Genomic DNA, 144,179 nt, shown 5'->3' with positions numbered 1-144,179 from the left:
ACCATCCCATTATTGAAAAACCCAAAATTGTGGCAGTGACGCCAGCTGTGGAGCCTTGTATTAATAACTGGGCCTACTTTTTTCTTCTAATGTCACTGCCTGCAGCTGGAAGGAGAGAAGAAAAAATAACCTGTGCTCCAGGTTCCCTTACCAGCTGTCCCAAGGCCCTGAAGTCTCTTGTGATCACCCTTGGACTATGTGTTGCGGCTTTACTGCCACCCACATGGAAGAGCAGTAATGGGTAATAGTGTGAGGGCCATACCAGGCTAGGGAGTTTTCCAGTGATGTCCTTAACACAGGCCCCAGGGATGCAGCAGCCTTTCCTAAGAGGATGGTCTGTCTGGCATATTGGACCCTCTGTTCCCCTCAGAGGAGAGAGGAATTATAGAATTTTAGAATTACAGAAAGAGATAATTATAGAAGGAGAGTCAAAGTAGCAAATGAGATTCCTTTTCATATTTTCAGGGGGGTTTTGCCAAGGGTTGCTCTTTAGAGGACTTACCCATTGTTTCTTAACTAGAGGTTTATAGGAAAAATGAGGGAGAAAGTTGTGGAATTTTTCTACTAACTTGTTGATAAAAAGCCAGTAATGAATGTGTGGTATATGCAACAGTACAAGTTAGCATGCCTGAAGGGCATACCCTATTGAGTATTAAAGGATTTAGTTAATGAACTTACTGAGCCACTGGTAATTATTTTGTAATACATAGATAACTGAGACTAGCAGCAACTTGTTAGATGAAATTATTTGGAATATTAGTTTTCAGAGGTAGTAAGTTTTGTTTAGTAGGTCTGACTGTAGTCCTTAACAGCATAAATAAAATAAGCATGTGGTGCAAGGTCTTGAAGCCTTTTTGCATCTGATACTGTTCTGCTTCTTGACTGGTAAAACAAAATCAACAAAAACTGCCTTTAACTGTAAGAAACTTTAGGTAAGAATCTGGTTCTAGGTTTGAGTAATATTTGATCATGTGGCTGGTTTTCAGTAGAGACACTCAGAGGTTAAAGTTTAATGAGCTTAACTTTCTTACTGAATTGAGACCACAGTGAAAACTTAGAATTTCACTTTTATAAATACCAAGTGTGTGTGTAACGATATGAAGTCTTAGAGATGACAAAAATAAAAAAAGATTGTTCAGACAATATCAAGTTTGTCATCTGTTTTATTACTGTTTCTTCTTGCATTTCCTGTGAAGCTATAAGGGTGATGTAGTGGTAATTGCGTGTTTGATAAGGAATGGAATACTTATAAATTGTATGATCTATTTATTTGTTGTAGTAGAGTAAGTATCAGGCTGTAATTATTTTTTGGTGGGCTCTATGCTGTCACTGAAAAGCCTTTGACATTCATGCTTCTCCAATTTGTAATTGAAAAGTTATTCTCCTCAAATGCAAGAGCTTTGTGGTTCTTGTTAACAGCTGACTAAAAAAAAAAAAAAGAGATAAATCCAGTCGGAGGGTGTTGTCAGATAAAGTGCTAGAGGCATTGGTGTCACCTGGTTTTACTTGCCACCTTGACTAATGACTTAAGAAAAAGGGAAAACATAATTAATTTGATTAATTTAGGTGAAACTCAGTTGAGAACTACTGAAAAAAACCTGGGACAATTAATAGAGGAAATGGTACAAGGTGAGGAAGGACTGCATAATATTATAAAAGTTTTTTCTGCCTTCACTTTAAGGAGAAAAAAAAAAAGCAACCATGTCAGGGAAAGAGGAATGAAGTAGAGAAACAAGAAATGAAGGGGGAAAAAAATAGCATGAGTTCATATTCCTCATAAAGATGAGTTTTTACACTAAGGCAGCAAAAGATAAACCAATTAAAGGAATGTGTGGAAGATAGGGTTGTTTACTCACTTCATGGATCAGGGAAGTAATACTCCCTTGCTGATTAGGTGAAATTCTAGGTCTTTAACTCAATACCTGAAAGTTAACAGATCCAAGAGGATTGAAGGGAATAGTATAACTAAACATCTTGGAGTGAGTCATCAAAAATACAAGTTTTAAATTGGTATGGCTTATCCAAATGTTCAGTAAAGAGGGTAAGAGTATCCTCTGTAAGTATCTTAAAATGGAGAACATCAAGGAGTGAAAGCCAGGGTGGTTACTTAGGAGGGACCAGGTCCCATGCTGCTCTCTGGTAAAACTAGGAACAGAGCAGGAGCAGACTTCTTTTGGCTTCTGCTTCTGCAGGACAGTAGATTGAACTGCCTTATGTTGAAACAAGGTGTACTGTTTCTACAGAAACATTTCCTAGCATCTCTGGGAATGCAGTATTCTCTAATTTTTTTTCTTTTGTTATGAGACTACCAATCATTTTTTCCTTAAAGGAATAGGATTTTGGTCTGATGTTGCATGCCTTGTGCATCTCATATTTAGTGGAATTAGATTAATAAATGGCCAAGATACTGTTCTGTGTGTTAAATGGTTGTTTTGTCTGTGTAGGGCAGTTGTGGATAAGGCAATTATGGGAAGATTTTTGAATCAGAATTCCTATTTGAAAATATGGTTCTAATTGCTCCCAGCATTTTAATCTGATTTGGACCTTTCCAGCAGAATTCTATTAAACTGTGTGAAATACATTTTCGTTAAGCTGTTCGCACTAGATTTCTTAAAATGAGAGAATAACTTCTGTGCTTTGATAATACACTAGTTCACAACTAATATCTGTCATTGTTTCTTTTTATTCTAGTACGTGAGAAAGTATAAAGCAGCAGTAGCAAGTGTTCAGAAATGTTGACGAGTGATCTATTCCACGTGAGAGTTGGTGTCTGCTCTGTACCTTGAAAAGAAGTTTGAATGTGGAAGGGTAAGCTGGTTTAATTGTTGCCTTGAACTGCTTTACAGAAAAGTTTTATGGAAATATCTGAACTTTCCTTGGTTGAGTAGAGATTTTTTTTTTTTCTTAAAGACTGGAATGAATTATTCAAGTTAGAATTTTTGTTGCTTGTAACAAAGCCAAAAGGCTAAGTTTATAGACTTTGGGGGTTAAAGAGGCAGTCCTGTCCATTTCCCCTATTAAACAGTGCCCTTGACATGAAGTCAGCTGCTGAGTGTATGGCAGGACCAAGTTGTTGACCTAAAGCCCTCGCAGTCTAAGTAACTGCGTTTCAGTAACCCTGTTGTTGAGTGAGAGAATAATGCTTGTTGGCATCACTACTACAGATTGGCTTTTCTTCTCTTATTTTTTTCTCTCTCTCTTTTTTTTTTTTTTCCTTTTTAAGCCCCTCCCTTCTCCACAACTGACAACTCAGTGCTTGGATTGAAAACACTGCTACAGTCCACTGAAGCTGCAGTCTCCTTGCTTCTCTTTAGTCTAGAGAGAAAGGCTTGTCTGGATAAAGGAAAGGCAGCAGCTGTGAGTTTCCCTTGATTTATTGGAAAAAGGGCAAAATTTGGAGACTTCTGATGTTATGGATAAGAGTTTATTTATGGAAGTGGTTGTTATACTTGTCAAAAACATTAAATAATTTATATGTTTTCTAAGTATGGGTGGGGAACTAGGAGCCTTTGGAAAACTGAATGTTTTATTTAGCTCAGTGAAAGGAGGGTAAGCTAAAACTATGTAGCAAATTTTTATTGTTTTGGGGTGAGGATAAGCAAAAGCATTTGTTTAGCCATCTAATGGTTAAGAAAAACTTCCTCTTGGCTTGTGTGTTTCAGTTGCAGCAATACGCTTTAGAGCAAGTGCATATCGCTTCATTTGATTATAAATCACAAAATCCATTGAAGTACCTCTGAGAAAGTGTAGAGCTAAAGTCAGATTAGGCTGAGTCCCTCTGGTGCTACTGACTTTCCCAAAGGTTGTCTTCAATCTGACACCAAGATGGTTATCGCGATGATATTATAGCCTCTTCAGAGTACTCCAATGACTTCATTAGTTCTCACAAATAATCACTAGTGTGCCGTTCCCTTCTGACATCCTTTGTGTATCTTGAGGTCTCCAACATAGGTGGTGTGCAAATCCTATGTTTCGAGTAGAAGTTCCTTGGATTTTGATTTATTGCTATGGCATTATCTTGTAGGATGACCAAGGATGACTTCAGTTACTGCTGGGTTTCAGGAATTCAGTGAGTGTGTGTTTATGACTTCGTACTGTTACTTCCCAATTCCACCTCAGACAGGTCCTGGGGTTCTCATTTCCTGCATGATTGGGATGAAAGGCTGTCGTTCTTGACTGACTTTCTAAAATAAAAGAATGGTATACAAGTTCCTTAGACTCCTTCACTACTCAGGCAGGAATTCCTTGCTGAAAGATCTTTCTCATGGGGCAGGCGGGAGTTGTGATCAAAACCAAAAGGGGGGTGGGATGGAGAGAAATAATAATTTAAAAAAGCAAAAATCAAAGCTTGCCAGTTCCTAAAGGATCTCGTAGCTCTTGAACGAATGGGAAGAGACAGGTTCTTTCTGACAACAGGGACTCACCATGTAAGTACTAGATTCTGCTTTTATCTCTGCACTTGAAAAAGACTACTTAATGGGTTTCTCCTTCCACAGGGGGGGGTAAAGCCAGACCCATTGGCAAGAAATGTTGTTAATATAACACATGACCAGTGCAAAACACAGAATTGTTTTGTAGATATAGACTTACTTGAAAAAGATTTATTTAAGATGCTTAGATACAAATTCTTTTGCTGATTTGCAGCAGGCTTATATAGTATTTGGAATTCTGGAATTCAAAGACAAAGCTGATTTTATGGGCAAAGTTCTTTATTTTAAGAACATTGAATCCAAGAACATTGAATCCTTGGGGTTTTTAAAGGTGTATGTAGTTGTAGTGTCCATCACTGAGTGAGTGAAGAATGTAGTGTGTTGCAAAATTGCAGCAGAAATTATATGGAAAATGCATAGACTTGCACACAGAAATCTTTAGGGCCAGGATTAATCATTGACATTTTCAAAATTGGATGTTGAACAGTGATGTGATCTAAAAATTCCAAAATGATGAACCTATTCTAGTTTCACTGTAATGAAGTTGAAAGAAATGTTTCAACTTTCCTGTGTTTGTGTGGAGTGTTAGAATTTATTTTTACTGTGGCAGTAATGTACTACAGTACTAAATGGTAGGAGATTCTATCATGCATGACCTAGTTCAGCTGGATAGCACTAGTGATTTATTTTTTTTCAGTGCCTCTGCTTTAGTTAAAATTAACTTCATTTTCTGATTCTTGATTAGCTCAGTGGTAAGTTGTCATTACAGCATTCAACTCCCTAAGGACATGATCTATAAGGCAGATTTTTCCAGTGGAGGGTCATGATTCAGCTAATTTACACATAATTTACACAGCAGTTGGCCTAATACCCTGAAGTGGAATCTGAGGTACTTGAAGTCCAAGAGTGTAATACCATAGATTAGTGTTTATGTTAAGCACTCTTTAGAGACCTGCAGGAGGGGCCAGCGGGACAGGTAATGCATCTTGTGTTCTTTTTTTTCTGTAGGTATGTGAAGTTAAAATCTCAAGGAAGATTAAGAAAGCAGTTGCACCTAATGCGAAATTGCTATTTAGCATTTCATCAGGAAAGCTTTATTTCATCAAAGTTGCCATAGTATTTGTTTGCCCAGACTCTTTCTGGATTTATATTTCAATGGCCTTCAAATAAATGAGCATAATAAAAATGTCTTCATGTGGTTAAAGCCAGCTAATGGACTCTGACTTTTGCATTTACTGATGGTTTATGTTTCTTGTATCTCTAGTGCTGAGCTGCTCTCAGTTACTTAAAACGATTTTTATATGATACAGAGAATTTGTCTCTGTGTTGTCATCGGAATGATTTTGTCAAGCTGAGCTCAGGATGCTGTATGGAGGTGTCAGATTGAGGATAAATCAATTGGTGTCTTTTCTGACTATTCTGACGCAGCCTGTCTGTGTTCTGAAGTGTGACTGTCCCTTCACCCAAGAAAAGTTTGTTTTCTACTGAAAGATTTCCTGCGTACATTAATGTTTCCAGTTCTTCTTCCACTTTCTGGTGCTTATTGTCAGTCCTTACTTTTTGTTGGCACGTGGTAGGCAAAAACTTCAACACAGTTCTGGTTTTTCTTTCCCCCTGCCCGGTTCCCTGACAGAGCTGGCTGTGCAGGACTGCTCATGCCAATGCAGGAGAAGGGCAGCGTGAGTGGGAGTGTTTGGGGACAGAAGGCAGCGAGGACCACAACTGCTCCAAAAGTGTGTTAAGTGTGAAACTACTTATGTGACTAATGATAAAGTAACATCAGAGCTGAATGTGTTTGAATGTCTATGTTTCTGTGAAGGGGTTTTTGGCCAACTAGATGGTGAGCAGTTAAAGTGCATTAGCAAAGTTTCTAAAAGAATCAGAAGCTACTGTCTAGATTGTTGGGTGTTTTTTTAAGTGACTGTACTTTAATGCGACTAAGTCAAAATGTACAAAACATCTCCTAAGGTGATAACTAAATTGATGGGTCATGGTTTGGATCTGTATGTTTTATTAAATAATACTAACCGTGTGTAACTAATAAATACATATATTAAAAAGATTTTTTTCCTCTTAAAACAATTAAAACCGTTTTTGTATGGTGTTCTCAGTCTGAGTAAAATATACTAATGGTGTTCAAATACGAGGACTAAGGTATGTACACAATCTGGATTTTGAAAATTCTTCCTGTAGGTCTTTAAGCTTACAAGAAAAGCAGTGAAATCTAGTTTTAATTGCAAGGTGTTTGCCTGATGGGGTGTTGGTTGTTGGGTTTTTTTGGTTGTATGTGTGGATTTCTTGATTCAAAAGTGGGTCCGGTTTTTAGGGGACATAATAAGTTTTGGCATACCAGTAAAAATCGGTGTGCTCAGTGTTGTTGACTGTGATCTGCTTATTTAAAGCTCCATTTCTCCCAAGTAACTAATGACAAGACAGGAGGTAATGGCCTCCAGTTGCGCCAGTGGAGATTTAGATTGGATATTAGGAAAAATTTCTTTACTGGAAGAGTGGTTAGGCATTGGAACAGGCTGCCCAGGGAAGTGGTGGAGTCACCATCCCTGGAGGTGTTCAAAAGACATGTAGATGTGGTGCTTAGGAACATGGTTTAGTGGTGGGCTTGGCAGTGTTAGGTTAATGGTTGCACTTGATGATCTTAAAGGTCTTTTCCAACCAAAATGATTCTATGATTCCTTCGCTATTTCTGTCAAGCTGCCACCAAGCTACCACCATACCTTCTGTCTGTCTGCTTCTGGATCTCTGCTTCCCTTTCCAAACAGCTAGACTGGTCTTATCACTGCTTTTTCTTGCTTCTCTTTATTGCCTGTGGTGCTGGCAAGGAGCCAACCAAGGCTGCAGACAAATGATTAAAAATGTAAAATTTTTTCCAGGTCTGTTTCAACGTATTACCTTGAGCTTCTGAAAATCACCTGTATTACAGGCATCCTGCCATTTGGGAGAGAGTAACTCCTTTTTAGAGGGCCATTAAACTTCTGAAAGTTTGCAGGTGGTGAAGATTCTGCCATATTTCTAATTAAGTTCTTCTTTATAGGTAATTGTCCTTTTTTTAACCTGCTTCTACGTTGTATTATTTTTATTTTTAGTTCAGCATTAGGCTTTAGCATCTCTGAAAGTCAAGCATTTATATAATTTTAAAACATTTTTATCTCAAACATTTTGCAGTGTTATTAAAATAAATGAGTGCATTACAGTGCCTTTTAGCATAATGTTTAAGGTCAAACTCTAATTACCCCGTAGTTTAAGGTATGTCTGAGACATGTAATTCTAGCTGCTTTATTCCTGCTAATTTAAATAGCTATAAGAACTGAGGACCGGCCTGTAGAAGAAAGGGGTTCGTCAGTACCACAATCTGCTCTGTCATTCAGAAGCGGCAGCAGCTAGGGAACCTACTTGATGCAGTCAATTAAGTTCTTGGATGCTCTGCTGCATCAGTACTCCAGTCTGTACAATTTGCTGTAATCTAGCAGAATGGCCTGGCTGACTTTGTGTGTGACACAAGGAATGACATGGTGGCCCACCCAATCACTCTCCAGCATGACAGATGGAGACAGGTGGTGTGTCTTAAATTGTTTCCAGAAAGGCTGTCAACAGCTTGAATGCATGTAATCTGTATTTAAAAAGCAAACAAAAGCTTAATGGATTTTGTTCTTGCATTTATGATTCTTTCCCAGTCGTGCCCCCAAACCACAAATATTGCTTGAAATGCGTTGGAAGTAATCCCCAGGTCTGTAGTTGGCCTGTTTGCTATCTGAATGCTTGCTTAGGTTAATGATGTTCTGCTATTGAAATTCCTCCTGAAAGCTACTTGCTTCCTTTCTTTACTTGCCTACAAAAAATGTGACATCTGGCTTTAGTAGGAATACATAATGGCTATCACATTCATACAGAGGTATGTCTTTCACTAGGAGCAAAAAGTATCAGAGGTAGATTCAAGTGGTTTTCTGAGACAACTCTATATTATAACTTATTCTTTGTAGTAGTGATGTAGATAGAGAAGTTATACAGCCCTCCTCTATCTAGTCCTCAATCCTGTTTTTAAATGCAAGTTTGTCCTTTCCATACTTTTGAGCCATGGTAAAGCATTAAATTAAAAACCAGTCAATCCAGCAGCTAAGTGGCTTAGCTTATCAGATACTTATTTATTAGGTAATTTCATTTTTATTTTATCTGACAGCTGTTACATGATATGTGAAATTGAAAAAGACTTTGTTCTAAACTTCCGGATGCAATCTGATGCCTCTTCTTATTTTTATTTATAAATTATTTTAAAAATCTCTCTCCCTAAAGATAACATTCCTAACAAGTATGAAGGGGTTTGTATTTTTTTTTTATGTCCTCCTGGAGTGAAAAGATCAACTGCAATATTTTTTTGGCTGCTTTTGAGACAGAGAAAAAATTAACATTTCACATCTCAGTAGTTATGGATTTAGCATGAAAACTTGTAATATTCTTGTGTGAGAATCAAGGTACTGTATTGTAATTTGTTTTTTGTTTTATTTTCTTATTGTTTGTGTGTTTGGTTTTACATCGCTGCCTGTAATTCAGTTCCAGAACTGGAAAATGTACGGATTTGTTTATCATGTTAATCTAAGTTACAAGGCTGTTTGATTCTGGCCTTTTACAGACAGAAGTACCATAACTAAATTAAAAAAGGTTAATAGCATAAATATAAAAGCAGTAAATTGCCTTTCCCCCCCATTTGCATTACTTCCTTTTTGTAATAACTTGCCGCTTCCTTTTCATCCTCACCTTTAAGTGTTTTCTATCACAGAAGTGGGAAGACTGGAGCTATCCGAAGTGTATTGAAGGTCCTAGGTGTATTAGAAGTGATATTTCCACAGTGCTGTAACCTTATTTCCTGATTTTATTAACTTTTTTGGTTATTGGGACACTTTTCACTTGCTACTGGAAGTACAAAGACAGCTAGGCTTACAAATGGTTGAAAAAACAATGTAAGCAAAGATGTATTGTGTTGCCTAAATGTTGTCTGGGCTGCAAACAACAGCTTCATTTGTAACATTTTGAGGGGTTTTAAGTGAGTCTGTACTTTGACAACTCAAAAATTTGATACATGATTTAGCAATTAATAAAAACTTACCTGTAGGCTCACTAGACATGTATGCTAGTTAAAACACCTATTTTTTTTTTGTATTTTAAGTGACTATGGAATTCAAGATGGAGACAAAAAAATCCAACCCACGGAGATTTCTGAATAAATGTAATTGAATCTTGCTACATTTAAACCAAAAGCTACTTTAACAGACAGGAACACTTAATTTTTTTTTCTGTTTAAAAAAACCCACAACACAAAACAACCCCTCCAGAAAACCCCAACAAAAAACAAATGAAAGAAAATCAGACCTGGATAGCCAAATAGGTCATGTTTCAATAATGCAGAATAACAGAAAATGAAGGCCTGACATATTACTGGTTTTAACGCTTGGACATTTTTTAAGAACACTGTTAAAAGTCCTTCTCTGAAGTTTGTAGCACCTAAAATAAAATCATTTTTAGAGAAACTTCAAAAAAATCAGAAACATGAAGATTAACTTACTATATTTTAAATTAATTTTTAACTTCTGCTGACTTTTTAACTTGTGCTTCATTGTTGTGTGGGTGCTAAGTGGGGGTTCTCACAGGCCTTCCTTTACATGCTGCCTTCATCCCTTCCTAATCAAGAGTGTTTTATTTTCCAGGGTGAATTTAATCCTTTTTTGCAGACTTACTACCCCGAAAGTAACTCTCAGGCATGTCCATTATCATGTGTTTACTCTGCCATACAGGGACATTAATATGTAAGATGCTTAAAAAGCGTATAGGCTTGACTGCCCCTCTGTCTTTGGCAGTAGTCATGTCAGCAGCTCAGGGCTGAGGCGGGAGCCCTGAGGGGTTGGTGCGGTGTTACCATGAGCTATGAAGACTACTCTGGTACCTTTGAATAAATGACATGGCTCAGTGCTTTGCAATTTTTTATTACTAAGGCACTGTATATTTTCTGAATTGTCATTCACGCAATATTGCAACAGATTCCTGAACAACAGTGTTTATCTAAAACTGCCAGTCTTCAGCCTCTTAGTTTATTCCTTCTCTGTGCTGAGTTGTTCAAAATTAAAACTTGCATCTCAATATTTTTCTACACCTCTGATTGTTTTACTTTGTGCATGTTCTTTCAAAACACAGAGCATGTTTCCAAGTGTTTGGTTCCCAGCACCTGATTCTTTGCATTTTTAGTATATGTGTGTTTAAGTAGGTCTCTTCAGTGTGTGCTGTCCTTTACTGCTAAATCGTGGGAGAAACGTATTCTCCTGAACATCAGTCTCGGTGTCTCTGCTCTCCTATCAATAAAATACAACTCTGACCTATAAAGCTAGCAAGCTCTTACTATGTGATTAGAGAAGGTGTCAAATACTATGATAATGGCAGCCATGTGTATATTTAGGAACAGATAGCTAAGCCAGGTGGTTTTCTAGTAACTCAATTGCCATTGAGCTTAGAGAAATGATTTACTGCAGTTTAGTGAATTTCTGTTAATCAGATAAGCCATGTTAATTGCACAGGTACTCCTTCATGACAAGTACAAGATAAAACACAGTATTTTAACCTGGAGTGAGAGTGGTAATTTGTTACAAATTTAAAGGCAAGTTTATATTTATTTATTTATTTGGTTTGGGGAGTTGTGGATCTTCTTGCTCCTAAAAATACCTCTGATTGGTAACATGATAAAACTGACTTTGTACTTGGAAATATCACAAGATTGTATTGTTATACAGCTTGGACTGCACTAACATCTGGCATAGGGTCTAGTGGTGAATATCACAGAACATTTGAACCATATTCTTGGCCTTACAGTGATACTTTGTGCTCAGATTTGATGCTGCTGGGTGGGTATCTTTTCAACAGCAGAAATGCTGATTATTAAATCTTGCTGAAGAGGAAGATGCACAGATCTGTGATGTCTATCTCTGCTGTCTGTTGAATAAAGACAGTTCTCAAAATGAACTTTTAAACGGGGGAAATAGCAATGTCTGCTAGCAGCTTTCCGTTTATCACTGATGAAGTTCTATACAATCTGGTTGCTGACTCTTTGAGTCTGGAAAAAGTACTAATTTGAAACTGGTACAATACAGGTAAATAAAAAGAGATACCAAAGGGTGATTCTTTGGGTAAAAAAAAAAAAAAAAAAGAAAAGTGCATAATTTCAGATGCAGTGAACTATCAATTTATATAATTTTGATCAATATATTGTAGTGGACTATTCACAAAACAGGCAAATCAATAGATGTAAATGTCACAAGCGAGGTTGTTCATCACCCTGAGCAAAGAAATGGTTTGGTTTCGTGTGAATGAATCTATTCAGCGCTGGAGATCATGGACACAGTGCTAGAATGCAGATGTGTAAAAAGAAAACCAAAAAAAACAAACAAACAAAAAAACCACAAAACAAAAAACCCAACAAACCCAAAACAAACACCAAAACCAAACCACCACCAACAACAAACAACACCAAAAAACTGCTTAATGTGAGTTGTGGGATAGAGTTGAAGGTGATATGTGGATGAGAATTCAGGACAATATTGTATATCTCATGCAAATCAACCTAAGGAGGATGCACAGGAAAGTTTTACTGCGTTTTGTGTGTGCATTCACTCCCTTTTGCTTTAACTGAAGCCGAGAAAAAAACTCTGCTTCATAACCCAAAAAAAGGGGAAGGAAAACCCTGGAAAATAAATTATGTCCTTTTGACAGGAAGCTTTGTAACAGTGCAGACTTGGATTTGTACCACACGTTTAGACCAATCCTGCAAGATCCGAAGACTGCCAACATTTTAAATAATACAGTGGCAAAGTATTTGAAGATATGATAACATCTTAGTGTCATGAAATAGCAATAAAACCACAGTTATGTTTCATAATACTGAACGCAAATAGCAACAAATACCTGAAGAAAATGTTATGGTAAATGCATGATTATTTCCTAAATCAGGTAATTCAGCAGAATTCAAGGCAGTTGGAGGAGAAACTCCTTAGACAAAAATTTCTTAAATGAAAAGTGAACGTATAATTTGCTCAAGTGAACTCTGCTATGTTCATGGAGCAACAGCAAGGAATGTAAGATGCTATCGATATCAAAAGGATTCATTAAGCCTGGATGGCCAGCTAGAACCATTTGAAGGACAGAATACCTACTGCTGTGAAGGATCCCAGAAACAGTGAGGAGAGTGGGCTTGCTGTAGTGCTTCACTAGAATCCATGGTGAGTGCCTTGAAAATGCACAAATTCAGTGATTTTCAGTATTACCATGGGCACAGTAATCCTTACTTGGGGCAGAGAGGGAACAGTAAGGAGTGTCATCCATCCCCTTTTGTTGATCTTAGCTTTGTTCTTGGTCATAACATGTGGAAAGGGGCCATAACATTAGTGGAAGTTGGTGCACTGTCCTGTTTGTAGTTCCACTTTTCTTCTCCCTTCCTGCTTTGAAACCTCTGCTTAGCTATCAGTTAATGAAACAGTAGTGAAATCTTCTGCCTTGAAGAGTTCTGTTCTGGTGCTGTAGTAATGTTATGCTAACTGTATATTAAAGAGGAACGGTCTAAGCTTTCTGTAAAAAAAAACAAAACAAACAAACAAAAAACCCCCCAAAAAATCTGTAGAAAATATCTCCATTTTAATGGGCTGAATAATTGCTAGAAAATATTTTCAATTTAGAGTAATCCTTTAACAGGAATGTGAAATTTGGAAGTCCTGGGTTTTACTGCAGCTCTCAATTCTTTCAGTGACATTGGGAGGCCACTTATTCTGTCTTCATCTTAATTTATGTATCTACAAAATGGAATGATGGTAATCTCATAGGAGTATTTATAAACATTACCTAATGTCAATGGATGCTTCTGCATCCTTTGTTGAAAGATTTCATAAGTGCTAAGTGCATTATGGGAGAGGAAGAATCTTCCCCAGTATTAACAAGCAACTACCTTCCTTTGTTATACCAATCTTAACTCCAGCATTACTGTGGCATAAAACCCCACAAATTATCATTTGGCTTATTAGTTCTGTCGTCGTCTTTTTTTTTCCCGCTGGGGAAGGGGGCATGGGAGTGGCTTATGAAACTCTCCAGAGAATATGAAAGGAATTCAGGGATTGGTTCATTTGTTTAAGGTTGCTTTCAAATCACATTTTTTTTTTCTTTTGGCTGCTTATTAAGTGCTGCTGTTTGGCTGTGTTATATGTATTGTAAATTAAAAAACTGCAAGATACATTTTGTTTCCCACTGGCTTGATTCCAAGGACATTTGAAAAGTTAATATCTACTAACTGGTGCAGACTCTAGTTTGGGTGTTAAAACCATTCAGGTTTCACTGGCGGCATGTTGAGATTTTACTGCTTGAAAAGAATGCTGAATACTGGCAGTTTCAGCAATATTCTCCTTTTGAAGTAGCTACAAAGAGAAAAGGATTTTAATGTTGTTCCTATAGTAATTATGCTCTATCTTACTGCTTCTGATTTTAATGGAGTTTAAAAACATTGGTGGTATTAACAGTTCTTGTGGTTTCTTTAAGAATTCAGTCTGGTTGTAATAAAGGGTAATTTTTGGAAGGTTAAACACAAAATGCTAAACATTTTTTGAAAAGTATCACTGAGTTGTAACCAGCAAGGTATACTTTTGAAAATCCAGTTAGCAGACAGACACATTCTTGGATGAAATAGAAAGGTGAGGTTAGTTTTGTGCAATCATTTGTGCAGTAGAATTCCAAAAATATTTAAATATAGGTAGTTCAAGAAACAAATTAGAGCTTGAATGCTCACAGTCATAAACAAAGTGAAGAAAAAGGGGCTTAGAGGTTTGGTAGAGTGATCAGGAACTTTTGTCCACAAATACACTGTAGTACTTAATGTCTCCATTGCTCCGAGCTTACAACAGTTCTTCTTCTTCATTCCTTTCCAATTTACCAATGCAAGTAAGTAATTTCACGCATAATTTTCTCTCCTAGGTGAAATAATGCTTTATGCTTTCAGTTTTTAAGGTAACTGCTGATTAGTCATTTTTGATTTTTCATCTTTGTTCTAGACCCCCAACCATAACAGACCTATTTTCTTCTTCATATTTTTTATATATATATATATATATATAAAATTTTGTGTTGTGGTTTACATCAGTATTGTTGAGATACTGATTTCTTTCTTTGGGAAATACAGTTTTTCTCTAGTGAGCCACTTGCTGCTGTTCTGCAACAGCTACTTAAAATTTTTCATTTTTAAAGGCAAAGGTGTTCGTAAGAATTCAGTAACGCTGCGCACTCCATCAGTGAGGCAGTTGAGAGTGCACATCTATGCATGTGCATGGATATTCAAGCAATTTCCAAAGAATGATCTTTGCTTGAGTCTTCTTGCATAGGTTTTCCATTAAAACAGTATGGGTTTTGGGAAACCACAGAAAACTGTAGCTAAAGGTGTGTTTCTGAGGAGGATTTTTATAGCACTGGGCCATAATGACTATATCCTATTACAGAAATTCTCATGTGTTGCTGCGTTTCTCAGTTATTACCTTTGTGCTCAACTTTTTTTTACAAAAACTTGAAACTGCAGTAGAAGCAAGACTATTTAAGATTGTAAATTCACACAAGCTTGTTCTTTTTCTGTACTCCTAGCTACTTCTTTTGAAATGTATTTCTGTGAAATACATAAATACTGGTAGAGATGCTCATCTTTCTTGTATGGTTGATACTTTGATTGTTTAGCAACATTAAAGTTTTGGAAAAGCAGTATTCAGGAAGTGTTCATGAAGTTGTGTTTGTATGTGAATCCAAAATGTCGACTAATTTAATTTTCATTAGTAACTACAATTATTATTTTATGTGGTTGTCCTGGAAGTATCTTAAGCAATCTGAATAGTTATGCATGATTCATAAAATTGGCAATGTCAATGTATGTTGTTGGGGGAAGGAGGAGGAGGGAGTAGCTTGTAGTTTGGTGTATGTGTTGGATATAGGGTGCAGTTTTATGTTGATGGTTCTGGTTTTGTTTCACCAACTGACTCCTAGGTTTGGTTTTTGAAAGCAGTGTTTTCTCAAGTACGTCAATGCAGTAGAGAGTCATTTTGTGATCTGTGGTTTCTTCTCTCGAAATAGAGTGTCTGGTGATAACCATCTAGGAGAAGATTCTCTATGGCTACATGTTACAATCAGGCTACATCTCATGAAAGGGTATATGCATGCTGGTGGAGTTTTGCTCTTCATACCAGGAGGACAGCTGTTAGCCGCTGTGAGCTGTGCTTTTCCATGGAAGTCAGCACGGGATATTCAGATGCTTGGTGCTGACTGGAAGGGACTGATGTTAAAGATGTGTGAATATAGTTCAAGTGCAATTAACTTGCAGTCTTCACCTACACAAATACATTTGAAAATCTGATTTAAAGGGGGTCATATTTGATATGCCATGAATCCATACACTGAGTTCTTGAAACCTTGGCAGTGAAGCTTAAACTTCTGAAAGGACAAGACTGTGAACTGCCATGGTTTTACTTCGGTGTTACGAATCTAGTTGCTGTACCTGAAGCCGTAGACCAGAGTTGGTAGCTCAGATCTGTATAGAAAGAAAGGGAAAATAAAAGACTAGCATAGGCATTTCAGACGTTTGAAAGGAAATGTTCAGGAAAGGGTCCATTTCTATTTTTTAAACACAATTCTTCTGAAGTTTGGAGTTTTTTGTTTGTTGGTTTTTTTTTCTTAATTTTTTTCTTCCCCCCCCCCCCAAGTTTTCAAGAGAAGAGCCTAAAAATTGCTTTCTTTGAAAACATGGCAGGTGTTGGTACTTACTTTTCACATCCATCTCCTCCTACATCCAGTAGTTTATGGAGTCAGTCACTGAATTTTCTGTTAGCAGTTGTCTGAATTTTCTTTGTATACTTAGGAGGGTGACCTGTATTTATTAATCTTCTCTTGTTCTGGGGGTTCAGCACAGAATGGTGCCTACCTGGGGAGTGAGTTGCTTTATGTAGTGGTTTAAGGATAGTCATCAAAGTATCATGTGCTTGTAAAGGACAGGAAAAGACACTCTTTCATCCCCAAGTCTTGGACACGCCTCAGGGTTTCTTTATTGAAAGCTGAACAAACTGTGAACACTGTGTGAGACTTGCAGCATGTTTCGACTACATGTTAGTTAATTGGAGCAGGGACTGGAACCGTGTCTTCTCAGTCCCAAGTAGCCAGTACCATTCTGTGTGTGATGTGATGAATGAGTCTAAAGTTGTTGATCTATCATGCTTTTAAAAACTTAAGCATTCTTCTTAGTACCAACTATGTTAAAAGATACAGAGCACTCCTATACAGGAAAATTGAAGAAATTTATCTTGCTAGCTTGGAAATCCTATTATGTAGTAGTCTATATCTAAGTAATTTCCACTAAATTACTCTAGGATGGATCACTTATCAAAATCTCAAAGTAAGATTCATAATAACTAATTGCAACACCCAAGTGGTTCTCCTTAATGGACATAATGAGCTACTTGAACACATACCTGATCTACAAGACAGAGATGAGGAGATTAATTTGTCATAAATATTATTTTGTCAGTTTCATATCTGTGCTTTTAACTTCATATCATGTCCTTTTCAAAAAATGTTGGGATTGTTCAGAATGTATTCAGAAGGGCTAAAGAAGGTAAGGTAAATGAATGTAATATGGTAAAGCCTAAAAACCAGTTTAATCTAGTTTTCAACATAACTCTGAGATTGATTTAGTAGAAGTGATAAAATGGATATTGCCAACTTTTCTTGATTTTGAAAACTGTCACTGTCACTTAATAAAGCTAGTCTCATCTGTATAAGTACAACTTAATGCTGCCCTTGAGGCTAGCCAATTAAACAGAAGATTCTGAATGAATTAACATTAATGAGAAATCCATTGACTTTAATAGTGAAGGATTGTGTTCAGTATCATGGATTTTAAAAGTGTTTGTGAAGTGAATGACATTTTTAAAACTTGTTAAATGAATGACATTTTTGTATGTCATTGTTTCAGAATAATATAATACATTAATAAATTGGTTATCAGAAGATCAGTTGTTAGATATTTGTATGGCAGTGATTTTTTTCGACGTGACCTTTAGTGCTGGGAGGAAAGTGATCATAGGAGCTGTACTGTAGAAGATAAGAAAGCAAGTATGTATACACTGTGTGTGGCAGTCTGAACATCTAGAATATCTGCAGGGTTCTGGCTCTTCTTTGAGGGAGAGTTGTGGAACAAGGGTGCCCAAATTAATTAAGGTATGAAAGTATGGACTTGAAGTCCTGCTGATAAATAGGTTTAAATAATGATATAATCTTCCCTGCTACCCCTCTTTTGACATTATTATAACTCTGCAGTATGTACTTCTCATTTCCGTAAGAGGATGCTCTCTGTTAATTTTGTATTGATCTTGTACACTAAAAAAAAAAAAACCAACCAACCAAAAAAACCCCACAACCCACCCCAAAAAACCAAAAAGCTTTTACAGTTAAAAAAACCCCGCAAGCTGTGACTTCAAAGAGTGATGAAAAAGAGTTGTAGTGTTATAATTCAGAGCTATTGGGGAAAGGGTGATTATTTCTTTTATTTAACGTTTATAATAAATTTGAGCAAGCCTGTTGAGCTCCTGAGAGAGGAATGCAGCAGAGAAAACAGCTAATGTGTACTGTGAAGTCTGTACAGGAGCAAAGATAGTGCAGGGGTGGGTGTGTGGGGAGACACAGGCACATTTTTCCTCAGTCTTCTCTTGCTGTTTTTTCCCTGGTAACTACCCAGAAATTTTCTAGTTGCTTCTGTCTAAACAGACATTTGCGTTTTTCACTTCTCTTAATCACCGTTTGAACATCAATTCATAGCTTTTCAACTTCAGCTAATTTTAATGCACATTGAGGGCAGAATGTAGAGTGGTCTTATGGGACCTGTTGAGCCTGTCTGCACAGCAGTATGTCTAATGCATCTTTTAAGTTTGGCCAAATATACTTTGGTAGAGTAGTAAGATGGTACCTTTTGTTACACTGTTATACCTCTACACAGATCTGCTATATATGATGAGCTTTTCCTTGTAAGCGGAACTAAAGTAATTTGTTTCTAAAATCGCTGTGCGATTTTGGAGATTACCTTTAGAATACCTAATGAGTCTTTCTGTCTCTGTCTTTTCTATCAGTGGCACTTTCTACCATGTGAATGTGAAAATGCAATAGATAAAATAAATACAACCATAAAAATTTCAGAAGGTTAAGAAGAATTTGCTGTTGTTTGGAAACCCAAAGATTTCAAATACTTTTTTTTCTGCCTCTTCTCCCTGTTTCCATCTGCCCCCCCCCCCCCCCGAAAATGCAGTGGAGGGTTTGAAATAATCTGCCAGTAATTAAATAAATAGCTTCTCTAGATTGTGTACGGAGCAATCACCTGTTCCAGAGGAGAAAGGATGATGCCAACATAGAAGTAACCACATTCAATGTCAGGACATATCTTTCCTTTTAACTGTATATATCCACCCAAGCAAGGTCTGAGTGTAAAATTTTGGAGAATTATTCATGCTGTGAGTCAAAAAGATCAAGAGTCCAGTATCCCTTCTACCAGAACTGTTTTATTTTTAAGAGCTGTTCAGTGTTTACCTGTCCATGGTGGACTCCATCACTGAATCTCACTCTTGCTGTCAAAACCAATATATTCACAAAACACCCCAGGCTCTCCATCATCCATCTGAAAGTAGTGGGACAGGCAAAAATCTTGTTCAGATTCCATATAGGTGACTAAATGGCAAAGAGGATGTGAAATACAGACCCTCTTGTCTGCAAGTGGGCAAGATGTTTGCCGCCTGTCTGTCTTTTGAAAGCAGATGAAAGTGCCCGAGTTCTTTGAGAGGGAACGTGTGTAAAGCCTTTATACTGGCTCTGAGTATCTGACACTTATAAATTCTTGTACAGCAGAGTAAAAATTAGGCTGACATGACTGAAATCCTTCACTATGTTTCACTAGACACTGGTGCTTGTCGATTTGAGGAAAAAGGAAGCTCCTCTTATGTCCTGCTATGTCCTAATCTATCGTAGTGAACAAAACAAGAGTATCAATTTTTCTTGCAAAATATAACAAGTTTGGGGAGAAGGGAGTACTCCTGTTTTTAAAATTATTCTTTTTGTTTGTACAGTATAAACTTCAGTTTGTTCTATGAGTAGTGTAATCCACTAATACATGTCAGCGTAATAATTGATGCAAAACAATTGTTTACAAATATGCTGAAAAATGCGATGTGTTTTAATTAAATACTGGTTTTAATGCTCTAAAAGCAGAATCTAGAGAACTGTTTTTGTGAAACAAGTGAATTTTGCATTTTTTCTGTTTTTTTTTTCTTAAGATTGTGCTGTTAGCAACTTGTCTGAGGATTTATTGGTCCTTGCAGCAGTTTTAAACACATTTTCTTCAAAGTTCTATTTTGATAGTGAAATTTATTCTTGTTCTGTTTCTTGATGTTGGCATTTCTTCTTGATGTAAAAGAAAAGTTAGTGGTAACCTTGCCTAAGGAGTTGTTTTTGCTGTCAGGTGTCTCAGTGTTATCCCCTTGTCACCTGTCACTCATCTGTATTTTCTTTTTTCCTATCGAAAGCACCAGGTTATTTTTAGGAAACAGGAGAGTGAAAAAGCCACTTACCTGAACTTTTTAGAAACTGGTATGAAATGCATGAGTTTCATATAGATTTTCTGGTTCCTGGCCACTGTTTGATACTGATATTTATAGCAAAACACTACTGTATGCTTGTCCTCAGAGTTTCTGTTAATACTCTTCTGGCTTTGGCAGTTTTACTGTATGAGAAATGCTTTACCTGTGCTCTGAAAGACTTTTTGCTGTGGGGAGAAAAACACTTCTCACAATAGTACTAGGCTTATACTGGTTGAGAGAGGAAATAAAAGTAGTGCATGTGTGAGTCTTCTGCACCATCCAGCTGATTTCAGGAGCCTGGAGAAAACAGGGGCTGGGATCTCTGTCAGAGCGGAGGAACGTTTTTAGCCTTCAGATTAGGGTGTTCCTGCCTATCCCTTGCACAGAAGGGGAGTGAGCGTATTGGAAGGTGTGCTTTATTTTAGGGATATGGTTTCCAGCTGTTTTGGTATTTGCCAGACCACTTCTGTCTTCTCTCCACTTGCACTTGGGAAGCCCCAGTGACACCTCTGGTCCCTTTGCTCTTATGCCTCCCTTGCTGCAGGCTCTAGGGCCAGCGCTGCAGGCTGATGGGCCAGCAGAATTGTTGTTTGAGCTCTGCCCCATGGAGAACATCATCATCTAAATAGCAAGGGTATGTTTTGGTAGTGGGGAGAGTGTTAGAGACCAGTTCTTCATCACTTTTCCCTCCTCTGCATGTGTGAAAAATTACAAGAATTAACAATGGACTTTTGCAGATTTGACTCCTGCCCAAAAGCGTGCTTGCCACTTGATTCTGGCTCATGAATGTTTTTGAAAATGCAGAGATTAATAAAGCTTTAAAAGTAAGGCTTTCCAGTGACTGAATGTTCTCCTTTATACTCCATTTGTGCTTCTGTACAGTTATAAAGTCCAAGCACAGGCTAAGAACTTCAGCTGATGGAAAGTTGTTCAGTTTTGGAGAAGCCTGTAGATCTGTGCTGTTTTCAAGGATCTCGAAGCAGTGTTTTTCCTGCAAGTTTTAATAGCACTGAATTCTGTTTAAATGCTGTTGTGGTTTTCATTTGTATAGACTGTTCTGTTATCACTTTTATGAGCTTAAAGGGCACACATATTTTCATACCTGTGAATGGAACTTCTTGCTTCCCTAACATTAAGAAAGGATGTATGTGAGTGCAGGTTTGCGTCTGTCCTGAATTCTGTTCTTTGACATGTCAGCTTCTTTTTCTTACAGTTTTAATGTTTCAGAGGAGAAAGGATTGTGGCAAGTTAGTGTTTCAGTTACTTGTCATACAAAAGGAAGGGGAGTACATCATGATATGATAACGTTTATTTGTTTTTGTGTATCACTTAATGTATTTTTTTAATTATAATTTTTTTCCTTCATTATGTCACATGTCATATCAGGACAATGTTTTCATGGTGTTTCGGTCTAACTCAGAAAAAGATTTTTCAAGCTGTAACCGTATTCCAAAGTTTGTCATCTTACCTTCAGAAGTAAATTTATAAGACTAAGTTTCATTGCAAGACAATGAATCACACATTCCTGTGTGCTGCAGCCCTTATGAAAACAGGGCTTGAGACATGTTGTGCTTCATTCTTTAAGAAATGCTATCCAGCATGCTTGAACGGCTAGGGTCTGAGAGGGGAGTGAGTCTGAATCTCCTGTTATTCTGAAGCTAAATTTGGCTTTGTATGGAAACTGTGTGTGTGTGTTCGAGAGGGAAGGGACAGATTGGACTATTTTTTTTTTTTTTTTTTTTTTTTTGTTAGAGTGGATGGGTGCAAGTTGGGAGTTTTAGGGATGTTTTGTTGGAAGAGTTATGTGTAAAATGAAAAAGAGGTACACACAAAAAAAAAGGTTCAGCCCAGGTAACTCTTATAGCCCATGTCATTCGAACTGGCTGGGGGGGGACACCCCGAAGTAAATCCTGGGGAATACCCAATTTTTAAGTGGAAATAAGAGACAAATGAGACCAGTTACACTGGTGGTTTGCTTCATGACCTTCCTAAGTACCCCCTCTTCTTGGCTTGTCTGAAGCAGCTCTAAATTTAGAAAACATATCAGAACACAACCTTTCTGAAGGAGGCCGCAGGCTTTTAAAGATATCTCTGTGTAAGCTTCGGTAGTGTTTCAGCAGCCAGGAAGGAGTGTGGTTGCTTGTGCTGGAAGCTGGAAGACTGCCACTCTGATGCTTTTGTTTGATTTCCTTTGCTGCATAGAGCACAGAAGACGGCAACCAACATTATCGTTGGTGTTAAAATGTAATTACGAAAGTGACAATTTCAGCTTCAAATCTTACCACCCTTGCACTCAGCAGTCCAAATGCCTACAAGCACCAGTCACCAAATCCACTCATTTCATTGCACCGCCTGCCATTTTGCAGTTTTGTCCTCCCTGTGAGAAGAGTGAGTGAAGACAAAGGGAAAAGGAGATGGTGTTTGCTTTCACCTGTTACTGTTTAGAGTTTGGTATGCCAGCTTAAATACTCTGCTTCCCATGCCACATGCCCATGTCACTGTTTAGACTGAGAATGTTGTCTCCCCCTGCCCAGGATGTTTGGCTGTTATTTATATTATTATTGTTAATTTAATAAAATAATTTTCTAAGCCTATTGTCTCTCTTTTCTTTCTGCCTTTCTTTTCTCTCTGCCCCAAGAGAAATAACCTGGTACAACCCCAAAATTGCCTAGTTTATAGCTGTCAGAACTCTTAATATCTTGTCAAATGATTTTGTGAAATCATGTGCCATTTTGTATTTCCTAGTAGCGTAACTCTGAGGTAAACTCCTAGGAGCAAGGTGGAGAAACTTTCTTTACATAGGTGTGTCTTCCTAAGTGATGAGTAACGAAATGGTTTGGTGTACATTCCTGTTCCCTAATACCTCTGATGGTTACAACTGCTTTACCCTTTCTAAACAAGTAGTTTCATAGGAAGGACACCCCCCACCCCCCCCACCCCCCCCCCCCGCGCTTCTGCACAGGGTCCCCTGTACCATAATGAAATTTTCTGACTAACCTTCCTTTTAACTTCATTACAAGCTTTTAACAAACTGTTTTGCAGCTGAGTTTCTTCTAGCAGCTTTGTGTGTCAAGCATTGTCAGAAACAAAATCATATTCTGCCAGAAAGCCTGTCTAGCATCCATCTAGCATCATGTCTGATCAGAGAATAGCTTGCTTGCTCCTAATAATTTTGTTTGTTTATCTGTTGGAATATTGTGAGCAAAGATATCACAGATCTGTCTAAACAAAACTTTGCTCTTCTCCTGATCAAAAACTTACTAGTGCTGCTTATGACAGTCTGATATCACCCTGTTACCCCAAGCCCAGCTGAGGAATTTAAAATTAGCCTTGTGGTGTTTGGGTTGGTTTTTTTAAATAGCAGAATTTTATGGAGCATTTAACCATCTGCTTTTTCTGCATCTTGAGAGATTGATGAAGTTGTTAATATTAGAGTTTGAAGGAATTTTAAAAGCAGTTACATGTAGCTACTTTTATTTCTTTCCCTGATTAATAACATTTTCTGTGATAAGTAGAATTACACTGATTAAGCATTTTAATATTAGTTGTTGCCTAACCCATTTCCATGTTTTGCTTGGTTGATTTTTTTTTGACACTGAAGTTTAAGAACACAATTTTGGCAAATAATGTCCATTTTTAGGTAAGTAGGCAAAAAATGTTGGCTTTTATTAGTGTAGATTAATGGTAATATTTTCTTGTCCATGAGGGAAAAAACCTGTAGTTACACTGTGTTTTAACCAAAATACTTGGATGGTGATATCTAGAAATATGGCCAGTCACTAGCATCATGATGTGCGTGCATAGTCACTGTTTGGGAGATCCTCTGCTCAGTAAGCCATCTCAAATATGTTAGTTGTCTCTTGAATGAGAACAAGACGACACAATTATGGTGACAAGTGGCGTCCCTCAGGGGTCCATGCTGGGACCAGTGCGGTTCAGTATCTTCATCAGTGGGGTCGAGTGCACCCTCAGCAGGTTTGCAATGACACCAAGCTGAGTGGTGCTGTTGACACACCTGAGGGAAGGGGTGCCATCCAGAGGGACCTGGAGAAGCTTGAGAAGTGTGTGTGTGTGAACCTCGTGAGATGCAGCAAGTACAAGTGCAAGCTCCTACACAGGGGTTAGGGCAGTCCCTGGTATCAATACGGACTGGGGGATGAAGGGATTGAGAGCAGCCCTGCCAAGAAGGACTTGGGGGTGCTGGTGGACAAAATGCTGGATGTGAGCCAGCAATGTGCGCTCGCAGCCCAGAAGGCCAACCGTGTCCTGGGCTGCATCAAAAGCAGCGTGGCCAGCAGGTCAAGGGAGGTGATTCTCCCCCTCTACTCTGCACTGTTGAGACCACACCTGCAGTGCTGTGTTCAGCTCTGGGGCCCCCAGCACAAGAAAGACATGGACCTGCTAGAGCGGGTCCGGAGGAGGTCACGAAGATGTTCAGGGGGCTGGAGCACCTCCCCTATGAGGACAGGCTGAGAGAATTGGGGTTGTTCAGCCTGGAGAAGGGAAGGCTCCGGGGAGCAGCCTTCCAGTACTTAAAGAGGGCCTATAAGAAAGATGGGGGCAATCTTTTTAGCCATGCCTGTTGTGATAGGACAAGGAGTAATGGTTTATAAACTAAAGGAGGCTAGATTTTGACTAGATATAAGGAAGAAATTTTTTACAGTGAGGGTGGTGAAACACTGGCACAGGCTGCCCAGAGAGGTGGTAGGAGCCTCATCCCCGGAAACATTCAAGGTCAGGTTGGATGGGGTCTGAGCAATGTGATGCAGCTAAAGATGTTCCTGCTCACTGCAGGGAGGGGGGTTGGACTAGATAGGCTTTAAAGGTCCCTTCCAACTCAAACTATTGGGTGATTCTATGGTATGGGGAAAAAAAAAAAAAAGTGTCCTGAAAAAGGACATGTTGTGATCCCATTGTGGGGGAGATGTGATTGGTCTAGTGCTGTGCAAGACAGCTGCCAGAGGTATCTAAAAGCTTTTTACTCACAACTGCTTTCTTCAGTGACTGCAGTAGTTCACAAAGAAGGTGAACATCCTGAACAAAGTTCTGCCACTGCTGATATATCCTAACCATATATAATAGGCTGCTTGTATTCCCTGTGAAAGTAAACATCTAAGCTAAACATGTTTGTCAGTTGCTTGAAAAGCTGAAATTCTAATGTTCTTCATTGCTTGTTTCTTAATTTAAACTGAATTGATTGTCATCATTTACACTGTTGAAAGTCGTACTCTGTGCCTTCTCTGCAAAGAGAACTACTTGCATGTTGGCAGCTTTTGATAAAACTCCCTCATGGGTGAGCTATTACTTACTGGAATTACCCCAGTTATGCCATTGCCTGTTCCACTGATGCTGATGAAATCATCGCTAGGACTTCAGAGCCCTTCCAGGTGTATTCTGGTTTCACTGACCTCTGTGTATCCACAGCTTTCTGTGTAGCACTGATGACAGTTAAGGCGGTCAGTAGGAATGGCTGTGGATGTATGTAAGGCTTCTGCAGTTTTGCTGTGAAGAACTACTGTGTAGCGTGCCGAATGCATTATTTATTAACTTTATATCAAAATAACTGGATGGAATAAGCTGTCTTTATTTCATTACATCTTCCCTTCTTAAATACTTAGTAAAATCTGGAAAACAAAAATGATCTAGTACATGTCCTTGAAAGACCAAATGTCGGTTGGTTGCACATCTAGGGTACTACAGTGTAGCTGAGATAAACAGAGATTCTTTCTTCATTCTCACAGGATTGTGTAGAAAAGAAGTCCTACCACAGCAGTGATTACTTGAAAATAAAATGGAGGTGATTTTTAGCTGTAATTGCACCCATGTTCTAATCTGAATAATATCAACTATTTACGTGGAAATTGGGATATAACTGCTTTAATAAAAAAAAAAAAAAAGTGTTCATGAGCTGCGTAAAGTATGTTAAATGAAGTTGCCCGTCGTCTTGATGCTGACATTTGAAATACTGGCTTAACTTGTTTTTTATCCAAGTGCTCTGATTTTCTTTTTTTTACGGTTTTCTTCCTTTGCTTTGAGAGCAGAGAAAGGGCACTGGTGCAGCTTTTGGCTGGAAGATCTGAATGGAAAAGAGTGGTGGGAATATCTTTACATATAGTTGAAAAAGGAAAATCTATACTACTGTAAATGGGGTGATTTTGAACAGTGTTGGATTTTTTTTTTGGCTGCAAAGTGTAAAGAATAAAGTTCTAAATATTGTGAATCAAAAATTAAGATAAGAATTTAAGAGTGTGTCAGTGTTTAAATGAAGAAAATACAGAAATTACTGTACAGTCGAATGTAGTAGGAGCAAAGAGGTAGTTGCACTGATACAAGGCAAACTTTAGTATTGAATCACTAGATTGAGTAGTTTTTATATTGTTTTTAAAATTTTTTTTCCAATGTCAAGCACACATGAAGATGAAAGCATAGCTTGAAGTACTCTGACAGCCTAAATGACACAAAACAGGGCAGTACAAATGTTAACTGAATGTTTTTATGGAGTCTTGTAGACAGTATTTGTTTTAAAGCTTTTTTTGCAAACTATTTGTGTGTGGTATTTGTTTTCATGTATACATATAATACCATCTGCTCTGTGTGTGAAATCTCAGTGAGAAGAGCCTCACAGAAAGCTTTAAAATATCTTTTTGTGTTAAGTAAAACTCGGCATTCCAACATAAATCTTCTCAGTTCTGCAATTTCTTCCTCAGCAAAGCACATCTCACTTTCGTTTCTTTGAATTATTTCAGAATTCTTAAAATCATTTGCATTGTCTTTAATATGAAGATCATGAGCTAACTTCAAAAACAGTAATGGACTTTGTTTTCTTATGTGTATTGTTCTGCAGGTTAAAGTGGGGGGGAAAAATCCAAACCCAGAAACATCATTGACTGGATTGTTTTTTTTTCAACATGAATCGTGCTTTTAGCCGGAAGAAAGGTAAGTAATTTAGCTTACGTTCCGTGGGAGACATAAATATGTTGTATGAATTTTTTAGAATATCAAGAATTATACAAGGAAGTACTTATGAATAATCACACCTAATTAACTAGGTAGAAACAGGTAGCCTGCTATGAGATGTACAGAGCAAAGCATTCCCGACTGATACTTACAGAGCTTTCTGGGTTGTAAGGCTTATATTGAATTTCATATTTTCTTTGAGGGGTATGTGTGTATATATATCTCTATAAAATACACACATTTTTTCCTTTTTCTTTTTACCTGCACAGAACAAAGGATGTGCTGGAGGGTTTTAGAACTTCTAAAGAGTTAGTGACTTCTCTACTTATTATATATATTCATTTGGTTCTTATTCTTGGAGAAGCTATTTTAGAAAACCATGTATAATATACTTGAAATATCTCATGCAGCAGAATATCTCTGAGCTTTTAAGAAGCAATTCTGAATTTGTAGCAATCTGAATTGGTGTACTTTCCAACAGATTATCAAACCTCTTAAATATTCAGTTATGAATGTGGCTCTTCTGGCTTGCTTATTCTTTTTTCATGGTCTGTTTAGGATTAAACATAAGTTTTCAGATGGAGGATTAGAGATACAACTTTTTTAACTGACAGCTTTGTTGCTGTTTTCCCCATTTGTTTGTAATGTAGAAAATATTCAGTAACTTCTTCATTTTTCTTGTTTTCGTCTTAAGAATCTTAAGTGTGACACACACTGAGCTAGAGCCTTGCTTTAATAACTAGGTGTAAACTCAATTGGAATAAGTGTAAGTTTTTTGTGTATGTAACAAGAATTCCTGCTTTGATATCAGTATCAAAGCTGCAAATAAAAGGAATCAGCTATACCTTATACCAACACGAAATGATAGCGTCACTGTATCCTTGCATATGTAGTACATTTATTTGTTAAAGCAAGCTGATTTGAGATAATGTAACTAGTGCAGATTATCAGCAGATGTAGCTTGATTGCAAAAGGAAGGTACACTTATTCACAAAGGCTACACAATCAGATGAAAGATCGTTTGATACCCCAGTAGCATGGTGGAAGCTAAGGAAATAAGCTGAAACCCATAGCCCATGCTGCTTCTAAGCACTGATGTATTTTCTTGTGTAGAGATTTCTATCAAGAGATCTGTGCCATACTAGCTGCTTAGTAGTGTTGCCTAGCTTCTTCCAAATAATTTTACACCGTTTCAATGGACTTTAATTGTGAATTGATGTATCACAACTGGGAAAGAAGCTTGGGTTTTGTAGATTTTTGTTTTCTTTAGGTGACAACATAATTTTTTCCTTTTCTTTTTTCTAGTGAGTTCTGATAATGTTTGAAACAGCCTGCTATGTTTCAGAAACAGTTGTGTTTTATGGGATATTTCCTCAGTGTTTTGACTAGCACCCAGAGCACTAAAATGCCCTTTCACTAATTTCACAGTATCTGCATCTTGCCTTTATGGTCAAATTGTGAAGTCGTATCCTCAGGTATCTGGGGTCATTTGAGGGCTCTGGATTCATTCCTTTCAGTTTTCACTTAATAAGAAAATTCTTGCTGACCTCCCCTAAATTCTTGGAATTTCAGTGTTTTCAAGGACATTTGCATTGTTGTCCACTGATTGTGTGCTGTTCTCTTTACCGCAGGAACAAAAATTATCATAAAAGCAGCTGTCAGGCACAATGAAATGCAATTATTGTGGATTCTTAAAAATTATTCAGAACATGAGCAACCAGAAGAATTAAATGCTGTCATCTGTTTATTTTACTCATAATGATGCAGGCTACATTTCCATTCTTGTATCCTAGGAAAAATGAAAATTTCAGTTAAGCAACTGTAAAGAATAATTGAAAATGACTTATTTTTCATGCCATTTGAAGTTCACAAAAGCTTGACTGTGTCAACGTTCATGTCTAATAACTACATTTAAAAACAGCTTCAAATGAGTTCCATTGCTGAACTTCCTTTATTGTATTTTCTGATTTTACTCCCAGACCTCAGAGATACACAATAATTTCCATGCCTTTGTTTGATGGGGTTGTTTGTGGGTTTCTTCTGATCACAAGAGCATGGATATTTTGAGGAGTTAACTACGTGAGTGGCATGACTTCCCTAGCAGCTCTCTCTAAATCCAAATTAGTCTTCTGGTAGCTGTGCTGCTAGGGTTTGTGCTAATTACAAGTTTGAGTCAGTCTGTTATCTTGGAGCTACATAAACAACAGTCTCAAATATATAGAATTGTGAGAAGAATTTAAACAGAAGTGGTACTTTCATAATAGCCAAAGATATCAGAGTTGTGCAGATTTATAGAATGTGTTCCCTAATTGTCATTGTCACGATCAGTCTATACTAGCCTTCCAATACAGTGCATGTAGAGAAGATAGTAGCTAGTGCCATAGCTCCTTGTCTTCTTGAACCAGGTGAGCTGGTGACTGGAACAGCTTGGACTGTGCTGTACTTGAAGAGCTCTGTTCTCGTGCTGTCATGTGATTCAAGGAACAAAACTTTCCTTCTAAGTGGTCAGGAAATGATCTCATCATTGGCAGACGTTAGTAGACAAAGCAAGAAGAGAAGGACTAAAATCAAGGTTTCTTTTTTTTTTTTTTTTAAACTATTGGAGGCTGGATAGCAACCTGTGCTTTCACAAAAGAGTTGCAAAGAAAATGTGAGTCGTTAGCAGAAAAAGGAAGTGAGCTCTTTTTTAAATTAACCCTGATTCTTTAAAGGAAAAAGTTTCTGATAGATATGATATGTGACATAAGCGTTTGTGTATTGAGAGAGCCTGTGTTACAGGAACAGCAGATTTGTCTTAAATCAAAGCACTGCTCTTTAGAGCACAGACCCCCCCCTTTTCAGTATTACAGTACTTGATTTTGCAGCAGAATTTTATACTACAGGTATCGTGTCTGGAGCAAGTAATCAGTGTAAGTTTATTTTTGAGGGCCATGGCTTGAGCATGAAACAGCCACTTCAACTGACAAGGTGTGCTAAGTGCTCTGACCTTAAAACCAGCTGGTATTGTCATTGCCTGTCTGACACCCTGAGATTTAGCACAAACCACAGCTTCTAGCCTGGATAGTTTATGTTTGTATTTTAGTTGTAATTGTTTTTATTTGCATAATAGTCATTTTAGTTGAAGCCTTAATTGATATGCTTAATTCTCAAATTGAATAAAAGCTGTCTGTCTTTCATCCCAATGTCAATGAAAAATACAAGAAAATGTGAATTTTAAGCAAATTCAGCTTGTTTCAGGAAGTGCTTGCAGAAGTAATCGTAAATAAATGGAATCTTATAGCAGTCCGAGTTGTAATATTTATTCTCATCGGTTAGCCATGAGCTCGTGTAACAGGGAAACAAATGTTATGAACTAATATTGACAAAACCAGTTAATTTCTGGTTTCAAGCTAATATCAGCACCTGCTGAAGTTATATGTTTTAATATGAAGAAAACGCAGTACCTGTTCAAAGTAAAATAGCATTTCTCTTGGCTTCAGTACAGGTTGGTTGGAATCCTGATTACATGTGTTATGGAAAAAATTCTCGGTTGCAAAAATATTATATGACTGTACAAAAACATATATTCTGTTTTCTATTCATTGATCAATGAGTGCAGTATACTCTATTTGGGTCGTTTTTATAGATGACCTTTTTTTTAAGAATCTCTTTCCTTCTCCCACAAAAACAAATTGAAGAACAATGTTATGTATGTTATTGCTGCTTTGTTATTATTATGAAGCTTGTGAAAACATTTATGTATCTATCACAGTATCAAGAGCTTGCTTTTATATGTTATCCAGGTTTGGGTCATGATTTCTGAAGAGTCTTCTTAATCTTTCCTTTAGAGTTAGGTGTGGTAGCATGCTTGCTTTGAAATATTTTAGTGGAAAAATCCATAATGCAGATCAAAGTCTGTTGATCTTGAAATATGTTTGCATCTTGATAATATTGGTCTCTCTTGTAAGTATCTTAAGGATATTAATGTAATTATTCTGTAAGAGGTCTTTGAAATGCTGAATTTTCATGTAAATTTTTTTCATGAGCATATTGTTATCTAAACTGAATTACCTATTTGTCCTTAATTTATATATGATTGTGTGTACAGGTAATGTGTATACACAAAACAGAAAGCATTAATTATGGGGGGTTTGGTTTGGTTATTTTTTAGTGACTGGAGGTGTCTCTCCAGATGAGTTTGGCGCATTTCACTGATTCTGTGGCCTTTCATTCAAAGATGTTAATATGAGAACTAGTGCATATAAGTAAACAAAAGTAAACTAGTGTTGGCTTTTGCCTCATGAGAAATGTGAAAGAAAACTACTGTTCCTCCTAGACAGAGGCATTTCTAAATATGCAGGTACTGTAATCCAGACCTTCTGGGAGTAAGAGAGCGGAACTTGGTGTGCATCTCAAAATAGTGCTAAAAGTATAGGTATGCATGCCTACTTTGGGCTAAATTTAGTACTGAATTAACAGTATCTGAAATCCAGTGGACTTCAGTGAGGTTGTGGAGGGCGTAAATCACGGTTGAATTTAGCTTATTCTTTGTTACACTCCAGTGGTGGTCCTTCATTCCAGAATAAATGTCAGCCTTAGTTTGCATATGGCACAAAGTTCAATGCCAAAGCTGCTGTTGTATGTGTGAATCTGAATTCTCTGTAATTGTTTTTCCATGTGATAACAGTTCATAAGGTTGGTAATTGGTGCCACATTATCGGCTCGTGAGATGTCGATGGTATTCATAATGCTAAATGGAATATATTGAAGTAATAGCCTGTCATTAAATCATAAGTTTCAGCAATAACATTTCTGTGCAATGGCTTTTTGAGTCTCATTTATGAAAGTGTAGACAGATGCATTTAATGGGCAGGATCTGACATTAAAAAAAAAGTCAAAGGTTATAGAATGCTCTTTTATGTGAATGGACTAGCTATAATATGATCTGTATTTTTATTGTAAACTTATGCTGCATTCCAGAGATGTCATGTTTTAGTTTATATTTCTTATTCTGAATGAGTAAACAATAGTTGAAGCCCCAGAAGGGTGAAGGGGATAATTATAGTCCCAGAGCAAATACTTTCATTCTGTCAGAGAGTATTTTTCACATCAGTAATTTAAACAGGCGATCGTGTGCTGGACTTCTGTGTTAAGAATAATGATAAAAACCATAAAGAGTATACTTTAAAGGCTTATGAGTAGACACGATCATCCTCATTGTGGTCTTCAGATATTCTTGTGATTGCACTTTGTCCTTTCATAAAAGCACTCAAAACCCCCCAAACTAGGTGTAAATCTCTGCCTCTGCCCCCACCCCAAAAAAAAGCTGCTGCTTGATGTTTGTAGGATTTTTTTAAATAAGAATTTTTTTCAAGAGGAAAGTTTGAGAAGAGAAAAGGGTGCTTCTTTTGTATACCAAATATTTCTGTATTCAGTTAGTCTCACTTGACACGAAAATTAGTTCTCGTAATGCTTTTGTAATACCTCCACAAAGAGGTTTTGTGTATTCCAAATACTGCTCCTTGGGTTTTGAAATATGTGGAAAACCAGTATTCAGTGACCAGGTCCCTTTTTCACATTGGTAACTGAATATGGCTTTTGAAGTGTCATTTGTACTATTATATTATTCTCATTGGGGTGTGGAGGTACCCTTTCGAATATGCCAACAAGGAGAGTTGGAGGATTACTACCTTAATTTGGCAAGGACCAAATTATCTGCTTTTGGTGGGACAAGGAAGTGGCCAGTCCTGCAGACTATGTGTGTTTGCAACTATGTAGGTATTTATATTCTGAAAGCGGAAGAAACAGACCTAATTGTTTATAGAAGAAATTATTACAGTATGTCTTTAGAGGATGCATATCTACAAATGAGGAGTACGCTTTGGAAACTTTCTCCATAGGATTCATGTTGAGTCTGCACGGATAAACCTAATTTTTCTTTTCTTTCTGTTAACATGAGAATAGGAAGATAATTTCCTGTTGGCCATTTTATCTGCATTATCTTCAGAAAGGTATTGCAGAAATAATATTATCTGTTGCCTGCTTTAAAGAATATTCTAGGCAAGTTAACAACAATATTTACAACAATAAATATTTGTTGCTTCTGCAGAATCTAGGGAGCTCCTTTCAAGAACATAGGCCCACTGCTTAACCATAAAGCATTAAATACTGATTTTAGAATGGGAACAGTGTTGAAGGAATCAAGCTTTTTGCTTTCTACCCTATTAAAATTTATCTAGCCTAATTTACAGAATGTTAAATGGTTCACATGGTGGTTTGGCAAGTGTACCTTTTTGAGATCTACAAGCCAATAAATTCTTGATGTAAGTTATTACTAGTGTATGAGTTCTTGTCCAAGTTACTTATTGGAAGTAACTTCCCCAACTACAACCTAAATGCTTGAGTTACTTAGGTACATTGCTAGTTAACTGGATGAATGTCTAATTGAAGACAAGATGTATTATTCTGTGTGAAATAAATTTGGATGAGTACCAAACATACCTTGATAGGAATCACAATGACTACTTCATTTTATAGGACTTTATCTTATAAAGGTGTTGGAAAATTGCAAAGAACATCCAAAATATGTCACTGAGGAAAATACTATTTTGTGAAATGAAATCTTTTAGGTATGTAAAAGGAGGTACCTTAGGTACATAAGGAAGAGGAAGCTACAGATGTGCATATTGTTCTGAATCGTTGGTGCCACTACTTTCTTCTCTTTCCAGTTTATTGTCGTTTTTAAAAGACATTCCAATTAAACATTTTATTACATTATTTTAATTTCCTGAATTAGAAAATTAAAATTCTATTTTAACTGTATTGAGATTCACATTTCTGTTTCTTTTCCTTTGTTTTGCCCTACCAAAGTGACACATGTAATGTTCTTTAACAGTTTGAAATTCTTCAAAAACTTGCCTTTTTAACAATTTTTGACAAGCTTATTTGATACTTTCCCAAACTTGTTTATAGTTATACTGGAATAGTGGACTGAACTCTGTCTCCAGCAGTGAAAGTTGGAGTTGGAGGTTTGATTGGTACATACTTCTTACTGAAAACTTGCGAAAACGTGATCACTTAAAATAAATTATGCTATACCAGTAATCTCTGTTTCAACTTTAACTGGAAGCTTTTATCAAAGACACAGTGCAGCTCTTCTTGTGGTGAGAAGATGTAAGAGGTACAGGCTATATAGCTTAGAATTTTTTTCTTGTTTTTCTCTTTGATCAAGGAAGCTGAACTTGTTAAAAGTTCTTAACATTAACAAATCAGAAGTGCAAAAGCAAAGATTTGCTAGTCACTGGTTAGTTGCCCTAATATATTATTTTGATCCTATTTTTCTTTCTTGTTGAAACCTACGTACCATCACCTATATTTTAAAAATATTATGCTATAAAATGTGTAGGGTATGCAGTGAGTGTTACTGTTGGAGGAAATGCAAATACTAGACTTTTTAAAATTTTTTAACTATCCCAACGCAGCATTTTATGATGTGATTTTGCTCTTTTAATCAGCTGTTTAAAACCATTTATAAGGTCCTTTTAAATAATACGAGAGAATGACATAGAAAAGCGAAGCGTTCTGCAAAGCCTACTCTGTTCTAAGGAGATACAGCTCTGTTGTCTTGTCAAAGAATGAATATGCCTCTAAAGAACATTTTATGTTTGAGAAAAAAAAAAAAAGTAATTATTTTTGAATTATATATGTTGGGGGGGTATTTGCCTGTACATGCTTAGGGCAGAATCTGACTCATAATTTCAATTTCTTAATCATAGTAACCTGGTAATAACACTAATAAATTACTGCTATGAGACACACAGGTTTTATTCAGTCATTCCTTTTTTTCTTGACACTGTATTGCTTTCCTTTTTGGTAGATAAATGGTCAGCAGTGGTCATATCTAACCTAGTGTCATCCTCTGCTAAGTGCAGCACAGTTGGTCTGGATACTTCATAAAGTCCGTGAGTCTGTTGACTTCAGTGTGTGATTTTTCGGCATGGTCCCCTTCCCCAGGTCTCCCAGCGCTGCTGAGGCCTCTGAAGTGGCTCACACAGGTGCTCCCAGGTTGTGTGATGTGAAAGGCAGATTGTAAAGGAACCTTTCCTTTATAAAGGAGAGGGGCTGATGTGATTCAAGAGGGACTAGAAAGGATTGAAGACTCAATTCTGAGCACAGTTAATCCTCTGACCATGGAAGTGCCCAACCCCCTGCCTACAGCCTTGCACTTCTGTCTGTCAAAGCCCAGGTCTTCCAAGCGTTAATTTCATGCAGTTTTCCCACTGCCCTTAGCAGACTAGTTATATGCTGGCAGGGAGCAAAACCTGAGAAGCTCTCACCCAAGTCAGATACTATTAAAAACCAGATGGGATGCTGTGCTGCTGCTACAGGGGCTCTCTAAAAGCCTTTGTTGCACTGCTGGCATGCCATGCACATGAGGAGGTGTTGTGTAGAGCCTACAGGATTGTTACTGCTCTTAAGCAGAGCTGTGGCTTACCATGTGCCTGCATGTTTGAAAAAACCACCAGGTACTTAGGCTTTTACCTCTTAGAATTTCTCATGCCTCATTCTAGTTAAACTCTACTTAGGTTTTAATGGACTCTGGATGGCTCGAAAAAAATAACTGGGCACTTATTTAAACTTTAATGTAAATGCTAAGGCAACCTAGATGAAGAGCTTCAGAAAAGATCTAAAATAACTGTAGCTTTCACCTGGTGCAATAGCACAAGTCTCTCACTCTATTACTGTTACAATACATGCGTGCAGTTGTCAGTTTTGGTTTTATCTAGCCCTTTCTTTAGGACTTACTGTTTTATTTATCTATAAAGTGTCTAGAACTCCTGCTGCTGTATAACTAATAAAATAATAATATGAACTGTGATTTTCATTGTAGGGTTTCGTATTTTGTTTGTTGCTTGAGAATAAATAATTAAGTACTAAGCTGTGAAAACTTGTTTAATTTTAGAAGTGAGGGATCATGCAAACCACAAGCCACATCTGCATCAGGTATTTAAACAAATACCTGTTTTATATGCTTTCTTTTTTCATATTTTTCTGGTTTATTGCATGCAAAGTGTCTGAAATTTAGTATTTTACAACTGCTGTGAAATCAGACTAAGCAGTATTTCAAACAGCTGCTGAGAGTAGCCTAAGTCCAAAATCGGAGCTTACGATTCTGAAGGAAATACTGGTAACAAACTTCCCCGTAGTAGCTTTGCTTTCAGTGTGAATTTTGCCTTGTATTGATTTTGTTTAGTGTTAAGAGTTCTTTCAAAAGTGCCACCGCTCTGTAATTGCTACCTGCTTCTAGGAAATGGGCTTCCAATGTCAATGGAAAACTTTAATAACCGTGTAATCATGTCTATGGATCTACATCTGGATGTTGGAAATGCTGATTGCTGAGTCACTGTTTTAATCAATAGCACAAGACTCAGAATCCAGGCATCTTTTTGATATCCTCATTTAGCGATTTCCTTTTGAGCTGAGAGTACCTGTCTTAGTTTCCTAATCTTCCCCCTTACTAGAGGTACCAACAGTTATGGAAACACTTTCCTAGCAGTGTTATTCCTTGCTGGAATCCCTATAGCATTACAGTTTGAGATTGATAGGCAAGTGGAAGTTTTCACAAAAACATTTAAAGTAAAATTTTGTACTTAATAATAACGTTGGAAAGATTGCCAGCTGCTTAGTTAAGACCACCTTTTCAAACTTGGCTCCCAAATTAAATTGCTTCTTTTTCGATTTGAACTTTCTCTGCTTGGGGATGGGAAGAAGGGAGGAGGGAACGTTTGCAAGGAATAGTTAATTTTACTGGTACCTGTCTGCCTGTAAAATTGCTTTAGAAGCTAGAGCCCTATTGCTTGTTTGTATTGGTACTAGGCACTGAAATAAGTGGAAGATAGGTGGGTTTGGAGTTCTTTGTTGTTATTTTTTAAGAGATTCAGTGTTTTATTTTGGAGCATTTTTATTAGATTTTCCTTTATGTGTTTATGCCAGTATCTTGCTGAAAGCTAGTAAATAGGTGATGTCTAAGAAATGGGTAAAAAACCACGGACAGTAGCAATGTGAATGCGTATTTTGGAGTTGAACTTTGCATTGGACAGGTATTGACTCTGCTGCACTAAGCATGATGGGGCAGGGAGTAGGCCTGCCTTGTGTGCCAGCTGCCTCTGTGCCTGGGACTTGCAGTCGAGCCCCATCACCAGTCTGCTCGCCTGGCCTTTAGCAGTGCACTGACTTGAAACAGAATACTTATCAGTTATCTTTTGGCTTGTTAGGCTTTAACCTAATATCCCTACTGATCATTATTTTTTACTTGTGGATAACATCGGCTTTTGATTTGGTACTCAAAATGGAGATCAGGCTTCAGGTCTTCTAATATTCTGGGAAACAAGTGCAGTTCTCTGTTCTGGTATTCCAGTCAGAAGCCACAACTGAAAGGAAGAGCCACTTCAGTGCATAATGGTACTCCTGGGTGCTGCTGAATGGACAAATCATGCTTCCTTTAATTAAGAAGTGATAATATCACTCTTCAGTAATGGGTCTGAACGTTACTGTCATCTAGAATGAAATTTGCTTAAAGTAAAAAAATTGCTCCAGCTTTGCAGTTTTGATTCTGTTACTGCGGTGACTATAGTGAATGTTTTGTTCAACAGTTTTGTTGCTTCCGTATATTCAAAAATAATCAGTTACTGCTTTAGTGTCAACAAATGTCACAACTTTTGTTCTTGAACAGTTTGAAGTGAACATGATTTTTTTGTTCTTATGTGTAACTAACAAAAAAAGTTAGCAATTGCTGTAACTGCAGCTCCATTAAAGGCAAAGGGAATTGTCAGAATATCCAAGGGTACAATTTTGCTTTAAAGAATTATTGTGTTAACTTGATTCAATAAAGTTCCAGATTTGTGACTTTAAAGCTAATTAAAACAGGAATAGTCTCATGTTAGAAAATACTACTAAATATTGAATGTGTGAAGTATAAAATAGAACTCAGTGTTACAGAATCTCTCATGCAGTTAGTAATACAGTTTAGTGTTTTGGAACATCTTACATTTGTTTTCTTAAATGCTTTTAAATGAGAAAACTTTTAAAAAGAGGTTTCTGATCTTCTAATAAAAAGTTTTTTCTAATGTTTGGAATTCCACCTTTAATTGTGAAGAATGTTCTCAATTGCCATTAAAAAGGAGGATGGAAGATATATGTCACAAATAATGAACTTATGTCACCATATGAAACATACGGAGGGAAAAGAAAGACAATAGCACAGTCTTTCGATGTGAAAATCATTACAGGAAATATGCAAATTTATTTAGGATAAGTAATCATAGATTAAAGAAGATCTAAACCTCTTGAATCAGTTACCACAGTCTGACTTGCTCCTATTTTCTCATAGAAGGATTAGGGCTTTTTTTCTGTCAGTTATTGCTCTGGTAATTTTTCCAGAATAATTTCCTTTGTCCCTTTAATGTCTTGATAATTCATGAGGAAAAAGCTCATAATTAATCAAAAAGACATCATTAGAAGTGCAACACACAGTCAATGCTTTAAACTACAGTGGGATGCAGAAAATACTGATCTGAGGGAGAAACAGCAAACAACTTAGACCAATACATGTGCTTGGGAGGAGGAGCTGGAATTCTTATGGTAAATCAAGTCAATTAAAATGGAAAGTGTGCCCAAGAGAAGTAACTGGTTCTTTCATGTAAGTATGTGGGAAGGTGTGAGATATACTGCATTTCCCTTCAGCCCCAATAACTGCTTCAGACAGCTACTTGTATGAGTATAATGGTTGTTGATGTTTTCCAGATAGATACTATAATAGTTAAATTAACAGTTGAATAACCTATTCAGTGCTTCTTTTATTTTGCTTTTCTGTAGACAAAACATGGATGCACACTCCTGAAGCCTTATCAAAGCATTATATTCCCTATAATGCGAAGGTAAGAAAATATGAAGTTATTTGTCCTCTTACCTTTAGAACAACACATTCTATCTTGCTTTTCATTTGAAAACTGCAGAGACATGAATTAGCCAAATGAAATAGTGAAGAAAAACTTAGTAAATCTGTTTTGCAGGTGAAAATTTTCTATTTCTTAAGTAATGGCCAATTAATTCTTGTTCTGAATTATTTGATGCTTTTCTAGAAAGCAAACCAATGTTCCTCTTCTGCTTGATGCTCTGTTTCCTTTTAATAGATGCTAAATGGATGGAAATTTTAAGTGGAATTTAACATCAGGTTGCATTCTTACAGTACTATAAAAATTAAAATTAATAGCACAAATTTCTTTTGAACAATAGCAAAGGCAATGAGTAATTATCCTATCTGCTGGATATATTGAAATGTCAAATACTCTGGAAATACGATGGAATAATAATGAAATTTTTTCAGTGTAAAACGTCTTACTCATGCTTTCTTATCCCAGTTACTATGTAGTTCTACAATAGTATTTCAGTTAGTCTAATGAATCTCTTCACAGGAGATGCATCTTCCTGAAATAACAACTTAGAAAATGGTTTGCTAAAAGGAGGAGGTAATATTCAGTAATAAGCATAACTCAGAGTAAACTGAGTAATTGAATGTTACTTGCCTGAACTGGGAGAGTAATTCAGTAAGATTCTACCCTGGTCTGTTCTGGATAAAGTTCTCATATGATTGAAATATTTTAATATAAAAATAAAAAATATTTCACTGGCTGGGACTCAGTTTCCTACACTGGTATTCTCTGCTGTTGTGTTTGCAATTTTCTTTTGCTTAGTATTGCCACATAGTGAGCAAGTGTCTGTAGTGGAAATTTGAGTCTCGCTCTGCTAGTTGCCAGGTGAACGTGTTTTTCTTCTGCGTGCTCTCAAACTGAATTTTTGACCAAAGGATGTATTACCATTTAACTGTATAGCCTTGCCAGACACCTTGGCTTTTATATTACAGTTTTTGAGAGGAAGGAACATTTGCTGGGGTGACAGTGACATCTATTTTAAGAGCAAGCTGAAGCTATGAATCCTGTTAATGCACTGAACAATGTCCATTCATTTGTGGTCTTTTAAAGAGGAAAAAAAAAAAGTTCCTTGTCTTTCTTAAAAGCATATCTCATGAAGAGATGTCAGTACAGCTATACAGAAAAATTTTTTAGAATAAAGAAGATGGTGATAAGATGGTGATAACTGTAGAAACAACAGCATCAACAACTTCTGTGGGAGAAAAAAGGGATAGGGAATTTTGATCCAAGGAAGTCTGTCTCGGACTTATTAGAAAGACTCTTGGTCCAAAAAAGTCTTTCCTTTTATTTAAGCTAACATATGCCCAAGTGTCCTCTCCAGTTCTGCTCCTCTTTAATGTGGGTTCTCATCTCACAGGGCCTCCTCAACCTCAGTGCTGTTGCTTTAAGCTCTGTCAGAATACTTGCAGGAAGCTGCAATGTACTACAGCATATGTGTTTATAAAAAAAAGTTACCGATTTTTTCATTTGGATCACAGTAAAAAATTGTTATTTAGAACTGTCATTTATTTGATTTATTATTTCAAAGCTAGTATAAAATTGTTCTGCTGTGTAACTGGAGTGTAAAGGGTATGGGATTTCCACATCACTCTTTTTATTGAGACCTGGCATAAATTTGCACAACTTTTATAAAGTTAGCTGCCATATGCAGACATAACAACATTATTAAATGTAGATGATGTTTCCGCCTCAGTTCTTAAGTACCGTTTTCATTCTTTTGCAATGTTTTTCTTTTTAAGAGGAAAGCATGTATCATTAATACCTCATTTGGGTTTTGTAACATTTTGATTTTTAACTAAAATATTCCATTGATTTCATATCTTGTAACTACATTGTGAAATAATGATTAAAAGCTCAGAAGGCATTTATAAAGCAAGTATTGAAAAAGACTCATTGATTTGTTTTTCAAAATGTTCATACTGTCCCACTTCTGTTCATATAACTTTTTTATTTGTTGGGAGGAAAAACCAAGACTTTATCTGATTTATTTCAAAAGGTAATTATGTGAGTGAAGAATGCTATGTTCAGAAAACCAACTCAGTTTGATGGAAAGCAATACCAAAGATGGTCTTTTTCCATCAGCAACTGAGCTGTATTCTGCTACATCATTTTTTGAATGCAAATTACCACGGATGAAAAAGTGTTTTCTCTTCCTTATAAGACACAAGAATTGTTTCTCTGACACTAGTCTTCTGAGATGACCAGAAAAAGGAGAGCTTACTAAAAACAACGGGAAAAGATGGGATTTTGTTTGTTTATTTGATTCCTGAGAGATGTAAAAGAAAGCTTATTCATAAAATGCAGTTCATGAGTTGACTTTTATCCTATTTTAAAAAATCCTAGCAAAGTTAACTGGAAATTAAAAGAACCTTGCAATATAGACAACTGTCCTTTTTTCTACAAAATGGACAGGACTTTTTAATCGAGAATTAGTAATGTCTTGTCCTTTGGGATATATACGCTCAGGATGATTTATGGCAATAATCGTCGTTGCAAGAAAACACAGAGTTGTTTCTTCTGGAAGTAAAATCCAGGAGCCACAATCTCATAAGGATGCCCTTAAATATAAAAGCATCTTAATTCTCTTCTTTACAGTATACCCAGTCCTCATGGTACTTGCTATTTTGAAATTTGCTAGGTTTTGATGTGGTTTGCTGTATGGCATCAGTTCATGGGGGTCTGAGTTTTGGGGTTTTTGGGTTTGGGATTTTTTCATGGTTTTTATTTGTTTGTTTTTTGTTTTGTTCATACTGTTGTTGTTTTGTGTTTGTGGTTTGGCTTTTTTTTTTTTAATCTTCTGGTGTCTCCAGTCTTGGCCTTCCTGAAGGCACTGATAATAAGTCTCCACACACTTCATTGCACTCTGGAGGTGAAATCTGGACCTACTGAAGTCAGAATTTTGCTGTCAGTTTGTGATCCTATATTTTTCCTTGAATATATCACTCCAAATGAAAGCATATTGGTGACATAGACAGTGGGATTGAGTACACCCTCAGCAACTTCAACAGTTGACAGAAACACCAAGCTGAGTGGTGTGGTCGACACACTGGAGGGAATCATAGAATCATAAGGTTGGAATAGACCTCTGAGATCATCAAGTCCCAACTGTTGACCTAACACCACCATGCCAACTAAACCACGTCTACAAGTGCTACATCAACACGTTTTTTGAACACCTCCAGGGATGGTGACTCCACCACTTCCATGGGCAGCCTGTTCCAATGTTTGACTACTCTTCCAGTAAAGGAATTTCTCCTAGTGTCCAATCTAAACCTCCCCTGGTGCAACTTAAGACCATTCCCTCTTGTCCTATCCAGGGAGACCATGACAGGCTGGAGATGTGTGCTTGTGCAAAGCGCATGAATTTCAGCAAGGCCAAGTGCAGGGTCCTGGGATGAAGGGGATGGGGGGTGAAGGGATTGAGAACAGCCCTGCCGAGAAGGACTTGGAGATGTTGGTTGAGGAGAAGCTCAACATGACCAGGCAATGTGCAGCCAGAAAGCCAACAATATCCTGGGCTGCATCAAGAGAAGTATAGTCAGCCAGGGAGGTGATTCTCCCCCTCTGCTCTGCCCTGGTGAGACCCCACCTGCAGTGCTGTGCTCAGCTCTGGAGCCCCCAGCACAAGAAAGACATGGACCTGCTTGAGTGGGTCCAGAGGAGGGCCACAAAGATGATCAGGGGGCTGGAGCACCTCCTCTGTGAGGACAGGCTGAGAGAGTTGGGGTTGTTCAGCCTGGAGAAGAGAAGGCTCTGGGGAGACCTTAGAGCAGCCTTCCAGTACTTAAAGGGGGCCTGCAGGAAAGGTGGGCAGGGACTCTTTACCAGGGAGTGTAGTGGTAGGGTGAGGGGTGACAGTTTCAAACTGAAAGAGGGGAGATTTAGATGAGATATTAGGAAGTTGTTCTTCACTATGAGGGTGGTGAGACGCTGGCACAGATTGCACAGAGAAGCTGTGTGTGCCCCCTCCCTGGCAGTGTTCAAGGCCAGGCTGGATGGGGCTTGGAGCAACCTGGTCTGGTGGAAGTGTCCCTGCCCATGGCAGGGGAGTTGGAACAACGTGATCTTTAAGATCCCTTCCAACCCAAATCATTCCGTGATAGTGTTCACGTAACTTTTTTTCCAAAAAGATCATTTAGAATCTTGATAGTGTATTATCAAATGTGGGGGTACAGGACTCATTTAGATGTAGTAGCATGGCAATTTTCATGTTACTGGATATAAAATGCGAAGGCAAACCAAAATTTCTCTTTTATCTCATCTTCTTTTTTTTTTTTATATGATGTTCCATAACTAAGAACAGATGTTTGTGTTATTTTCCATATTGTAGGGAAAAAAAAAGTTCTCTTTTCTCCTTAAGTTAATTGTTGTGATTTTATGCCAGTTTCTTTTCTCCAAAAGAAAAGTGATCAAAGTGTGACTTTATAATGGAACCCGACTGCAACCTTAAAAATGGACTGATTGTTACCATCACATAACTGATACTACCCTGAGGGGTGTCTTTCTGCTAATAAAAAGTTTTCACTGCCCAAACCAGCAATGTTTACTGTGTCTCTCTGTAGTAAATTATATATATATTCCCCTTTATAGGCGCTTGGCTATTTTTTTGGCTTGTATCAAATTTTCACAGACACATTTTCCCATTTTGCAGATTAGAGGTTCTGCTTTGCAAGGCTGGTGTTTATGTTGACTGCTAGTGTGCTGTGGAGTCAGTAGCTTTGACCTCACACTAGGCTGAAGAGTTGCTATTTTATGTAATAACATGATGGCATGTTAAACCTTTGGGAGTTTATTTTACCAAGAGATGTGATGGCTTCCTAGTGCTGAGACAGCTACTGTCCTAATGTTTACTTCAGAATTATTTTAAAACTTTGTATATTGCCAAATACATAGTTATGATTCTTGATGAAGTTCAAATTTGAAACTTTGAAGATAAATGAGCAGAGCTTTCCTAAAAAAAACCCCTGTTAAACATCTCTTATGTTGTATTATTGTGGGGTTTTGATAACAATTAATTGTGAATTGTCATGCAATTTCATGGATGATCTTTCCTCTCAATTATTCAGTATATATTTTGGACCTCTATTGTAGGAAAGATGCAAAAAAAAAAAAAAAAGGGCATTAGTAATAAATACCCAGCAAAAAGACCTTGCTTGGCAGTACCTATTAGTCCTAATCTTCACTGCAGTACAATAAACAGAGTTTAGTTGATTTTTCAACTTTATGTAATTTCTTATTCCTTCAACTCTTTTTATCATTGAGGAATGGCAGATAATACTGTTCTGGAATAGGCATTTTGGACAAGAATTTTAGGTTGAAAATACCATGCTGCTTCTGCTTAATGTAATTACAATAGCAGGCTCTAGGTGCAATTATGCCTTTTGAATATCTGCATGTCGCTATCATTAGTGTATAGTAGTATTAAAGCCATGTTTTCATGGCATAAACTGCATTTCTACTACAAATTTTTGTTACTATAGCTATATTAACAATTTTTCTTTTTCTATCCAGTCAGCATACTACAGAATGATCATGGCTTTGTGTCAGTAAAAATAATTAATGAAGGAATATCGAAGGGAAAATTTTGTATAGGTTTTCCAAGTAAACAGAGATACAAGGCACATTATCAAAAAGTATATTTAAATTTATGTGGTGAAGTCAGATATAGCAAGATATTCCAAACAGAGCACAAAAATTTTGACAATTAGAAACTAATGAAATAGAAGAGGGCATTACAGGAAATAATTCATTTTCCTACATTTAATTTATTATAATTAGAATTAATAACTTAATTCTAATTAAATTTCATTAGAGTACCAAAATGCTTGGATGTATTCGTAATTAATTCAGTGTGTAACTACAAGAAAAATGAGCACTGTGAAAACATCCAAATAAAATATGAAAACATAAAATTATAATTTTACAGGGAAATGCACATCTGAACTTCTTAGTTGTTCAACTTGGGTCTCATTATACTAAAGAGGAATAATCATGTAAATAAAATCGAAATATTTAGAGTCTGCAAGGGGTACTGTCAAAAAACTTATCTGCTTCAGGGAAATGGACCTACGTATTCCATCTTACTTGCAAGATTACGTACTTAAAATGGGAGAAGGGTAGGAGAGGATAGCATTATATCCACAAATATCCTGCAAAATAAATGGCTGTGATGCAGAAGGCTTGTATCTAAACTTTCAACAGGAACAATCATAGAATCATTAGGTTGGAATAGATCTCTGAGATCATCAAGTCCAACCGTTGACCTAATACCACTACGCCCACTAAACCATGTCTCGGAGTGCCACGTATTCTTATATAAGTAGCTGAAGGAGGGGAGCTGCATTTTAACTGTTCAGCATGAAGTAGTTTCAGTTGTCCTTTGTGAAGACTTCAGCTTCCTTAAAATCTGAACAGCTGTTAGTTCCTCAGATAGTTCTGGGAGGTACTGAGTGCTTTTGAAAAGCTGTCAGTCTGTCTTGCCTGAGGTTCCATAGCCAGTTTGTAAAAGTGCAAGAATTAAGTCTGTGCCTCCTAAGTCTTGGTCCAGTCTTTTGAGCACAAACCCACCCCTCATTTTCTGTCAGTAGTGTATCACTGTACAATGATAAAAGTTGAACAGTATTTGCAGACAATTGTATATCTCATCTGCATACGAATGCACAAAAGTTCAAACACTATGTGAATTCATGTTGCGTATGCTTGAGTAGCCCACAATGCCCCCTACAAGTCAGCACTTCAAGATCATTTTGCAAGAATTAGTAAGCATGTGGCTTATGCATGTCTGTGTACATCTGCACCTAGAGTTTTGGTTTTCATACCCATTTACTATTGTTTATCTGCAAGTTTTGAAAAATCTGACTTTTTTGTAATTGGAGTACTGGTATCTTTTATGACTGAATACTGACTTAGAAGTTTAGAAAAGTTCGCGGAACAGTAATGGTGCGTTTTTGACAAGTGTATGATCTCTTTCCAGGTGTCTGTAGGCTTCTGTCCGTTATGTGTAAAATACGCTTTATTTATGCAGGCTCTACAGATCACTCTTATTCTCCAGAAAATTATTTGCTTCAAGAAAGGAATGAAGTTTATGAGCAATTCCAGTTTTTCTTTCTTAAGGCCCATTTGTGTGTAGCTTGCACAGAGAGCTTTAGGTTTGACTGAAGCTTCCCACGTCATGCATAAATGCAAAAAAAGTATATAATTGAGACATATGTGTGAGACAGAATGCTTAGATCCAGGTAATTAAAATTTGGCAAGGTGATAAACACTTGCAGAAGTGAGGGGTAGGGGTGGGAAGTGGTTTATACCTGCATGCTACAGGTACACATACTGCTAATTCTGCAGTGTAGTAGATGAGTATAAAGATGAATACGTACATGTACTGAAAGCAGAGACAGGATTCGTAAAGGTACTTCACCTAATGCCTAGCTTTTAGTTTACAAATATTACAGCTAATTGTAGGCAAACATGAACTACAGACAATGTAAGGGCTGATACCCTCTTTGGTTTTGTCTACCCAGCACAATTGCAGCATGCTATTGCAAAGTCCTCCCCAGGTGCATGGGGAGACTGTGCAATAGCATGGTTGCTACTACAGAAACCAGCTTCTTTGCTGCGTTTGCTCCACATCGATACCTGGCATGGCATCGTCATTTGACTGCTCAAGGCTGACAGAAACCAAAAAGGGTTTCAGAACTTCTGAAGTAATGCAAGACAGTTTAATATGATGTATAATGTTTCATTTCTTTTCCTCTCTCTCAGGAAAAGCAGTCAATAGAGCACATGTGTTTTAGTGAAATATTTTTGGTAGATTCTAGTAAAAAAAAAAAAAAAGTAAAAATCAGTGAATTTAATTGGGAAGTGAGAGAAAAAATAGTACTCGTGTTTTTCAATACATTATAAACTGCAACTGAAAGACAACACAGTAGCTTTTGATGTATTCTCCAGAGCTCTCATCTTCTCTCAGGTTCTGCTTATGATTCCTTGGTCTCTTCATAAGCTCTAAGTACACTTGAAATGTCTAAGTACTATATGACATGCTTTATTTACAAGTATGAAACAGATTTGCAATCACTGCCCTTCCTGGTATCTGTCTCAAAAGAGCTGAGAAATGAGACGTTGAGACAAAAGACTCAAAAATCACTAGAAGCTTTGTAACAACTTTTATAATGTCATTTTGTTATTCTTCAGAAAAAGAGTAAATTAGTATTTGAGTATGAATCTTCGCTTTATTGTGAAAGATACTCAGCACCGGGCAAGAGCAGACACCAATTCAGTAACAGGCAGTGAGTGATGTGAATGTCTGTTCAAAACAACTGAGCAAAACTCAGAGGTTTGTCCAAACAGAATTAACAAAGCAAGCAAAAAAAGAATGCTAAGAAAAAGGATGGACTTTCCAAAGCCCATAAGGTCGGCAAAGATTTACTCAACTCTCTGCGTCCCTTTCTGTTCCTTCTCTGTTGCTGATATTTATTCCCTTGCCTCTCCTTAAGTCTGCTTGAAACTGCCAATTAGCCTCATTAGCATGCCCTCCGGGGATTCTTTCTGCACAGTTATATTTCCGTGTGAGCTGTCAGCTGTGAGAGTGTGAGGTTTCTTTAAGCTGGCTTTTTAGCCCCTAGACTGTCAAATGAGTTGCGTGTCTGATACTGCAACTAATAGGCTATAGAGTTCAAACATCTGGATTATTGTACTTGTGGGCTAGGTGGCCCACAATGGTTTGTAGATTGTTCTTGCTTTAAATTAGATTCAGGCCTGCAGATGGATTAACTCCTTCTCATCTCCCAATTTTACTTTTGACAAAGCTGGGTATTTCTGTTTGCTCAGCCTTTGCTATGTTTATGGAGCTACTGCCTTCTTATTGCATCTACTATTCATCAAAAATAATTAGGAAGCTCTCCCAAAATAAACTAAGAAAACCAAATAGAACTGGATCATAGAAATAAGAGAATGGCACAACTTTTTGAGCAGAAACTTCTACAAGGACGTACAGTTTTACCAACAAAAACAAGACTACAGAAATCTGTCCAACAGCCAGGCTGTTCACCGTTCAGAAAAGAATTCCACGTATACTGATCTCCGTGAGGATTCATCCTCAAGAAGCTATTGGACAAGTCACCAGCTGCAGTCTCTGACTTTATTAAATTCAATAAAATAATAACATACACTAGTCAGTTGTGGATCATAAACTGTAATGAATATTTCTCTCAGAAATGCTTCCTTCAGATTACTCTGATTCAGAAAGTGTAAAGCCAGGCCTATTTTAAAAACCATTTTGAACTTTGTACCTGAGAATTTTAGGTGTAACTTACTACAGGAACTAATAATTTCTGATTTGGGACATAGTTAAGGAAAAATATTTGCATGAACTAATTTGTAAAGCTTTGTTAAAATGTTTTGCATTTTCACTAGAGATTATTATTGGACACTAAAAGGGAGAGAGTGATGGGTTACATTGGTCTAAACTTTAATTTTTTTTTTTTCCTACTGTATACTTTTGCACAAGTAGTATATTCTTCATTCTGAATCCTTAAAGGAAATCAAATCTAGTCAATTCCTATAGTTTCACAAGTTGTTTTTCAATTTGTTGCTGTATCATTCCTGAAAAGAGGGAAAATGTGGAAATGAGGATATATGTCAAATCTTAATGATATGTGTGGAATCAAGGGGTTGCATTTGAAGGAACAGATTAATTTGAAGCATAGACTAAAAATGTCCCTAAGCCATATCTCTTACTATTGCTGTAGAATTTGTGTGCTTCTGAAATGGGGGATACTACGGAGACAGAGATAAGTAACTCAGCATATTGCATTAACTGTAGCATTCAGCTAATAAGATTAGGTGCGAGGGAAGTTTTGTCTACTCATGAATATAGGATTGTTGCTGAAAATCTGTTGAAGTCAGGAATGTATAGGTCTTCCTAAATCAGGATTTAGAAGCCATATCCCAACTTGCAGTTTATGAGGCTTTGAGGAACTGCAACTAATGAAAGCAAACTCATTCTCAAAATGAAAAAGCATTCCTCAAAATTGCATGTGAATAATTAATATTCAAATCAATTTTAAAAGCTTTAAAACTAGGTACAGGTTTACGGTTTGAGTTTTGTGTTTTGTTTTCTTTTGTTTTTTCCTTAACAGAGGTCTAAATGACAGTATGAATGGTCTTGCTTGGTATGTGATCAAGTGAATCCTCCTTACTCTGTTAGTGATGTATTTCAGGGGGTTGCGATCTTCCTTCTCTTGGCCTTTGGGTGACCAGAAGAGAGGAAGGTGGGAAAGCTGAGCCACTTCATGTGGTTTTTATTTTCAAAATCAAACACCACTCTGTTAATTTTATACTAGTTGTAGCTTTTTACTTTTCTTATTATTTGCTGTTAGAATGATGTGTACAAGGAAGAATCCCGGGGTTTGATGTTTTATATTGATTTTTATCAGCATTTCCAAGAGATTAGCGTAATTTATCACAGTTCAATAGATCATAAATGCTTTGAAGTTAAGGGCTATCTTTTTGATATTTGTACAGCCTCTGGAAAAATGAGATGGAGGCTCTAGCTGCTACCCTGATGCAAATAGTCATAGATCAAAGTTCAGAATAAGTAAGCAACAGAAGACCTTGGACTTGACTCTCATGTATTTTCTTCTCAGTTGGAATAACTGAATGATAATGTAGACAAGAAATGGGTGAATTATTATTCTCAGTTTAAAGATAGGGAACTGAGGTAACACTGGAGGTTTTCAGCAAATCTGCCCCAAATCTCTGTTCTCAAATCAGATCCCAAATTTTGAATTCTACTTCAGTGCCTTGAGCTCAACAATAAATGTGTTCTCAATACCTGCTATCTTAGTAAAAAGGATTAAGTTGTGATTTAGAGAAGACTAAATCCTTATGTGAAGGATTTTAAAATACACTTTTCTTATTTTATGTGCACTAGCAATGCAAGTATCACTACAATGATCTAGATTAGAATAGTTTTACTACTTAAGAACCAGAATATAGGTCTTTTATTGAAAAGCATAATAATTTTTATAAAGTAAGAAGTGACAGCCACATTAGTGTTGTATTAATTGCCATTGTAAAATAATTTATAAATCACTTTCCAACTCAGTTATGTTCTCTTAGAACAGTTCCTCTGAGATGTCTGTCTCATCTGCCAATGGATCTTAAGGTCACAATAATAGCGATTTCATTTCATCTCTGTTGTCAGGTTGAAGCAGTCACTATTAAATATTTTCTCAGTTTGCTAAAATAATATTTCTAATAAAAAATCCAGTTCCCTAATTCATATAGTTTAGAGGGAAATAATTTGTTATGTTTAGGTAGTGATCTGCAAATTTGTTTAAAATATCTACAGAATGCTAGCTTAAAGAGGCAGTTCTCTCTGTTCCAATTATTATTTTAAAATAAATTACCTCATCATAGCTAGTTTTTGGAAAAACCCTGTAATTGATATTCTTGAAATGCCTGAAGGCCAAGTGTTGACTTAATGGTGATCACATATGTTTTATAGCTGGCTTTCATGTGAGATTCTGGAAACAGTTTCTTCTGAAAAACAGCTTAACAAGAGTGAGTATAAACAGGTTCAAAAAACAATAATCGTCCCAGAGAAGACACTTCCAGTTAATGTAGGAAAAGTGAAAGATCCAGTACAGCTAAACCAATGTAAGAAGTGCTTTTCTTGATAAGGCTCATTGCCTATGTAGTACTTGCTTCCAGAATCTGTGATGGAATTGAAGAAGAGGGATTCAGAGTAGGATTTGACTATTATGCAGGCAGGACATTCACAGATAATGAGGCAGGGATATGTTAAGTGTACGTTGCCAGTCTTAAAAAAGAAAAACATGTATTTCCAACATGTTTGTTATTCCATAAAGGTCTTAAATGCAATTCCTGAAGGTTCTTTAAGAGATTGTTTTGTGCTGTTGTCGCGAACCTGTAGTAGATGAAAATTCGAACTGCTATGTTTAAGTGACACCCAGTTAAGTTTTAAGCTTCTATGTGTTCCGGTATACTCCAGCATCTATTCTTCATTTGCTCTTTCAGCTTGCCTCCTGTGTATGCTTTCTTTATGCTATTACCCCTTTTCAGTTTGAATAATGAAAGCACCCAGAATCAATGCTAGTTTCTCCGTCCTTTTCCTTCAAGATATCCATTTTATTTAGAGATGTTTCTCAAGTTCAAACATGATGCAATTTTGGGGTCACAGATACTACTCTGCTTTGTCCTCTGTGTTTTTCTTCTCTGCTGCATGGAGCTTCTCTCATTAACTTCCACAGATAGACAGCTGACAAGTTTTTCACTTGGTTACTGCAGTCAAATATTCTCTGAAAGTTCTGGTAGCTCAGAAAGATGTATACAAGTGTCATTTGTGTAAAATTATCAATACATTTAAAGTAGTAGATTGAGCTTAGGAAGTAGTTTTTAGGAGCAAAGAAAAAAACTGACATTTTTAGTTAGAAGGCACATTTTTTGGCCACTTGTATCAAACTGCTGCTATTAATTTATGTGAATATGGCATTTTAGCACATTCTTGTGGGTTAACCATGTGATTATGGATTGCACTTACATGCTGACTCAGCATATTTCCTCGCTGAATTTGCTTTACTAAGAAAAGACTCATTTTTTTTTTACAAATGTAGTGGTTCTCAGTGTAGGAACTCTACAGTTTAGGAAACAAAACAAACTCACAAAGGTAGTTCACACTTCATGTTCCTGTCATTACCTCAGTACATATATCTGTCCTGTGGTATCTGTTATCTCCCCCATAGAATGTATATATAAATTATTTGCTACACACTATAAAGTAGTTGTAATACTAGAATTTAAAGAGCAGATGATATTCCGTGGTAAGGATAGCTTAAAAAAAAGTTCAGATCATGTTCAAAATCTGTGTTGCATGAAAAAAATTACCAAAAGTAGTATTAAATTTCCAGGCTACTAAAGCTAAAGCACTAGTTCCACACATTCATGATTCTTTCTCCAGAATAACGGGTTTCTGGTGCACTGCTCGTCCTCTGTTTGACAGCCAAGTGTTTCTATGAACCAAGAAGTAAAACAGGAGTCATTTATTCTTATCTATGGTACAGTAAGGCTCACAGTATTAAAAGTCCTGATTTAGAAGAGATACAATGTCCTTAAAATAGGTGATTTCGTATTTGACATTAAACTGGAAAAGGGCTTTAATAAGCTGAGAGTAATGGACAATGGTTATTTGTTCTATTGCTAAGGCTATTTGTGTTTGAATGAGAATTCTGTTCGTAACTGTGACTTCCTTTGTTTTTTGTCACACAGGGAATTCCTGTTTCTGTGTTTATAATGTCATTGCATATTGCCATGGCAAGAGAGCACGATACTACAAGTTCAGCATTATCATGTTAGTCAAGGACGAAGGAGGTAGAAATTAGTTTAGAGCTAAATAAACTTTATTCTCAAAATTGAAAATGTCTATGGAATTGTAGCTCTGCTTTCATAATATATTTTTAATATGTTCCAGTACAAAAGAGTAACTTCAATGCTTTTCCAGTTGTCTTTATTAATGTATATGCTATATATGTAAAAATCCCTCACAACTTCTTCCACCACTTGTAGAGTTTATTACATTGAACAGAGGAAGGCTCTGTGTCCAGCTTCTGTCTGAAGAGGTTATTGCAAGCTGAACACTCAGAATTGCACAATCCCACCTTGAAACAACGCATGGAAACTCCTGTCTGTTCTTGTATATGTCGTTATGAAAGAAAGAATCTGAAGTCCGTGCACAGATTCATGCCTAACAGTGAAGTCATTTGGGTAAATCTCTTTGAAGGAACAGCCTCTTTCTCAATGACATCATAGCCTGTTTACTCATGTTGCTCAGAGCTGCACCCTTAATTCAGCTGCCTCCCTCTATTAAAGAAGTTCTGAGTTAATCAACATGTACCCAATTTTAGAAAACGTCATCTTATTGGTAAAGCAGATTGGTTTTCCCAGTTTTATGAACTGTTTTCTTCTGTTATTGAATACCTGATGACATAACTTGTTTCTTCATGAGGGTTTTTTGTCATCTTGGTTCAGTTTTCGTTGTTTTGGGGGAGGTTTTGTTTGATAGGTGGAATATTTGCAACAGGGAAAAAAAGTCATCAGGGCAGATGGATCTTGGGAACACTGAGTTCAAGCTGTAACTTGCTATATATTGTGAAGAAAGCCAGATAGCCTGCAGAATGCTAATACAGAGCAGACCAGTACATGCTATAGTTAAAGAAACAGTGGCATTGTGAAAACCAGTGAGTCGACACAGCAGGGCAAAACAGCGAAAAACTAGGACAACAGCTTTGTGTGTCGTATGCAAGGTGTTACAGTAGTAACTCTTAAGAAAGTTGTGAGAATACCAGCACCTGGGATCTTGATCTTGCTGTTCCTTTAATTGTAGCATTGTACTAGGTTAGGGTAGTGTGGTTTGGTTTGATTTTCTCTGGGTGTGTGATGGTGGTGGTCTGTCCTTTAGCTTTGTGGGAATGCTAAAGAAAATTAACTGCAACCTGAATTTGGGTAGACTAGTGGGTTTATACAAGTAGTAACAATTAAAACAGTTTTTCCACACACAGTGCAGTGAAGTTTCCTTTAGACTTGCCAGTGTTGCTAGTTTGCATCTGTGGAGATTAAGTGGGAATTAAAGCAAAGGTCGACTCTGTGTTCTAACAGTACATTTGAAATCTTTGCAAAAGAGTCAGTCTGTAGATGTGGAGCTGTTGTATTACCTCAGTACATTTGAGTAGAGTATAGGAATTGTTGAAGTTGTGTCTTATGGATAATAGAAATTAAGTCACTGTATTGGCATCTGGTTTATGAAAAAAATGCAAAAAAGATACTGACTTTCTTACATTAAGATATTTGAAAATATTTAGGACTTGATGAAAGATCATATTTCAGTAAATTTGTAGGCTGTCTGGTTTTACTGTTTCCATAAAGAAATGATGCTTGAGTTGAAACAGTTCCTGTGGTGCAGAAGTAAGTCTGCTGTCTAATTATGAACTTCTAAAGCTGAAAAATCTGTCCGCTCTGTTGTTCAGAACTTCTAAAGCTGAAAATTTGATGATTGAAATAGTCAATATGAATTATCTTTAGGTGGACTCTCTTCAGTTAAGGTGAAGTAAGTATCTTTTACTGGGAACAATCTAGTCAGGAGTACAAACATTCTGAATTGAGGCATTCAAGCAGTATGATATATCTTCAGTGAGTGAGTGTTAGAGGTGCTTCATGTTTGGAATGCACCTTTCTAAAGGAAGTGCAAAGTTTGATAATTAGTTCTGCCCTGTCTGGATACAGAGTGGTTCTTGTGAATGTACAGGTACCCTTCCTTGTGCGCACACATTACCAGAAGTATAATCTATTTGAATAATCACCTTCACTGAATGTTACTTCAATAACGATAACTCTTACAAAAATAAAAAGGTGCTGTATTTTAAGATTCAACAGTGAATTTAGTTGCCAGTTCTTAGTTCTTGGAGGTCAGAGACTAAATAAAATCTAAACTAATAGAAGAGTTAACAACAGAGGATTGCAGGAACTCAGAAGGGTGTTGTTTAGCGTCTGTAGCTGGATGGCTCAGTCATTTTCTAGGCAAGTCAGAAACAACATAGAAAGACTGAATAAAGTCAAGATAGATCACTTTACAGAATCACAGAATTGCAGAATCATAGAAGTTGGAAGAACAGTCAACAATATGCTTACTTGATGAGTAATTTCTTGTTACAACAAACAACTTGTTGTCCTAAAACTTTCAGGCAGTAACAATGATACACTGCAGGAGGCTCTGCAGTTGATGAATAGCAGTGGAGAAACAAGATAGTAATTTGATGCCATTGTTTCATACTAGCTGTATCTCTGTGTTAAATGTTAATAGTTTATGTATTAAAGCAAAGGAGCTATAATAACTTGAAAATGGTACCTTTGGATTACCCACAGCCATATTCTCTTGCAGTGAAAGGAGCTGACAGATGCTTCTACCATTTAAAAAAAAGTAATCATAAAAAAAATTGTTTACATGTGTAAAAGCCAAAACTGGAAATACTGAGTATGAAACCCAGAGGATAAAGTTTGGAAGCATGTTGTTCTTTAATTTACATTTTCATTTTATTCAGTCTCTAAGCAGAGGATTCTTGCATGTGAAGGGTAATGAACATTGCAGCACATGTGAGGAAAGAATGTTCTCAATAGAATGCGTGTGTCCCAATCACAATCAGGGAATGTATAAGAAGAAATTATTTTTCTCAAGTGATAAATTTGCTTTCAGTACCATCTTCCCCTGCCCTTGTTTCTTTCATGCCAAATATTTATCTCTGATTTTTTTTTTTTTATCAGCTATGGGAAGTGCACCTGAGTTTAAAAGAAAAACAAGCCTTCAGTATGATGTACTACTAATATTAGCATCGCTTTCATTTGTGCACTGTTAACAGCTTCCGTTTTAAGCCTGTTCCCCATACATCACAAGATTTTAATGAATTTTCTAAAAATTACTTGAGCTTGCTGGTTTTTTTGCTCCAAGCTGGAGTATCCCTAAGGGAGTTACCTTCCTGCTGCTGCATCTGTGCCTTGGCTGGGTGGGAATGTAGAGCTCACTTAGACCAGCTAACAAGTCTGCAGAGCAGAGCCAAAGAACGACTTTTTCCTCATCCAGGTGTTTGTTGTGGAAGTAAGTCTGGATGTAACTGTGTTTATTCTCAGCCTGTGGCTGAAATCTGGGTATCTGTAAGGTGGCTGATAGTGGTGTATGCAATGGGAGCGCAGTGTACACCCCACACCTTCTCTCTCCCCCCCCCCCCGCTCCATTATAATCTTCAGAGTCAGCCTGACAGCTCTTCAGGGCCTGATACACTTTGAGATGTGCTTCTGAAGTGCTGTGTAGATTGATGGACTGAAGAAGTACTGAATGTTTTTCTTGTACAACTGGTGTTTTCTATAGTGACAGTCTTGACAAGAGAAGCTTTTTTACCTTTTCTGCTTTCTTTCTGTATTCCAGCCTGCTCTTGTCTTCCTTGTGGAGGTACTAGCTGTATCTCTTAACGTTATTTTACCTTTAGGATTAGACACTTTTATGCAGAGAACAGCTTTGATAACTGTGTTGCAATCTGATTTGGTTTTAAATATATCCTTGTTGATAGCCACCTTAGCATATGACCACACTGATCACTGTGGAAAAGGTCTAAGATTTGACTATTTACAAAGTGTGTCCTAAATTCTACCGAAGGTCTGCTTACAAACAAATGGGTTATGTTAATATAAATGTGTACTCATATTGTATTTTCTTTTTTCTGTGCCCTTTAGTTTTTCCCATCTGGTTGTGGATTAAACTGCAGTGGGACTTGAAGAAGAATATGACTTGGTGTATTCTCATTCTTTTGCCTTCAAAATTACACCAAGCTAGATTCAGCTTACTTGGACCACATTTCAGGTTTCTTCCCAGTGAGCAGCTATATAATTTTTCTTCTCGTCAAATCTAAACTTGGGTTAGAAGACAGGTGTAGGCAGGATTTTGACTACCATATGTCCTCAGTTTCTCAGGCAACTTTACCAGAATGTTTCTAGATATTCCTGCTTCCAGCTGTTTGGGTTCTTGGCAAGAACCATATCCAGAGCCTGGTGAGGTGTACTGCTCCAAGAAAATGTCTGTGTTCATCAACTGTTCAAAGATGTGATAAGCTTCAGTTATCAAATTATGTTATTATTTAGTCATAGCACCAAATGTAAAGACTGGTGTGACTTCTTACACATTTGATAGTGAAGAGTTCGTAGTTACTGCACCTGTAGAGAATAAAGTACAAATTAAACCAGCATGGCCTGTTGAGAGATTGCTTAAAATGAAGCACAGTATGTTTTTTACATCACTGCATCTGGAATATTCTGTTAATTGTTACCTAATTATTTTATGGTCCTTTCTCTAATGCTTTCTTTTCCACCCCCCAACATTTCAATAACATCAAATAGATGTTTGTTTCTTTATATCTTAATTACTGTAAATATTTTCACATCTGTGTTTTCTCACATGCATTTGACTCAATTCTACTGATGGATGAAATACCGGGTAACATTTGATTTCCGTTAGAAGACCCTTCTTTTTTTCTTTGTATGTTTAATCATGCATTCCTTCCTATTTTTGCAAATAGTACTGAAACACTCCCTCAGAAAAATGTGTTGATTTTTTTTTACTGGGTCAGAGTCACCATTTGTGCGGTCAGACACACGTCAGGGATATTCAGGGAATGTGCTGATGTCTGTGATACTTTTCTCTCTCTCATACTCTCATGGAATGAGTCTGATTTCTGATCTCATTTGAGCAGCAATCATGCCTGGGAGAGGCAGTTGTTTTTTAAGGTATAACTAGAGAAGTGCTCCCCAAAAGGGAAAAATCCGAACATTTATGTACTCTGGCAAAAACATACATTGGTAGAGAACCAAGGAAGCTTTTACAGGTGGGGGATTGGACTGTAGGGTGGGGAAAGAGAAGGAACCCAAAATAGAAGGAGGTATATATTTTATACTCCATATTGTACTACTCCTGTTTAGTTGACAGAGAAGACTCATGTATGCAAGGCGGAGCAAGAAATGTTCATGTCTTAGGAAGTGATTAACAGCTTAGACATTTGTTCATCTGTTTTCTGCATAACTTCAAAACTGGTCCCACTTCTCTTTTATTCTCATATTATATACCGTCATTTTGACATTATCAGAATGCAGATACATTTGTCTTCCTTTCATTACTAAATCAACATCACTTCAACTTCTGCTGTAGAAGGAGCTAATTTGTCAAATTTTGGTGGCAGGTATCCAGTAATTTGGCATTGCTTTTTTTCCTTTCTTTATTGTATGAGTTCAGTAAGTACTTTCGTTCATATAATTGCATTTAAATCTGCATAAGAGAACTTTTAATGTTCAGGGATTTCAGAGTAATAAAGAAATGTGGCTCTGTGAAAGACTCAGGTTTTTTAAAGATTGATATGTGATGGCAAAAGAAGACAGATGTTGTTTTATTATTAAAATGTCCTACACTGCTCTCTACTGGAAGAGTGGAAGTCTACATTAAATACTCAAAAGTGCAACTATTTCTTAGTCAAGTTTTAGGTTTAATGAGATTTTTGATCCTGGTAAAACCAACTTTTCCAAAGGATGGGTTGGGGGTTTTGTATTTCCCTAAGTTTTTAAGAAAAGCACCTGGATATATTTTGCATGTTAAAAAAAAAAAAAAAAAGTAGAATGTTGAGGATCAAAATGTAAGCTGACAGAGGGAAGAATTACTGGAGAGTCTTGTTAATGGCAAGGAAAAAAGTGAACTGTTAACTTTAACAATTCATCTGACCTTGCTAATAGCTATTAGGCATGTGATAACAGCAGTAGACTTGTCAGAACTGTAAAGGATTCTGAATGCCTGCAGTTGCCCTATGTTTGAATTGACTTTTAATTCAGCCAGCAAAATAAAAGTACAAAAGACTTTTAATTGTTCCTCCAGCCAAAATACAACTATAACTGGGACTGTTCTATGATTCTATAAAAGCATTTTTAATAGTTTTTCTGTGGAATTGGACTAAAGTGTGTCTTGCTCAAGTTAAATGCATAGGAAAATTTTCATTTCAACTACATTCTGAAGGAAGAGATACTCCCCACGAAGGGTCTCTTTACTAGTTTATTGTGTAAGACAGCCCTCCTGGCCATTACAGGGCTGAATTACTCTCCTAGTTGTTGTCAACAATAAAACTTTTGTTGATTCTAATATGATGAAATAGTGCCTGCTAATTCTCTGCAGCTGCACTGTCTTGCAAATCGTTGCATGTGGAGCGAGCCCATCTGGTTATCTGGTAATACTAGATTATAAACAGTTTGATCTGAGGTGTTTTTCTTGTATATGGCTGGTCAACAGCTCACTTTCTTAGTGGCAAGCATCAGTGAGGGAGGAACAAACCTTAATGTACTTTAAAGGAATAGTTAAACTGTTCTGACTGATAAGATCTGTTGACTGTATAGAAAAGTTATTTCTGATTATAGACAGATGCAAGTGAGATCAGAATAAGTAATGTATTAGAGAAATAACCTTTCATCAGTTTTGTAGGGAATGTGTTTGGAAGGATGGCAGACTGCAATGAAAAATGTACTACACTGTAGTAGTTTCTATCAGAAAAACATTGCCTTAGCTTGCTTTATATATGCAAGATATTAAATATCCTCCTCAATGGTTACTTCTTAAAGTATGCAACTGAAAATCAATATGATTATGATGAACTTCTCATTAGCGCTAAACAGTACATAAATATTTAAAAATATGAATCTAGTGGCATACCTAACTTACTGTTTTTGTTTGAATTGGCTTAGTATGCATGAAGTACACCAGCTTCAAGAATAGCCCTTTTACTAATTGCAAACAGTAAAGATGTGTAACAATCATATGTAAACAGTTCCATTTGTATTACGTATTTATGTTAATGAATATTTAAGAATGTAATGCATTTATTAATTTGCATGTAGGATTAATGCTGAATTATCTGAAGGGGAACTGGTACATTATTTTCTGTTTCTTTCTTCTGCCATTAAGTGTAGGAGTTGTATTATCTTGACTCTCAGGAACGATTATGTTTCATGTTGTCGTTCCTCATTAGCTGGGCCTGCAAAAGGGCCATAGCTGTGGGAGGGAACCTGAAGTGATCAAAGCAATTGCTGACTTTCAAAGTTCCCATCTAGAATTCTGCATCAGTATTGCTTTCTAAAGGAGCCTGATCTTGAAAAGGGAAGTTTCATATTTACCAATTTCACTTTGAAATTTTTGTTGCAGAAACTCTTCGACAATGAATATTTATACAATTCAAGCCACAGCTGTACTCAATTCCTGATATAGCAAGTATCGTTCTCTGTGTTTGTGTGAAATACAGTGAGAAAAATCTGCTGAAAAGACCATAATGAAATAGCCATCTTCCCATTTCTTTAGGATGGTGAATTAACTATTAGTTACTTTAGAAATCCCGGAGGTTGCAGCGCATCCATTGTGTCAGGGATTATACAAACACAGAGGCCTTCGTCGCATTGAACTTGTCATCTAAAGTCTCAGCTTTGCAAATACATGTTTACTTAGCTTAACTGTTGAGAGTAATGCCATAGTAATTGGTACCTAATATTAAACAAAATATGATGATAGGGCAGATCACACAGAAAAGGTATGCAGCAGATGAAAAAGCAAGCAATAAAAAGCCTCCAGTTAATGCATTAGCTGTATGTTGAACCTGTGTTGCATAGTTGTTTGTTACAATTAGAAAATAACTTGTCTTGATTTGAAATCCTGTTGATATTTTGCCCCAAAACAGATCAGTCTAATTAATACAAATGTTCAGAGTATTTGCTCTTAATTGTGATTTTTCTCTATTAGTCTCTTACCAAGAATAAAAAAATAAATAAAATGAGAAAGCTTATGAAGGGCAGGCATGAAATTTGTAAGCAGTTATAATTAAAATTTGAGTTTACCTGAACAAAAAAAATAGAACTTCAGTTAGCAGAGTTACAAATACATAGAATCATAGAACAGTTTCGGTTGGAAGAGACCTTCAGGATCATCGAGTCCAACCATTGTCCTAGCTCTGTCAACACCACTAAACCATGTCCCTAAGTACAACATCTACCCATCTCTTAAACACCTCCAGGGATGGTGACTCCACCGCCTCCCTGGGCAGGCTGTTCCAATGCCTGACAACCCTTTCAGTAAAGAAATTCTTCCTAATATCCAGCCTGAACCTCCCCTGGTGCAGCTTAAGGCCGTTTCCCCTTGTTCTATCACTCGTTACTAGGGAGAACAGACAGACCCCTGCCTTGCTACAGCTTCCTTTCAGGTAGTTGTAGAGAGCGATAAGGTCTCCTCTCAGTCTTTTCTTCTCCAGGCTAAACAGCCCCAGATCCCTCAGCTGCTCCTCATAAGAGAGGAGCTCCAAATCCTTTACTAGCTTGGTAGCCCACCTCTGTACCCTCTCCAGCACCTCAGTGTCCTTCTTGTAGAGAGGGGCCTAAAACTGGACACAGTACTTGAGGTGCAGCCTCACCAAAGCCGAGTACAGGGGAATGATCACTTCCCTAAGTTCCTGAGTTCCATTACATATCAGATATAAATATGTATCAGATATGAACAGTGCAACCAATGACATGGTCTTGTCATCTCTGATTGATATTAATACTAAAGCTACAAATCTTCTTTGTATTTCTGGATTAAACACATTTTACTATATTTTGCTACACTGAATAGTTTATAAAGCATAAGCTCTAATTCCACATCCAGCTCAAATCTGCTGAGAGCAACAAAAATTTCAGTAGTGATGCTTGATGTCAAACCAATATTCATCTGGAAGACAGCGCATTGCGAATGACTGGTGGCGAGACCCCACCTGGAGTACAGTGTCCAGCTCTGGAACTCTCAATACAAGAAGGACATGGACCTGTTGGAGCGGGTCCAGAGGAGGGCCACAAAAATGATCAGGGGGCTGGAGCACCTCCCCTGTGAGGACAGGCTGAGTTAGTTGGGGTTGTTCAGCCTGGAGAAGAGGAGACTCTGAGGAGACCTTATAGCAGCCTTCCAGTGCTTGAGGGGGGCCTATAGGAAAGCTGGAGAGGGACTGTTTACAAGGGCACGTAGTGACAGGATGAGGGGCAGTGGTTTTAAACTAGAGATGAGTGGATTTAGATTGGATGTTAAGAAGTTCTTCACCATAAGGGTGGTAAAGCACTGGAACAGCTTGCCCAGAGAGGTGGTGGAGGCCCCATCCCTGGAGACATTCAAGATCAGGCTTGATGGGGCTCTGAGCAACCTGATCTAGCTAAAGGTGTCCCTACTTACTGTAGGGGGTTTGGTCTAGATTACCTTTAAAGGTCCTTTCCAGCCCAATGCATTCTATGATTCTAATTCTGGTTGGTTAAGTTATGTTCGTAAGTATTGACGCAATGGTTATGATGTTTCCATATACTTTGGGTCTTGGTTGTTTATTTCTTTTGTAACTTGTTGAGCAAACCCAATTAGTATGTGTTTCTTCAGATTTTGTCAGTCATTTAAACCTGTGCTTTCAGCAGTTTATCTTTCAATTTAGGTGTCTAGTTCTCCCTCCTTTCCATGATCAGAAATGGTAATTTCTGATTTTGGGTCATTACAAGTCTTTCTTGGACTTTGAATCAGAGTGAGATAGCTGAGAGGGAAAGAGAGGAGAAATTACTATTGCTTTTGAGATACCTTTTGCCATCTCAGATCTCATTCATCTGGACAGAAGTGTGCAAATAAGAAACGTAGGGCAGCCCTGTGCCCTTCTGGAGAAGAGGCTGAGGCGAGGCAGCATACCCCAGGGGCATCTAGAAGTGTACTCAACACAATTCCACCCAAGGCCTGGCCCTAAATTGGTGTGAAGTACCAGGCTGCTTATATTGATAATAATATATATTGATAATGCTCTGGAGCTGTCAGTTTCAAAACCACAGAAATAATTAGGAAGCATGCATGGATGAAGAACGCTCAGCCATTTTCCACTTCACTGTGGGCAGCAGTGACCTGTGTTCTCTGTTCATTGGGCCTTGTCCATACTTGCAGCCGTTATTTCCTGTGTTTCAGTACGGAATTCCTGTACTGCATATAATGTATCCTGGCCTGCTCACAAACTTTACAGTAATTATACTTCTACCTCTTGTGTTGTGCCAAGTGTGTGGTGTATAAATATGCTTGTGTACAGATATCTGGTATTATCAGTGTTCCTCTTAGATTCTCTTTTCTTTCTTTCTTGTCCATTTAAGCTTGTGGTTACTTTTTTGGGTTTTTAGTCACACTTGCTCACATATATTCACTCACCTTTCCCTTTCTGTCTCTGTCATGTAGTATCCATAATGTCTAAGAATCATTATTTCTCTATATCTGTTTTCTGCAACTGTCACTTTTCGAGGGAAAAAGGCACCCTCTATTTAAATCAGAGGTGTTTCATGAAAGACATCAAATCAATAACAGAGGTTTCTGCTTTGTTATTAGAAAACTGTGGTCTACTAGCTGGAGAATTGTAATAGGAGAAAATACTGACAGCAGATGTGCATGGTGTTTTGATTTACTCACTGTTGTATTCAAGATGGCACATCATATTTCAGAGTCAGTAGCAAATTTCTATGAGACTTAATTATTTGTAGAGCTGCAAAGTTTCTTTGCAGGAGTACAGATTGAGCACATTGACTACAGTAAACATGTTTTGAAGTTTTAATAAAATCAAAAACTTCAGAGTTACCCTGTTGAAAGCATCCGTAGCTTGGCAAATTTAAGTTCCTTTTGAAACTGCCAAGACTTAAAATTTATACATACCTCTATGCGTCGTGTTACACAAAGTTGCATACTTTAGAGGAAAAAAGGGTGTTTGTTCTTTCTTGCTAACATTACTTTGTCATTTACAAGCGTGGCTTAAATCAACTGTACCTCAATGTGAAAACTGGGCAATTCAAAATTAATTAAATTATTACACAGGTGCAGTTCAGGCATGATTATCATACCTTTCATAACAGTACAGTAGAAGGTAAGCAAAACTACAGAAGAACATAAAGGCATTTCAGTGTACAAACAAAGAAACTGTAAGATCCCTTTAAAGTATGGTACTTTGATATTAACAGGTGTATGTTTGGTTTTCATTAAAACCTTACTTGGTAAAACTCATCTGTAGAAGAAATTCTCTGAATATAAGCCTTGTTTTTATGTAAGTTGGAGCCTAGTTCATTTAAATCTATGAAATTACTATACCAAGCAGCTCTGAGAGCAAAATCAGGCCTTTTTAGTTTATCTTACGTCACTGTATGAAAGTTTTACTACTTAGTCCAAACCATTGGCTCGTGTTGACTCATTGGAATTATCTTATATCAGGGTTTTTTTTCCCCAATTATTTTCCGGAAGAGGTGCTATGACCAAAATGACAATTTCCCAGTGGAAAAAGGTACTTATACAAGTCTGTAAATTTGGTTAGGATCGAGATAAAATGTTTTTTTTAAAGCTGCTTTTAATATCTCCTTTATTTGATCAATTAGAATTTGATCCTTGTTATTCTCTTGATTAGAAATAGCTGTAAGATTTGTTGTTTATCAACTATTGCAACTATTGTCTTTCTAAAATGTTATTTGGGAATAATTGGAAAACAAGATTACTTGAGTTAATTAAGCCTTTCAATGCATAATTTATTTCTCACAAATTACAATCTTTTCAGTTTCTTGGCAGTACAGAAGTGGAGCAGCCCAAAGGCACAGAAGTTGTAAGAGATGCTGTTAGAAAATTAAAGGTAAGAAAGAATTTTTAATGAAATCTAAATGGAATGTATTCTTAACCTGTTTTCACAGATGAGACACTTTGTAAGTGTTTCTAGGTAAATTCATTGGTTCTAGAAGCAGTAGCTTTTAATAATCTCTTCACTGGTGGGTAGGCGTTTCCCTATTATGTCGGTATTATCAGATGTTCTGCTGTACAAATGTTTAGTTATCTCCTAGATTATACAATTATTTATAGTATAATATTTATGTACATTGATGTGTAATGCTGTTCTTTGGAAACTTGAGGGCTTCATTATTACAAATTTAGGTAGCGACAATTTGTTTTAGCTGCCATTCTTGCTTTATGGCTATTGAGTGCCTCTAATCATGGCACTCCAAACCTATTGCCAGAAACTTTAAAAAAAGTAACTCTTCCTTGGCTGAAAAAACTGGTGACTTCATTAATGCCTGTCCTGCATTTCTCTGGGCTGTGCATTGCTTCCTAAGAGATCCAATTAGGCAAGTTGACTCTTAGTGCAAAACACAGAATACCCACCCACTTAAGGTAAGCTGTTGGTGCCATAGAACAGGAGTAAGAATGTCAAGCCACGCCATAAGCGGGCTGTGATAGCTCTGTGGGTATTGGCTGTCTCTGCTTTTCATCTAAAGCTAACGTGTCTGATCCATGTAAACTGTCTGTTAGACTGGAGGTGAAGGTTTGTGACACTGGCGTGAATGTCATTGACCCTCCACCTGTGGTAATTGGTGATATACCTGGAAATAGAGCTGTAGTGAGAGAATAGGATTTGCAAACCAAGCCTGTTTATGACAAGGGGCATTACTGCCTTGTCCTCCAGCTCTTCATGTTTTGTTGGAAAAAGTGTGTGTGCACAAACACTATCTATGTGCTGGTGCATATAGATGGCTGAGAAAATCAGACATCTACAATTTATTCTTTGTTATATGTCCTCAGGCACTGAGGGACTCAGCAGACAATTAGAAAATATCCTAGAGAAATCACTTGTTGAGGGTTGGTAACTGATAACGTGGCTTTGACTTGACTGAGTGACAATTAATATGCTTAAAGCCTTTCTAATGCTGTGGGTTGTGGTAGGGTCTGCTGATTTGTCTGCTAGCTCGCATTGCTGGGGAATTGCACTTTTTCATGCTTAGCTGCTTAGAGTTATTGGAGCATTAGTTTATTTAGATGTAAAGATTGTTCTACCTACTGTTGTAAGTAGTAAGTAAGTCTACCTACTTTCCATAACTTTTTGTAGGGTTTTCATTATTCGTTGAAACAGATGTTCCTCGGAAATGGACAGAAAATTTTGGGAATCAATACTGAAAAATTGGATTCTGTATTATTACTATAATAAAAAAGGAGAAACGAAGGCATGAAATGCTATTCCTGTAGCTTAGCTTTTAAGACTGAGGTTTCCCTTGAAAAAGCCATCTATACAAGATAGATTAGTAAATGTGTTAAGGTATTGAAACAGAAGTTCTTTGCCATTATTGTTGCTCTGTCAAAATAGTACAGCTGCCTTTAAAGATTTGCTTAGTTAATTCTTAGATTAATTTTATGTATATATAAAAAATAACATTTACTTTGCTGCAGTTCATCAGAGACATTTTTGGCTAGTTGTTTTCAAGTGTTTTAGGCTAATCTAAGTATGACAGTTTTCTAACCATTGCAGCATGCTACCGGTGGAAACAAAATGTATGGTTTTGTGTGCACCCTGTACAGTTTACGGCTAATACTGGAGTGAAGCCTGCTGTGTTAGATGTTTTATATTCATAAAATTCCATTACCCCGAGCAAAGTTAATTCTGTGCAGAAATCTTTCAAGATAATATCTTGCTATGGAGAAGTTTTGATTCTCTTTTAATGATCTGATTCTATCAGATTCCTGTGAAGTAAAGCACCTGCTAAGTGTCTCTGTCTAACTTGTGGAGGAATTCCAGGCTAACCTGGGCTCTCACTGCAGGTTTTTGGTGGGTTGGATTGTATGATTTGGTACCTTAAAATAGTTTGTTCTGAAAGCAGGTCCAAAAGGGGTTTCAAATAACTGTTCTCTGAAGTATAGGAAGAGCTAGAACTATTTTCCTTTCTTGGAAAAAAATATTTCTCAGCTAGCAATAAAATTTAAAAATAGAAATTTTTTGTATATACTTGTGGTGTCATTGAATTATGTAGATATCTGTTCTAACTTTTTACAAGTGCTCCCTAAATAAACCACCTTGGAGATATCTGTCTGAATCATTGCTGCTAGAATTACACTATTCTTTTCATGCTTGGAAGTTTGGAGCTCAGATGTCGAGTATTACATGGGATCTTATATAATCACAAGTTTATTAGAAGAGTCACAGAGTAATTAAAGACAACTTTTGGGAAGACTTGAAGAATCTTGGAATTGAGAGTGCGATAAAGAGGTTTTATGTTTGAAACAATCCTCAATTGAAGAAGTACTCATTTCAGCATTGCTTTATATTATTCATCTGCATGCTTTGAAGAGAAGCCTAGAGGTACTGGATTTTATTATTATCCACACATCTCTAGCTTGTTTTTAGAAAATGTTAGTGAAAAATTTTAAACCAATGAAAAAAGCTTGAAAACTAATGTCTTGTATTGAAAGAAAACATACAGTGTTTTTTTGGAGTAGGAGAGGTTTTAAAAGAAGCGTAGCTTGTGATGCTATTTTTATATTATTATATAGAATTGGTTTTAGTTGCAGTGTTGTTGATCATAATTTGGTTTTAATGAAAATTAATAGCTAGCAAAAAAAAAACCCCTAGGTGACTCTTCTGTTACTTGGAGCTATTTTTTCCACTGGTGTGCATTGCACTAATAACTTTTTGAAGTTATGTGCTTCCAGTGATCTATAGACCATGAAATACTGTCACTGTTAACTATAGAATAGACATCTGCTATACAACTCTTTACTTCTTGAAATCAAGAGTTCTTAACTTAGACAGCACAAAGACTCTTCACTTGCCAAACATAGGTTTGGGCAAAACCGAAGCACGCCATTCCATGAATTTACTTTTACCAGCAGGTGGAGCTGATGTTCTACAGTAAAATACAGTAAAGTGGAGGAAATTTTTCTTGATGCTTGTTTTATCCCAAATACTACTACTTCTTCTTCTAAAATGTAAAAACTTGACAATGTTGCTGGTCACTTGCAGTTTGAATATAAAGTGGTTTTCAAGCATCTATATTTAATTTTTCTAGAGGGTTGTCCAGTGGTTTTATCTAGTTGGGATTTCCCCTCGTGTTTTCAAATTTCTTGGAGCTGTAGTGCAGGAGAAAGAAGAAAGTTGGACACTAATGTTTTAAAATATGTATTTTTATTTCTAAGATAAGGTGAACTGTTCTCATAATGTATTACAAATAATTTTTTCCTTCCAGTTTTTTAGTCAAATTAATTTCTAGAACTAAATAAAAACTAAAGAAAATGGTACCAAGATGTTACCTACATTATTCAAATGTGTAAATGTTGTCAAATCACACTTTATTTTATGAAGTGAAATTATTACTTTCCTTGATTAATGAAGGATGTAACTTCTAAATCAGAGTGTAGGAATGAATTTGGTCTTTCTCAAAAAGTGCTTGAAGGGTTGGTGAGAACAGGTGGAAAGATCAGCATAACAGATGGAAAGGGTAGCAGAACCAGGCCGCTAGTAAGAAAATGGTGCGGAGGGATGCTAGGGAGAAACCAGGAGTGAACACCTGAGTTCTGGGATTTTTCTTTTAGTCTTCAAAGGCATGTTTTTGTGAGGACCAGACTTAAGGCTGTTCTCTTACCCAGCTTCCAACTGTCTTCTTTTCTCCTCCTCTTTTCTTCTGTAAGTGGAGATGACCAGAAATAATGTCACTTTGAAGCCACTTGAAATATTCTTTATCATTTCTTTGACCTGTAAGGATATACAAAGTCAAGAGTGTTCTTTCACACACCTCCACACATGCTGTGATGCTGTCCTGCTGCTGCCCTTGGTGGACCACCACTGGATATTGTTCTGAGCTCCATTTTATGTTAAAGCTGTGCTTCATTTGTTGTTGAAAGGACAGAGGAGGGTGGAGTATAGAAAATCTTGTAAAATTGGGATAAAGAGATTTCCAGTCAAGCCTTAGATCTATGAGTGTTCTCTCTGAAGGAGAAAGCAGAACGTGTGGTTTGGGACCAGCCAGGGACAGCCTGAAGACCAAAGCAGATCAGTGAAGAAGAGAATGCCTGTTTACCCTCTCTCTTAAAACAAACAAACAAACAAAAAAGGGCAAAAAAAAGGCAAACCAAAGAAAACAACAAATCCCCAAAACCCCACACCACCAAAGAAAAAACAACAACCAAGAAAACACCCAAAACAACAAAAAAACCCCAGCACCCTGCCCTCCAAATAAAACCAAACCAAAATAAACACTTCAGAGAGTGAGAGGTGGTAAAAAGATTGTACTGCATTGTCTTCTACGCTGGGGTTGATAGATCAATAGCCTTCCTCTCAGTCCAATGTGTGTTTGGCAAATGAAATTCAACATATTCTGTAGAAATGGATTTCTGAGACAGCTTTTTCCCTACCCAGCTGAATATCGAGAGATTCAGGTTCACAGATCTGTGGTCTTTTCATCTTTTTCCTCTTCTTCACAGCTATTTTTCATTATGCCCACAAAAAATGTGCATGAGAGTTTGGACCATAATAAGACCAAAAAGATGGCATGTAGTCACTGCAAAAGAAATAGGGCCCATTTTTGGGGGGTATTTTCCTTATAATGAATGTTTTTATGAAAAAAGAGGGAAAGCATCTTCTCAAAGCCAGGTATAAAGCTGTGTCTCAGCTTAGACAACTTTGTTGCCCTCAAACATACATCTTTTAAGATAAACACGTGAAGTGCAATGTCTGATGTCTCACTGGAAACCTGTGCAAAATGAAGGAGTTGAACCTCTGTTCCCTGGGCTGAAGATTAGCACCCAAGTTACAGAAACATCTACCGTGTTTCGAGTTAGTTTTGATTTGCATAGCTTAAATTGATTTTGATAGAATTTGTTTTAACCATTATTTGTTTAACTAAAGCTCCTGACTGTTTTTAAAACATGCTTTTTTTTTTCCTCAGGTTGTTTTTGCTGATTAATCCTCTGATTGTGGTTTGCTGAGACTTGATGCATAAACATTTCAAAGCTATTAAGAGTGTCAAACTATGCGATTTTGCCTGCTACTGTAGTAAAAGACGAACTATATGAAATTATTTTTAAAGCTAAACTAAACTATAGAAAATAGATTTATTTGTATGTGTGGCTTTCCTTAAAACATTCAAGAAAAATATGATGTTAATTTCAAAGCAGTTAAATAAAAGCTAACCCATCCCACTGAGCTGCTCATGTTATTATTATTGGGCCAAATCTGGGTGTCTTGCCTGACAACAATATATGTATAAACTAACAGCTTAAGAATTTGGCCCATCCTATCTCTTCCCAAGCCATGCTGTGATTCATTATAATTTTATATCATTGTCCATTTTGATGCCAATGGGAGGCTACAGATTTTTACCCTCTTAAACAATCTTGTTACTTTGTGAGCTACAAACATTACTTTGTTTCAAATGTGTGCTGAAAGGAGAAAATAATGTTTGTAAATCTCCCCCGTCCCGAGGTCCCTCAGGGTCCTCTTTAGGTAGAAGGGAGGAGTAGAAAAAATAGAAGAAGAAAGGCAAATTGGCTGATACCTGACTAAGTCTTAGGATCTGCTCTTCAAACCCTGCACAAGTTTAGGAGCTGGCTGAATTTAGCATTCTGGAGAAGGTCAGATACTAAAGAAATTACTGATCAGTATCTGTGTGTTAGCTGTTACTGCACAGAACAGGGAGTGGGCAGGAAAAGCATTAAGAAAGTAACTGCACCAGATTTTCTGAATTTATCTACGTGTACTTTTCAGTTACTGTATCCCCATAAGCCTTTGATTAAAAATCTTGTTTGTCTGTCTGGATGTCTGTGTTGAAGAGATTTTTTTTTGTTTTTCTTTCACCATTAGCTTGTTTTTGATTTGATGGAGTTTCTTATAAAGTGGGTTTCCAGTTGTCTGCTAACTTTTGCAAATATCCTGTGATTTTTTTCTCTTTTTTTATCAACATACTTCTGCATTTGAAAACCTCAGAACGTAAAATTTGAGTAGTTTCTCACAAGCAGCAGATGCCAAGCTGCCGTTGTTGTCATAAGGATCTTCTTGAAATATCCAAGGATTGCATTAATCTTCCCAGTTGTAGTTTCATGAGAGGGTCCGCAGTTAGTGGAAAGCCTACCATGACATCAAGACTTTCTTAATTCCATCTTCACAGAGTAGTTTCCCAAGAAAGAAAATTTGTTCCCAGATGTATGATTTGCAGAATTGGTATTGCCACAGAGATGGTTTGTTTGCATACAGGCAATTTGTGGTGGTGTGGCTGATGAGGTGTTCTCTGTGTTATTTGCCCCTCAATCAGCCTTTGTGATCGGCAAGCTTCCTCTGTAATGATTTTAGATTTCAGACCACTTTTCGCTCCATTTTTTCCTCTTATTTTTTCTGCCTGCAGATATTATCAGTAATTATTTTCCTCCTGGGCACTGTTCAGTAATGTCATGCTTAAGAAATAAACCCTGCTGGAACACATTAGAAACATATCTTCCCAATGACAATTTCCTGTTTATAACTGCATCTGGAGACTAATGTAACTAACTTAACTAATACTTTCTTCTTATTGCTTCATTTCCTAAATATAATGGCATGCAAGTCTCAGGCAAATGCATTGTCTGTTTTGACAAGCTGCATGTTTTGCAAGATCTATATTGGTCATCATTAATTTCATCTCACTTGAATTCTGTAGTTCTTGAGCTAGTTTTATGCCTTTTGAGATTGGAGACACGGTAGGGTCATTCTGTTCACCCTTTTTTTAGTATTGGCACAGAATTATCTTCTGGAACTTCCTCAGTGTTGTAAGACTTCTTGACTACTTGGAGCAAGCTTTGGCCAGCTGTTCTAAAATTCATGCAAGTTATTCACATCTACTTATTTTAAAAGGTTTTCATGTTGTAGCTGTTGTTTGGGACTCTGAGGTGATTGTAGTTGGAAGACCAAGCATTTAATCATCACCCTCAACATACACTGTGACTTTAACTCAGTAAAATCAAATACTTATTTATGCCTCCTCTTCATTACTGCACAGAAATGCTTCTGCGCATCTTGTTTGTAAAAGGACATTTCCAAAAAGCTAGGCTTCACGCAGCTTCAAGGCTGTTCCAAATTGAGATGTGCCCCAGGATTGTCTGTTGCATAGGTAGACTTCTGTACACTTTAAGTATATTGGAAATTGAGATGCCCAAACTGTCCAGGTGATCTGTGTTTTTTGTGGTCATTTAACGCACAGCCGAGTGAGCCAAGCACAGAGCCCTGTTGTACTATGAATAGGGACTGCATACGTCCACAAAGATTTATCCAATAGAAGGACGTAATCAAATTATGAATCAGAAAGGAAAGCTGGCAGAGTGGGTGTATTGAGTAAATGTGTGGAAATTACCTGAAAGACAATTATTTAAGTTTTATACTAATCTTGGGAAAAAAAAAATAGTGCTAATAAAACACTGATGTGCTTGTAATTTTCCTATTTTTTTAAAGCAGAGACCTAAGAATCAAACAGATTAAATGATAATATAAAATTTAAGTCAGGTTTGGGGGGGGGGGGGGGGGCATGGGGAAGTGTTAATTAGTGATTTTTATTAAAGAAGAATTATTTTTTTCCTGTATCAAATTTGAATTGTCCTAGAATGTCAAGAAATTTTGTTGGTCAAAATGCCTGTAAACCAGTGATTAGGTTTTTTAACTTTTTAAAAAATGTTTTGGTTTTTTAAATAAAAAGATGTGTATGAGATGACTCACCTTAATTAAAATAAAGGAATGGGGATAGTCATTAAACTGTATTAAAAGTATGCTCTAAATAAGTGAGAAATGAGCTTGAAGATAAATCGGAGGACAAGAAAAGGATATATGTATTACAAGAGCTGTGTACATGATACTGAGGAGCGGCAGAATTAGAAGTTATGTTAGATTTGCTTGACTGTTGACTAGTTGGTTTTCACTAGTAAGTAATCATGTACAAACCTTCATAAAATATTTGGCCAATGACTGTAGCAATTGTAGTTGTTGAAATGTAAAATGGGTATTTAGATTTAACAGCTGGTTTTGAGAATGGCATAAAGTGATTGGGGAGGGGGTGTGTGTTCATTTTTTTGATGTGCTTTGGTGTGGTTTTTTTTTTTAACTAACTTGTGACGCATGTGATACTTGTCAGCTAATGTAAAAAGTAATAAACTGGATAGGTTGTGTTACTGTATGAAGTTAATAGAATTAATTATAAATGAACTAAAATTTTCAATAAGTGTGCTTTCAAAATGAGGAATAAAATCGGGAGGAAGGGACAAACAGGTTAATTATATGCTTTTAGTGTAGTTCTTAAAACTAGGTAATAATTTGCCATGAATGGAGCTGCCTACAGGCAAAATGAAATAAAATAGATGGAGACAGTCATACTGTGTAAAGCGGTTGAGGTCATGGAAAGATTTCCCAAGTACTAGTTGGCACAGGAATAGGGACAGAGCAAAAACCCAAATCCTTGACTATCACTTAAATAATTAACTAAAATCAGCAGTTTGTTTGTGGGGGAGGTATCATTTGGCTACAGCTAAATACTTCACAATCACAGGGTAATTCAAGCTTCTGTCTTCCAGGTTTAACCTTTCTTAAGTTAAGTTAGCACCCTTGTTGACATCCTAGACTCTTTATGCCACTAAAATTCATTGTCCTTGCTGACATTTTATATAGTTTATTTGTACTGATGGTGAGTTATGTCCTCAGTTATACTTGAGTGGGAGCAAGTTTGAGACTGATGTGTTCAAACATATAGCTGCTAAGTAGAGACTCCAACTCCTCTGGCCTTCAGTGAGGAAAAGGGCTGGTAACAGAGAAAAATATAAAGCAATTCTGTATCTTTGCTAAGAAAGTCACCCAAATTCATGACGCTTTTTAACTGCCATGCAATAGCAAATCTTAGATACTCTGCTTATATGGAGTGTTCATGAGAGAAAGACAAGTCAGATCTAGCAGCTAGAAAAGGAGATAGAAGAGGATGGAAAATGTATTGAATAGGACACATTACCTGATCCAGTCATATGAAACGTTGTCTAGTCATCATCTAGTGAACTGTTAGCAAATAATTCCTGAGAATATGATAAAAGAGTTCAAGTATGTCTTAGGTGTTGACAGCTGTAGTGCTTTGACACTGAACCTGTTTAAAATAACTGATTTCGTTAGAGGAACGTACAGGAAGTACCTCTGTGCACATGTACAGAAGTGGACGTAGAAATAGTGGGAAGTGGAAAACATAGCAATGTTCACTGCTCAACAACCAAGCAGCTGACAAACTGTCTGAAAGTGTTCATGTTTCTACTGTTCTAGAAAGTGCATGCAAGAGCTTGAAGTGCATAAACAGCAAGTTTCAAGAGAAACAGCTAAGTAATTTAAAAATGTTTTTTGTTGAATTATAGGAATATTCTATAGTGTGCAGTCAGAAATGCTGTCCTGTGCCCATCTGTGGCTTTGGGAATGTTTGGCATTGTTTATAAGAGCTTTTTGAAGGAAGGAAGCAAGGAACTTCAGGTGGAAGGCATTGAGAGGAAATGAGAAGCAATAAGAAAATAAAGAAAACTTACTATTGATGTGATTGCTGTGGTATGTTTCGTCTTATAGTTTGCAAGACATATCAAGAAATCTGAAGGCCAGAAGACACCCAAAGTTGAATTACAAATCTCAATCTATGGTGTAAAAATTCTAGATCCAAAAACAAAGGTAAGACTTAAATGTTTATGGTGCTAAACTAGTAATTAAATATTGTTCTGACTGTTGTTAATGGTTTTATTGGTTTATATTTTTTAAAAGTGTTATAATGAAAGCCATTTTGTGATGGTAATTTCTTCAAAAATACCATTTCTTGTTACAACACATGGGTGACATCTTCCCTGGAAGGTACATGATACTTCAAAATACAGACTGAAGCTAACGTAGGATTTAATCTTTTTAATCCTTTCACACCAGAACTTTTAAACTCTGAGGAAGATAAAAACACTGTGGTAAATAAATGTTAACACCACATATGATAAACACCTTTCCAAATGGTCACCATTGTGTAGGTGCCCACATATAGGTGTTTGCAGGTGAATGTGGAGACAATTTGTTTGCAGTGACTTGTTCTTGGTGCTGCTGCTTTGGAATTGCACCTCTCTTTCCTGAACCTGTTCCAATTTTTTCCTCCTTTTCTTGTGTTTTAAATTTTGTTTTTTTATTGTATCCTGCCCCCCGCCCCCGAATGCTTATGTTTCTCGGCTGTGTTACCCATTTCTCTGTAAGCTTCACGTAGCAGGCCATAAGTACCCTTGTAGGCTTTTCTTCTGGCATAGCATGACAATTTCTGCCTTTTCAGCAGTTAAGTGTATCGAGTCATCCCATGGATGGGGTTTCTGTTCCTCTGTTTGCTCTGCTATTTTAGAAGGGGTTACACAGGAAGCAAAATGTCCTCCTCACAGACTTCAAAGAGGAATAATGAGATAAACATAATCAAGCTAAAAAGTATTTATTCAATAATCAGCAATTCTTAACATGTGAGTGTTCTTTCGTCTTTTATATATATGTTGGATTTGAATGAATTGTTACTGCTTCTTAATTGTGAAGTAATTGCTACCCTTCAGGCAGTGATACTGCCTTTTGAGAAAAGGTAACTTTAGTTCAAGGCTGTATCTGCTTGCAACCCATTTTCTCTTCAGACACTTGATACAAACCACAATTCAACAGTTTATAAGCAGAGGGGGCAAGAAATACCCATGTCAAGTTTAATTGCAGTTTTTGTATCTTCCTTACGTCGTAGGGCAAAAGGGATGCTAAACTCCATATGCTGGCAAAAACTTTCAAAATAACGGTTTTAAATGCCAAAATATGTTAGTCTTCCTAACTCTTCCTGCAGAGATTAACAGAAAGCTGTGGGATGGAAGTTCCTGGGGGGATAAGAACATTTTAATCTCTTAGCAATGTTGTTACAACTCAAATGGCAATCAGCTATGAGTAGTCTTTTTATCTCCCTCACTTCATTTCTTAAAGCTACGTGTAAATGTAAATTTGAATCAAGTTTTCCTCCTTTTTGTACAATTTATAGATGCTTTACAAAATTACTTAAATTCCATGCTCTCATCACTGATTACAATAACTTTTTCTGGTTTTGAAACAAATCACTTCAACCTTAAATGATACAAAAAACTTACATGGATCTATAAAGCTAAAAGAGCCAGAGCAAGCATGTGTTGTTATATGTAACTGTTAAATTGCTACAACAGAAAGATTAAATGTGAGAGGTGTGGGGACATGGGAGAAATGAGATGCACAGGAGAATGGCTGTAAAGACTCGAGAAAAGAAACCCAGTTGGGGCAAGGGGAAAAGGTTGCCCATATGGTACATTTTTTTGATGAGTGGTTGTGTGCAGAGAGGGCATGCCCTTATTTATGAGCTTCTAGCAATCTGGGAACCCTGGTGCTGCACAGAAATTCTGTTTTTTTTAATAGATAATAGTTCACATCTAAACTGCATATTTTCCTTTAAAGCAAATACTACTTTCCCATGTAATAAGCCAAATAAAATAAAATACCAAGAAGAGACTTGTTGAAGAAAAACAACAAAAAAAAAAATAGTCGAGATATTTTCTTTCGGTCTTGACAAGCTCTCTTAGCTGAAGAGCATTGCCACTGCAACTTTTTAAAATAGCTGGAACATGGTTTTTAATGGAAAGTGAAATATAGTGTTGAAAATATGCAAAGAATAATGTTTAAAAGCTGTTTATGTTGTGCTTTAAGTAAGCAATTATTAAGATGTCTCATTTATTTCTCTATGACCCTGTATTTGGGTAACAAAGTTATATTATTTCTGTTTTCTGTATTTAAGATAGAAAGGTAAGGATTTATCTCAGTAAAACCATTTTAACAAACCCTGGGAGATGATGAAATCTGAAGATCCTGTGCACCTGGAAGAAATCCAGAGTATTTTACATAATGAGTCCCTAAATAAATTGCACAGGGACGCAAAGCAGCAGTAAAACCAATTTTATAGAGCAGAAATTACTGTCCAATTAAACTGCTGTCCAAATAAAAACTTCCTGCTTACATTCAGTAAAAATGGGAACATTTGTTAGGAGATGAGTTTGCTAACTTCTGTTATACCGTAAGTCTGTTTCTGGGCACTCTCATGTACAGTGAGAGACATTCAGAAATGTTACTGCAACTTACCTGCTCTTATGTACAGGAAGAAAACCAGAGATTTACTTTGTGCATCTTTATTTTAAGCAAGTATAGTAATTTCTTGAAAAAAATCTTTCTTTTTATTTGCAGGAAGTCCAGCACAACTGTCAGCTCCATAGGATATCGTTTTGTGCTGATGATAAAACTGACAAGAGAATATTTACTTTCATATGCAAAGACTCAGAATCAAATAAGCATCTGTGCTATGTATTTGACAGTGAAAAGTGTGTAAGTATGCAAGATGCTTTAAAAGAATTTGGGTGACTGTAACAGACTTCGATTGGTCTGTTTTGGAAAACAGGAGTGGTTAATAAAGGCAGATAGCCTGCCTTTTTATTGGGGTCACTTTGATACAATCTTTCATGCCAATTTACTGTATTGTAACTGAGATGCATTAATATAAAGGAGAGCTTTTTTCTTCATTCATCTAAGGTGGTTTTCTGAGACATTATTCTTACTACCTAGCTCGATATCCTAGGCCAAGCATCTGCGATACTCTCGGGGAGCAGACTGCATCCCACCAAGCCTGAAATGTTTGCACAGCTGTTTTGCAGAGATTGCTGCAACCCTGTGGCTGACACCCCCTCGCAGGCTCTTCTGATGATGTATCTGCCTCAGATTTTTTTTTTTTTTTTTTTTTTACAGCAAGGTTCCCCCTTTTCTGCCCCCTCCCCTGCCCCGCGATGTCTCTCAGGTTTGTGAGTGCTGTGATGCACTACGAGAGAATTCATTGCACCCACCACTAACATTCTCTTGTGTCTGAGACAGAACAGGGCAACTGTTCAAAAATGTCCAATAGCAGAAAAAAAAATAACACTTTAGGACAGGAAATGAAGAAAATGGTGTACAGCTGAAGCAGGGACATGTGTTTACCCTGGCAGAAAGTAATTCACAAATTAAAAAAACTGGCACCAACACCAAATGTGGATGTTTAGGGTTTTTAATACTGGAGCCTCTCTTTTTGTTTTTTTCTGAAGTAACTGACATAGTATTTCCTTTGTATGCTAGGAAAACAATTTTTTTTTTTTTAATAAAATGATGCATATTCACTTCTCTTTATGTGTGGTTGTGTAGCATTATGTGTTACTTCACAGTGTTTCTGATTATTTTGTTCCTCACCTGGATTGGTTCCATGTCTTCAGTAGATGTTCAGAATTGCTATGCACACCTGTTCATTTCTCTTCAAATTTCAGTCCTGTGCCTTCTTTTCACACATTTCCATGATTTTAAATTGCCCTTGCAGTCTCTGCACATTAGCACAATTTTTATTCCAGAGCAATGAATTGTTTCTTCTCTCTAACGTGGTATTTTGCTTACTGTCCTTTTTTCCTCTGTTTCACTCTTTTCTCATTAGTACTCTTAGATGTCAAAGGATTCCACCTTGGTTGGTCCTTTTCATTTCAGCCAGCCTTCATCCTTCCAAGAAGATAGGACTGCATACTTATGCTTTTCTTTTACTGACATAAACAGTGATTCTCTATAGCAGTCCTAGTTCATCTTTTTTGGTCTAATTCAGTCTAACTTGGTTAAAATAATTTCTTGGGTGTTTTTTTTCTTTTGTTTAGGTTGTTTGGTTTTGGTTTTGTTGTTTTGTTTTTTTTTTTTTCTTCTAATAAACGTGGTCATATGGGCTTTTTTCACAGTAAAAAGATAGAGGGGTTAATTCTCCACTCCTGTAGAACTCAGGTCTTCAGACTCCTCTGCTGAATAACTTTACTGTTGCACTGATGGATAAAATGCTGGGAACATCACGTTCTGTACCATTTCTGTGCATCCATCCCTTCATGTTCTTAGAGGTAGTAAAGGAAAAACATTCTTAGCATTGAGCAGAATGCTCTGCTTTCATGAGAAGCAACCAATTTCAGGTTTTCATTTCAATAAAGAGGAGAATATTCTGGTTTAGCTTTAGCCAGATTAATGTGTTTTAACTTTATTCCCTGCCTAATTGTTTAAAAGAAGTAGAAAAGTTATTCCTTACTGTGTTTCCTTTCTCTATTAAAGTTCTAAGGCAAATGGCATATCCGTATGTTCACCTTTTATTGGTGCCTCTTGTAAGTCAGTATTTTTTTCTGAAACCTTAGTGTGCTCAATCAACTTCTTGTACGCTTATTTTTACCTTGTTATTTTTAAAGTAGATTTTCTGAACTGACTGTGTATACACATAATAATATATGATGCGAATCAGCTGAACAACTAAATTGTTAAGTTTTGCACATACAAATTCTGTTTGGTGGGATTTTTGTAATGGGAAATACTTGTGCAGATAAATGCATTTATTCACAGTATGCTGATTGTGATATTATAGGACTTGTAAAAATAAGTGTTGAAATCAAATTTAAAAGCAATAGGCATCAAAACACCCATTAACATGAAAACATTAATCCATTAAAACTAAATTTATTTAATGATTGAAAAGCCTGTATTTGCTTCAGAAATCATCAGAAAAAGACATACTACAGCGTGCTATCTGTATTTACAGAAATTAGAGGTGTAATTTATAGTGAAAATTTAGCTAATTATGTTCTGCCTGTTCAGTGTCCCTTCTTTATCTGAAGTATTTTTAAGTTGCTTCTGTAGCAATTTGCTGTCAAGGTATTTTGCTGCAGGGTGTTTGCTATGATCCTTTGTAGCGTTGACTTCATGATAGATGAAGCAAACGTTTTGAACATGATACGTGGTGTAAAGTGTTTTGTGATCATCTGAAATGAAAGTAATTATGTAAAATATTCTTAATATACTAATTTCCATCTTATGTTTTATGTAAAGGCGGAAGAGATAACTTTAACAATTGGTCAAGCATTTGACTTAGCTTACAGGAAATTTCTGGAATCTGGAGGAAAGGATGTTGAAACAAGGAAACAAATTGCAGGTTTACAGAAAAGAGTAAGTTCTGAACTATGTTTTTTAAAGAGATAAAAGAACATGCTACTGTATTTGTGTTATCTGCATTCTATGACAGAATAATTTCCATCATTATTCTCAGATTGCTAGGAATTGCAATAGATACTAAAAAAAGAAAATGGAAAAAAGACGTGATAACTGTGAAACAGTATTTTATGTTTTGCTGTCTTGCAAGGTCATTAAGGAAAAAAGCATGGTTGAGATATGGAAGATACAGAAACTTAATTATTTTTTGTAATCAAATAACTAGTTAAACATTGCTTCTAAATCACCAGATCTCAGATAAAACTTACTGTCAATAGACGCTATTGTTGAAATGAATGAGTATCCCAATAGCTGTTGCAATAATCACTTGCTTTGTAGATTCAGGAATTAGAAACTGAAAACACAGAACTGAAAAATAAAGTTCAAGATTTGGAAAACCAGTTAAGAATAACACAAGTACATGCATCTCCAGTAAGTACATGAATGTAACTCTTATATCTGAACTTACTCTAAATTCGTAATTGTTGTTACGATAATTATTGGCATCCGTGATGTTTCCAGTGATTGTGATTGATTAACATATGGTGATCATGTAACGTATCTGTTGAAATGCAGTATTGATGTAACAGTAAGATTGTGACAAGTCAACAAAAGCGCCAGTTGCAGTCTCTCCAATTGTGGTTCTTTAGTCTCCTTGTCATACCTATTTGTTGCTGCCTAAAGACAGTAAATTCTCATTCTAGTGGACAACTAAGCATGCCAGCTAAGGATGAAGGACTCTGTTCTGCACTTAAAGGATCTGGTTCACAAATACTACCTGGGATTTTTCTAGAAACTTTCTGTCACAAGCATATTGTCACTGATGTTTTCTAAATGACTTTTAAAGAATTTTGTGTGTCTTTCAAAGAAGTCGTCATGTCTCTGGAACTAAAATTGGGTGGGGAGGTAGAAAGAAGCAAGTGCAGGTTGCTCATCATTGGAAATGTCTAACTCGGCAGTTCCTATAGATGATCACAACAAAAGTAGTTTTAAATGATTGAGTGACAGTTACTGATATCTAGGCAGGACCTCTAAAAATGCAAGTTGCTTTGCAGAGTGTTCCTAATGACTCACCTCTTCTTACAAGTGTATTTTATCTGTACAGCGTTAGGTAACTGTGAAAATGAATACAATTTTCTTAATGTATGTATAGCAAAATCTTAGAAAAAGGTGGACTACTTTTAAATTGTGCATTCTGGGTTGCCTTGTTCCTGCTCTGGATGTGCACCATTTTACTTTAAATGGATGTTTAGAAATTTGGGCAACATAAAATTTTGGCTTTTAATGGTGGTGATAATTTTTCAGTAATGTCTATATGCTCCCTTAGTATGGATTAGATGGTTGTTCCTATGAGGAACTGTCATTTTATTAAAATCTATTTAGAGGAGAATGCACAATAAGTTTTAAATACTGCATAACTGCCACAGTGAAAATTGTAAATTATGGATGTCTTCTTACTTACGAAGCATTCAGTGATAGGTAATCAGCTTTAATACTGGATTTAAAATGAATTTAGTCAATTCTTTAATTTTTTATTTTCCTCAGTTGGGGTGGCAGCTAGTTAAATTTTATTTATGAATGCAGTAACTAAACGTATCTTTGAATTCAGTTAAACAGGCTCTTAAGTCTCTTGTGGTAGATGCATTTAAATTAATGAAGAACTGGGTAATTGCATTTAGCAAAATAAAGAAAATTACTAATAATGACCAAAAAAGATCCTGTAGTTTGTGATGTATTTTGTCTTAAGACAATGGCTTCTCATTCCTTATTAAAGAGTTAATATCTAAATTTGGAAATTTGCCAGTCATTGCTAAATTCTCTCCCTAGATGGTGTTTTATTGTTAATTATTTTTGGTACAATGAATATGTGTATTGCTTAAATAGCACTTATGCTACAATAGAATTATATTATATTGATAATTATTAATATTAATATATTAATTCATTTTAATAAATCACTAGCAGCTATTAGTTTTCACATATGATTTTATTGCTTTATTTACGCCTTAATCTTTAAAAAGAAAACGGCAAACATTCCCTGATACAAATTTCTGAGCTTCCTCATGATTAGAATTGCAATAAGAGCCATCTAACGGCCTCTTTGATGCCTAAATCAATTCTGTGAAAAAACAGATTTATATAAAAGAATAAATATTGAAACAGGTTGCCCAGAGAGGTTGGTGCTATATGTGCTCTTGGAGATACTCAAAACTTCCCTGGACATAGTCCTCAGCAGCTTCAGCTAATTGGATCCTGCTTCAAGCAGGAGTTTGGATCAAGCTAGTTTCCTCTTATATTGTTCTTTGACCAGTTGTACAGGCAAACAAACAAAAACAAAACACATTTCTAAGAAAGTGTCTTTCTCAAATCTAGGAGCATAACTGTATCCACCAAACACTATCAAGTTTTGTACTTTACCAAGAGACATCATTCAAATAGGTCTGTTTTAAACTAGATTGTGTACATTGTAAATCAGAGCTCTTAATTGCGCTACTATGAGAGTAAATACATATAAATGCAACAATTAAGTTGAAATAAATGAAGGAATGGAATAGTGAAGTTATGAAGTGACTTCACTGCAGGGAAAAGGAAGCGTAAATATTTTAACGTAGTTTGAGTCCGATAAAGGGTTCCTAAGTCCAATTGCCTGGAATAGTAGTGGGTGTGATTTGGTGATACCTACCTTTTCTTTTACTATGTAAGCAACAAATATGTATGAAAGGATATTATGAACAATTCATAAGAAAATTGATTGCCTGTTATGGTTTGCAATTAATTTTATACACTTTAAGTTCAAATCAACTATCATTTCAAGCATGACTTTGCAAAGTCTGAACTCCTATTAGAAAAAAGCAGAAGTGGCACAAAGAGTGTTTTCCTCTGTTTCCACATAACTTCTGCAATACAAAAGATCATTTTAGTTTTTAAAACATTGTAATTGTTAGAGGTGGTTTTTTTTGCTGAATTTAAATTTTAAACTTTCAAGTACCATTTTGTTAAAAATATCTGTACCACTGCTGCTCTGTGTCTTCAAAATTAGAAAAGCAGCAGTTCTATCTTGTGATCATTTTGTCAGAGTAAATTTTTCAAATTTGCTCATAGTATTTATTAAATACCAAAATGAAATAGGTTACATAAATGAAGCAGAATATCTAACATGGGAAATAATACCTCATCTGAGTCACTTCTTAAGCACTTCTGGTTAGATGGGGGAAAACATGCTTCCCTGCAGATATTCTTTGTGCTACATGCTGCAAACATAACATAATCATTCTTGTGATTTAAAACAGATTTATTACACTATAAATTATAGGTTTCCTCACAGCTGTCATGTTCATGCTATTGAATCAGAGAGGTGCCTGTGCCATATGAGAGCTTTCTGAAGCTTTTTTAGACATAAGTGATTTGATTTATTTATACTTTGATACAGCTATAATTCCTGATCTGTCAGTCCAGTTTGATGTTGTTCTGTGTGCTTAGGTCTAGGGAGGGATCATTTAATGATCAATGGAAAGTTTAAGCTCTGATATTTGATACCTATTATGATAAAAGTACACGTGCCGTTAACCGGCATCACAGTAATTTGTAAAGAAATGTTCAGTTTCAGGAGCCAACTACAGATGGTTATAAAGTTGCTTCTGCTTATGCTTTAATAGTACCGTGGATTTTTGTATTTTATGTTTTCCTTTTTGTATTTGGTTGTTTGCACACTGTTTGTACTTCACAACATTCGCCATATGTGCTGAAATGGCTTTCCCGTCTTATAGGTTGTTGACTGTGCTCTTCCTTTAGTGATTAATGCATGGTCACAGAAACACTTGGTAATCAGCAATTGATTTAGCACTTCAGAGGTCAATACTATCAACTTGATTGAACAAGTATATACATAAAGAAGCAGAAGATGTTGCAAGGGGCTGTGATGACAGTTCACAGAACATGAAAAATATGAACATTGAAATCACATTGGGTGCTACATCCTGTTCCTTTTCAATCCCCATCCCTATGGAAGGGGGACAGTGAGCCGTGTGGTCTAAGCAGGCATAATATCAAGCTGACAATGGATGTGTATTTTCCTTCCCCATAAGAGAAGACAGGTTTTTTTAGTATTTATTGCACTTGTAGTGTGAAAGAGTGCTGTTGCAGACACAAAGTGGTGTCACTGTCATGCTTTATTTGTTAAAATACTGATCTAGGACAGAATGTCTTTCCTACTTGTCAGTGACTGAGAAGCCATGGTACCATTTGTATGCCATGCCAGTCTATCATTTCTTTACTCCTGCTTCTTACTTCTGAAGTTGGTTGATGTTTGTGTCGTTAATTATTCTAGATGCATTAGTCTTCCAATTATTTTTTTATGAAATGAAGTAGGTAGAAAATACCTTCAGAAATTTGAAGTTCTTCTCTTTTTGTATTATTTCACTGACCCTTGACACTGGTGGTTTTTTGGTTGTTTTGGGGGTTTTTGTTTGTTTGTTTTTTAAAAATCATGTTTGCTTTTTCTGACAGTAAAGCTAAAGCTCATGTCTTCTGATTCCCAGACCATTTTCCCATGAACAGGACCAGATTGCATCTTCTTTTCTCACTTCAGTATCAAAAAGGCAATAGAAATTGAGAGCATCCTAAAAAAAAATTCTACTCTCAGCATTCTTCAGTTTTAAGTAGATACATCCAAACTGTCATTTAAAATAAACATTTCTAGCTTCCTGTTGTCATTTGAAATAGGCTTGCTAACTAAATATGAAGACATACATAAAGCCATTGGCTGGAATTCATACTTGGGATCAAATGTAATACTGTCCAGACTTAAAATTCAGATTCTCTTTTTACTTTTAAAATGTTTTAAAAATATTTTGTCTATAGTTTATCAAAGATGATACTTTATATATGTGATATTTAAGAACAAACTAAACGTACCAGGCTGGACTGCAATATGTTACTTTACTGACAGATCTGCTTCTCTAAAACGAGTCAGTCCTGTGTTCACATATTGAACTCTTGGGTAATAATGTAGAACGCTTTCTTTGCAAAACATAGTGATAGATCATTTTAATTCACTGATCTCTGACATAAAAATGTGTATAAAGAATATTGTGCATGGTGACTTATCAAAATCCATCAGTGGTCTAACTAATAGAAGATACTGCAAGTAGTGAATTGCAAACTGAAGCTTCATTTTGAGCTCAGAATTAAAAATATTGTGGATGATTGATAATTTCACATGTGAGAGTATTTTTCTGTCTGAAACATCTGTTGCTACTTGTTTTAATTAAATTATTTTTTTAGGCAATAATAATGAATTGGAGTATTAGGGTGTTTATTGTGAGCCCTCAATTGCTCTATTTAAAAAAAAAATCTACTTGCATATGAAAAATTAAAATAATAAAAAATTAGAGGTGACTTTTTTCTCCAGTTCATAAGTAGTGCAAGTTCTAGGCTTGTTTGGGAAATACAAAGGGAAATCTAATCTAAAACTTCTTCCCTGGTTCTTCTTGCTTGTGTTGCAGATTTTTTGCAGGCCATGTAAGGGTTTATTTTAGGACTTATTGTAAAGTACTGGCAGACTGAAATGAGTGCAGATTATATGCATGAATAATGCAATTATGTTCCCATTACAGTTTTGTAGTGTGTAAGTGGGTGCAAAGCATTGTCAGGAGTAGGCTTCTGTTTTTCTTGGATACATTTGCCGTCAAAATTATCTTGTTGCTTGGTTATTAGGATCACTATGAAAATTTTTCTGTGCCAGTTCTAAATCTAGCCATATGACCAAATCAACGTCAATCTAATTTAGCTGCTTTTTCTATCAGTTCATAAATTGTATAGGAAAAATAAAATTTCTTTGCAAACCTATAAAAGAAACCATTAAAAGCGGTGTGATCATAGTTGGAAATGAGAAAAAGAAAATTAGGTTGTATAATCAAATACTTTTGCATAAAATGTGTTGTGAAAGTTGAACATCAAATTATCAATCTTCTGCACACTTTGTCTCTAAGGGTGTTGTAACTATTTAGATTTATGTTTGTTCAGCACATTCAGTAAATAATGAGCTGCTTAGTGATCATGTTTTCTGCTTTCAGGTTGATGTTTTTAAGTACACTAGTCTTGCTAAAACTTTAAAAATTTAGTCCCTAAAATGTCTGTATTTGCCAGTGCAGAAGTGTTAAGCAATAGAAACTCTCACTTTTTTTTTCATTTCCTGAATGGATCTGTCAAGGACATACTATACCAAACTAGGAGTTTCCTTCGAGTAGTTTGCCTTCATAGCTGTGCTTACATGTGCCATGGAAAATGTTGACATGGGGTGTTTTCTTTTGTCTCTCACTCCCTTGCAAGTACAGCTAAAGTTTCCATTACTTTTATCATCTCTGCTGTTTACTTTTCAACTGTTTTGGCGGCTTGGCAATACGTTAGTTGTGGTCTTTTTTGCATTTGGTCTTGATTACATGAGGACAGTCTGATTTTCATTTTGTTGTTTGCTTCTGATGACACCACTCGAGTTTGTATCACAGTAAGACTTTGAATACTGCTGCTGTGTATAAATCCAGGCTCCACAGACCTGTGCATCTCTGGGAGCGCTGTTTCACATGATGAATTTTTTTGCTATTTATGTTGCTAGTGTTGCTTAAAGCAGCCTGGATTAGCAGTTAGATACATTTAGCAACCTCAGTTTTTGTAGTTGACTAATCAGTAAACCATTGTAGGCCACTAAGGAACCTCTGATGAGATAAGAGATATTTTTAATCTGTTTTGGGCTTGACTGAAATTTTTCGGGCATGCCTTTAAGGTTTTCTCTTTGAGCAACATGTTTAAGGCAGAGAAGGAAGTTATGACAACTGCATGATTCTGAAGTTAGATAGAAGAGAACAGGAACATTCAGGAAAATAACTTAAAAGAGAGATGGATGAAATATGAGAGAAGCAGAATTGAAAGGCAACAGGAAAAGGTATTGGGAGAAATGGCCCCAAAAGGAACGGTATTCTTCCATTCACCATAAGTGCTGTCAAAGAGGTAGTATGCCATACTATTCCTATCATGGCAGTGTTGCAAAAACCCCCCATTTTTAAATGAAGCATTAAAGATACTGATTGATTAGATCTTCTTTTAATGTTCTTTAATGGTGACTTAGAAGCACAGGCCATGCACCTAATACCTTCATTAAAAAGCTTTAACACACTCATGAGGAAACCCCAAGATAAACGTTGGAACTGTATGCATATTTCAGAAAACCATTTTGGAACATGTTTAGGCTTGTCACTTGATTCCATGTATAGGCATATCATGTTTCCATTAAGACCACCAGCTGCCAAAATGCACATGTTTTTAGTTTGCCTGTTTTGTGCTCTTTCAATTTTATAATATTCTGTATTCAGTTCAGTGAGCACTTCTTCATGAGGGTTTGGAATTCTATTATGTTTATGTTGTTAAAAAAAATAAATTTGAAATTGCCTGCCAGATTTCATGTTAATGAAAGAGTAACTGAATGAACCGAAGATGTAGCAGTTAATTAATGAAACTGCTGATGCTTATACAGTATTTTATGAATTAGTAAATGAATATATCCTTAGTAGTCCCAAAACTCAGATAGCTTTTCATCAGTGGTTTTGTAACTAACTGCATGATTTCTAGTTCAGGGTCACTCACGGTTCCCTACAACAGTGACTGTTCTGTATATTACCAACTTCAATGTTCTAAGGAAGAAAACCTTCTTCTAATTCATTAATAGACTTAAGTGATTCCTATGGGGGTAGGACACAGAGATTGCAGTCAATATCATGAGACATTGATTAAAACCAAACAATTTTGAAATTAATTCTGGATTAACAAAAACTCAATCATGCTACATTTTCTGGTATGATACAACCAAACAGGGCATCTTCAGCTTCATGCTAAGTGGAGTGAATCAAAAATAAGACTTTTAGCAGGCACACAATAACATGTAATCATAATAGAGACCAAGTCCACTGAACTAGTGTGTTGATTTCATTAAGAATGGATTCTTCCTATTTTCTTGTGTTGATGAAATAGAAAGTAATATAGTAGCCTGACCAATAGTACATGTTCAGTGTTACACTCTTACACCAAATTATAAAGAAAGAAAACGCAGCAAAGTGTAAGAGTATTAAGTTTCAGAAGTTAAACCTTTTTTAGGTTGTATTCTTTAGAGTAAGGGTCTGTTCCTTTCTCCTGCCTTTTGTGAATTTGGTGATACTTCCTACATTTTAAAAGCTTTCTGTACAATCTTTTTTTTTTTTGTCACCTTCCAATTATTATTTTCCATTGTTGAATACACTTCCCTGCTGTACCTGTCCTGTCTGTGGGCTGCTGGAATACGTAGGGCTGTAAGTAGAAAGCCACTGTCAGCCTCACAGGTCGTTCTGCGTCATGGGGTGCAGCATGCAGAACAGCGCTCACAGCACAGGTCCCAGCACTCAGCGCTGGGCTTCTGTACTGCCCTGCAGTTACTAGTGAAAAGTCATTATTGACAATACATGTTCCCAAAACTTCATGTGAAGCATGACACCCTATATGGTGTGGAAAGTCCAGAGATTATCACAGATACATAGGAGGAAACATGACGATACAAGTAGTGTATATTCTGTTTTTGTATTGTAACCTTTCATTGCCTGGATTTGATGTATGTTCGTCATCCTTATAGTTTTACTACTTTGCATCCTATGTGCATTTTGCTGGTTTCTATATGATTTTTCATGTGATATACATGCTTTCTTATGGAAACTACTCATCCTTTGCTGTTTTGCATTTCAAGGAAATACTTTGCTTCCTTAATTTGATTGTTTGTATATAGTGTCTCCTAGTGTTTACCACTATGAGATCTATTTTTTCCGTATGTATGTATAGTAGCAAGTATTACATGGTAGTAGTTACATGGTAGCACTGCAAGTCTTCTACCGGTAGTCTAGTAATACTCTTGAAATAATAATCAAAATTCTGTCTTGTAGTTTTTTGCTTTAATTTTTGTTGATTGCCGTTCCAAACCCTGTATTTTGCAATCCAGCTTGGCAACAGATGAACTCTTTGCAATTGGATAAAACCTTTTTTTTGTTTATGAATTGCAAATTTTTCATAGAGAGTTTTGTGGTATTTGTTGATGTTCTCATACATATGGCATTGTTACTAAATTTGGATCCCTGTACCCTTACCCTGACTTATCTGTAAAGAAAGTGAAGAAAGTAACAAAGACTCAGTTTAAAAGGATTTTAAATGCTTTGTTTTCTACATAACTCTGGAAAAAAATGGTATAAAATCATTTATTAAATCCTGCTTTACTGGGGTTATGCAAAGTTCTAATGAAATAATCATGTCATATCACTTGTGTAACACTGTATGAAGAGAGTAAAAGCAGACTTTAAAATTTTTACTGCACCTATCTACTACTGCTTCAGCCTGGGCAAGTTGGAGGGGTTTTTTAGGCAAGATACCTACACTACAGATCAAATTCCTGCATTCTCAGTGTATAAACTCTTGGTTCTAGCCAAGAAGGACTGTCTGCACAAATTTTCAATCCCTTCTGTTAAAATTCAAAGATGAATCTGTCCTGTAAAGCCTTGTTTTAACTGTCCAAACCTGTTTCCCTCAGATTTTGAGGTAGGAATTACGATTTGGACCCAACAGAAAGATTGGTTGGGCATATTTCTTAAATAAAATATTAAAAGACATTTCCTTTTTGCTTTTCTTTCCAGGATCAGTCCTAAAGGCTCTTTGTTTCTAATTTCACCTAGACAAGATCCATTTCTTTTTAAAACTTTCAAGATTGCAGATATTTCCCATTCAGGCAAAAAATTAAGGGGTTTTAGGGTGTTTTTTTCATCAAAGTGGACGAAGCCTTCAACTTCGCTCTTGATACACAGTGAATCTTGTTGGAATATACAGTTAAATACTCCCCAGTCATATGAGGCAGCTAGCTTCAGGTTCTTGTCTGCCTAATTCAGACCAGAACCTTGCAGTTACCACTTTATCATCTTAGGTGAACACTCTTACCATCTGTGTTCTGGTGTGGATATTACTCATTTGTCTCCATTTGAAGCTGTTCTGTGGATTTGTTAAGAGATCCAGAGAATCTTACAATATTTTGATTTCCCCAGCAGCAAAGTTTTATTCCATCCTGCATCCTCTGCTGCTGTTGAAAGGATATGAGGATTCCTTTGCTTTGCAACAGCAAGTCTCAGCTGTTGAGATACTGGATGAAAATACCAAGTTCAACTAGTTATTCATCCACACAGAAAAGGTGTCAGAAGGGTATTATTATCCATAAATTCAGGTTCTCAAATTCTGTAGATAGGGAAATTAAACGAAGTCTAATATTAATCTAAACATTAAAATTTTTGCACTGTGAGCTGCTTCTGCAACAAGATTTTAGTTGAATAATTAAATGTTCTTTAAATATTGGTGGTATGCAGTGGTGGGTGTTTCCTGGTTCAGAGAAGGAAGACTCTGACCTGTGCTTTAAGCGCCAGAGTAAACTCTTCTCCCCAGATATGTCCTTACATGCTGATTTACATGTGCAGATATGAGATATTGCTGGTATGTTGGTGGATTTAGACATCTGTCAGTGCATCTGACACACCCACTTTCAAAAGATGCCTGTCTTCATTTTATTTGGTATAATTATCAAGGAGCAAGTCGTCTTCATTCCAGTTAATACTGAGTTACCTCTTACTGTGGTATGTTTTTAAATTTTGTTTAAAAATATTTTCAAGTTCTGTATCTTCTAACTATAGCACTGAACAGCACTTTGCTGACAAACTTTTTTGAAGTGTGAAATGTGTTCTTTTTTCTTCTTTCCCTGACATTACCATGTTCTGTTCCTCAGAGTGTTTTCTCTTTCTGTGATTCCTTTTCAGCTGCTGCACATAAAGTGTGATAATGATGAACATATGTTTCAAAGACCCTCTACTTTTTTCTGGTGTAACAATGAGGATTCACCTCCTTGTTTAGATATTTCTTCCATTACGCTTACTCCTAGGAGTTCTCCTGACTCTAGACTCCCATCTGGATTGTTAATACCACCACCTTCAAAAAGTGGTCTTCCAAAGCCAACCAGCGAATACAGCTGCCCAAGACCTCATGTAATCCTGCTGTGCAAAAGCTTTTCCAATTTTTTGGGGGGGCTTTCCTTTGTTCTCTGTTGTATATTAACTTCTATTACAAATGTGCATTTTGTACAGTGGTTAAAGGATGGAGCAGATGTATCTTAGATTCTCTAGGGATACGCTTAAAATACAGAATCTGTGAAGATTTACTCTTATTTCTACATAGCTTTTTCTCTCCCACCCCAAAAACATAAATTCTGATTTTTCCCAGCATGTTTAAATTAGTCCATTAATTAATTACATCTGTGTTATCTGTCAATCTTTTGTTAAAATTCTTTATATTAAGGATAGTTATTCAAAATAAACAATTCTAAAGGTACAACTCCAAGGGCTTTTTTTCTCTTCCATGAATTAATAGAAAAGTAATCAGCCATTAAAAGCCTTTTAGCATACTTTATAAAAACTCTGTGCAAAATGAAGGTTGAAAATTATTCTTAAATATGAAATGGGCATATTGCCTGCTCTTTCATAGCAATATGCTTATGCTCTCAACTTTTCTTCTGTTTGCAAGTAACATTTTTCTGTATTTGGCAAACATCGTTGCTTTCTGCATGTGTTCACTAAATAAAAGTGCTTCTTGTGCTCATATGTATTCAAAATACACATTTCTTAAAACAACTAAATTACAGTTTCACGTAAACTGGTTGTATCAGTATTATCAAAATGGCTAGTAACTTCAACGAAATGGCACATAGACAGGAAATGGCAGTGTAAAGTTTGGTTTTGCTTTTTTTTGCCTGAAAGACTCATTTAAGACTAAACATAAATACTGTTTATTTATCTAGCTTCTAGGTAGCCTTAAACACTTAGCAAATAAGGAGAATCTACATTAGCATTTACTACCTCCAAGATTCTACGATTATCCATCAATGTTGATGGGAAATGTGGGTTAATATATGGCATGTACATGCGTTCAACCTGATCCCATCTTCCTGATGGCAGACAAAAACCTATCTACAATTAGGGAGTTTTGTTTGTATGAAGAAAGGGATATGAGATTATTATATGTTTACTTTGGGTCAAGCACATCCGTTGCTCTGCTTTGAGTGGGAGCAGATGACATCCAGCAATCTCCCTGACTTAAATTATATTGGTTCTCTGACTGTGCACAAAGGCGCCAGGAGGTTAATGCAAGGTCCACGAACAGAGTAATAAGGGACTATTGTGTCTAAATGCTATGCACTGAAATCTTTTCACAACAGATGATCTTTGAAATTGCAGTGCTCTCTCATCTTGAGGTCAGTAAGAGTTCTCTACGTGTAAAAATCTTTAAAATTAGTTATTTTATGAGATTAATTCAGCTGTGGTCTTGCCAAGGGATAATACGACTGAGAGAATATATATATATTTTTTTTTAAATAGAACAACAGCAACAACAAAAAAGCAGTATGTTAAATGTAGGGTTCGGGGTTTTTTGTTGTGGTGGTGGTGTTTGGGGTTTTTTTTGCTTGGTATATATATATACTGAAGTATACCCAGGTAGAAATATCCCATTTTTTTTGAGATTTTAAGCAGTTCTAGATTTCTCTTAAATCCAGACTTAAAGTATGAATTCAAAACTTCTAAGAAACAGGAAATGTAGGACTTCAGAGTCTAGTTTTCTCTTTAAGCAGTGTATTCAGTGGAAGACTGGATCAATATCCTTTCCTCTCAGCAGCCACTGCAGCCTCCAGGGAGAAATTGAGGTACTTCAGAGCTATCTATGGACTTGGCTTAGAAATCTGTGGCGTGTGCTGTCAGAGGGCAGCTTCAGATGCTATAGCAGAGGCACTAAGTAGCATTCCAAAATAAGGTTTAGGTCCATGAAACTCATGGATCAGCAGTGCTAAAAACTACCTGCTTGCAAGGTTGTTGTATTCATATATTCTGAATAAAAGGATCCATGTGACTAATTTAACTTGTGCTTAAAAACTTTAATCTGAATATTTTGGTCAAACTGAATCTTATTTAAAGTAGCAGGCTTTCCTTGTGCCTGGCTGTATAGTCTTTTTAATACCCAGAATGTAAGGGGGTTTTGTATTGTCCAAGTAGTGACTAGTTTTGCATATATATTTTGACTTCAGCTTGTCAATCTCAGTCTTAATATATTTCATCATCTGTCTTTTGTGTTCAGTTTATTCTGACTTGACTGTGCCTCATTTGTGTCTTGAAGTAGTGGGCTAATGGCAGGAGGAATGAATCATGAAAATAAATACGGCTGTAGAACCATAATAATTGTTGGGTTTGGGGTTTCTTTGCTTATCCAGTATTTTTTTGAACCCTTACAAATTCCTGGACCTTACTAATGAAATCTTTTCTGTTTCATGTTTGAGGATGAGAGTTTTATTTTGGATATTAATATTCAGTGTATTGCATGCCTAGGTTGTTACTTAGGAAAAAATACATTTGAATCATTGACCACACCAGGTTTATTAGTAAACAAGAAATACTGTGATTGTATCCTTTAATTTTAGCTACTTGTTCCGTGCACTCCAGAGCATAGGGTATTGTTGTTGCAGTGTTGCCTTAAAAGGGTCTTGTGAACATACCTGTATTCATACATCTGCTATAGAGAACTGCTTGTCACCAGCTTTTTCAGGTTTAACTGTGTTACATTTCTGGCTGTACCAAATGGACTGAAAATGGAAAAATTACAGTGCTGCTTATGTATTGGAGAGTTTTAGCATGTCTCAGACGCTGAACTGCAAGTGCCGTTTGCTTGGTGTCGGGAGCTGTTTTTTGCATGCTGATGGTTATTTTTAACTTTTTTGAAAACGTGGCTCTTATCTGCATGCTGAATAATTCAGTATTGTGATCTTTTTCATGTGAAATATTGCCCTAATATTTATTGTCCTTATTGTAGGCAGGCAGTGTGACACCCAAATCACCCTCCACTGACATCTTTGATATGGTTCCCTTTTCTCCCATATCCCCTCAGTCATCAACACCTACTCGCAATGGTACACAGCCTCCTCCAGTACCCAGTAGATCTACAGAGATCAGTAAGTTTTGTAACAACTGACCTAATTTGTGCTTAAATTATATTTTTTTTAATAAAGCATCTTCAAAGATTTACATACATTTTGCATGAAAAGCCAAATACAGTTTTTGTAAATCACATTCAATAATGCCATTTTATTTTTATACCATCTTCCCAAAGTCATTGATGTTGCTGCCAAGGTACATTGTAAACAAATTTATTTACTGGACAAAACTATTATATAAACAGTTTGAAGGAATGTGGTTGGGGTTTTTAACTTGGCTTTTCTTTTACAGTATCTTTTTTGTACTTAATTCAAGATATCCTTTTACTTCCTGTTAGTTCTTTCCTTGTCAAGCCACAGTTGTAGCATCTAAAGCCTACATTTCTGGGGAAGACAGCAAGTGGAGTAAGTATGATGATGATGATGATGATGCAGAAGGGAGAGCTGAAGAAACCCCTCAATATGTAGACTATCTTGGAATGCTATTTTTAATACTACATTTCATATCTCTATAGCTTTGGGTTTCAGTTACAGTTGATGAACCTCTCCAGATCTGTGAACCCCTCCTAAAAGATCTTCAAAAGATATTAACAATAGCAATTTTATTTTCCAAAGGCTTGAAAGCAGCTAGGGTAAGGTTCTTGGCTTCACTGGAAATCTTTTAGGAGTCCACAAAGTATTTTTAAAAGCTTTGGAAATCCCTTGGGGGAGAGGAGAGCAGAGCATACACAAGCAATGTTAGAGGTTGTAGAAATATCTGTGTGTAGTATCTTCCATTTCTGATGCATATTTTAGTATGGATAAGGAACATAAATGTTACTGCGTGCCACCATATAAAACCACATTTGAAGAAGTTCTTGCTGTTTTGGGGAATGCTGCTAGTATGTAGAATTTTCAGGTATGAATGGGAGCTGTGCACAATTATAAAAATGCATTGTAAAACTTAAGTCAGTGAGTGTCTTCCCCGATACCATATCCTACGCAGCTTTTGGTTCCGTTGCTCAGAATGACTGTCACCCTCTAAAGAGAAAGATGTCAAAGCTGTTGATTCAAATAAAAAAAATTTGTTCTTTTTAAGAGAAGATTTTAAATTCATTTAATTTCTGTGGGTTTCTCATAATTTAACATAATTTAAAACTATTCTAGTAAGGATAGTTAATATTAACTATTCTTAGATAACTTAGAAATATATTAGAATATTCTAATAGAATATTAGAATAAAACTGTTCTGTTAAGAGAATTTTTGTGGCTTTGTAAAGAGCAACCAAAAAATAGTTCAAAGACACCCCTTCAAGAACTCCTTTTGTGTTTTCAAATTTGTTGCTCTCAAGCTACAGACAATGCCATAAAATAAATCTCAGTGTGAATAATAACTTGAATTATAAAACGAGATTTTTTTACTCTTTTTTTTTTTTTTTTTTTTTTTTTTTTTTTTAGCTATTGTCCTACTTCGGTTCCATTGAAATTGTGGCTAGAAATCTTGTGGGAGTCAGGACTCAATGCTGAGTGCTCTTGAAAATTCCAGCTGTGTAGGTTTTGTAGTTCTTGAATCAGTGGGTTTTGTAATATAGAAAATACTATAAATAAGTTGCTTATTTGGTGATATGTACTGTTCAAAATAGTCATTCTGCACTTCATTCATTTGCATTAAATTAAGATGAGGGGGTTCAGAGTTGTGGCGGTCAGTGTCTGTTAATTCTCTGCTCTTCAGCATGTTGTGCTTCAGAGAGAGATTACAGAAGTACATCATAGTCTTTATACTTTGATACCTGCTCTTTCAGTCTACATCATGGCATTTTATAAGTTGAAAATTGTTGCCTTCATCAGCTATTAACACACTTGGGCATATTTCAGAAGTGTAATTCGAAACAGGAGGGGAAGATTTTTATGATGAAACAAGGACTTACTGTCTTAGATGAGAAAGTTCACATCCCATAAGAACCCCATTCAAGCTGTGTAATGTTATACCTTACTATAATAATGTACAATAATACTTTATATGCTGCCAGTACAAGCAAGGTGGCATTTCTTTCTCCAATACAAGTTACATAGGTGGCTACCAAGAAGAGCTGATGTTTGGAGTTACCTTTTCACGTTTCTTTGTCACTGCACTTGAGCATTTTTTTTCCAATCACTTTTGATGAAATTACGGGGCGATTTTGTTGGATTTTGTAATTTTTATAACTTTCATCTATGTCATGTTCAGTAGTAAACAGGGAGAAAGATAAGGATGCAGCATCTATTTGCTAGTGTCAACCTCAGTTGCTCTGTTTGTCTAAATGAGGTTCATCTGCCTATTATCTAGGGATGACACTTGTGCTGCTCAAGCAAAATGTGCTTTTAAAAGCCAAAGTTCTCTTATCAACTGGCCAGTTTGACAAATTGCCCAAGAATAGCACTGCACAGGAAAGATGGATCTCATTTGCAGGAAATGGGTAACAATACCAACCACTTTGGATTCCTCCAAGACCAAGAGCTTCATAGGTGCTAATTGGCACCAGGATGACAGTTCAGCTTTTCATAAAAAGAAAAGCTTAGAGTTAGAATTTTGCTTGTCAGCTCTCCTTTGGGTAGTTACCTCAGCAAAAATTGGGGGGTTATAAACAGTATCTTTTGCTTTTACTAGCTCTCAGTACATAGTTCAAGAAACCCAGCATTCTAATACTGGGAAGAGTCCAACACTGACCTTTTCTTCAAAAGATGGTTATCTCCAAAGAATTTAAACTTTAAAAAAGGGAGAAGATTTTTGAAATTTTGAGTTATTATTCAGCAGTATACCAATATGTTTTCTCAGTAAATGTCGACTGACTACTGGGTATATCAGTGATAGCAAATAGATTGTTTTTACCTGTTTTAAAGGAGAAAATTGCGTGATTTTTGAACAGGAAGTTGCAAATTGGACAAATATGTGGTGTCTCTTTAGGTAATAATTGGAAAAAAGTGATTTTTTTTCAAAACCAAAAGCCTTTCCAGAATTGCATTTCTACTCAAAATGTTGCTGAAAAATACTTCTTTTAACACTAAGTTTGCAGTAACCAGCTTGCAGGCTAAACATAAACATTGTAGCCCAATATAGTAATTGCTTAATTGAACAATTGAACAATGCATAGTTAGTGCAACCAAAAATGCAGCGTTAAAGACCATGCTGCTGCTTCCTTGTGGAGTAAGGGATTGCAAATGTTCTTGTACGTTATCTTAAAGGACGTAATTTATTAATTTTAGTTAATTAAAGAAGGAATTCATTTGTGTGTCTGGTTGGCACAGCTTTATTGTCATATCTCAGAAAAGAACTGGTGAGGAACATTCTCTATCAAATTATTCAACATTTATTTCCCTCAAATGCATCTTGAACAGTCCAAGGTCACAACTGTCAGATGCAGAAATCTGCTTTAAGGTGCTGTCTCTCCAGAGATATTTAAGAGTATGTTGTCAGAATAATCATGGAGCCATTTTTTATGCTGTAATAATTCCAAAAGAAAAAAGCACAGAGTAGCCTGCAGCTAAGGGAAAGGCTTTCTGGACTTCACTACCTCAGCTTATTCCAAATATTTTCTTGGGTGCTTGTCTTCAGTGTGATTAATTTTTATTTGTCATCACAGCTGCTCCAGGACATCTGGGGAAGGCATATATCAGCATAACTCTGTGTCTAGATGATAGCTAAGGTAAAGAAGATTGGGATGCAAAATGCAGTAGAAAAGACAAATATTTGTAGTTTTATTTAGTGATTGCTAGTTTTTAGTTTTATTACAGAGTACGGGTTGCTACTTTCCAGCGTTACATGTTTCTTGTCCTGAATGTCAAACAGGTCACAGAAACAAGAGTTTATTACCTGTTCATGTCTTTCTGTGGTTTGAGTTGCAGATGTAAAACATCAGCATTTCATGGTTTTGAATTTGTTGATCAATTTCCCAAGCTGTGAATTTATTTCCATCCAGAAAGGAATGGGAAAGGGAAAGGAAATTATATGTGTTGTTTGAAAGGATCATTTTCAAAGACTTACTGGTTGCTGTGTATTGAAGAAAGAAATGCTTGTCTATGCTACAATTATTTTGGAGAGTGTGCAAGGCAAGATATTCTTGTTATAGTTAATCTTCACCAAATACTCTAGCCTGAAATAAAAAAAATAGTGATTTATCCCATCTCTGCTAAAAAGGAGCCCCTCTGAACACTGGAGCATACACTAGCAGATAAACTTATGGAGATCCCATGCAATAGTGCAGCTCTGCAGTGACTAAATTTTAGTATTCATCCAGTTTCCACATGTTCTTCAGCTTCTTGTGTTCAAAAGAGAAACACGATGCTAATGAAAATATTTCGTGGAACTTTATCCTTCCCTGACTCTTAGCAGTGGTCTCATAGTAATGCACAAATTTTAAATGCAGAAAAGCAGTTTTACTATGGACTTTTTCAGCTGGTTTACTAAATGGTTAGCAAGTTATAATAGAGAATGTTCCCAAAACAGTAATTTTTCAAAGAAATTCAGCTAGGAAATACTTATTTATTTTGAATTTCGTTCTGTACAGGGTTTATTAGGCTTTGTCACTTAAAATTAACCAGAGTGTAACTTTTTCTAAAGTCTGCCTTGAATAACAACATAAATGAAGTAGTCCTTCGCCTGAAGACAGTTGACATTACAGGAGCTAAAGCTGCTGCCATTCTCCTGCTAATGAGCTCAGAAGTTCTGTCATTCATAAAAGCGCAGTAATAAGGCACAAATGAGATAATATCCATAATAGTGTACACAAAACTTGCTTTCAAAAATAGTGATAAGTCATATTTCAGTACTAAGAAATGCAAGAACTGTGTCCTTTACTGTTTTTTCCTAAATACATTCCTTGAATGTTTGCTAAGGCTTGGTGTTGAAACTGGCTACTTTTGGTTGTCTGACCACACAGAAAGCTGTCAGCTCCTTTTAAGGGTAAAAAGAACTTATGGGAAGGGGGGGGGGGGGCAAAGCAGAGAAGAAAGAAAGAAAATGGACCTACATAATGAAGAAATAGTCTTATAAGGAGCATAAAGCATAATCCCTTTTTGCCCAGTAGAGTTTAGATGGAAAGCCAAAGCTGCTACACATCTGAAGGTTACTTGGTAGAAGCATTGGAGCATGTAAGGACACTGGTTATACTGGAGCTGACCCAGTTTGGCTGTGAAAGAGGCAAGGGACAACGTCGATCCTAATTTTTACATTAGGTTATCCTAGTTAATGTCTCTTTTGTGTGCAGGTGGTCTGCCTCTGCCAGGAAAGACTAGATTTTTTTTTTTTTTTGGCTCAAGTGAGCTTTTGGAGTAAAATTGTCTGATCTGGGCCATCTCCTGGTCCCGTGTGACACTTTGTATCTGTTTAGCCACAGTTTTTGAAATACGTGATTAATCAAATTCCTCCTTGTTTCTGTACTTTATTATGGGAGTGAATGCTAGTAGCTGCTAATTATTTAAAATGCTTATTGTGCAGCCTGATAACATGTAATTGATAAGGTCAAATGGAGACTGAATTGCACAATAAACATTGAAGAGCCTGGACAAGCAACAGATCTAAAATTCTGACTCCAAGGATGTGAAAATAAAGACATCTGTTTATCTATATGCATGTGCTTCTGCATCGACAGCAAGACTGGTAACACTGCAACATGGATTTTGTGTCAAGTAGTCAGTTGTCAGCTTCCATATCTTGGATGTCAAGGGTAAAATTTTGTACTTAATCAGAAAACTAGCTAGTCATTTCAAAGATACTGACGGCCCCTTTTACTCTCATGCTCTTAAGCTAACATTGTTTTAAGGTAGGTAGTATGCTTACCAGGTTTCTTGCTGTGATAATATAATGGTTTTAATTTGCTCTCCACCAATGGCAAGACTGTATTAACGTGGTTCTGTAACATTCGCAATCAATGTAGTTGGGCTGGGTTAGCAAAATTATTTTCTTACTGCTTTGGTTCAACCCAGTGTGGGATAGAAAAAGTCTGTATAGGTGGCACCATTACATGTAGAGAAAAAAAAAATATCCCATTACGGAGAAGGAAAAAAATCCCACCCCAGGAAAACCCAACACAAAATATTTGGGCTGTCAGATGTGAAGAACTAGCATTACACTGTTCTAAGAAGAAAAAAAAAGTATTGGAGGTGTTTCTTCTTATGCAGACAAAAAAGAAACAAAAAACTGACCACTGGAAAGCATATGACAGTTAAGAAAAAGTGAGAAACTGTATGGTATTGAAAGAGAGAAATTTGCAGTCATTCTATTTATGGATCCACATCTAGTGGAATTTTAGCATAAATGACCTTTCATGGTCCTATGCTTTTTCCATTCTTTCATTCTTGACTTGATCTTATCCAAAATTATAAAACCATGACAAGTAGTTACTACCAGCTCTGCATTGAGGAACTCTTCAGATGAAGGCCTTACCTTCCATTAGTAAAAGTAGTTGCTTGTCCTTACAAATGTCCTTAACCTAATGGTGAGAAGAGATGGACAAGGGACATGAAGGCTAGTTTGTTTGCAAGAATATGTTTCTGGCATAGTGTTAAGATGAAACTTGACAACCGATGTCCAGTTGTTCCCTCTTCATTTTTGAAACTCCTTACACACATCGATTCCAGAGTGCTCTGCAGTAGGAGATGCCCACTTCAGATTGCAGCTTCTTCTCATTGGATCCCTAAAATTCCTCTAGAACGTGCAAGCATTAATGAAAGCTAAATAGAGGCTTAAACTGAAGTTGGGCGGTGTCCTTGGAAAAATAAATATTTGAGTATTAAACTTTTGAAAGCTAATCAAGACCTGGCTCTCCTATATGGATGTTAAAAGCTGTGGTTAATCGTTTGCATATCTGGAGGTGCTAGTATTCGGCTTGTAAGGAGATGTAAGCTGACTTTTTCAAAGCGATATTGTCATAGCCCATACCTTTTCTCTCAGTGACTCACTTTTTTGTTGTTCCAGAGAGAGACCTTTTTGGAGCAGAACCTTTTGACCCTTTTAGCTGCGGAGCAGGAGATTTCCCTCCAGACATTCAGTCCAAACTAGATGAGATGCAGGTAACTACTGAGTTATCAGTCATGCAGTTTTCTATGGCTGTATGACTGTTCTTGAAATACGCGTTTACAGTATTCTAAAAATCTATTCCAGACTGCACACACAAATATATATATAAAAAAATATTTCTGGCTCTTCCTTTTGTAAGTGTATCTCATGGTCTTTGAGTTGGAATTTGAATTTGCCTGAATAGCTTTATGTGGTATTAATATGGACACCTGCACTAATTTAGGATTTCTCAGAAGCATGATCAAAACTGATAGTGCAACTCCTGCCTGGGAAGGAGCTGAGGGAGCTGAAAGAGGGAGCTGAGGCAAGAGCCCTACAGATAAACTGATTTTGTTATACTTCAATTCCAGTGATCATCACCATCCCAGTATACCCTCAACTTTCTCTCAGTGGCATTAAGTCTGTTTTTTCATAGCATTGTCATAAGCAAAGTATGTGCTTAAGGGGTTGTGGCAATTTTCTTCTGCCTTTAAAAAACAGCTGTATTTGATTATGGCACTCTGAGACAATTAAACTATTGAGAATTGACTCAAGAATTCTGAATTGATGTGTTTATCAGAAAATGTTTGTTGATTCTGAAACACTCAACAGTATCTGTTCAGTTATTGACCCAATTTTGAACCAATTCTAGGAGAAGGCCATCAAGTTTTGGAATAAATCACTCTCTTCAGTCAGACTTTCCAAACTGTTAGTTCCTTGCCAGCTTGCTTATCGTTTTTTTTTTTTTTAGCAGCCTGCCAGCAAAACAGAAGGCTGAAAATATCAGGAACTTGAATGAATAGGATCCTGGCTGCTCAGCAGAAAGTGTTCCCAGGGCTTCCAGCCCTCTTGTATCTCAAGAGCTAACAAAGTCCAAGAGAGCTAGCTCTCGGACTCCTTCAGTTCCTCTTCTGCCTGGAGAGCAGCAGAAACATTTCAAAATGGCTGAAATAAGATTTAAATAAGGTTTAATTTTCCTGAGTAAAATTTCTTAATTCCTGTTCATTGTGAAATTTTATTTTCCATGTCAGTTTAGGATGGTTCTGCTGGCAAACTCCACACACTGTGAAGTAAGAAATTTAGATTCTTGCTTACCTGTACTCTGGTCCGAGTAATTTCAGATAGCAGCTAAAAGCCAAAACTGGCTTAATTTGCAATTCCAGTTAAAATACTTGTGTTTTGTGAATGCTATAATCTTACATTATGAAGCCCTTTAGCAGAGAAAACAAATCTTTTAGCACCTGCCATTGATACAGATCAATGTTTCCATTGTCTGTAGCCCATTTTAGGAAAAAGTATAGTGTAGCATCTGTGGCTACTAGGAAGAATCCTATGAAAATATCTAAATGTTACACATTAAGAGTTCTTATTACAGGAAATGTTTTGACAAAATTTTTAATTGTTACCATATAAGGCTGCAAAGTACTATCAACTCAAAGACATGAGGTTTTTTGAATGGAACAGTAGAAATCTTTATCAAAGATTTCTGAAGTCATAAAATGAAAAACTCATATCATTTTACTCTTTTGAACTAATAAGGCAGATGAACCCCCAAACCTTAGGGCATTACTATGTCCTATTCCAAAGAATATTGCATTGGTTGGGTATTCCCCCCTGCACATACCAGGTTTGTTTTTTCCAACTTTTTTGTATGCTTTATAAACTAATCTGACAATTAGCAAGTCTAGCCTATCTACCCTGATATTTCCACTGAAAATTGATTAGTGGGTCTTTATGTAGTCACAAAACTTGTTCGTGTAGAATCCAATTGAGAGCAAGTGCAAAGCTGGTGGGGTGTGAAAAAAGCCCAATATTCTAATTTTGACCAAAGGAAAAGCTATGTGCAGTTATTTTACTAGATGGTTGGTGCAAAATACAGATTGAAAAATGTTTTTCCTAATATCTCTCTTCTCTTCTTGTGCTTTCCTGGGTGCCTAGCGTCAGCGATGGTTGGTATATCGTATTTTAATAATGGTATTTAAAGCATTTACAATTGAAGTGTGCGTTTGGTCATGTCTGGTGTTTTTATGTATGTCTGTACATATATATATATATATATATATAAAAAAACTTTTAAGATTTATATTGTATATATAGAACTCTGTAAGTCAGGGCCATTTTAATTTTCAGGGGCCTATGATTTTTAAGGTAGGGATCGTTGATTTTTGTTTCTGTAGTGTGTTGTACCAGCTGCTAATACTAAGCCATCATTTTCATTGCTGTTTGTTTTCCATGTGTACTAGTGAAATCTCCTGTTTCCATTATCGGATTGTCATTAGTGAAATGGTTTAAGCAAAACCTTTGATACATAGATTCTGTTTGTACAATCACACTTGTGAGTGCATTTTTATTTGGAAATAATTATTTAAAAACCTGCAATGAGCACAAGATAACTGTGATAGAAGTCAACGAGTGTTACACAGCTTATAAGAAGGAAGGTGAAGTGGACACTACAAAAGGTAAAAGCAGAGATGGTGTCATGTACTCTGGGAAGTCTAATGTTAAGAAACATGAAAGAAAAACGTAGGCTTCTTTACTTCTCTGGAATGCAAAGTGACGTGAAAGTACAGCCTGAGTTTCAGTAAATATGTATTCCATTAAATATACAAAGGTAGGTTGCTTACAAACACGTCTAATAGTTCAAAATATAAACTTACTCTGAGAGGGTATTAAATACAGCTTATCCTACAGTCAGAGTGACAGGCAAGCTGCTTCAGCACCAGCCAGTGACGGCTTGCTTGGAGCAGCTCAGTCCAGACTCTCTTACCCTGTTTCTTGTTTAGAGCTATGTGAGATGCCTTGGCAATCATGCCTCAGTCTGCAGAAAAGCTGCCTCGATGTATGCATGCATTGGAAGGTAACGTGTAAGCAAAGTGGGAGAGGAAAGCACAGCAGAAGAGGCATTGGAGAATAACTGAAGTAGTGGGTGCAAGATCAGATAAAGTTCCCTGACCTCTGGGGGAACATTTTTATGTTTAAATTTTAGTGAGGATCCAAATTTCACACTTAAGTGCTTTTTATTCCTTTTCTTAGTCCAATGTCTGTTGATCTTTTTGGAGAGCTCAAAACTCAAACATGTGCTGAGATATGACTTTCACAGCTCAGGCCTCTCTCTGATGACCATCCAGCCTCCTGTTTCCACCCTCCCTTATGCTGAAACATATTTTCACCCTCTCTATTTTGACTGTATCCAGACATTAATAAAATGAATCTGTCTATTTTCCCAGAAATCTTGCAGCGAGGGGAAGTTTCCCTGGATCATGAATCATACCAGCAACAGCTGCTGTAATTTATTAAAATCTCAAGGTAGTTAATATGAGGCTTCCAGGAGCTGCAAGCCATTCTTCCTGCATGCCCTGAAGCAGTCAGTAGGCTGGTCGTCTTTCCATCTGAAAGAAGTTATGCTCAGCCTTCTAAATTACCTTCTCGGAGACATGTAAATTTATCATTGGTTCGTTGGGTTTGTGCTAACTTAATCTCATTGAGTGAAGTCACTGTGAACTGGTGAGTGAGTTAACCTCAGAGCCATAAGGTTGGCAAATTTATCTTCTAATAAAATGGAAGTTCTTTGTCATCCACTGTTTACTGTTTTTAATGAGACTATCTCGCGTCTTATTATAGACACAAAAAAAGTGGGAGTTTTGGAAGAGGGGTGGTTTTCAGATTTTTCTAGTGAAAACAGCTTTGCCTCTCTCTTTAGGAGACCAGTCATATCCTTTAGTACAATACCATTGTTTTTCTGGATAACTAAGGTGTTCAGTCCTTGTGTTAAATTGCCTTGAAAGTAAAAAAAAGTGGGATATGAACACAGAAGCAAGGCACAATATAGATGCACACTTCATAGCCCTTCCTGTTCCCACTCCTGTCCAATACCAGGGGATGGCCTTTTTCTGCATTCCCTGAAAACCAGCAGATTTGAGAGATCTTCTGACCACACGAGGAGTTACTGTTTCCTGCACCTTTAAAGTAGAGGATTTTTAATGAACAGGCAGTGTGTTATGCTAAGAACACATTGTTAAAAGCTGAAATGTCTGGCTTTCAGAAGGCAAAATATTTAAAATGCTGGGTATTAAAATAAATTATGCATTTTTTATATATATAATATGTAATATGTACCAAGTTTTGGCTATATATGTCATTTTTAAAGAAAAAATATTCTGCCTGACTCATAAATCGAGTTTGTTAGAAAAAAAAAGATAAAACCAAGTAACTTATGATCTGCTTGATCAATCCAACTGACTTCATTATTATTACAGCTGCAAATGCTGGGTTTTGTAGTGCAGACTCGAAAGGTAGGCATATGCTGTATGATGGATGCTGTAATAATCATACAGCAGCTTCAAGTAGGAGTCATAAGACTTGAGAGATATATGGAGTTCAGGTGTATACATAAACTGTATTCCTGAAAGCAGTCACAAAGCTCAGTGTTCTGCATTGCTGTGAGAACTACAGCATAGGATACTTACTCTATTATCTGCGTTAATCACAGTTCAACTGTGTCTGGATGTAAAGGAGAATCTTAAAACCTTGGCTTTCCGTGGCTTGCTTGACTACAGGTGATTGGAATTTTTTTAATTATATCATATATTTGCCAAACTGTAGTTTTGGAGATTACAAAAATTATTTAAGAATTTGGAGGTTTTTTGCAAAACTTGAGGAATTAGGAATGGAGATGGCTGTGGGAGATCTGAAGTCCATGCTTTCCTGATCCTTGGAAATTTGATTGCAATCACTTTGCCAGAGAGTCTGCTGGATAAGGATGTTCTGATTATTTTTTTTTTCCCTTTTGAGGGCTGCATTTAAGTTAATGGGTATACTGATCAAAACAGTACAGCGTTCTTTGATTTATACTCCCACGTACTTCTTGTCCTCCACTTAAGTATTCATGAAGAAAAAAAAAATCTGGATTTTACATTCTTTTAAAATCTGAAAAATGCCGAGATGGCTATCTAGATTGCCTTGATGTCCTCTTTATGTTGTTGGGCTTTTTTGGCCCTGTGGTTGGCATGGAAGTTTGAGGCTACTAGTAACTGCAGTATCTGACCTGATACTTGATGATAGTGGTTTCTGTGTGATTTAAGAGATGAAGATTGAAATGTCATGTTCCTGTTACAGACAGGTATGTGCATGAGCCATTGTGTGTGTGGAGTGTTAATGCTGTAGTTCCTGGCACTGTAGTAGTAGCTTTTACTTCCTTATCAGTTCTGCCTGGAATAGCAGCTGGGTTCTCAGGTATGCAACTGATAACAGCACCTAGCAACCACATGCTGTTTTCTTTTAGAATATACAATAGTTCATTATGGTAATAAAATTAAAAGCCTTTTGAAATAATTATGGTACCTACAGTGCAGCAATCTTTTAATGGATTAACATTTTCACATATTTGCAATGTGATTAATGTGATTGTTTTAAATGCAAAATATCACACTTTTAAAGAGGAGGATGACTAAATGGGGGCAGAAAGTGGTCTGGAGTGAAGTTACAGAAGGAGAGGTCAATGAGACCACTGTTCTTCAAGAAAGCAGAAATAGTTCAAAGTCATAGCAAACACAAGTTATGTGATAAGTGACAAAATACCAGTTTGTATGGACTAAACCAAAAATTTAAAAAACCTCACATGATCAACATAAGAGCAAGTGAGATGTGTGTACTTCCAAAATGCATAATCTGATTTGCTCTTAGCTAGCCAGAAAAGGGTGTTGGAAGTGCAGCTATGTAAGACACCAACAAACAGTGCTTAAATGTAGAGAAGAAGGGTAAGAGCATGCAGGACATGAATGGCATGCATATTTGGTGAAGGGCTGTCTGGATTGCTAAGAATGAAGCTGGTTGTCTGTGTTAAATCAGTTGCTGTAGCTGTTCTACTATCGCAGCTGGATCAAGCATTGTCAGGTTGAAACACAAACTATCCCTTTTACAACCTCAAAACTGGAAGCAGCCTTTAAATACTTCAAAAGATGAGCATTTCAAACACACTGTGACTGTGGGGTTTACAATTTGACAGGCTAGACTGTCAGGCTAATTCTCCGAATTTTCCTCCTGTGTAAGCAGTCCTCCTTTAACTGCAGTTACATCAATTAATAGTATCCTTTAGGTAAATGAACAACGTTTGTTTATAAGAGGATCTGTTTGACTTGGAACTTCAGATACTGTTTGCTTGAAATACCTTTTGCATTGAATGCTGCGCCTGTTATCCCTTTGAAAATTATGGGGCAGGGGGATAAAAAAGTCAAACACACCAGTGAGCTTTGGCAGCACTATGTCACCCAGGTAGGGCATACTGGGTAGCACAGTTGCAGGAGGTTTACACCACAGTACTGCTGCTGGCTCATCGTCTCATAGTATGGATCTGCCTTTAGGAAAATTCAAGTTTTACTTGGAAAATCTGAGATCATTTAGTAATTATTGCCAGGTAGTTTATTCTGTTTCTCAGCATTGGTCTTCTGATGGCAGTAGCTGGTGGGGTTATTAAATATTCATATGCTTTTAAAATTCTAGCCTGTGGTTTAAATTTGTTTGAAATTAAGCTGGTTTGACTAACCAAAAACTGTGCTCTGGAGATACTGCTGTGCATTATGAGAAAAGGCTTCAGTTTATCCCTAATCCCAATACAGCTTGCTTTACGAAAAGATTTATTTTGTTTACAATATGATTGCTTCGTGAAAGCACACATTATTGATTTCATAGCATACGACCAGCATTCTTTAAGTGAACTGTGTGTTAAGGCAACACTGAACTGAACACTGTGACAGCTGCCACCAGAGTTGATGTTCTCGTGGCATTTCTATTCAGAGCCCTTGTTTCCCATTGCTTATAGCTTTATAGTACTTTCACCTAACAGACTGAAATTTTCTTGACTCAGAGGTGACTTTTCTTGTGAAGGTCAAGCCAAGATTATTTGGCTTCTTTTAAAGCAAAAAGCAAAATGAAAACAAGAGCACTTCCCCTGTATTATGAATGCTGTTGTTATTCTAGAGCTGGTGCAAGGTAAGCACGTTTTGTAAACCACATGCAGGTACTTGTAGAATTAATTTCTTTTCAATGGAGGGAATGATAGCATCTAGCTTATAACTATTTGTGTTTCTACTAATCAAACTAATGTGAGTAAAAAGAGGAATTTTGGTCCAAACTTTTAAAGAAATTCTTTGCGCTTTCTGAAGACCATCGTATTTTATTTCACGGAGTTACATGGCTTTGAAATGCACAGTTTGTTCATTTGCAGTAGAGCAATATGATTTTTTTTGCCTTTTTAATGAAGCTGAGATGGCAGTAGGCTATAAAGCATAGCATGCACGTTTAACTGCACAGGGGACAGTTTAGAACAAGCCTCTTGAGATGTGGTTGAATGCTGTACTTTTTGTTGGACTACTTCTAAGATAAGGAATTACTGGATGTAGGAGACACCTGATATTAGTAACATGTCTGTGACCTATCTGAATCTATAAAGTGTAAATATAATCAGCTTTTTGCTCCTATAGCTCTAAAGTTTCCTGCTTATCAATCATACTGAATTTTACTTGGGAACAGCGTGGTGCAAGTCGAGCTTGTTTGTTTTTCTATCGATCTATGTATATGAATACTCAATATTTTTATTCTGCAATATTTTCTTCATTTTATATACATACTATATTTCTTTCATGGTTCAAGATAGATTTTTTTATAAGTGAACCACTAAGACTTACTAGAAATCGGCTGAACAAAATAATGTAAAGGTCTGTGAATTGACTCTGAAATATCCTTACAGTTTATCTGCCTAAAGATAAGCTCACATTTAGTTGTTCTTAGAAAGAGAGCTTAATCCTCCAGAAATCACTTTCTTTTTTATTAACTCTTTCTTGTTTCATTACAGGAGGGGTTCAAAATGGGATTAACTCTTGAAGGCACAGTGTTTTCTATTGACCCACTAGACAGCAGATGCTGATGCCAAGAAACTAAATGTGAAATTCCTACGCAGTGGTCTGTTTTTTTTTTAATTCTGAACACATTTTCACAGATATTATCCATGTGCCAAAAGTTGCTTTTTTCAACATGTAAACTCTTGTTTGGTTTGCTTCTGTAAAAATCTAACTTAGTTCCAGTCTTTCCCTGTAAAAATGTAAAAAGTTGTATTTGTTTATGAAATATGAATTAAATTACGCTGTTGTGTTTCTTTCTCTCACATTTTGACCCGAGTTTACTACGCTTTATGACTATTAGCCTTGAGAAGTTCTTCAGAAAGCTCACACATACCTCTCTCTGTTTGCGGATGTGCAAGCATGATTTTTACATAATACTTTACCTGGCAGAATTTTGCAATTATGCTTTTAAGCCATTATTTAACATTCAAGCAGTACAATGATTAATATCTAGTACAGAAAGTTCAAACTGCAGTGAAGAAGCAGAAAATACTAACCATTAATATGTGCTTAAAAGGTAAATCTGGATGCCGTGTAATTGATTTCCATTACTGTGTATGGTTACTATGCTGTATATATATTGTTATTAGTTTATAAAATCCAGAATATTTTTAGGTCCTTAATTCATGTTTTAGAAACTAACAAATTGTTAGGATGCTAATTAGTGTTTAATGAGCATAGAAGAACTGCTAAATTGCAGCATGGACAAAGTTACTGCCCCTTCTTTTGGTATTTTGTAGCTGAACTGTAAAGTATATAATTTGGCATTCATTTCATGATAACCGTAACTTAAAAAGATGATTATGGTCTTGCATTTATTTAGGAATTTGTGTAATTTTGTGTATAAGCAGGCTCAGCTCCGTTACTTTAAACACCTGAGTGTTTACAGTCAGACTCTGTTGAGTATTTTTTCACTGTCTGCTTTAGTTTTATATATATTACTATAATTTTGAAGCTTGCTGCAAAAGTTCAATATAAGTTAGTAAGTCCTTCATACCTACTGGTTGTTCATGTTACAGAAATAACTGCACACCAAAATTTTTAGCTGCTAGTGAGTTGAACGCTGACCTGTCTATGCATACTCTTCATTAATCTTTAGTGTAAGCAATAAAACACCATCTTAAACCTATCTCAGAAAATTATCGGTAGCGTTTTGATGCCCAAACTCGATATTAGTTCAATTTAAAAACTAATATTTTCCCCTCGAAACATACAAATGTGGAAAAAACCCCAGAATTTCAGATTTTTTTAAAAAAATATATTTTCTTTCCTTTTTCATGAGAGGTTTTTTGTGATACTTAACAGTTTTGTCCTTAGTGGTTACAGTTTACACCAAAATTCGTCATCACATGCAATTGTTACACCTTGTTCAACAAAGTACTTCTGCATATACCTTTGAAGTCCACTTCCTTTGCCGAGTTTGACGTATGTCAGGTACCTTGTTGAATGGGGGCCTTAATGTCCTACATCACGTTAGTCTTCCTCTCTCTCATTCTGTGTTCAACATTCATATAGAGTATTATATATAAATATATATATATAAATATATAAAATCACTAACAAATAGAATAGTATATGTTTCATAAAGAAAAGTCTTTATAATTTTGTTTGTCATATAGTATTTTGGAATTTGTATGATGAGGATGTTTAGTAGCCATAGCAATGGCCTTTTTTAACAAATAGAATTTGTATTTTTATTGTACTTTAAAAAGCTTTACATAATAAGCTAAATAATAATCTATTTAGTGGTCGTTTATTATCAATGGTAACACTAAGATAATATTTGCACATTTTAAGAAAACTTTTTCGTTACTGATTTTTATGATAGTTGACTGCAAATGGCATGGTTAAATATTACATATCCGGTCGGTCCATACAAAAATACTTAAATCAACACAACAGTGCATTTTTAACAAAAAGGTTCTGTGATCCAATTGGATTTCTGTATTTCTATGTAATCTCAAATGTCTGTTTAATTTTGCCTAAAATAAATGTTTTTAAATAAATTGCGTCTTAGAACACAATGTTTGTTCAGTAAAATGCCCAGTGGAATGGAGGACGGGGAGGTCCTTAAATGTTGGGCAGGACCTGCTACAAAGAATGGTCTAGTGTTGAAATGTGTCTGTCACCTTATACACTGGAAAGAATCTGATCTCAGCCAGTGAGAATAACTCCAGTGTTTAACCTTTATTATTGAGTTTGTCCAATCTGTAATTAGCAGAGAAAAATCTTGTTCTATATGCAGCTACCTAATACTAATAATTAGGGAGTAACTCCACAGTGCTTCATGGATTTAATTGACTTTCTTTATTGCCGTTGTTTTGGGTTTTTTTATACTTAGCTACTCAATATAGTTAGCTACTAAATGACCCTAATGCTTATTTAAATAGTGAAGGATGTAATTTAAGCCTTTCTGAATCCTAGAAAGCAACCTCTGTAAGCCCAGTGGGTTAATGAGATAGGCTGCTGCATGTGGTGTTGATGCTTTTGAGAAGAACTAAGCTTAAACTCTCTGTTAATTCCATTGCAAAATTTCTCTTCAAGCTAATACCCTAAACCCATCTAACCTCTGCCATGTGTGGAAACGGGGCTCAGTTTATGGGAATGGAGGCTCTCAGGGCTAGCAAGTGGTATGTGTAATCTGAGTTCAGAACATGAACTATTCTTTCTCAGAACTTGTCTCCATGATCCTACTAGTATCTGTGTTCTTTTACAGATAGTGCAATAACATCACCTTCCAAATCTTCAGGCTTTTACTTTAAAAATGTATAGTTGAAAGCAGTACAAGGCGTCTAGGTGATTGCTCTTGCTCTGTTTAGACTAAACAGGAGTGCTCCTGTTGGTCAGAACAGAATTTTGTCTGTGGAGGCTGTGTTGTTACAAATTCCTACTCTTTCAATTGCCTATTAAAAGCATAGTCTCTAAGCTTTCTTTAGTAGGGGGGTGGGCAGGGAATAAAAAAGCAGCATGATACCTGATTTGGACTGAGAATGAGAATGTGAAGTAGTTCTGCTAATTGTGTACCCATAGGCATTTCCCTTGACAGAAGCATGTAAAAAGAAAGTAACATAATCTCTGTTAGAGATATAGTGCTAAATGAGTAGTGAACAAGACTGGTTTTTGGTCTTATAAATTTGCCCTCCAACAAAAATAAAAGAAAATGCCGGTGCAACTGGGTGCTACCAGATTTGTCCACTTTTTTCCTTTCTTTTGGATACCTTGTCTTTACCCTTTTTTTGTTAATTTCTTTAAACTGTGATCACACTGCTGATGGTGCTAACTGTGACTGTATCACTTTTTCGATGTGTAATACCAGATTTTGGTTCCACTTCTCAGCTGCCTAGCTACTGTGCTGGCATGTCATACAAAGCTATATTAACACCTAGAAGCAAGATTCTTCACTTTCTATTCCTTTTTTTTTATGATATGGACTATTTTTCTCTTCTTACCTGCTTATTACACCATGCCTGGGTAACTGAGGTGCTTAAGTTAGAATTCTTCTGAAGTCAGATAAGCTGATACATGGTGTGTTTATGTTTTCTTTTTTTAACCTTTGATAAATTACTGAGCATAGTTGCAGGGTGTTCTTGACTTAACCTATTGTCTTTATTCAGGTGGGATTGTAAGTGGCTGTCTTTTGTCCTTCCATGTGACAGGTGTGGTTTGCACGAAACATACAATTCATCAAATCATTCAGATTGGCAAAGATCAAATCCTTCACGTGGCAAAAGGAATTGCATTTCATTTTGGCTTCACTTTTGGAAAGGAAGAAAGGAGAAAGAAAATTCTCACACTTGCAGAAGTAAGCGTGGTTGTGTAATCCCAGAGGTGATTGGTCTTGCCAAGGAATGGGGCTGGCTCTGAGACTTCATTATGATGATGATTTTTCAGTTTGTGGAACTAAGCACGGCCTTATTCTCAACGAGCAATTCTGCTTCACAAAAAGAGTCTCTTCTGCAAAGGAGTCTCACTGCCTGAGAAATCCCTAGTGAAATGTCCAGAGCCCCTATTTTCATTGTATCCCATTAGTCACTAGAGACTGTCAGCCTTTGGACACCTACTTAAAACAAGAAATGTGTTAATAATTGCAGGCAAGCTCTCAACTTTCTTAATTTGACACTTTGGGGGGTTGTTACTGTTTTTAAAATCAGAGAATGCAGAAGTCACACTTTAAAAAGAAAACAAGAATCTGAATAACTGTCCATATGTTTTAAAATGCAACCAAACATACCTGCTAGTAGGCGTTCTGTAAGCTTCAGCTAAAAGACAGCAGGTAAGCTTTGGCACATAGTTAGCCTGCATTTTTTTCCCCCTTTTAGGACAGGTTCTTGAGGAAAGAGAGACATAGGTTGCGTTGTCAGCTGCTGAAAGGTACAAAGGAGTTCTCATCAACAAAATAGAGAACAGGATTTCAAATATATCATTTTGTTAAGTTATTTCAGAATGGTAGATAACATTTTGTGAAAATGAAAGTCTGACATTTGTAATATATTCAGCCTTCTTGAGGTGCTTCAACATTCAGTGAGCGTTGGTGCATAGATTAAAGAAACTGCACATTTATTTATTCATCAGACCAAAACACTTCTGGAACTACAAGACGCTTTCAGGGGATTTCATGGACTGCATCCATAATATTCATGTGAGATGGGGTAAAGGTTTCTGAATGTATGACCGCAATTTACCTTTTGTGTTTAAGAAGTCTCTTGAGACTCTAATTTATCTATAGTTTGGGATAATGAACCCTGCAAGTTTGTCTCCTACAGTGAATTCTGGAATGGATAGAACTCATTCTAAGGCTCATATGAATGACAGCAACCAAAATCAGTACATTTGAGCCTTTGGACCCTTGGACCCCTTTTTTTTTTTCTTTCCCCCCCTCCATTTTCTGCTATTTATGCCTTGCAATAAAGAATAAGAAGGAACAGATTAGATTAGGAAGGAAGTATAGAAGAAAATTAAAGGGGAAAAAATGTCATCTTGTGCCAACATCGTGCCATTTAGTAATATTGCATTCTTTTGGTGAAACTTAACTGATTTGATAACTTCTCTCGTTCTGCCACAGCACTTTTTATGCCTATCCAGGATTGCGCGAGGGCTGCCAAGAAGCAGATTTGCCATATTTACAGTCCACAAGAACTGCTGTTGGAGCTATTTGAGCTAGCCAGAAACAAGGAATGTTTTTGCTACCCCTGGTGGCCTCGTTACACAGAGTAGGTAACTCACAGTGAGCATCTTCCAAGATGCCTGCTTGCCACAAGCTCCAGTTTCCATCCATTTATCTTAATTTCTAGTAGTTTGTACCATGTTAAAGACCTAGTTAAGTTGTTTATCTGATGAATGCCTCCAGGGCTGTCTTCTATACTAAGCCATTACAAACGCGCTTTAGCTAATTGTCCTTATTCCAATATTGATTGGAAACTGTGACAATAAGAATAATGATCATCTATATTTTCTAAGTGCCTATTAATAAATTTATATAATTTAACACTCTTATGATAAGAGCTTTCCTAGAACAGGAGTCTTGGAATAGACCCTTAAGAATTTTCAGCAGCTTCATCCTACCCACAAGCTTTTCTGACTAAAAAGCACGTCAGAAATTCAGTTCAACTGAGCATTTGTGAAAGCTACTTGGGGCTCTACCATGTGTGGCATTTAAATTGTTGCAAGTTTTGTTTCTTGTATGATTGTATTCTGTAAGCATTATATTCAGTAAAAACAAGATGCTTTTTGAAGCTTCTGCACAAAAATTAGAACTGGAATATTTTGAGCACGTTTCACTGAAGATAATTAAATGAGTTCTCTAGGAATCTGTAGTGGTTCGCTTTTGAAAACTCTTCTGCATCTTAAATATTTTTATGTTCTTATTTTTAAAGGAACTTCATTGTTTTCAAATAAAGTGATCCTTGACACTGTGGAGAGACTAATACGTAGCCTGTGTGCTGCATTGGGATAAGATTCAAAAGAAGATGTGGTTCTTCATGCGGCGGGGGGGAGACAACAACAAAACCTATTTAAAGAGCCTTCATAGACTGTAAAAATTGTTTTCTTCATGTGCATCATTAATTTTTAGTGTATGTTAGAGCAGTATTATCATTCACATACATACTTTGCTAATTTTTGCCTACTACTGGGTAGTGAAGTATTATGATGGCAGATTAAAGTCATCTACAGTTTAAACAGCGCAAGAATGTGCTCCACTTGCTTTTACAACCTTATGTGTATTAGAATACCATGAAAAAGCCAGAATAGATCTGAATTTCTGAGGCACTTCAACCCTGCATGACATGATCACGTGTAATTTCTGACAGATAAACGTGGGATGCAAAATGAGCAACTACATTTGGAAAGAAAAATAAGTGTGTTTTCAAGGTAAGTGAAAGTTAATGAGAAATTTTACATGAGAATGAAAATGGGATTGCTTGTCTGACTGGGCTTAGCCATGCTTTATTTGCGAGTGAAGCAGTATTTATGTAGTTGTAACTGCTGATCTGATACACTTCTGAGAAGCAAAAAAACCTAAATAATTAAAATGCCTGATGCTGTTTGCAGGTATCAATGGAAGTGTGTAATGATCAAAAGTTTTAATCTTGACTTTACAGGTTCCTTGTCTGTTTTCTCATCCTTCAGGTTGTGGGTCTATACTAAAATCATTCCTTCAGGGTGTTTAGGGATTGTTAGCATTCACTGTGTGTATTTTGATAGTACCTGAAGATTGCTGTAATATTTAATTTACATTGTAAAAAGATTAGGCAAGGCTGTGGTCTATGTCATCACAATGGACTGATGTATGAAACTGAAGTAATATAATGTCATAGAAGGTTCCATTATTTAAGTCTTTTAAAGATGTAGGTATTTTAGAAGAATAGAGTATTAGTTAGAAGTCAGAAATATGTGACTAGAGACCAAAGTAAACAAGATAAATTGCCTCTTGACACTCTCAATAAATAGACCAGTAAGGCTACTAAAGCCACATGAGTTATATAGCCATCATGAATTTACTTGGAACTTAGGAAAACAGGGATTTGTTTTCTCAGGACCACAGATTCAGTCTCTCACAGACCTCCCTGGTTAAAAAGTTGAATGCCACGGGAGGGGGGGGGGGGGAAATCCCACACAATATTCTAAACAATATTTGACTCTGATCCAATGCATTGCTCTAGATGAGTTTACATCAAGGTTGAACTAGAAACATGATCATCGCAATCAGTAATGCAGGCTGCATATTGTGAGAGTCGACCATAGAGGAACAATAGCATTACTTGTAAAAGACATTTGATGCTGAAAAAGTGTAAGACGATTATTATGACTTTACTAGTCTTATTTTAAAATATGCATGGAGGGATCATCCTGATTCTTGGTGTGTTCCTAAGCAAGCTTCATGGTCACAAAGGGAACTGGGAAGCAATGAGAAAGATTGCAAAATGAGAAAGCTAAGTGAGATTATCAACAGGAAAACCTGAATTTGCATAACACAGACCTTAGAAGACACTCGCATGATGTTTAACTGCTCTGTAAAGGTAAATTTTTGAGTATCTGTGAACTTTTAACTGATTAGAAAATGCTACTGGGCAATATTTATCAGGTGTCTAAATACTACTGTATCACTGTGTTACTGATTGGTTTCATTTTTCAGAAATGTGGACAAACTGTTTACAGTCTCTACAATGGCCTTTGCTTATTGATCTACTTGCATTAGAACAGGAAAGCTGATACCTGCTGCTGTACACATGGCAATGTGTGGTATGCAGACAGTAATGTGCAAACGAATATGCTGAATGCTTTTGCTACAGAGAGTGGTGCTTCAAAATGTAGCTCTGGAGTCAGGAGGGGAGTTTGAGGTGGTTAAATGGAGAGGTGCTTCATACACCACGATTTCTAGATGGGAATACAGATTGTCAGAGCTGACAGAGTTTGTGGAAATGTCAAGCCAATCTCCATCAGGATTTCAAGCACAATGCAAATAAGTGCAGACAGATGTCGGTGGCATTCCAGACACTGCCCCCTCTCTCAGCTGTTATAAAGCAGAGTGTATCTAAAAGTTTCTTTTTCTCAGCCTGAGAGTAAATCCATGGGAAAAGGTACTTTCAGATGCATTCTGGCGGATTTTAGATTAAATAAGGACACATTCTGACTCGCCATATTTAATTAAAAAGCAAAAAGCCAGTGAGAGAGAGAGGCTTTAATGGTATATATAAAAAATTCATTGCTTCTATGTTTTATAAATGCAGCCTTTTGAAACTTGGAGTACCTATTTGTATGTAGAGCATTCTAGCTTCTGTTTGCTTGAATACTGCTTTTTATTATAATTGCTTAGAATTTATTAATTCATTTTTATTTTTTCACAATATTAATTTTCATAGAGAACCTTCTGGAAAAGCGTGAAGTATGCGGGCTGTGTGTATTTCAATATTCAGACTTTTTGCCTAGAAATAATGGCAAGACACCTTTCTTTCTTAAGACCTAAAATTAAGTCCTCTTCCGAGGAAACATAAATTGCATGTTGATGTTTCTAAGCGTAAGCAAGCCTAACAGGGAAAGTTGGAAAAAATATTGTGGTTACCCCCAAGAAGTGTCCTTTCCTCCAGGAATGCTGAATTAGTTTGTAATCCACAGTTCCGTGTCTCCTCACGGTTAGGCTTTTTTGTTTTCCACACCTAAAGCAACAGCATCGCATGGCTTGAGCATTGACAGGAGATGATCTAGTGTTACATGCTTGGCATGTAGTGCTTATGGCTGCTTTCCAGAACACTGGTTTAAGCAGGAGCTAATGGGAAGTTTGTACCTATTTGGAAGAGAGCATACAGAGAAGCGAGTTCTGCGTGTACAGAGATCTGCCAAAAGGCAGGGACAATTCAAGGCTTTTGAAGTTTTACAGACTGCTTGAAGAGCTCTGCTGCATTTTTTCTGACCCAAGATACTGGAGGCAATAACTTCCAGTGCTGAGACCACATGTGCAGGGTGACTACCATTTGTTTTCAGTTGGGAGACTGGGACAAGACAGTAAAAACTGGCAGATGGTGTCACTGCAAACCCACAACTTGATGCAGCCACCTCTGAAACTATTTGTATAGTATGTTTTGCATTTTGCACAATATGCTAAGAACTCTTTCCCCCTCCCCCCTTGTTCTTTCTCTTTTTATGACAGCTTCTTAGGGCAATGTTTCTACCACCTTGTAGTCTCTTTTTTAACCAACTAGCTGTTGACTGTTAGTTTTATTCTGGTGTTACAGTTTATGTCCTAACAATGCATAATGACTAGATGCTAGAAAAACATTGCCAAATGTATAAAGCAGGAAAAGAGAATGGTGTTTTAGAAAAAAAATTTCTGACCAAAATTCTCATGTGCTGCTCTGGGATTGTCTTTTACACACGAGCTTTTCAAAGCTGACCTGTTAGGGCAAGTGGGTATTTACCTTCCAGTTGCACTGCTATATTGGATGTTTCCCAGTCTCTTTACTGTTGTTGGTGTGGTGTGATAAGGTCAGAAAAAAGCTTCTGCCTCTTTTTCTGTCTCTTAGTCTTATTGGATGGCAAGCCATTCCTTTATCTTGATATGCATCTGCATATGAAGATGTAGACATTAAGATTATGTGTATAAACTGTATCTTTTTATATTGTTACACCACTGTGATCCTTATTCCTTTAAACTAAAAGAACATCAGAAGTTCAGGATAAGGGCATTCAAGGCCCTCTGCAGTGGAACCAAATTCCAGGAGGCCACACCATCAAGGAGATTCACCCTGGGCTTCTGGCACCACAGTTGTCTCTGTACACCTTGAGGGCAGCAATGGGGTATGACCTCTGTTGAGTATGACTTATCTGGTATGACTTATGTGTTTGGGTGACCCTCTGGTGCTCAGCATGTCATTGTCTAGCAGTGGGCAAGTCAAGTTGCAGGTGCCTTTACAGCTATCAGTATAGCAACAGTCTCCTGCTTCCAGTCCCGTTATTCAGAGATGTGCATATATGCAATGGGACAAACAAGTCTGTTGCTGCCATCAACTTTGTGCTGTTCTGCAAAGCCATCTGTCCCCTGCTGTTACTTAAGCAATTCAGGCAAGTGGAGGAAGTCACCTCCTGCAAGGCGGTGATAGAGATCCCTGTAGCTATAGAGGTTCATCAGGCTCAAATACACAGGGGGGTTGTGTGGCCCAGCAAGCCCTTCTTGCACTAGCTCCATGAAGACGGCAACTGGTATAACTGAAGCTGTTGGGGACTGTGGGGAGCCAATCCAGTTGGAGGGGGAACAGGAGGACAAGACAGCTGAGGAATTGCAGCCCTGGCTGCCCTTGCTGACTCTGAAATACCTTATGTGCTAGGACGTCTTGCATACACTGATGGGGTCTGTGTACCCCATTGTGAACTTAAGTGAGGTTTAAACTTGATGTTTCAGCTCTCAGTTTCTCCTTACTCTTCCAGCTCCCCTCTTCCTCACCCTGGCAGTCCCAGTGCAGGCACCAGAATCGTGCTTGCACAGTTACAACCACATTCATTAATCTGGTTTCTTGACTAGTTTATACAGGACTTTCCTTTCTGCTCTTCAAAAGAAATCCTGTATTGAACCTCGCTTGACAGACCTTAATTGTCTTTTCTCCACAAGATTTAATTGCTTCCTGTGGAGCGTCTGCTGAGAGAGAAACCTGGCTTCTGAGCACCACTGCTATAGGACTTGTTTGAAGCATAAGTTTTTAAACCTCATGAAAGGCAGACTAGATACTTCTTTGGAATCAGTCCCAGCTTCCTGTTAAAGTTTGTCTGGAACTGCTTTCTTTGTGGGGCTGCCATCATGGTCCTCAACAGTCCATTTGGTGAGGAGATGCTTGTTGAGGCCAAGCCAAATGTACTCTTGATTTCCACAGTGCTCTCTCAGGTCTGGTCTGTGGCTATGGTAGGTTAAGTACACACAGAAAAGTGAATTGCTGCCCCACAGGCTTGGCTACATTGACTATCCAAACTCAGCCACCCAACAATTCTCTGTGACCAATATTCCTGTTAATATTTTCATCCTCCCATATATTGTGAAGTCCCATGTGCTATTTGTTAGGAATTCCAAAAAAGGGACTAAAGGCAGGGCGTCCTCCAAAATTGTGCATTAACTCAGGATAAAAGCACACATCCAAGCAGACTGTAAAGCTTCCAGCTTCATCGCCAACATTGATGGGTTAATTCCCAAATAGGCAACTGCCTTTCGCTGTCATAGTTAGCTGTCTCAAGTCCTGGGAAAGCCAGGGCACAGTCAGGACCCTGTGCAAGGGATTTCCTTGATGGTTGAATGAAACAAGTCAAGCAGCAATGAAGAGGCAGTCTCTTAGGAGATTCTTGTGGTCAAAGGCTTCCCACAAAGTTCTTTCCTTTTCAACTAGATATAAGTGGCTTTTCTTCTGAGTCTTTGCCAGTGTGGCTAGGGGCTTTCTTGACGTCTGCTGTGGGTAAAATACTCTAGTTGGAGGTGGTTCTGATGGAGAGAAGGGCAGTGTGTGCTACATCCCAGCCTTTGAGAACTGTAGGATGCAGTCTGTCCATGCATGGACTGCCTAGGCTTAGGCTGGGCCAGGCGAGGTTATGGCAGCTTTATCGGTTTCCTTTGGAAGCAGTGGCTGGAGCTGGTGTCTGGACGATGGATGCGCAAACAAACATAAGCACAGAGGTTGTGGGAGAGAAGGTTTGTGTTGGGGACAAAAATAACGAGCTTTTGTATTAGTAGCCTGTTAGTGTAATTAAAAGGGAGAGGCATGGGAAAGACTTGCAACTGAGGACAGTGCAGGGAAAGGCAAGAGAGAAAGCTGTGTAATTCTGTTCAATCGCTCTTTCTATCTCGTGTCAGTGTTTTTAGTAGCTGCCAGAGAAGCAATGAACCACATTTTGTGTCAGTACGTATGTGCACAGCACATTTATGCTAGACCTTCTGTGACACTTGGGTCATCCTTGTTGCCTTCCCAAGTACTTGCTGCCTGACTTCATATCCAGTGATTGATGTGTGTGGAGCCCATGATAATGCATGGAGAAAGTCCTTCTCCAGTCAACGTGTGTTTCAAAATCATGGAACTTAACTGCTAACAGCAAGGAATTCCTTGATTGGAGGGATATATAGTTATGTTGGTGCATGAGATCACATTTTTCTGTGATGGATTACTATGCATTTAATTTAATTGGTATTGTTTCATAATAGGCATTATTGATTGAGTATAACAAATTATTTCAAGCTGACAGTGGTTTTCTCTGTGATTGTCCCATAGGTAGCCTTAGATACTTGCCAAGTAACATAAGCACTTACCTCCCCCAGGGTTGGCAGACATTGTTACTCTCCTATAATAATGAGAGCATAACCTATTTCTAGTCTTATTTGTGGGGAATCTAGCTAATTCTTGTTTTCCCCCTTCTAGAATAAGGAAAAATGTTTAAGTATAAAGTTCATAATAATATAATTATCTATAATTATATGAAGTCAACCTGCAGTTTGGAAAAGAATACAAACTTTTTGCTTTTTTAAGAATATGGCAAGAGTGGCATATCAACAAACACATTAAATTCCAGTTCTTGGCTTTAATCATACAGATATTTATATATGTGTGTGTGTGTCTAAATGCAAATCCATTTAGGTATATATACCTTGAAACAAAAAATAAAACCCAAAGATCGTCTGGAAGAGCCCACAGTAAGTAGCCAAATGAATTATGTGTAAGAGCTGTGGTCTTCATCACTGCCAGATTAATGCTGCTATAAGTCTTGTGAAATACTGTTGTCCACTCAGACTTTTACTGCAATCTACAAGCTTACATACTCTAATGGCTCTCAATTTATATGATATATAGTTCATGCTAACTTTGTTTTGGGTATCTGGAAAGAGTAGGAGAAAATAGGAATAAAGGTGAATTTCAAAGAAAGCGATCAAGTACATAAAGTTCTTGCTAAACTGAAAAGATGTTGGCTTGCTACAGTTTGAGACGTCTCATGATACTGGATATGTGTGACACATACTGTTATTCTAAAATGGCTAAGGCAGACTTATGTAGAAACAAAAAAATACTACAATGTGTCCGAGAGTTAAAGTGGAAGGGCAGTTTTGTCAAAATAAACACATTTTGAAAAGGTTTTCTTAGAACAAAAATCAGCACATTTCACAACTTAAGCAAAGATAGCATAACTATGTGCAGGATGTGTTCTCTCTTCTTTATGTCTGTGTTTTCAGATATATACATCCTAGTACTTGGTTTTTATTAAACAAATTGTTAGCATTATAAAGAGTCACTTGGTTAATTTTCTCTCACCCAAATCATCCTGCATATTGGATGTTCCAGCTACCCTATATTGTGGTAAAGCAATGGGATGCAATAGAGGAGTGAGTACGCTCCTCAGGAGTCCAGTCTTACTCCTTCCCCATGTGTGGTGATCCTCTGTATTTCAAGACAGTCTTCTCTGTGGAAGACTTTTACCCAGCATGGCTTTCATTGACTGACTTTTAAATTTGCCAGAACCATCTCCTAAAGGTACCATGCTGTAAGCAGCAGACCTCCTTAACTAAGTTTGTTCATTCTCATTCGCACATGGCTGCCACTGAAAGGACAGGATTATAGAGCAAATGTTGAGGTGCAAAAGGGATGAAGGGATGTTTCTGGGAAATAGGTTGAAAACTGGGAAATACATGATTAATATGTTATTCTTTCTTCAAACATGTACAGAACAACATCATCCAATGTCACCATACAAAGGATTAAAAATTGTTCAGAAGATTTGTTTTTTTTCAAATCTAAGGACATGACCGTAATTTTTATTTTATCCTTTTTTTGCCTACCAATGCTCTTGTTCTATCCACAGCCCAGAGTTGTGCTCATAACAAGAAAGTAAAGAAGGATAACTATAGTAAGAGACATTCTGATGTTACTACGTTTCTAATATATGAAGTTTTGAACCAGTCTGTGGCTGTCCATTCAGTACTAGATAAAACTGTTGCTAGCTGAGAGGTTAGGCTATAATGGCTCCATCAGATTTTGTCTTAGATCTTCAGTCAAATTTCACAGCAATCACTGCAGGCTTTTGAAGAAATGTCCTACACTTCTGAGGACAAATACTCCATAATCCGTGATGCAGCCTTTAGCCAATTTTCTGGCCTTCAGCTTATTATCAAAATGAACAGATTATAAAGGAAGTTTTTATGTGCTTTACGCATGCCATGGTAGCATATATTAAAGTGGAATTAGAAAGCCCTGTTTATTTCATTAGGAAAAATAAGTAGAAATATTTATTAATAAATTATATGATTCATCTTCACAATACTGTGTGTCTTAAGGCAAAAAATATCGCACTTAGAACAATACAATGAAATTATGTAGATGAATATGCAGCCAGCATTTACAAGGAAAAAAAAAAGAATCCCACATCATTAAAAGCAGAAAAGTTTCTTGGTGCTTTTTCTGTTGAGATGAATTACTTTGTTCTGTGAGTTGATGTTTTAGCAGTTTTTAGCTAGCTGTTTAGCAAACTTTAACTAAAGTTAATTTAGTTAATACTACTAGGCTGCAATGGTTTTAGGTGAAATTTTAGTGAGCTTTTTTTGCTTCTCGTGATATCTTAACTCATCTATGAGTGAAGCTTTTAGTGCGGAGACCAGTAACTTGACCTTCTTCCACACGACGTGACCACGAGCTGAACTCTTCAATGAAGATTTTACTTTTTTTTTTGTCCCTGATCTGAAGTGATATCAAGTATCTGTTGTTTCTGGAAAAGCTCAAATCCAAGCTAAACTCCAGCATGCTCTGTGGTTTTGATCTAAGTTTGAACATGCCGTTTGCAAATCTTAGGCTGTTCTGCTATGAAAACCTTGACAACCATCTGCTTTGTTTTACTTACCAAATTTTAGATTAATTTTAGTTGCTGGCCTAGCTTCACTGCTGCTGGCCCAACAGGGGAGTTGAATCAGGCCTGTCCTGTTTTTGTCCTCTTAGCAGCTTGGCAGAGAGAGAAGCTTGTATTGAATTGGCAATCTTTTACTCTACAGCCATACCATAACAGCAGTGATTTGTTGTTGTTCAGGATGTCCCACCCTATCTATGCATACAGCAAGAGGCTAAAGAGGGTTGCGATACCTACGTCTGAGAGAGCAGCCCACAGAAAGCCTTCCAAACCACATAGGTGCTGCAGCATCTGTGCCTTCAAGTGTCTGCAAGACAGAAATAACCTTACCTGAGCCGAGCAAGAAGGGTTTCATCTCATTTCCGTTTGGCATTTCCAGGCTGAGACAGGGTAGAAGACCTTCCAGGATCTGACTGTGGCAAGTATGTAAAACCTGGGCAGCTTTGTGTTAGTGCAGAGCACTGCAACAGTGGTCAGAAACACAGGAGAATTTGGGGGATGAGTAAAGATGTTAACTTTAGTAGCTCACAACCTTTGCACGCTAGTACTGAGTGTGTCACCTGGGAAGTGGCTTTGACGTCCCGTGGTTGACTATGAGTGCTGTGAGTGTCTTGTGGTATCTTGGGAAGCAGCAATGCTGTGTGTCATTCAGGTTTGCTAATGCTGTGGGGTTTTTTTGTTTGCTTGGTTGGTTTGGAGTTTGGGGGTTTTTGTTTGTTTTAACAGATGAGAAAGTACTTCCCATAGTATTGGGAGTGAAGCAGTCTGAAGGGAGAATGGTTGGGCAGGAATGTTTCCTTTACAGCGAGGGAGGACAGAAATGATGAAAGAGGAGAGTTGGAGAAGATAGCTAGGAGCGAGCTCTGGAAAAAGCAGCATTGCCAGTCATCTATACCTCTCACTAGAACTGTAAACAAGATAATTTAAACCACCTTCCTATTAACAAGAGACTTTAAATCCTTTTAAAGACAACAGCTCATGGAGTTCAAATTTTTAAAAGGAAAAAAAAAGTGTAATAATTAAATATTTTATTATTTTATGCAGTTTTAAAATACTTGTGCTTCCTGTCATTATCTTACTACAGATTGAACAGGAACTAGTAAGAAATAGCTCCTGTAAGAAAAGTCCAGTATATTTTTGTGGTTCTTTCAAGACACTAAAATATGTATAGGACACTGTCCTACCACTTTAAACTGTGAGTATAAAAATCTATGTAATGTGTGAGCTGAGTGCAGCTTATTTTCACACTGAAACTCTATTGCAGGCTCAATAACAGGCTATACAGTTGTGCATGACAGCAGGGAAAGAAGTGGAAGGAGTAGTTATCAGAGTGCTGGCAGTATTGCTTGCTAAATCCTAAGCAGAACAAGGATCTTCATTTTGGTTGCTTCTGTTTATTGCTTTGGATGTATTGCCCATTTAAGTCCATTGCTGTACTTCTCTTCAATAAAGCATATCATACAGCTATGATTTTAAACCATTACACGGGCCATGTATTTATAGAAACCAAATCCCAGCAGGAGCCTGCAAAGTTTCATAACAGCCTTTTTAAATGATTGCCTGGTGAAATGCTGACTGCAGCGTAATTGATTTAATTTCTGTTGAATGCAGATGGCTCTCTTTGTGTGGTTTGCTTTGCTGCAACAGCATTCTGTGTCAAGGTGACACTGTACCAAATTACAGCAAGAATTAGGAAAAAACTTAGTGATGTGCTTATTAGACTGTTTTGTTTGGGAGCTAGTTGATATTTGTTTTATTGATGTCCTTGGGGAAAATCCAGTGTGGTTTTTTTTCTCAGAATGTTTTGGATCTAAGACTAATATTGCCAGAGATTATGAAATTATCTGGACTCGTCTGCTGTTTCCATCTGTTAATAGAAAGTGCAACTACATGCTTTTCTTCTTGATTGACATTATGTGGTTTACTTCGAAAATTTTCTATTTGCAAGATCCGTTGTGTTACATACCTGAGACATTTGAAAATTGAACATTGTCAGAACTGCATTAACAGATACCCCATGTGGGTGTAGCCTCACTTAGATATCCTCACTTACATGCAGATTGGTTTTCCAACATTTTTAAAGTGTTTTTCTCAGGACCCAGAGGAAATTCAGTGGAAGATACCAGCTGATGCAACTCACTGTAAGTTTGGATAACAGCAGTGGTGAGACAGAGGTGCAACTCAGAGGTCTGCCAAGAAGGACCTGAGATCTTCTGGGTACTTTGAGCCACATGAATCCTGTTAGTCCTTGCCTGATCCCTGGATATAATTTGACCAACTCAAATTCCCCCTTGTGCAGCCTCCCATCATGCTCAGTCTTTTCCCTCAATGCTCTGTGCTGGGGATTTAACCACTATCCTCTTCTCCAGTGCGGACTGCAAGCGCACACCCCATGCCAGGCCTTCCGAAGAAATGCTTGCAATTAAGCTTTTTGGCCATTTTGCTCCACGCCTGAACAGAGGGAATTCTCCTTTGATTTGTATGAAAGCTTTGAGGGTTGCTTTCTAAGATTCAGGATCTGTAGGCTCCCCTAAAACTGCAGGAGGTAATGTAAACTCTCCTGTGTCCAATGCATGCTTTCTCACTGGAAAAAAAAAAAAAAATTAGTTCCTGTGTAAAGAAGAGAGTAGATAAAACTGGGCACTTAATTTTTTTTTTATTCTGAGTGAAAACTTCAGAAAATATAGGCATCTGCAGTAAAGAGTCTCCTGAGACATATTTGTGGGTCAGCCTCACTGAGTGTCATGGTGCCCAGCATTGCGTTTGAGGGATTACTTGTTTATTTAATTATCTGCTTTTAATCCATGCTGATGGAAGGCTCTTTTTCTGTCTCTTGTGGAAAATAGTTGATTTTCTGTCATGAAGCAGAGATGGAGTATTATGCCACAAATCACATTACTGAAGTGTAATTGAAAAACCGGAGTTGCCACTCATCTATACCTCTCATTAGAACTGTAAACAAGATAATGTAAACCACCTTGCTATTAAATAAGAGACTAAAATATTTTTAAAAGGCAACAGCTCATGGAGTTAAAAAAAAAAAAAAGAAAGAAAAAATAAAAAATGTACTAATAAAATACTTATGCAGAGAGAGACTTAACCAGGGAATTCTTGGTTTGGAGGTCTATAGAAGAAAAATCCACCGTGAAAATTCCCAATTTCATTATTCAGAGGCTTCAAGTAATTCTGTCTTCCCTATATATTGTGAATCTCACAGTGTAAACTATTGTCTTAATGAACTTGTTGTACCATTTTGTATCAATATATCAATCACATGCATGATTCACATTCGCAGATACCAGTAACTGACATAGCCATTAGATAATAATTTTTCTCAGGTACTAAAATTCAAAGGTTTTCTGTTGGTTTTGATATATTTTGTTTCTCATATAGCTTGCATCAGTATATATCACTTGAAGTGTCCAGCTCTTCATCGTAATTTTTCTCTGAACCTCCTTTGAATCTTCCCAGAGTCTTAGACTTTGTGCCAAACATTACTGGTTATATCTAACACTGGGCTCACTCCCCTCTCTAGGCTTAGTCTGTACTGTAAGCCTGACTTAGTTCAGGTGTAAAGCTTTCTTCATTATTTCTGAGGACGTACCTATGTAAAAGCCATGCAAGAATAAAGGTACAGATGAGGCAGAGGCTGAGACAGTGCAGCTGATGTTTCTTTTTAAAGGATAATAAGAACTAGGTTGTGTGTGGGCTTTGACTCTTCTTTTCCATTTCCATCTAGCAGTCACTTTGCTAACCTAGTCCATTCTCATGAACCATTATATTTAAAAGCTCTCTGCTGCTTGGCCGTACTTTGTTTTACAGTCTAAAACCCACTGAAAATTGTACGTAATGTGACTTGATGTCCTCTTAATTCATTTTAAAGTTCCTGCAACTGCAATATTGTGTGTGAGTGACTGTGATGGCCAAAGTATACATACTGGGAGAAACATGAACAGAAAACATATGCAATGATGAGTGATATCTAGAAAGTAACAAAAAATAGGTGATGTAAAAGTAGGTAAATAAATATAATGGTTGCAGTCTTAAGATGCAACTGTAAGTACTGTAAATAAATATAAGTTGTCAATAAAATTGCAAATAAGAGGTAATAAATATAGTTATTCCAAGGACCTTTACATTTCCATGCTTCTAGAAAACTATTCTGTACTTTCTATGCTACATCTGTTTTATGGGGTAATACCTTAGAACTAAAACAGGAACTTCTCATAATTGTGTATCCAAATATGTCAGTAAAAATATGCAAGAATGAAGTCCTCTAGGACTATCTAAATTAAATTCCTTAGTCTCTTATAACATTTCTGTTTAACCTTGGGTTTTTTTTTTTAATAAAACTGCAGAAAGTTCCCATAGAGGATCAGTTCTAGAAAAACTCCATAGCATTATAGATCCATAGATTACTGTAGATATCCACAGATAATAATAGCCATCCTATATAATCTTTCATCATCATCCAGCTCCCCATTTAGAGGCTGAATACTTGGGAAGGTTTTATACAGCAATAAAGAAAATCAGCAGTTTCTGCATCCTGAGAACCTTTTCTGGTTCTCAAGTTTCAATTTAAATAATTTCTTATCCAGTTTTCTCATGTCTCAAAATATTATGTTCATGAAAGTCATCAAGTTAATTCCTTCTGAAAGCAATGATCTTTTTTTCCAGAAGCAGGACGTCCTTACTTAACAAATTAATCAAGCTCATTTTTCTTTTTGAATAACTATATTTTTAGAGTCTGTCTCCTAAGTGTGTTGGTATTGGGTTTTTATGTGTTGTGCAAGAATTAAGTGCTGTTGATCAGAGGAGGGAAAGAAGAGGGATGTTATAAAATACAGTCGGAGATATCAGAACGTCATGTGAAAAGAGGGTGCTGAAAATCTAAAAGACAGGAAATGGGATCCAGGACAAAATTTTGTTGGAGAGTACTGCTGAACCAGAGCAGAACCCTGATAAAATAATTAGAGGCTGGCCAGTTGGTGTAATTCAGATGGAAGGTGTAGAAAGCGGATTATCTTTTCATATCCCGGAGATGATAGAGAATCTGAAACAGTTCAGTCGAAGAAACTTGAGTGCAGAACAAAAAGCATATTGTGTTGTCATGTTTGTCACAGCATATACAAACCAGAACAGTGGTCAGCCTCTGTAGGAAGCATGCACTGATTTGAAAGTGCCAGAAGAGTGATCAGTGCATTGGCAGATAGGGTGACAAGAGTACTGTTAGTTTAGGAAGGATGATAGGATCCCAAGGCAGCCAGGATTTTGAGATCTGTCTGCACCCTTATTCAAAGCAAACATTAGAAAAACCCCAATCAACCAACCAACCAAAAAAAACCCCAACCAGATTTGTTTGCATAATATCTGGAACAAGGTAACTTATGAAACAGAGAAAACTCAAAAGAAAGCAGATGAAAATAAAAGGATCTGAACATAAACTTTGCCAGCCCTCTTTGTCTTTGAAGGAGAGGATGTGTTCCCTTTTCTTGCTCAGTCAAGAAATTTTCTATTGCTTTCTACTTTGCAGCAAATTTTACATAGTCCCCTAGGGGAAAAAGCTTCTTTTTATCTTCACTGAGGCCTTGCCATGGATCAGCAGCCTGCCGTTGCCATGTGTGTCTTGGCTTGCCCCAGCTGTGGGCTTCATCTGTCCAGCCTGTGCTCAGATGCTTCCAATGGTCGGTGGCCAGCAGCAATCAGGCTACACCACCTTCACACCTCTGGAGGGACCAGGATCACTGGAACAAGAGTATCTGCAGTGATCAATGGACACGAGTTCTAGAGCACAGTGGAATTGTTGTTCCAGAAGAAAATGGAAAGTTTCTTAATTTTAGACTGAACAGATGTTTGCAACCCAAAGTGGTGCCAGTGATGCAGGGAACAATGAAAAGCAAGAGGACAACAACAATCAGAAAATAATGAGATGCAGGGGGGTTTGCAGCAGTGGAACAGAAGGGCTAGGGACTTTAAACAGGACCTGGTGAGCAATGGGCACCTGGCAAGCAATTCTTAAAAAGATTGCTTTTTAGTGACAATTGTGAAAAATTTCAAGTATAAACACATGAGATAGCTGATGCCTGAAGAAACACTGTTCCAGGTGTATGGGAAAAATGCACTGATGTGAAGAGCAAGAAACTACATATTTCAACTTTGTACAAAAAATTTAAACCTGTCTAGACTCCAAAAGAGTATGATCTGTGATTTCTGGAACTCCTGTGAAGGGTAACACCCAGTAAAATAGATTGAATTTATTAGAGTAGCATGGTCCTTACAGCACAATATTAGTCCTCAGCAATCCTAGATGGACTTTTTGCCATCAGTGGTATTCATTCTGAGAAAAATGTGTTTAAATTGACATTTAAGGGTCATTTAAAGATTGGGATATGTAATAGATGGTTTACTTTAGCCCTAAATAAACAGCAAACGTCAAGGAAATTGTTAAGGCTTTTGCTTGTGCCAAGGATTATAAAAAAACCTCAAAGGAGACCATGTCAGTAAAATAGAAAAATCAGCTCCTTGGAATAAGTACAGATAAGCTTAGGCTAGTAGGGAGGGGGGAAATAAAACATAAAATTAAATATATATATATATATATTTGGCTTAATCCCAGACAGTAAGTATACATTTGCGAGATATTATTTAATCAAATCCGATTTTGCTAGATACAATGTATTTTAAATGAATGTCTGGCAGATGGCAATAATTTAGTGAACACCTCAACAGTTTTCTGTGTAGTATGGAGTAAATTCTAAGTATTTTTATCTGTGAAGTCTAGCAGGCTGATAAGAGAAAGGTGTTGCAATAATTGTCTGCCAAAAAAAAAAGACAACAGAGCAATGTGGATATTTTGGTTAGTACTGAATCACGGTGCCACCACTATTAAAAAATTCTGTACCAGGGAGTGCAGCAGCAAGAGACAGATCAGGCAGAAGAAAACACCAGAGACTGAGGTCCAGGAGCTTTTTTTATTTTGTGAAAGTTGTAGTCTGCGTTAGCCTGGTGGGAAGCACTGTGTGTTGTCCCAAGGGCTAGCCTGCCAGCTGTGAGGTTGCCACACAGAGTGGACCCCTGAAATGGTGATGGATCTGAAGGGCTCCTGGGGCTGGGAAGCAAAGACAGCCTGCAGAGGCTTCTTGAAGCCAAGCCAGAGGCACAGGCTGCTATGGGGTGATGGGACCACAGCACATGGCTCTCAAGGAGCTAAGAGGTTGCTTGCCATCTGTCAACAATGATGGTTGGAGGTCTTGTGGGAAGTGCATCGGGTAGTACTTCATTCTGCAGAGTATTCATAATTAATAGTCATAATAAGGAATATATGAGTATTTAGGTTGTTTACGGTGGTAACTCTGGTACTCTGGTAACCCGAATATTTATGGTGATGTTTGGCAAAGGACCAGGACACATGGGATCTGGGCCTTTTGAATGGCACTGGAAAGAACCAGGTGAAAGCATCTCCTACTTGTCAGCATCTTCTGTGAGGTGGTGCAGGATGACTGAATTCGTGACAAAGTGCTGCAGGCTTCCCTGTGCAGGTGGCTGCCAGTGGAACAAGAGAGCTTAGAGGTGATGAAGGGGGAAGAGAGTGAAAGAGCAATGAGAGTAGAATGTGCTCAAGGTAAACAAAAAACCCCAAACATATTCAGTATATGAATGTGTATAACATTTCTTGAATGCACACTCTTCTAAGGTCTAATTTTTGTTATCTGCAAAACTTGTTGCTTTTGTATCTGAACTCCTTCCCTTCATTCATTTCTTTTAGTGCTTTCACATCCCTCTCCTCTTCCTTGGAATTACCCTTGTCCCAGATGGTTGTGTTCCCATCTCCCTTTCTTCTCCCCTCCCAAACTACCTCCACTTCTCCAGGTCCTGGTCATTTCTTCAAAGCCTTCAGCTTTGCACCATGGTGGTGACTTTTAGTTCAATGGTGACTTTTTAATACTACTAATCTCTTTTAAATAGGGCAGAGGAGAATGATAAAGCATTTTTTTTCTTTTCTTTCTGGGAAGAAAAATGGGATGTTCACCCACAATAGTGTGTAAAGTTCATGGACACAGTGCAAAATCAAACAGCTTAATGATTTCTTTGGCTGAATAACTCTTGGATCATTTTTTTTGGATATGACCGGTTGATGTATTGCACATCCCTCTGTCCAAATGGAAGACAACATAGCCACAGGCCAGATTTGCAGCTGATTTAGATGGGCATGGTTTTATTTTATTCAATTGAGTTTTGATTCTAGCTATGCATCTAGAACTTAGTATCTCTACATCCTGCTTCCTGCTATCAAAACATTAATCTGTACAAGTATAGATATATAATTGTATATTTTCCAATTAATAGACCAAGTAAGATTAAGATGAAAGAGACCATGTAATTTTTAATTATCTCATTTTATTGCTTATTGTTAGTTATTAAAATAGAATATAACATTTTAAGAATAGTTCAAATCATATTTAATAATATTTAAAGCACATATAATTAATCAATGCCAAACACTTCAAGTTATTCCGTTCTCAGAATTTTGTAACAAGTAATCTCTGCAACTGGGCAAAAAAAGGAATATAATTCTATCATGTTGAAATAAACTCTACACTTGTACAATTTGCTTAGCCAAAATCTATACAAAGTGTTAGATGGGGTTACAGGAGAGGGTGGTGCCATTAGTGTATCTGCCTGCTGGATCATCTAAACTCAAAATATCATGCAGTTTCCTCCTCCTTCTCAGGGAGGTGCTGATGCCTCAAAGAAGTATCAGACTGAATTATATCATTGTATTTTTTCAGGAGGCAGTTTTGTCCCTTTCAAATGCTCAGCAACACTTATTTTTGTGTAAGAATAGGATCTGCTTTTTGTAACCAAAGTTTATGCATTTTCAATTATTTTCTATTTCAGTCCATAACTGTCCCTTTGTGACTTCAAAATCAGCAATCAATGCATGTTAAGATGTCAGTTGCTGAGTAAGAAGTGGGCCTACTAGGACTAGAAGGCAAGTATTTAACAGGGACAAACCATCCTTCATAAAATGTTTTTAGAGCTCATAATTAGCATTAGACAATTCTTTAAAACCAAGAAGATGGATTCGAAACTGTAGTGAACAAATGTGAGAAGCCTTGGAACAACCTCCACTCTTGTTACAAAATATTATAGGCTAAGTTATGTCTTCCATGAAATATGAGCACATTTCGTAGCCATAGGAGCTAGGCATGCAAAAAGAGGAGGGGAAAAAAAAAATCCTCGTTTACTGACTGCAGCTTGATTTTTTTTTTTTTTTCTTTCCCTGCAATACAGCCCACACAAAATAAAAGCAGTGTTTATCTGTTCACATGCAAAAAAGTTATTTGCCATGAGAAAGGCAATATGCCCTGGAGAGAAACTAAGTTAGCAAAGATTGCTGTTGTGCTTTCCCACCACCATGGGAAAGCCATCATTAACAATCTGGTTTTGTTGCTTTCCAATCAGGGAATCAAAGCATTTACCCTCACATTCATCTCTGGTAATGGCAACCTCTTACTGAACATCATACAGTTAAGGTCCCCTTTCCAACCATGCCTACTTATGGAAAAAGTCGCAGTAAAGACACATGGATCATCTTTTATGTGTCAGTACCTTAAGGGTCATTACATAAGCTGGCACCAATGTCTTGTCTTTTTAGTGTCTGAGAATTGTGGTGACCATCTGGAAGATCTGAATTTTGCAGCTGTATTCAATAAGACACTGTTGGACTAAATCTTGGAAAAAAGTGGCCGATGCCAAACCGTCTATCACTGTCAATTGGCTGTGCTTTAAACTTACAAATATAAATTTCCCTGAACCATTGGGAAACAATAACAAATGTGTCATTAAGCAATACATGTTTCATCCTAATGAACATATCGCATATGAGATAAGGGATGAAGCATAATTAATGACATGCATGATAGCACAGAGATCATCTGGACTATACTGGCCTGTCTTTTGACTTTAACTCTTACAAGAAAGTAGTTGCTTTGCAGAAAAATGGTGAGTTCATCTGGGGCTTGTCCAAACCAGTGTTGCCAAATAAACTGAATTATGACAGTGGTGTCATGCAGATAGCAGCTCACTGGATTTATGTAAGGTCATTAGACATGAGAAATTTTCTAATTTACTTTGCAAGGATGGTAGGGGAACTGCGGTCAAAATCTAATGCAGCAAGTAAGTGCCTTCAAATAATTTAGGCTTAAATCAGTTCTTGACTCCCTGAAAAAAAAACCAAAACATATAGATAACAAATCTTGTAAGTAGTCTTACTCAAGATCAATGAAATTTAAGGCTGTCTAATGTCTACAAGAAGACATGAATGGCACTGATCCTAAATCATTCAATACCAGTGACACTTTTTCTACTGAATTTATGGACTTATATTTAGATGCAGCCATTTTTCCTTTCCAATGGTTAAAGCTAAAGGAATCAATTATAACATAAACACATAATCTAGTAACACTGATTGGGGGCGGGGAGGGGGAAAACCTGAGTGAAATGGTCTTGCTTAATATAAAAACTTGTGTTAGCAAATATTTGCTATTGCATCATTTAAGTTGCAATTCTTACTTAAAATAGAGGGAAAAATAACATTAGTAGATGGGAACATAAAAGCTAATGTTGTATTGATGTTATTATTTCCTTTCAATAGATGTTTAAATTACGTAGCGTATTTTTTGAAAGTGTTAGCCTATAGTGTAATGTTAAATAAAATACAGAAATGCAATGTAATTAACATTATATGTATTTTCAGCATTAGATTTATTTATTCCATCACTGAAGCATTCTATTCTCATTATAAAACTGTTGCAAAATGCTTCCTTTGTAAATGTTGCAAGTTCAAACAATGCAAGAATTCTAACTTTTAAAAAAATACAGATATAAGATTTTCTAGGAGGAACTGCAGCTTGCACTAATTTGTGCTTTTGTATTGTTCAGATTGTTCCAAAACATGTGGCTTGAGGTACGGTTCTGGCATTTTATGGTTTAATTTTATAGCTAAGGTCAAACAAAAAAAAACCATTTTAAAAGCGTTTTGAGATATAGATATATATATATATATAAAATCACGCCTCAAATATGTAATGAGTGGAGTTGTTTCTAACTGAGCCAAAACCAACCCTGGCATTAACAACAGTAAGATTTACAGTACAGGCATTCTAACTCTGACTAATGCAATGAAGAAATCTTTCATTATTCTCCAGTTTTCTCATGATAGTCTTCATATCCCTGGAGTTTTGATTCTAACCAGCAGCCTGATAGTCCCTCCAAGCCAACCTGTGATTTCCTTTCCCTTCTGTGTAAGATCTGCTGTTAACTAACTTAAAGAAGTAGTTTACTGGGGCTTCTTCTTTCCTTTTAGGCGTGCATAGCCAAAAGCATCCTTCCAGGCAAAGACGTGACAGAGAAGCAGAAACAGTCTGTGCAGAGCATCTGTTTGGCAGCCTTCCGCTGCCAACAGCTGATAGAAATCATCTGCAGGAAAGTGGAGGGCGTGACTCGTGTGACCTCTTGGGGCTTAATTACTGAGAAGTTAATTGCCTGGGTCCCTCTCTCTCGTAGAAAAACAACAGTCAAAATATGAACAAAGGAGACAGTTCTCAAATATCCAAATATGGACAGGTTTCAAGTGTGTGCACCTCTAATTTGTATGGACCCATATGATGGCACACTTATGTCCGTGAACAAAGAGTATTTAGAAAAATGAGTGAATGTCTATGTTTCTACATAGCATGAAAGTAGGTAGTACGAAGGAGAATACTCACAGTTTACAAACTGGAGCATAGTTATCAGATACAGTTGGTAGACAAAAGTAGCTTTAATATATTTAATCTTGTGGAGGAAGCCAGCGTGATTGTGCAAGAGTTTACCCCAACAGCATAGTTATAAATAAGCATGCTTGTTTTCTAAATAAAACAAAACTCTGGTGGCTTAAGATACCATCAGCAGCACTTTAATGTGCCAGCATTGTGACAAAATAACTGCAAAACCTGGTAAAGGAAAAAGACATAACCATTAACATGTCCATCCTACGCAGGACAAAATGAAGCTTCACCAGGTACTGGACTAGCCTTTCTGTCCATAGCCCAGGGTGAATATATAGATATTGCTTTTCTTACCTTAATATTAATCAGAAAACTACAGTTATCTTGCATAGCTGTGCTTTTGCATTTAGGAGAAGCATGTTTTAGCTAATAAACATGCCTTTCTGATGGAGCAGGAAACATTTTTGTTCAGATCTCAGTATCAATAGCAATGATGCATTACAAAAAGATGGCATTTCTCTGCTGTTACTACACAACTGAGATGTACTTTGTGCATAGTAATATGTGACTACATTTAATCTGTTTCTGTTGCAAGACTTTTCCGAAGCAACATCTCCACATGTGAGCACAGTACATATTTGCTGCCAATCTATCCAAAGTTCCTCCATATTGACAAGAAAACAGATGTACCAGACTAAGGGAATTTCTGTGGTTTGCTGCCAGGATGAATATAGCAACTTGGTGATTGTCCAAGAGTATTAAGAATTAAGAGCTTAGAAAAGTCTTTCGTATGGCAATACTTGAGATACCACAGTGTTTCCTGTTCCTAACTTAGATGGACTGTGTGGTAGCTATTGATGAACAGTCTTTTTGTTCTGGAAACCCCTTTATTATGTCTGGATTTTGAACTAAGTTCTTCCATGCTTTAGCACAAAGATGTGCTGTGTGGCCATAAAGCCAGCACATCAGTAATTTATAGTTTCTGGGCTACACAGCATGACTATACAATATGTGATGGGGCTGGGACCCTGTCAGATAGATGAAAGCTAAAAACAAGTGTAGTTGCGATGTGACTCCAGAAAGGACAGGCTACAGGTCAGGCTGGAGGCAGAAAAAGTGTCTGCAGGAACTCCAAGGCAGGAGGAAAATAGGGAGAAGCTGCTGCTTTTCAAAATGCTGGAAGGCAGTCTGAAAGAAAGGCTGATAGCACAGAAGCTGGACAGTGGCCCAGGCTGAGTCCCAGATCCCCAAGGGGCCCTAAAATAAACAGGCAATGTTTGGAGCACAGACATATCCAGCAGATTGAGGGAAGTGATTATTCCTTTCTGTGTGGCACTTGTGGAGTCACATCTGGAGTAACGTGTCCTGTTTTGGGCATCCCAGGACAAGAGGGATGCTGACAAATGGTGGGATCCAGCAGAGGTCCAGCAGATTGTTGAGACTGGACCATGTCACGTACGGAGGGGCTGAGGGAGTTGGGTTTGTTCAGCATGGAGAGCAGAAGGCGGAGAGCATCTCATTGCTGCCTTTCAGCTCCTTTAGGGGTGAATGCTACAGGGAGGACAGAGCCAGACTCTTCTCAGAGGTGCAAAGCAAAAGGATGAGACATAAAAGTCACAAATTGCAGAAAGGGAAACTCTTCTGGATATGAATCCACAGCTGAAGTGATTAAGCACTGTAGCAGGTAACCCAGAGAGTTTGTGGGCTCGCCAGCCTTGTAGACATTTGGTGCTGCATTAGACAAGGTCCTGAGCAGCCTGACCTAACTTCAAAGTTAACTGTGCCCTGAACACCTGACAGGGCCACATGACCTTCCAGCCTGAATTATTCTGGTTCTGATGGGCACCATTTAGAAAGCAACAAAAGGTACCAACAAATAATCATTCAGTAGAGAAAATCGTGGAGCCCAGTGAAATAAAGCATTCACTGAACTCTTGACCTGTACCATACAGGAAGTAAATGGGGAATGAGCCTTACTACGCACAGTATCCAAGGGGGTAAATGTCTCTGCAGGCGGGGTGAGGGTTGCATTTGTCCTGGCTTCAGAGAGGAGGCAAGAGGAGTAAAGCACTTAGAAACTTGCCATATTTATTGGTAAGTCAGTCATTATCTTATTTTTACACATCAGCAACAGAAATAAAACATTCTTATCTTCAACTCACAAAGTTAAATGCCACCTGGTTCTGAGTCTGATAATGTTTCAAATGGGGATCAGGCAGCTTTGAGAGGAGGGTTACCAGCTCTAGTTTGGCAAAAATTAGGAAAAAAAAAATTTTTCAAATTCGTAATATTCAAATAATCTAAGTATTTGTACTGCAGGTTACTCGCTGCAGTTACCTCTGTGTTTGCTGATGGAAAGCCTAAATAGGAACTTGGCTCTGCTCTGGACACAAATACAGATGTAGAAATTGTCTGTAGACAATTTCTAATGTGGCCAAAGGATGCTAGCCACAAATGTATTCAGTTATTTCATTGGTATGTAGTCTATTGTTTACCAAAAATAGACAGATAAGAGTATTAGAAATTGTGTGTTTATAATTTGTGGCCCTATGTATATTTGTGGCCTCATAGACACTTTTTTAAGGAAAAAATCAAGAAGAATCTGTAATAAGCCTCTTTTGTTTTTCAGTCAGGTTTTGTTTGGGTTATTTATTTATTTATTTAATTTCCCTCTCAACTATACTTCTTTCTAGAAAATACTCATGAGACAGATGTTTGAATGCTTTTGTTTAACCTTAGCTGACATGTCCATCTCGAGAACACAAGTATACTTGCAAGTTTAAAGGCCTGGTGTACATGCTTTCAAAGACACATGTATCACTTCCGGACTGTAATTCAAAAAGTTCTACAGTGCTTTACTGACAGCCTGGCTTGGTGCCTCATTCTCTAATTGTGTTTTGTTTGAAGACTGATTTCCTTTCCTATGTTTTGTTTTTCCCATTTCATAAGCCAAAGAAGTTCTTCAGCTCAGTTTATTTCCTTTCTTTGTTAATGGAACAGAGAAGTTTTTAAACATATGTATTCCTATTTGTAAAATAGGCTAGTGGTTGTAGTATTCCACGTTGTAGCCACTTATAGCTTTGACTCCGGCTTAGTCAAACCTTTATTGCTGTCACAACTCACATGGACCCCATTTGGAGGATTAAGGCAAATGTTTTTGCTTTAGGGGTCAGTTTGGAAACACGTTCTCAAAGTTTTGAGGGTTTTCCATCGAAGACTAGAGTAACTAAAAGGACTGTTCCCTTGCATGCATGCTTCTCATGTGAGTAAAGGAATTTAAAGGATTTTAAAAGGTCTATTTCTCTTTTGTAAATCAAAATTATGTGACCAAAAAGGAACTGTGGATTTTATCCTTGTGCTGAACATAGTGAATCCATTTTCTTGAGTCTGTAGGTTTAATTAAACTTTATTAAAACCTTTAATTAACTTTATTAAGCTACATAAGGACTTAGAGGTAGATTGTTGGTCAGGGAAATCTTTTCCCCAAAATTTGATAAAAGCAAAAAAGTTGATAAAAAGAAATATTTTAATGACAGCTTGAATATATTCACAGTAGCAATTATTTCTGTCAACCACACCTAAGTAAAATATGGTGTCTATTTTGTGAAAGACATAATTATCAAACAAAGCTATTATTTTCTGCTTCAACATTCAACAGTGCTTGGATACATTAATGGCTTGTACTGATTGAATATCATTTAATTCCAGCTTTTTTTGGTTTTTATAGAAAACTGGCAAATGGAGTAAATATGAAACACTTTTCTGGCAACTAAACCTTTTTATGAGTACATACGCATAAACATCCAAGAAGTTTCTCTTGATGGAATTCCTCCCTAAACATTACAGCCTTGTGGAAGAGGGTCAGGTCCTATGGAAAATGGGCAAGAATTTGAACCAATAAATCCCATAATTCGCCGCAATGCGTAGGAGGCCAGACCTGGTGATGAGAAAGACAAGTTACTTGGTGCCACCTGGGGTTGCTGGCACCAAATGCAACATCTCCTGATAAGCAGAAAATCCTCATCATCACCAGAACTCTGCATATATTGCAGCTACCAATAAAATTACTTCATTCACTGCAGACAGCCTTCTAGAAAACAATCTTATTGAAAGGTCAGGATATATAGAGATCCCTTTTAACAAAACATCCTGAAGCAGTGAATCCCATCTTTTTGTTTTCCATCTATGCTCATTTTTATGCTTTACGTAAATCACATTTTAACTGAATGCATAGAATTTGATAGATATAAAAATACTCTCTTTTAACTGTGTTTTACTAATAAACTGAATACTTCAACTTTATTCTTTAACATAAAACCAAAAAAAACCAAACCTGCCATCTGGAACATGATTATTATTGTTTATAAAATCTAAGTAGTTTAGTGCCATAAGAGCCAATTAGATTCTTCTTTAGTTTAAATCCTGTCCTAGAGCTGAGAGAAATCTTGACTACACACTAAAACCTCTAAATCAGAATCTCCTTTAGTTAACTTCAGTTATGTATATGGGATTTCAGTAGTGATGAAAAAAATCTATGTGTTCATGTTCCCTTCATGACAAAATCTGCATTTTTATCTCCTGCTTGTTGTTTTGTTAAAAGCACAACAAAATGTGAGTGACAAGCCACAAAGATGTAAAATGGATAATCCAGCTGTTCCTTCTATCACGTGATAGAGCAGGACATTGAGATTTGTTTGCTTTTGGTCATGAAAAATAACATTTCGTTAATCCTGTGCATTACTTGTGATTAAATCACACTGCAAAACCGTGATGCATACAAATACACTTACTGGCCTCCCTCCACACGCTTTTCCGCTCAGAGGAGAGACTAGAAGAATTACACACAAAGAATGCTAACTGGATCATCGAGGATACTTGTGGGACCTGCTCAAGCACTATGGTGAGAGAACAGGTCATTTTTTTCCTCCCCCATTTCAGACCAAATCCTGTCACAGATCGGTGATATGTAGCAGCAAAGTCCAAAAAACTTTAAGAGAGAAAGAGATATTATGAAAGATGAGTCTGTGGATCCATCTGTGGCCAGCGATGGCCCACCTTTCAGGAAATCTTCCATGGCTTATGTCTAGTCCAAATCTTTAAAAGAGAAGGGGATCTAGAAAGGCAAAGCTTTTATAGTTAGAATTACAAGCTGGCCCAAGGGAGTTTTCTTTCCTGGAATTGGTGACCATGGGATTGAGTGACTGCATCAGTAAGCAGATTGCTGAGTGCTGAATATGTAACAAATAATGTATGATAAAGTCATACATTTCCCCAGATAATCTGTACCAACCCAAATGAGTAATAGAGTAAGAAAAGAACAATATTTGGTACAGTTATAGGAAATTTGGCTTATTGCTACTTCTAACTTTCTGTTGTATGTGACAGAGTTTGCATTTTTTGGCTACAAAAATGAGGCTTGAATGTGCAATTCCCTTAAAGGTGTGCATTGGAAGCCCCATGCAGATGCTGGTTTTGGCCAGCATAAGAGAGGGAGCACAGACTAGCAGAGCTGTCCGTGCCCCAGTGCTAGACATCTGCTCCTGGTCCCCACAGAGATGGTCTGGATTGATTTACCATGTCACTTGATGGGGCACTTGAATTTTTTGGATTGCATGAGAGTTACTGCTAGTCTGAGGACATGTTTAAATTCCTTGTGTTTGTAGGTCCCCTGTTTAGTGGTTAGATGTCATACTTTCACCTATGAAACTTGTGCATGTTTTTCTGCTTGAAGTGATGCTTTAAGATGACATCTTTGGCCTCATGTATCGTCTCTGCCACCTCTGAGGTCCCATGGGATGGACTGATCACTGCATTGATCCTGAATTTGTTTTGTATGCTAGTTTTCCATCATGGCCACTGCATACCAAATTGCTGCCAGCAACATTCAACAACATTAAACTGTTCCAAATCCCATTCCAGAACCTCCCTGTTAAAGCAGTGTTTCATCTGAGGTCACGAACATCTTGTACAACAAAGCAGCTATTTGAAAAGGTAATCTGTTATTCATTTAGGTGATATTTTGCTCAAAGCCATGCATAGGACAGCTAAATTCTGCATGATCCTTGACTTTTTCAGAGCAGTTGTGTTTCTGTCATGTGTCTGACAGCCAAGATGGTGACTGTGGATCAGCACATGCTTATATAACTGAATAGGTCCTGAAGCTGGGAGTTTCTTGCTTTTTCCGAAACAAGATGGTCACTTGGAAGGCAGTTTCATTGTCCTGAATTTCTTGATTTAAATCAGTCAACAAAGCCTCACACAGGTAGGTGTTAATGCATCTGACAAATGGTTCTATGCCAGACTGCTGGGAGTGATGGCTAAGTTATCCACTGGACCCAGGGGCAGGAGCTATGGACAGACAGCAGAGAAGTGCTTGAGGTGGGAATCCTCTCTGTTCATCTGCAGAACACTAATTAGACATGATAGATAGTGAGGATTGTACCAGGTGCTGATTGTTCTTGGATTTTCTGTTTGCAACAGAAACATGCTGCCCAATGCTCCGTACCTCTAATGCAGCATCCTCTCAGCAGTGCTAGAGCTAAAACACAAGGCAGTTTCTGTTGGTGAACTCCTTGTCCCTAGAATATGATCATGGTCTGTGGGAGCACCCATCACAACTGCTTTTACCGACTACATTTAGCTATTTGCTTGCCTAATCAGATGAGCAAAATTGCTTCATTCCACTCCCTGGTGTAAGTCTGTGATAGTTTTATCAGTATTATGCTGTAATCTGTAACACTGTAATCTGCACAGAACGTATCTGCCTATTTCCAGAGCATGTGATGGGCCAAAACGTTACATTTTTATTTGCAGTTGGTTAGATGACTTTCGCATTTCCTGTCTAAATAGCGTTGCATTGCAATTTTAGTTTCTCCAGTTGCTAGTGAGCGCTAATTAAAATACAATTCTTTCCTAATAAGAGTGAGACAGTCAAATCCATTATCTAATGGTGCCAGGGGTACTATTTGTTGGGTGTTCTACACTAGTGTTAAATTTGCTAACTGTGTGCTCATTAAAGAATAGAGTTTCAGTCTATGAGCTGTGGATTACGAGGTCTGTTTGTCCCCTGTGAACTTTTCACAGTTAGGACAAGGACACTTGCTTTGTCCTTTGTTCTGCCACCACAGTAGAAAATTGTTGCACAAAGCTTCTTAGCAGTAGATACTTGGGTTCTCCAGTCTATAATTTCCTCTCAAAAATGATCAGATATCTTAGAGATCAGGGATTATCTCAGAGATCAATTATACCTATAAAAAAATTATCCTATGAATTTCTTTTAATCATGTTGTTAACTGTTTAAAGCAAAACAGAATTCGTAACACTTGGCTTACATTGTTTCTTCTCCTTCTGTTCTGTCATCTGAATTAAAGCTAGTCTTCATTTTTACCTTTTATGGACAATTTTATTTATCTCACACTTTGTGAGATAAATAATAATTCTTGGACAATCAGAACAGTTCATCAGATAAGCTTCTCTTTAGTCTTAACATCCCTGCATGTGCATCCAAGCCCTGGGGGTCTTTCTGGCTAGGACGAGCACCTCTGGGCTTGCCTTGAGCTGGGCTTCTGACAATATGGTAGCCCAACACATAGGAAGAGCAAAATTTGTTTCAGTGTGACTGTTCTTATTTACCTAATTGTCTAGCAAGCTTCACAGAAGCAGAGATTTGGCAAAGAAATGCTTAACTCTGCCTCATATGCTGAGATACATCTATATTTTGAATTAGAAAAACATGATCTGAATATAAATGCTGAAAGACATGAATCCTTTCCCTGTGTACCTATGTGACTCCCATAAACACTTATGACTAAGTAGTAATATGTAGTAGTATGAATGTAGCCAGGCAGCCAAAACACAATCTATCAAAACCATCCAAGAGGACAGGCAAGATAGATACGATCTGGGGTTTTGGGGTTGGTTGGTTTGGGGTTTTTTGATGCAAGATCATGCGCATAGCTTAAGTATCTTCACAGGCTATATATAGCACAGGAGCTTCCCTCATGAGGAAGTTTTACTTATGCCAACAAGGGAAAAAATACTTTTCAGTCTGGATTGCTTTTAGCAAGCAAATTACTCCTAAGAGACACAACTATTTAAGCCTCAAGAACCTCAGAGCTATCAGCTTTGACTGGTAGAGGTGTCAACCTATATCCATATGGGTTCAACACAGATAATCTGTATGAGAAGTTGCATACAGGAATTGCTGTAGGGGCATCGGAGCTATATTCTGAGGTGCTGCTAAGTGAGATCTCGGAGTATATGCTTTTGAGCAGGGAGAATCCTAATTCATGTAAGTGGTGAAGAAAAAGCTTGGGAGAGTATCCTTAGCTCAACGTTTTAAGACACAAGTGAAAGATTAAAGAATAAAAAGCGATCAAGCAGGCTTTTCACAGTAACTCAAAAGAGAACTACATGCTTAAAAAACTGAATAGTAATTGCCAAATGAATAAGTTACAATTTTAAGTGCAATATATATAGTACATAAAAAGTATTTCAGGTCTGGACATGTGCTGCTCTCCTTTTGTCAGCTTTACTGAAAATGCCTCTTTCTGCATATTAACCAGGCTGCCTCCATTAAGACACAATCAGGTAAAATTCCGTATGCACAAGGAATCCTTGCACAAACCTTTCAGTGAGAACTACCTCGGTTAATTACATAAAAACACACAAATACTTCATAAATCACTTCCCCTTCTGAATTAAGAAAAAAATCCTTGAAGACATACACTGTAAATTAATTTAATCTGGTAAAGTGGTCCATGACTGAAGTGCATTTCCCAGTACTCTTTAATAGTAAAGTCAAAGAGCATTTATTTTTTAGATGAATTAATGACTAACTCTGGGCATTCCGTGAATGATGTGGCACAAATTTTGTCATTCCTGGTACATGGTTTTTGAATTATGCATTGAAAGATCATGAATTCAAATATTCATGTTTTATTACCAATATGTCTTATTTTTTTCCCTGGTCCTTCATTTATTTCCCCATTCTAAAATTTCTTATAAAGGTTTTGAGTTATTCTGTGACTC

At 37.0% G+C, this 144,179-nt stretch overlaps 1 protein-coding gene across 1 annotated transcript; it reads left to right on the top strand.

Annotated features, from left to right (window-relative positions):
* Positions 1–27,018: 27,018 nt before the first annotated feature.
* On the top strand, positions 27,019–108,504 carry GULP1 (GULP PTB domain containing engulfment adaptor 1). Its single transcript, XM_086465986.1, has 12 exons — positions 27,019–27,046; positions 38,921–38,982; positions 64,236–64,307; positions 74,037–74,135; positions 76,716–76,853; positions 79,392–79,508; positions 79,890–79,982; positions 90,410–90,634; positions 93,501–93,639; positions 100,553–100,647; positions 102,572–102,582; positions 108,483–108,504. The coding sequence occupies exons 1-12, from the start codon at positions 27,019–27,021 to the stop codon at positions 108,502–108,504; spliced, it is 1,101 nt and encodes a 366-aa protein (XP_086322112.1).
* Positions 108,505–144,179: the final 35,675 nt, after the last annotated feature.

The sequence above is a fragment of the Leptosomus discolor genome, chromosome 5 (assembly GCF_034619465.1).
Source record: "Leptosomus discolor isolate bLepDis1 chromosome 5, bLepDis1.hap2, whole genome shotgun sequence".
Taxonomy (NCBI): Eukaryota; Metazoa; Chordata; class Aves; order Leptosomiformes; family Leptosomidae; genus Leptosomus; species Leptosomus discolor.
This window is presented reverse-complemented; position numbering and strand designations above follow the sequence as displayed.

Excerpts from the sequence above, each read along its gene's own strand:
- GULP1 (XM_086465986.1), top strand. The coding sequence starts at position 27,019 with ATGAATCGTGCTTTTAGCCGGAAGAAAG. Across the intron at positions 76,854-79,391 it reads TATTTGACAGTGAAAAGTGT|GCGGAAGAGATAACTTTAAC; the intron begins GTAAGTATGCAA and ends TTTTATGTAAAG. Across the intron at positions 93,640-100,552 it reads CAGTAGATCTACAGAGATCA|AGAGAGACCTTTTTGGAGCA; the intron begins GTAAGTTTTGTA and ends TTGTTGTTCCAG.